The sequence below is a fragment of the Salvelinus namaycush genome, chromosome 1 (assembly GCF_016432855.1).
Source record: "Salvelinus namaycush isolate Seneca chromosome 1, SaNama_1.0, whole genome shotgun sequence".
In the NCBI taxonomy this organism is placed as follows: domain Eukaryota; kingdom Metazoa; phylum Chordata; class Actinopteri; order Salmoniformes; family Salmonidae; genus Salvelinus; species Salvelinus namaycush.
Genome location: NC_052307.1, coordinates 45,532,872 through 45,673,250, shown reverse-complemented (window position 1 = coordinate 45,673,250; position 140,379 = coordinate 45,532,872). Strand labels below are relative to the sequence as shown.

The window sequence follows — 140,379 nt, the reverse complement described above, 5'->3', positions numbered from 1 at the left end:
CATAAAAAAACAAGCTAATAACTGGAATAATTCTGAGTTAAAATGATTTTACTTCAGAGCATTAGTCTATTGAGAAAACAAACGTTTTGCCTCATTGACTGTGAATATGACCAATTACACTTAGGCAACATTTACTTTTTGTAAAGGACCATAACTTTGTTCAGAATCATTAAATAGTAGGTTATACAACACGACGTACCTTTTCAGCATGGCACGTTGTTATTAGCCTATACAGTAATAGTCGAATTGATAGCCTATAGCAAAGTAACCTGCATGGCAGACGCACAATCACATAGCATTCATAACATACATGCGAAATTATGTATTTGGGCTAATTAGCCTGTATTTCTTTCAAATATAAACGGAACAAGTAATAAGTTAAATCATCTATGCATCATCTACATATGTAGGATTACAGTGCAAATCTAACCACATAATTGACAGTGACTCAAATTAAGGTCACAAATTGTTTACTTGCTAAATGAGTAGGGTAGGCTACAGGCCTACATGATCTAGAGATTATGTAAAGTGATGTAGGCCTATAGCCAATAGGTTTATGCATCACAAGTGAAAATGGGAATATTGCAGTCATTTTTACACTCATGGAAGTAGAACTTTACAAAGTCTATACCAATAGAAATCGGCTTAACACAACCGTTCACAGCCCTGCCATACAGCCAATTAATAACATTACTGAATTTGAGAGGCAAAAAAATGCTAAGCAATTTATGTGATGGGAGATTCAGCTATCGCATCCCTGCCTTAAATATTAATGAATGTTAATATAAAGCCTTAAGAATTGTGACAGTGTTAAGAGGTGTACCGGCCTCTCTTTGAATAGACATGGCTCTTTATTTTCCTGTTTTTCAGGGTTGATGGACTGGGAGTAAATGGGTAGTTTTCCCCCTTTTCCAGCAGAGAGAACATCTTTATTCCATCCAAGCTCGCGGGTTCCCTATTCTGCTCTCTTCGCAATAATGTCAGCTGAAAGGAAAGTGCTGCAAATCAATCTTTCATGGTGTTTTGAGAGCAATTTGACATCGATGCACTCATCTTTTATTTGGATAAATACAAGGGTATGGTTGGGAAATCTGGACCAGGTTGGGGTCTTACAAGTGCAAGACGAGAATTTTTTTTTAGATGAAAATGAAGAAAGGCGCTCGAAGTGAGAAGGCTGCATGCGACAAAGTGACAAGGGAAAACGAAGGTGAGTGACAGGGCACGAAAAGAGATTACTGCTCAACACCTGCTTTTTAGGGGGCTCCCCCCTCCATTTTTCTTCTCGGGATTTTTTTCCTACGCTTTGGAATAGGATTTGCACACAATTGAGATTGATTTATATTTATTGCAGTTTAACATTTATTGCACTCGAAGAAATTTGATTTTAGACAGTTGAACAAGAAATGCGCCGGGAGGGATGGACAATATCTAGGATATTGAAGAAATATAAAAATAGACCTTATGAATAAGCAGTAAGAATTACATTTGATATTTCCAGTAAACAGTAGCCTAGCTCATACAATTATTATTGGTCTGTAATATCATCGATGTAAAAGGGAAGGTATAGACATATGAAATAAAAGGACATGCAGTTAAGATAAATTCATGAAATCCCTAAATAGATACAGGGAAAAATATGTTCGCAAAACATTTTCATACAATTTGTTTTTATGACGTTGTCTTGGCGAATTTGAGTTAGCATACAGTAGGAAACTAACCTAAACATGTTATGGAGTGTCTAGTTTTGCATGTTTTGGAGAACTATAGCTAGCCACACACACACACACACACACACACACACACACACACACACACACACACACACACACACACACACACACACACACACACACACACACACACACACACACACACACACACACACACACACACACACACACACACACACACACACACACCATATGCAAAACGTTATCAGAGTAGTTAATAATGATTTATCAAATTCCCTTTGGCAACAACAGACCATTTCCAGCTTGATATTGCTAATTTGGACGCTTGAATTTCAACAAGTGTTTTTGTAAAACTCCCATGGGCACACGTGGGACCCATGGACACAGATTATGCGAGCGGCAGTATCACGACCCAGTTAACCTACTGAAACAAACAACTTTATGCTACACACAACTTTTAATAAAAAATGTACTTAATTGTGAATAGAAAATAACCTGGATATGCTATAGAATAAGTGATTGCGCGCATATCATACAATTAATTTACCAGCGAATTAGTCCATATTTAGGGGCAACTAAACTCAGGCAGAAACAGACACTTATTTTAAACGATGTCTTATTAGTATTGTGTAAAAGTTTATTGCAAACAATAAAGTGAAAATAAAGAAAAGCTGTAGGCTACACAGAAAGATAAAGAGAGGTACCCCAATGCGTAATTTATTTAGAATTCATAGCTTCCCTGAGCGGCTCAGTTGCACAAAGCAGCAAGCTGCTTCTGTGGCTTTTGTGAAAAGAGAAAGACAAAAATCCACGAATAATGGAGATTTGCAAATGTTTTTCAATTGATTTGACTCGATGAACAGAGGATTTTTTTCATGGGGTAAAAATGGGGGAGTTTGGCTGGAAAGCGATGGGCGAATTTAATAGGAGCGAGGCCGGGAGATGCTTTTTTATTTGGTAGGATAAACTTTAATTAGCTTAGTACAGCCCTTGAGAGACAATGGGAACTCAATATGTACCCAATCTGAATCTATTTAGAGAAACAGACTACTGAAAGTCAAAAGAATTGGTAAGAGAAAGGCAAGCTTCTTTAAACGGGGGAAGAGAATGAGGGCGGCTAAGGGAGACAGCAGGTGACTGGCACGCGTAAAAACAAGAGGGACACTTTTGGCACACGGCTGATTATTTGAGAGAGAAAGAATAGGAGACAAAAATGTAGGTTTCTTACAGGCCAGGTGAAGACGAGGATTTGAAAAGAACGAAAGAAATAGAGGGCTCTAAAGCAAACAGAAAGCATTAATAGACGTTTCGTAAAAGGTTGCGACATCACATAAGTGGTTATGGGAATGTACCCAAATGGCACACTCAAATTGGGTTCCAACGACCCGCCTAATATCCAACACAATCACACCAAAACAATATCACCAATAATGTAAACATATTAATTTACCGAATGCATACAATAATGCTAAATACCAATTCATCCAACACTAATCCATAGCCAAGCGAGGACATGTGCAGTCTTAATAATCCAAAAAGAAAGCCTCTTGTCCAGTCTCGCGTTTCGCTTCATTATGACGATAATGTGAATGGATAATGCATGCTGGTTCTAACCACTTTGGAGTTTATCATATCAAATGCACTTTAGGTTTCCATCTGAATAAAGGACGGTGTCTGCTACACAAGAGAAATTAGTGCACAATAAGCTCCCTGTTCAATTAAATTATACACCCAGATTTTGTGGCACACTTCTGAATACGACAGAAACAATAGTGTTTAGAGACCAAGCACATGTGCTCAAATTAGTGAAGAGTTCAAATTGAATTATTAAGCGCACCAAGGAAAGGTTTATAGAGCATTTTACTACATGAAACAAATCGATGCGCATCCCCACGAGGCAAGGATAGGCCTAAGTGGCTGAGTTAGTAGCTTCTTATTTTCACTATAGAGTAACAAGAAATAACGAATGGTTGAAGACGGGAGTGCAAGGCACACAGCTCGAGATGTATTTATCAGAAGTAGGTTTTTCATAGCATAATTATGGTTGAAATTGCCTGCCAAGAGTTTGAATGAGTGAATTATCAGCCTTTAGGAAATACAAATTACAATTTCAAAATACCAAACAGACCATTGGTAATTTGACATGCAGTAGCCTATTTTGCAACACTAATTAGTTAGATGATTGACAATTGACAATCATTCAACAGATTATGCGCACCACAAGTTACGAAACTATTGGTATATTAATAAAACGACAGAAGTAGAAACTTTTTGGCTAACACAGAACAATGTAAATGTCTGTCCTCATATTTATTAAATAAGCGTGGTCGACGGAAGCCTATGCATTGCTACATTGTCATTTTAGGTAAATTTGAACGACTCATAACCACACTAACAAAACATAAAATCAATCAAATTAAGGCCAATATTCCCTGATATTAAAATACCACATAGGCTATAGCTACAGCAAAGTGGCCAAATTTAGCTACACACAACAATTAAATTAGCGCTACATTCCAGAAAAAAAGGTTCCTTATACAAACAAAAATATAAACGCAACATGCAACAATTTCAAATTAGTTACAGTTCATATAAGGAAATCAGTCAATTTAAATACATTCATTAGGCCCTAATCTATGGATTTCACTCGACTGGGAATACAGATATGCATCTTTTGGCCATGGAAAAACGGGGACATTTTCAGCTTCCAGGTATTGTGTACAGATCCTTGAGACACGGGGTCGTGCATTATCATTCTGAAACATGAGGTGACGGTATATCTGTGCATTCATATTGCCATCGATAAAATTGTGTTTGTTGTCCGTAGTTTATGCCTGCCCATACAATAACCCCACCGCCACCATGGGTCAATCTCACAACGTTGACGACTCAATACACGCGGTCTGACCGGTATAGTTGAAACCGGGATTCATCCGTGAAGAGCACACTTCTCCAGCATTTGCCCATTGAAGTCATTTAAGACTCATAACTGCAGTCAGGTCAAGACCCTGCTGAGGATGACTAGCTTTCCTGGTTTGTGCAGAAATTCTTTGGTTGTGCAAACCCAGTTTCATCAAGTGTTGGGGTGGTTGGTCTCAGACAATCCCACAGGTGAAGAATTTGGATGTGGAGGTCCTGGGCTGGCATGGTTACACGTGGTCTGTGGTTGTTCGGACAGTTGGACATACTGCCAAATCCTCAAATTAAGTTTGAGGCGGCTTATGGTAGAGAAATGAACATTCAATTATCTGGCAACAGCTCTGGTGGACATTCCTGCAGTCAGCATGCCAATTGCACACTCCCTCAAAACTTAGAGACACCTGTGGAATTGTATTGTGTGACAAAACTGCACATTTGAGCGATCTTTTATTGCACCCAGCACAAGGTGCACCTCTGTACTGATCATGCTGGTTAATCAGCTTCTTGATATGCCACACCTGTCAAGGGAATGGATTATCTTGGCAAAGGAGAAACACTCACTAACAAGGATGTAAACACATTTGTGCACAAATTTGAAATAAGTGTTTTGTGCTTATGGAAAATGTTTGGGATCTATTATTTCAGCCCATGAAACATCGGACCAACACTGTAAATGTTAATGTTATATTTTTGTTCAGTATAGAACCAAAAAGGGTTCTATTGCTTGCTTCCAACCTAGTTCTATACAAACTCAGCTACAAAAAAAACGTCTTCTCACTGTCAACTGCGTTTATTTTCAGCAAACGTAACATGTGTCAATATTTGTATGAACATAACAAGATTCAACAACTGAGACATGAACTGAACAAGTTCCACAGACATGTGACTAACAGAAATGGAATAATGTGTCCCTGAACAAAGGTGGAGTCAAAATCAAAAGTAACAGTCAGTATCTGGTGTGGCCACCAGCTGCATGAAGTACTGCAGTGCATCTCCTCCTCATGGACTGCACCAGATTTGCCAGTTCTTGCAGTGAGATGTTACCCCATTTTCCCACCAAGGCACCTGCAAGTTCCTGGACATTTCTGGGGGGAATGGCCCTAGCCCTCACCCTCCAATCCAGCAGGTCCCAGACGTGCTCAATGGGATTGAGATACGGGCTCTTCGCTGGCCATGGCAGAACACTGACATTCCTGTCTTGCAGTAAATCACGCACAGAACGAGCAGTATGGCTGGTGGCATTGTCATGCTGGAGGGTCATGTTAAGATGAGCCTGCAGGAAGGGTACCACATGAGGGAGGAGGATGTCTTCCCTGTAACGCACAGCATTGAGATTGCCTGCAGTGACAACGAGCTCAGTCCGATGATGCTGTGACACACCGCCCCAGACCATCACGGACCCTCCACCTCCAAATCGATCCCAATCCAGAGTACAGGCCTCGGTGTAACGCTCATTCCTTCTACGATAAACGCAAATCCAACCATCGCCCCTGGTGAGACAAAACTGCCAGTCCTGTCTGGTCCATTGACGGTGGGTTTGTGCCCATAGGTGACGTTGTTGCCGGTGATGTCTGGTGAGGACCTGCCTTACAACAGGCCTACAAGCCCACAGTCCAGCCTCTCTAAGCCTATTGCGGACAGTGTGAGCACTGATGGAGGGATTGTGCGTTCCTGGTGTAACTCGGGCAGTTGTTGTTGCCATCCTGTACCTGTCCCGCAGGTGTGATGTTCAGATGTACCGATCCTGTGTAGGTGTTGTTACATGTGGTCTGCCATTGCGAGGACGATCAGCTGTCCGTCCTGTCTCCCTGTAGCGCTGTCTTAGGCGTCTCATAGTACGGACATTGCAATTTATTGCCCTGGCCACATCTGCAGTCCTCATGCCTCCTTGCAGCATGCCCAAGGCACGTTCACGCAGATGAGCAGGGACCCTGGGCATCTTTCTTTTGGTGTTTTTCCAGAGTCAGTAGAAAGGCCTCTTTAGTGTCTTAAGTTTTCATAACTGTGACCTTAATTGCCTACCGTCTGTAAGCTGTTAGTGTCTTAACGACCGTTCCACAGATGCATGTTCATTCATTGTTTATGGTTCATTGAACAAGGATGGGAAACAGTGTTTAAACCCTTTACAATGAAGATCTGTGAAGTTATTTGGATTTTTGCGAATTATCTTTTAAAGACAGCGTCCTCAAAAAGGGACGTTTCTTTGTTTAGAGTTTAGAACCCTGTTATAGGTTTCTTTGATCAGAACCCTAGAGTTTCTTCTTCACTGAACAAAAATGGTTACATTTCTGAATTATGGCTACTACTATAAAATAGTTTAGGCTAAGAATATAATTTAATAAAAAATTAAATAATGGACAAAATATTATCTGCGTAGTTTTTATAATGTATTGTCATTATATGCAAACATAGTTTGGAAATATGCACTGGTGACCAGGGAGGCATCTCTTTGTTCGAATGATGGCTCATGTCAACTCTGGTTGACATCTTTACCATACAATTCAACTTTGTCCACTCGTTACAGCGAACAACAAAAATGGGTCTTCTGCTCCATTCTCAATGAATGAGAATGGACTGCAGTTGTCAGATCAAATCCACCCGTTTTTTCCAGCGCCGGCCCTGGATTCGAATCGGCCACATTTCCAACCAGGGCCAGTGCTAGAACGAATCAGTTGAACTGGCCTTTGATTTCCATAGGCGGACACTTTTCTTTCACGGGATCTCCTTATGTGTGCACGCGCTTGCGCGTTCATATGTCTTTAAACTTCTTAAGGCTAGGGGGCAGTATTCAGAAGTTTGGATGACTGAGGTGCCCAAAGTAAACTGCCTGTTACTCACGCCCAGAAGCTAGGATATGCATATGAATGGTAGTATTGGATAGAAAACACTCTAAAGGTTCTAAAACTGTTAAAATAATGTCTGTGAGTATAACAGAACTGATTTGGCAGGCGAAACCCAGAGGGCAATCCATCCAGGAAAAAATGTTGAGGTCATTGGATTTTCCAATGCTTTTCTATTGGAAAGCATAATTATTAGGACCCAGATTGCAGTTCCTATGGCTTCCACTAGATGTCAACAGTCTTTAGAAATTGTTCAATGTTTTTTTTTGTTGAAAATTGAAGAAGTAGTCGTATTTTTTCTAAGTGTCACTCAGGTGGACTCTAGTCTTTTGATTCGCGTGAATGAGAGCGCGCTCCTCGTTGTTTTTCTCCGGTATTGGAAACAGTTTATTCCATCTTAAATTTAATCGATTATTTACATTTTAGGGATTAGAAACATTGTTTGAAATGTTTGGACCAAGTTTACAGGTAACTTATTAGATTCTTTGTCGGCATGTTGGGCGAGTTGGAACTGATGTATTTCTGAATCAAACGCACCAAATACACAGACATTTTTGGGATATAAAGAAGGACTTTATCGAACAAAAGAACCATTCATTGTGTAACTGAGACCTTTGGGATTGAAAAAATATGAAGATCTTCAAAGGTAAGCGATTTATTTTATTGCTATTTCTGACTTTCGTGATGCATCTGTTTGGGTGGAAAATGTTTTTCATGCTTTTGTATGCGGGGCGCTGTCCTCAGATCATCGCATGGTATGCTTTCAGCATAATGCCTTTTTGAAATCTGACAAAGTGTCTGGATTAACAAGAAGTTAAGCTTTTAAATTATGTAGGACACTTGTATCGTCATGAATGTTTAATATTACGAATTTAGTATTTTTGAATTTCGCGCTCTGCAATTTACCGGATGTTGTCAAATCGATCCCGTTAACGGGATTCTAGCTGTAAGGGATCCCTAAGAGGTTTTAATGGGTGTAATAGTAGAGACCATACATAGGTAGCTCATGAGTTTCAAGTTTGGGGAAGCTTACAATTTATCCTACCAAAGCTACCGATCTGCTTGCCAGTTATGATTATTTTTATATGCACATTTTTGTTTAACATTTTAATTTCAATAGTAACGTTTACGTTTCTCAAAATCATTGTCACGTGGTTAATCATACAAATCTGAAGTAAAATGATAAAAATCTCAAAGTAAAAATTCAAGTATGGGGAGAGCACTGGCCTCTGCCATATGAAGACATTGACACACTGTGAAATGAGTGTAGAACTCAGAGATAGCCTATAGCCAATGCAGCAGTAGGCCTATAACTTCCATCGACAACTAAGTAAAATACATAGGCCTAAAGTCGACAAATAAAAACAGTACAAAATATCCTAAAGAAAATTCATCTCTCTACTCCCCCTGTATGCCTCCCACCACTAGGTGTCCAGAAGCTGTCGCTAGCGAACTTGGAACATTTTATCAACTAGCCTATGTGCCAGTGACCTCGGGACAAATATATTTTTTTTTAACGACGTTTCCACTTGATATATGGGTTCATCAGATCATGATATTTTGCTCTTTCATACCGAGTCATGGTGAATATCGAGGCCAGGAGTGTTGGAAAGATTTTTCAAATACTGAGGAACTATCAGTCGCAATGGATGTTAAAAAAACAGACTTCCTTGACGAAGAAAAAATGACAAAAACAGTAATTGCCAAATGGGCACTTTCCTACATGTGCATGCATTCTGGAGAGAGACGCACCATATCTTCACCACACCCCCCTCCTCCTCTTCTTAACATTTTAAATTATACTCAAGACACATTATCTTCAGACATATTTTAGAAGCTTTTTACTGACAGCCGCAACTCAATCCGATAGTGCGTTCAGAAAGTATTCAGACCCATTGACTTTTTCCACATTTTTTAAATATTACAGCCTTATTCTAAAATTGATTAAATCGTTTTTTCCCACTCATCAATCTACACACAATACCCCATAATGATACATTTTAGCAAATTTATTACAAATAAAAATGAAATATTACATTTACATAAGTATTCAGACCCTTTACTCAGTAAAGCGAGTACAGCCTCGAGCCTTCTTGGGTATGATGCTACAAGCTTGGCACATCTGTATTTGGGGAGTTTCTCGCATTATTTTCTGCTGATTCTCTGAAGCTCTGTTAGGTTGGATGGGGAGCTTCGCTGCACAGCTTTTTCAGTTCTCTCCAGAGATGTTCGATCAGGTTCAAGTCCGGGCTCTGGCTGGGCCACTCAAGAACATTCAGAAACTTGTCCCGAAGCCACTCCTACATTGTCTTAGCTGTGTGCTTAGTGTCTTTGTCCTGTTGGAAGATTAACCTTCGCCTCAATCTGAGGTCCTGAATGCTCTGGAGCAGGTTTTCATTAATAATCTCATGGTACTTTGCTCTGTTCATCTTTCCCTCGATCCTGACAAGTCTCTCAGTCCCTGCCGCTGAAAAACATCCGACAGCATGATGCTGCCACCACCATGCTTCCCCGTAGGGATGTTAGCGTACTTTGGTGTGGGGGCTGTGCTTTGGAAAAGTGGGTGGGGTAATATCCTGCCTGGTTGGCCCTGTCCAGGGGTATAGTCGGACGGGCCACAGTGTCTCCCGACCTCTCCTGTCTCTATTATTATTTGACCCTGCTGGTCATCTATGAACGCTTGAACATCTTGGCCATGTAATGTTATAATATCCACCTGCCTTAGCCAGAAGAGGACTGGCCACCCCTCAGAGCCTGGTTCCTCCCTAGGAGTTTTTCCTAGCGACCGTGCTTCTACATCTGCATTGCTTGCAGTTTTGGGTTTTAGGCTGGGTTTCTGTATAGCACTTTGTGACATTGGCTGATGTAAAATGGGCTTTATGAATAAATTTGATTGATATTGGCTAGGTGATGAGCGGTGCCTGGTTTCCTCCAGACGTGATGATTGGCATTCAGGCCAAAGAGTTCGATCCTGGTTTCACCAGACCAGATAATCTTGTTCCTCATGGTCTGAGAGTCCCTTAGATGCTTTTTGGAAAACTCAGAGCGGGCTGTCATGTACCTTTTACTGAGGATTGGCTTCTATACCATACAGGCCTGATTGGTGGAGTTCTGCAGAGATGGTTGTTCTTCTGGAAGGTTATCCCATCTTCACAGAGGAACTCTGGAGCTCTGTCAGAGTGACCATAGGGTTCTTGTTCACCTCCCTGACCACAGCCCTTCCCCACCGATTGCTCAGTTTGGCTGGGCGCCCAGCTCTAGGAAGAGTCTTGGTGTTACCAAACTTTTTCCATCTAAGAATGATGGAGGCCACTGTGTTTTTGGGGACCGGTACCCTTCCCCACACCTGTCCCTTGACACAATCCTGTCTCTAAACTCTACAAACAATTCCTTCGACCTCATGGCTTGGCGTTTGCTCTGACATGCACTGTCAACTGTGGGACCTTATATAGAATGGTGTGTGCCGTTCCAAATCATGTCCAATCGATTTAATTTACCACAGGTGGACTCTAATCAAGTTGTAGAAACATCTAAAACATCTCATGGAATAGAATGGTGCCGGAGGGAGATGGCTGCCGTTTTACGGGCTCCTAACCAATTTAGCTATTTCGTGTTTCTTCGCATTGTTTGTAACTTATTTTGTACATAATGTTTCAGCCACCGTCTCTTATGACCAAAAATAGCTTCTGGATGTCAGAACAGCGATTACTCACCATCTAATTGGAAAAAGATTGTTTCTTTAACGAGTCAGACGCAAAGGATTTACTCGAGATACCCGACCAGGCCCAAATCCCGACATTCGCATGAAGAGAAGACACTGATACATGGGACTCAGGTCGGGGTGCCTTGTGAGAATTCGTCGGCGAGTGGGTAACCTGCCTCTACCATCTGTCTTATTGGCCAATTTGCAATCATTGGAGAATAATCTGGATGAGCTCCGCTCAAGGCTATACTACCTATAGGACATTAAAAACGGTCATATCTTATGTTTCACTGAGTCGTGGCTGAACGACAACATGGATAATATACAGCTGTCTGCTTTTTCCGTGCATCGGCAAGACAGAGCAGCTGCCTCCGGTAAGACAAGGGGTGGTGGTCTGTGTCTATTTGTCAATCACAGCTGGTGCGCAAAATCAAATATTAAGGAAGTCTTAAGGTTTTGCTCGCCTGAGGTAGAGTATCTGATGATAAGCTGTAGACCACACTACTTACCATATATAAAACAAATTATAATCTTTACAGGAAAATGCCACGGGCACTATCTGATGTGTTGAGAAATTTCACTGCAGCTAATGTAAAAGGAAAAGCTGTGTACATTTGCAAATAATGTGCTAAATCATATGTGAAGAATGCAACAAAGATGAAAAATCTGGCCAAGAGCATAAAGTTCCCTCAGTGCTCACAACAAGCAACCTCTGACAAAAGTCACTCTACTTCTATTCGAGGTGAAAATGTTGAATCAGACACCTTATCGATAGCAACAGCTCATGGTCCTCCTGGAATCAGAAGTTTTTTTTGACTCAATGGAGGAACCTAGTCAGAGAAATGCTGATGAATGTCTTGCTCGAGCTGTGTTTGCAACTGGTTCATCTGGCAATGTGTATTAGAAGAGATTTCTGATTGTTCTTCGCCCAGCATACACCCCTCCAACCAGACATGCTTTATCTACTCATTTGCTGGATGCAGAGTTCAACAGAGTTCAAGTGAAGGTCAAGCAAATCATAGAGAAAGCAGACTGTATTGCAATCATCTCTGATGGGTGGTCGAATGTTCGTGGGCAAGGAATAATTAACTACATCATCTCCACCCCTCAACCAGTATTCTACAAGAGCACAGACACAAGAGACAACAGGCACACCGTTCTCGACATTGCAGATGAGCTGAAGGCAGTCATCAATGACCTTGGACCACAGAAGGTATTTGCACTGGTCAGTCCTACCCTCACATCACACCCATTGGCTGTGCTGCTCATGCATTGAATCTGCTCCTCAAGGACATCATAGCACTGAAAACAATGGATACACTGTACAAGAGAGACAAGGAAACGGTTAGGTATGTGAAGGGTCATCAAGTTATAGCAGCAATCTATCTCACCAAGCAAAGTGAGAAGAATAAGAGCACCACATTGAAGCTGCCCAGCAACACCCGTTGGGGTGATGTTGTCATCATGTTTGACAGTCTCTTGGAGGGGAAGGAGTCTCTCTATGAAATGGCCATATCACAGTCTGCCGATATGGACAGCCCCATCAAGAGGATCCTCCTGGATGATGTATTTTGGGAGAGAGTGGTAAGCAGCCTGAAACTCCTGAAACCTATAGCAGTAGCCATTTCACAGATTGAGGGAGACTCCCTCAACCCTGTCTGATGTTCAGACTCTGCTTGTAGATGTAAGAGAAGTACTGCCCTGCCCACTTCAATGTTGCTCCAAGCAGAGGAAACAGCAGGTCTGAAATACATCAAAAAGCATGAAGACTTCTGCCTGAAACCCATACACACCGCATTGTACATGTTGGACTCAAAGTATGCTGGCAAGAGCATCCTGTCTGGTGCAGAGATCAACCAGGCCTATGGTGTCATCACTACCGTGTCTCGCCAACTTGGCCTGGATGAGGGCAAGGTTCTTGGCAGTCTGGCGAAGTACACTTCCAAGCAATGGCTTTGAGATGGAGATGCAATAGGGCAGTCGTGCCAACATATCTCATCAGCCACCCGGTGGAAGGGACTTCATGGATCTGAGGCTCTTTCCCCAGTTGCCTCCATCATCCTCCAAATCCCACCAACATCAGCCGCCTCAGAGCGCAATTGGTCCTTGTTTGGGAACACACACACCAAAGCACGCAACAGGCTGATCAATACAAGGGTTGAAAAATTGGTGGCCATCCGAGCAAATTTGAGGCTTTTTGAGCCTGACAACGAGCCATCGTCAACAAGGTTGGAAAGTGACAGTGAAGATGAGGCCTCAGAGTCTGATGTTCAAGAGGTGGACATTGAGGAGGTTCCAGGGAGAAGACATGGAAGCCTGAGAAGACAACCAAAGCTTTAGTATCTAGACTATCATTTTACAGATGTATTTTGAAAACGTTTTTGGGAGATTGATGGATCATTGGGGATCATTCAATATTCCCTTTCTTTTGTTGTTCAGTGAAATCATCCCATGTGAAGAGTCAACTCATTTAATTAAAGTTTAACTAAATCGTTTAAAAAAAAATTCTGTTGGAAGCATTTAAACATTTACAATTATGTCTCCATATGATATGGTAAATATATCCAATGCAAAAAACATCTATATTTAAATGGTATTAATATTAATTCCCATATATTCCCGTTAATTCCCATATATTCCCGTTAATTCCCACAAAGTTTCCACCTCTGAATATTCCCCAAAATGTGCAACCCTAGGGAGGAGGTCAGAGACCTGGAAGTGTGGTGCTAGGACAACAACCTCTCCCTCAACGTGATCAAGACAAAGGAGATGATCATGGACTACAGGAAAGGGAGGGCCGAGCACACCCCCATTCTCATCGATGGGGTTGTAGGGAGGCAGGTTGAGAGTACCATTACCAACAAACTATCATGTCCAAACACACCAAGACAGTTGTGAAGAGGGCACAACAACTATTCCCCCTCAGGAGACTGAAAGGTTTGGCATGGGTCCTCAGATCCTCAAAAAGTTCTACAGCTGCACCATCTAGAGCATCCTGACTGGTTGCGTCACTGCCTGGTATGGCAACTGCTCAGCCTCAGACCGCAAGGCACTACAGAGGGTAGTGCGTATGGCCCAGTACATCACTGGGGCCAAGCTTCCTGCCATCCAGGACCTCTATACCAGGTGGCGTCAGAGGAAGGCTCTAAAAATTGCCAAAGACTCCAGACACCTTAGTGACAGACGGGAGGTAACCTAGTGGTTAGAGCGTTGGGCCAGTTATCGAAAGGTTGCTGGATTGAATCCCCGAGCTGACAAAGTAAAAATCTGTTGTTCTTCCCCTGAACAAGGCAGTTAACCCACTGTTCCCCAGTAGGCCATCATTGTAAATAAGATTTTTTCTTAACTGACTTGCCTAGATAAATAAAGGTAAAAAAAAAATAAAAAAAATTGTGCACCGAAATGAAAAGGTGAGAGGAGGAGAGCATTTCAAAGCGAGAATGAATTATTTAACGAGAAAAATATCATCTTCTTTGTATGTGGCTGCTATGAAAGGGAACTGTGTTCGCATGTGATCAGGGGCGTATCCATTTTGCCGATTCTGTTGAAAAACGCTTTTTAAATGGAAAACAGAACGAAACGGGGAAACATACCTGAATTTGTCCAAAAGAAACTCTCAACTGTTGGACTAATGACTACCCCTTTGATCAGCTAGATGCAGTCAATAGTGTGCAAGGCGGTATTGAATGTGTCACTGTCTGTGACCTTGATTACTCACATTTTTATCTTGACCGGTGCACCTACATTGTAAACTTTCATTCATAGGCTAGGTTGTAGCAACCTTATGATGGGTATAGGGAAAATTTGAGAATCATGTAGTAGCCTAAACCTATAGATGTTACATTGAGCTGGGTGAATGGAATATGAATGACAGTCATCTAATATGCTGTAATAGAAATAAAGGATTTTTTTTGTACTTTTACCCCTTTTTCGTGATATCCAATTGGTAGTTACAGTCTTGTTCCACCACTGCAACTCCCGTACAGACTCGGGAGAGGTGAAGGTTGAAAGCCATGCGTTCTCCGAAACTCGACCCTGCCAAGCCGCACTGCTCGCTTAACCTTGAAGCCAGCCACACCAATGTGTCGGAGGAAATACCGTACAACTGGCGACCGGAAGTCAGCTTGCAGGCACCCTGCCCACCACAAGGAGTCGCTAGAGCGCGATGGGACAAGGACATCCCGGGCCGGCCAAACCCCTCCCCTAACCCAGACGATGCTGGGTCAATTGTGCGCTGCATCACTGGTCTCCCGGTCACGGCCGGCTGTGATACAGCCTGGGATCGAACCCGGGTCTGTAGTGAAGCCTCAAGCACTGCGATGCTGTGCCTTAGACCGCTGCACCACCTGGGAGGCCGTCCTCCCTCATCTTAAACATCACCGAACGCCACTGATCTGTATATAATTTAGTGATGCTCATGTCTCCGCACAAACAATGGGAGACTTTGTCCCAAAAGCAGGAAGGCAGGCGACAAGCTTATGTCTGCATATTATTCCCATAGAAACGCATTCTGGACAGATTTTGGCAAGAGTGAGCCCTCTCGCTTCACCTCTTCCTCCCGGCAGAAACTATATCACCGGAGTAAGCCTCAGAGCAAGCAAAAAAGCGCCCCACTATATATAGCCCATGTATCTGATGCTGTCTGGCCAGAAATAGTATGACATGCCATACTCTTTTGCCATACTCTTCATGGTCTACACATATTGAGATAGAGGGGCGCTGTTTCGTTTTCTCGGATGCTGTAACTGAGACTGATGCGTCTTTCTGTCTGCGTGCATCTCGGTCAAATAAATGATAAATATTTAAATATTTTATTTGGAAGGGCAAAAGGTACGGTAGGGCGGGTCAGGCCCCCTAAGGCCCGGCCATAACACCGGCCCTGGGTCCAACTCCTACCACAGGTCCAACTCCTTAGCCGCTGGGCTACCTACTGCCAGTACACAGGGCCGGATTAAGAAATTATAGGAGCCGCGGCTGTTTTTTTTAATAGCCTTCTCTTTTCAACGGAAATCATTTGCTTTCCAAACTACGTTTTTCCTGCGATTGTATTTAACAATTTGCAAAAGGCAAACAGACAGCCACAACCAACCATAGAAATATAATCCATTAATGGCAATTCAAATTCAAGTCTGAACCAGCAGCCATTGCTAGTGTACCCATGAGTTTAATACTCAAATTGCCAGGGTAAGAGGTTCCAAAATCCTTCTATGCATTCGGAAAGTATTCAGACAACTTCCCCTTTTCCACATTTTGTTATGTTACAGCCTTATTCTAAAATTGATTAATTAAATAGTTTCCCTCATCAATCTAGACACAATACTCCATAATGACAAAGTGAAAAAAAAAGTTTTTAGAAATGTTTGCAAATATCTTCAATATCTTCAAACTAAGGGCAACCATGGCATTCGTGACAGAGGGAGAAGTGTCCATCCATGTATATGGGTAAAATAGTCTAGCTAGCTACACTTTCAGAAATTCTAATTCTAAATTCAAATTTTGTCAGAAAGTCATTTTCATTTCAAGTTAACTATGGCTGCAAGCCCGAGGTCGGTACACCTATGACAACATCCCCCACCCCCCCCACACTGATTAGCATCGCTAGCATAGCGTCACAATTAAATAGTAGCATCTAAATATCATTAAATCACAAGTCCAAGACACCAAATGAAAGATACAGATCTTGTGAATAAAGCCACCATTTCAGATTTTTAAAATGTTTTACAGGGAAGACAAAATATGTAAATCTATTAGCTAACCATGTTAGCAAAAGACACCATTTTTCTTTGTCCACCATTTTTTCTCAACACCAGTAGCTATCACCAATTCGGCTAAACTAAGATATTGATAGCCACTAACCAAGAAAAAACCTCATCAGATGACAGTCTGATAACATATTTATTGTATAGGATAGGTTTTGTTAGAAAAATGTGCATATTTCAGGTATAAATCATAGTTTACAATTGCACCCACCATCACAAATCGACTAGAATAAATACAGAGCAACGTGTATTACCAATTTACTCATCATAAAACATTTCTTAAAAATACACAGCACATAGCAATGGAAAGACACAGATCTTGTGAATTCAGACAATATTTCAGATGTTCTAAGTGTTTTACAGCGAAAACACAATAAATCGTTATATTAGCATACCACATATGCAAACGTTACCAGAGCATTGATTCAAGCCAAAGAGAGCGATAACGTAATCATCGCCAAAATATATTAATTTTTTCACTAACCTTCTCAGAATTCTTCCGATGACACTCCTGTAACATCATATTACAACATACATATAGAGTTTGTTCGAAAATGTGCATATTTAGCCACCAAAATCATGGTTAGACAATGACAAAAGTAGCCCAGCTGGTCAGAAAATGTCGTGCGCCATATTAGACAGTGATCTAGTCTTATACATAAATACTCATAAACGTGACTAAAAAAATATAGGGTGGACAGCGATTGATAGACAATTTAATTCTTAATACAATCGCTGAATTACATTTTTTTAATTATCCTTACTTTTCAATACAGGTTGCGCCAAGCGAAGCTACATCTAACAAAATGGCGGCATAAGCGATTAACATTTTTCGACAGAAACACGATTTATCATAATAAATTGTTCTTACTTTGAGCTGTTCTTCCATCAGAATCTTGGGCAAAGAATCCTTTCTTGGGTCTAATCGTCTTTTGGTCGAAAGCTGTCCTCTTGCCATGTGGAAATGCCCACTGCGTTCGGCATGAACTGGAAACGTGCCCAGAGGTTCAAAGTGTCTCAGAAAGCAATGCCTCAAAATCGCACTAAACGGATATAAATTGCTATAAAACGGTTTAAATTAACTACCTTATGATGTTTTTAACACCTATAACGAGCAAAAACATGACCGGAGAAATATTACTGGCTAAACTAAAGCTTGGAAAAAGAGCAGGTCCGTGTCCACCTTGCATCAGGCGCAGCTGGAAAAGGGACACTACCTACACGTTGTGCTGTTTTATAGAGGCTCTGATTGCGCAATCGACTCCATTCAAAGCGTCACCACGTAATGACATCCAAGGGAAGACGTAAGCAGTGTTTGTATCCTCATAGCATTCACAGGGACCTTTAAACTGACTCCAGATCAGGGGCCAAGATGTCTGAAATCTGACTCCATGTCAGGGAAAGTGCTGTAGAATGAGTTCTGTTCCACTCAGAGACAAAATTTCAACGGCTATAGAAACTAGAGAGTGTTTTCTATCCAATAATAACAATAATATGCATATTGTACGAGCAAGAATTGAGTACGAGGCCGTTTGAAATGGGCACCTATTATCTGGCTACTCAATACTGCCCCTGCAGCCATAAAAAGTTAAAGTGTGCTGTTTGCTAGCTAGTGTATGAACTGTGTAGTCATATTAGTCGTATCTCAGAGCCATTTGCATTGCTAGATATAGCCTAATGTTAGCTAGCTAGTTAACATTGAACCTGGTTGGTTTGCTACCTGCAGATTCATACAGGGTAGTAACGTTATGAGTTGGGATTATGGCTCATTGTTTAACTAGCTAGCTACATGTCTTAACAAAAGACTCCACTATGCAAGTAGCCATTTCAATAGAATGTTCATGATGTCACTGTCGATAGACGTAGATGGTAATTTCTCTCTGGCTATCTACTCCGATTTCAAAGTACTCTCGTCTGAGTGTGCCAGAGAGCAAAATAACTGACAAATTTACGAACGCTCAACACCTGTTGCATATGGCCGGTGTCAGTAAACGTGGGCAAAAAAGTGTAATTAAATTGTTACCAGCAGCACAGTTAGTCACCAACGCTCTGGATAAGATAAAAACAGCCTAACCAGCTCTGCTTGGGCGAGTAAAAGGGTCAGTTAGCTGTTCTCTCATTTGTGCCTGGAAGTAGCTAGCAAGCTAGCCAAGGTTAGCAAGTTAGAATATAATAAAACTTCATATCAAATCAAATTTTATTGGTCACATACACATGGTTAGCAGACGTTATTGCGAGTGTATCAAATGCGTGTGCTTCTAGTTCCGACAGTGCAGCAATATCGAACAAATAATCTAACCATTCTACAACAACTACCATCCAGGATGGACATTTTTCTTTGGTAACATCTTCCATTAAAAGGATCACATACACATACAATCTCACATCATACACATTTAAACCAGTCAGTCCATGTAGCATACACTAAAAACAGAGAACATTAACACATTCACTCACAACCGACCACTGTCCCAACTGCATTGGATAGATCAGTACATATACAGATACAATTTACTTTGGATTTAGTAGTCCAACAGCACAAGGAACAAATTAATGCTTGACTGATGTTGTTAGGTCAGAAAGCTCGGATCAACCCTACTCCTCGGCCAGAGAGTCCAGTGTGCGCTCTGAATTTACGAAGGGACAATCTGTGAACTAGCTCTGAATCTCTACTTTTATCAAATTTTGCTACATAAGACCGAATCGAGCCGGTTGGTCACAAATGTATTATATATTAAAAACAGAATTTACATAAGTATTCAGACCCTTTGCTATGAGCTCAGGTGCATCCTGTTTCCATTGACCATCTGTGAGACGTTTCTACAACTTGTACTCCACGTGCGGTAAATTCAATTAATTGGACATGATGTGGAAAGGCACACACCTGATAAAATAAGTTCCCACAGTTGACAGCGCATGTCAGAGCAAAAACCAAGCTATGAGGTCGAAGGAACTGTCCGTAGAGCTACGAGACAGGATTATGCCGAGGCACATATCTGGCGAAGGGTACCAAAAAATGTCTGCAACATTGAAGGTCCCCAAGAACACAGTGTCCTACATCATTCTTAAATGGAATACGTTTGGAACCACCAATTCTCTTCCTAGAGCTGGCCGCCTGGCCAAACTGAGGGGAGGAAGAAGGGCCTTGGTCAGGGAGGTGTTCAAGAACCTGATGGTCACTGACAGAGCTCCAGAGTTCCTCTGTGGAGATGGGAAAACCTTCCAGAAGGACAACCATCTCTGCAGCACTCCACCAATCAGGCCTTTATGGTAGAGTGGCCAGACGGAAGCCACTCCTCAGTAAAAGACACACAACACCCCACTTGGAGTTTGCCAAAAGGTACCTAAAGGACCATCAGACCATGAGAAACCAGATTCTCTGGTCTGATGAAAGCAAGATTGAACTCTTTGGCCTGAATGCCAAGCGTCACGTCTGGCGGAAACCTGGCACCTCCCCTACGATGAAGCATGGTGGTGGCAGCATCATGATGTGGGTACGTTTTTCATCGGAAGGGACTGGGAGACTAGTCAGGATCGAGGGAAAGATGAAAGGAGCCAAGTACAGAGGCGCCGACAGAGATGGTTGCCTCGCTTCAAGTCCTTAGGAAACTATGCAGTAATTTTTTAATGTATTATTTCTTACATTGTTAGCCCAGAAGATCTTAAGTGTTATTACATACAGCCGGGAAGAACTATTGGATATAAGAGCGACGTCAACTTACCAACATTATGAACAAGAATACGACTTTCCCGAAGCGGATCCTTTGTTCGGACCTCCATCCTGGACATTGGATCTAATCCCAGAGGCCGACCCAAAACAACGTCGTCCCCGCAAGAGAAAGTCAGATGGAGCGGCCTCCTGGTCAGACTTAGAAGGCAAGCACACCGTCCACAGCTTCCAGGCATATTACTCGCCAATGTCCAGTCTCTAGACAACAAGGTGGACGAAATTAGGGCACAAGTTACCTTCCAGAGAGATTGCAACATTCTCTGTTTCACGGAAACAAGGCTCACTCCGGAAATGTTGTCAGAGTCAGTACAGCCACCGGGTTTCTTCATGCGTCGCACTGACAGACACAAACATCTCTCTGGTAAGAAGAAGGGCGGTGGTGTGACCCTCATGATTAACAACTCATGGTGTAATCATAACAACATACAGGAACTCAAGTCCTTTTGTTCACCTGACCGAGAATTCCTTACAATCAAATGCCGACCACAATATCTCCCAAGAGAATTCTCTTCGATTATAGTCACAGCCGTATATATCCCCCCTCCCCCCCCCCAAGCAGATACCTCGACGGCCCTGAAAGAACTTCACTGGACTCTATGTAAACTGGAAACCATATATCCTGAGGCTGCATTTATTGTAGCTGGGGATTTAAACAAAGCTAAGTTGAGAACAAGGCTACCTAAATTCTACCAGCAGAAAGGCAGAAACTAAAACAGGAAGCGCCCATGCGGTCTACCCAACACTGGTCTGACCAATCGGATTCCACGCTTCAAGATTGCTTCGATCATGTGGATTGGGATATGTTCTAGGTAGCCTCAGACAATAACATCGACATATACGCTGACTCGGTGAGTGAGTTTATTAGGAAGTGCATGAGAGATGTTGTACCCACTGTGACTATTAAAGCCTTCCCTAACCAGAAACTGTGGATTGATGGCAGCATTCGTGCAAAACTGAAAGTGCGAACTACCGCATTTAATCATGGCAAGGCGAATGGAAACATAACCGAATACAAACAGTGTAGTTATTCCCTCCGCAAGGCATTCAAACAAGCAAAGCGTCAGTAGAGACACAAAAGAGAGTCGCAATTCAACGGCTCAAACATGACACGTATGTGACAGGGTCTACAGGCAATCCCGGAGTACAAAAAGAAAACCAGCCCCGTCGCGGACATCGACGTATTGCTCCCTGACAAATTAAACAACTTATTTGCGTACTTTGAAGACTGTTGGCAGTGCCACCGACACAGCCCACTACCAAAGACCGTAGGCTCTCCTTCTCTGTGGCCGGCGTGAGTAAAACATTTAAACGTGTTAACCCTCGCAAGGCTGCCGGCCCAGACTGCAGCCTCAGATGGCAGCCTCATCCTCAGAGCATGCGAAGACCAGCTGGCTGGTGTGTTTACGGACATATTCAATCAATCCCTATCCCAGTCTGCTGTCCCCACATGTTTCAAGATGGCCACCATTCCTGTTCCCAAGAAAGCTAAGGTAACTGAAGTGCTTTGAGACACTAGTCAATGATCATATCACCTCCACCCTTGCTGATACCCTAGACCCACTCAAGTTTACTTACCGCCCCAATAGGTCCACAGATGATGAAATCCCCGTCACACTGCACACCGCCCTATCCCATCTTGACAAGAGGAATACCTATGTAAGAATGCTGTTCATTGACTACAGCTCAGCATTCAACACCATAGTACCCTCCAAACTCATCATTAAGCTTGAGACTCTGGGTCTCGACCCCGTCCTGTGCAACTGGGTCCTGGACTTTGACGGGCCGCCCCCGGGTGGTGAAGGTAGGAAACAACATCTCCACTCCGCTGATCCTCAACACTGGGGCCCCATAAGGGTGCGTTCTCAAGCCCTCTCCTGTACTCCATGTTCACCCATGACTGCGTGGCCATGCACGCCTCCAACTCAAATATCAAGTTTGCAGATGACACTACAGTGGTAGGTTTGATGACCAACAACAACGAGACAGCCTACAGGGAGTAGGTGAGGGCCCTCGGAGTGTGGTGTCAGGAAAATAAGATCTCACTCAACATCAACAAAAGAAAGGAGAATATCGTGGACTTCAGGAAATAACAGAGGGAGCAACCCCCTATCCACATTGACGGGACAGTAGTGGAGAATGTGAAAAGTTAAGTTCCTCAGTGTACACATCACGTACACACCACCCATACAGACAGCATGGTGAAGGCACAACAGCGCCTGTTCAACCTCAGGAGGCTGAAGAAATTCGGCTTGTCACCTAAAACCCTCACAAACTTTCACAGAGGCACAATCGAGAGCATCCTGTCGGGCTGTATCACCTCCTGGTACGGCAACTGCACCGCCCTCAACATCAAGGCTCTCCAGAGGGTGATGCAGTCTGCACAACGCATCACCGTGGGCACAATACCTGCCCTCCAGGACACCTACAACACCCGATGTCACAGGAAGGCCAAAAAGATCATCAAGGACAACAACCACCCCAGCCACTGCCTGTTCACCCCGTTATCATCCAGAAGCCAAAGTCAATACAGGTGCATCAAAGCTGGGACCGAGAGACTGAAAAACATCCTCTATCTCAAGGGCATCAGATTGTTAATCAGCCATCACTAACATAGAGAGGCTGCTGCCAACACACAGACTCTAATCACTGGCCACTTTAATAAATGGATTTAATAAAGGTATCACTAGTCACTTTAAATAATGACAGTTTAATAATGTTTACATATCCTATATTACTCATCTCATATGTAAACTCAGCAAAATAAAAAACGTCCCTTTTTCAGGACCCTGTCTTTCAAAGATAATTTGTAAAAATCAAAATAACTTCACAGATCTTCATTGTAAAGGGTTTAAACACTGTTTCCCATGCTTGTTCAATGAACCATAAACAATTAATGAACATGCACCTGTGGAACGGTCGCTAAGACACTGACAGGTTACAGACGGTAGGAAATTAAGGTCACAGTTATGAAAACCTAGGACACTGAGACCTTTCTACTGACTCTGAAAAACACCAAAAGAAAGATGCCCAGGGTCCCTGCTCATCTGCGTGATCGTGCCTTAGGCATGCTGCAAGGAGGCATGAGGACTGCAGATGTGGCAAGGGCAATAAATTGCAATGTCCGTACTGTGAGACGCCCAAGACAGCGCTACAGGGAAACAGCTGATCGTCCTTGCAGTGGCAGACCACGTGTAACAACACCTGCACAGGATCGGTACATCTGAACATCACACCTGCGGGACAGGTACAGGATGGCAACAACAAATGCCCTAGTTACACCAGGAACGCACAATCCCTCAATCAGTGCTCACACTGTCCGCAATACGCTGCGAGAGGCTGGACTGAGGGCTTGTAGGCCTGTTGTATGGAAGGTCCTCACCAGACATCACCGGCAACAACGTCGCCTACGGGCACAAACTCACCGTCGCTGGACCAGACAGGACTGGCAAAAAGTGCTCTTCACTGACTAGTTTGCGGTTTTGTCTCACCAGGGGTGATGGTCGGATTCACGTTTATCGTTGAAGGAATGAGTGTTACACCGAGGCCTGTACTCTGGAGCGGGATCGATTTGGAGGTGGAGGGTCCGTCATGGTCTGGGGCGGTGTGTCACAGCATCATCGGACTGAGCTTGTTGTCATTGCAGTCAATCTCAATGCTGTGGGTTACAGGGAAGACAACCTCCATCATGTGGTACCCTTCCTGCAGGCTCATCCTGACATGACCCTCCAGCATGACAATGCCACCAGCCATACTGCTTTATTCTGTCCGTGATTTCCTGCAAGACAAGAATGTCAGTGTTCTGCCATGGCCAGCAAAGAGATCGAATCTCAATTCCATTGAGCACGTCTGGGACATGTTGGATTGGAGGGTGAGGGCTAGGGCCATTCCCCTCAGAAATGTCCGGAAACTTGCAGGTGCCTTGGTGGAAGAGTGGGGTAACATCTCAAAGCAAGAACTGGCAAATCTGGTGCAGTCCATGAGGAGATGCACTGCAGTACTTAATGCAGCTGGTGGCCATACTAGATACTGACTGTTACTTTTGATTTTGATCCCCCCTTTGTTCAGGGACACATTCCATTTCTGTTAGTCACATGTCTGTGGAACTTGTTCAGTTTATGTCTCAGTTGTTGAATCTTGTTATGTTCATACAATATTTACACATGTTAAGTTTGCTGAAAATAAACGCAGTTGACAGTGAGAGGACGTTTCTTTTCTTTGCTGAGTTTATATACTGTATTTTATACCATCTATTGCATCTTGCCTATGCCGCACGGCCATCGCGCATCCATATATTTATATGTACATATTCATATTCCATCCCTTTACATGTGTGTGTATAAGCTAGTCGTTGTGAATTTGTTAGATTACTTGTTAGATATTACTGCCGGAACTAGAAGCCCAAGCATTTCGCTACACTCGCATTAACATCTGGTAACCATGTGTATGTGACCAATACAATTGTATTTTATTTGATGAAAACCTGCTCCAGAGCGCTCAGGACCTCAGACTGGGGCGAAGGTTCACTTTCCAGCAGGACAATGACCATAAGCACACAGCCAAGACAACGCAGGAGTGGCTTCAGGACAAGTCTCTGAATGTCCTTGAGTGGCCCAGCCAGAGCCCGGACTTGAACCCGATCGACCATCTCTGAAGAAACCTGCAAAACGCTGTGCAGCAACGCTCCCCATCCAACCTGACAGAGCTTGAGAGGATCTGCAGAGAATAATGGGAGAAACTCCCCAAATACAGGTGTGCCAAGCTTGTCGCGTCATACCCAAGAAGACTCAAGTCCTTAATTGCTGCCAAAGGTGCTTCAACAAAGTACAGAGTAAAGGGTCTGAATACTTATGTAAATGTAATATAATTTTAATTGTTTTTTATAAATGTGTAAAAACCTGGGAGAAAAAAACGATTTAATACATTTTAGGGTAAGGTTGTAACATAACAAAAAGTGGAAAAAGTCAAGGGGTCTGAATACATTCCAAATGCACTGTATGCCTATGGCTACAACGCAACAAGCTGCATATTTGGCACGCATGATGCCCAAAATGCGGCCTTCCTTACCGTAGGCAACTTGTAATTGCCAAAATGAAGGACACTTGGAGTAAATAAGGGATACAAAGTTTGTTATGGTGTGTGGGGTGCATTTTCCTGGCATGGTTTAGGTCCACTTGTAGAATCTATGCCAAGGCGCATTGAAGCTGTTCTGCCAGGTTGTGGTCGCCAAACACCCTTTTAAGACACTATGTTGGTCTTTCTTTTATTTTGGCAGTTACCAGTATGTGCTTGTGATCAAATTTAAACCAGTTCATTAAAAAAAACTATTGATCCTCTGTGGCTAAATTATTTTCTCTGGTGTATTTTGAACATTGAGACCGGGCTCCTGTGGTTGGATAAATTTGTTAAAAAAATAACGCAATTGTTTTTTTGGCTCTTTTTTTGTTGAATTACTATTAATCAGTTTCCCAATCAAGGAAGGGCCCCAGTTACCCAAGTGGGCCCCCTACCTCCTCTCCTCCCACCATCTGACGATAAGCAGAGCGGCAGTAGGCAGCAACAGGCTGTCTACACTCATTGAGAGGGGCTCCTGAATCCTCCTGTGGTTGGCGGTTGCAGTAAATGTTTAAAAAATATATACAGTACTACATTTCTAATCTACTGTATATGTTTTTTTTTTTGCTGCCTCTTGGGCCCCCTTGAATAAATCCACCCCTGTCAGTACATTATGGGTTGTTGCTTGACTGGATCAAAAAGAAAAGAAAAAAAAGAGCAAAAACAAGTTAATATTCAGAAATAAGCATGAGTTAATCTGCCAAAATGAAGACAAAATGCTATGCCAGACATACAATTATTATGATGTAGAGGAACAACATACATGCAGTTGTTATCGGCAGCAGCCGAAAGAGAGATCCTCTACCTCCGATAGTTCTGGGTTACTGCCAGACTGAGCAAAACATAGTGTTAAAAGTCACATAATGATTAACTAGGCTATTGAATCACCAAGACTTATTATACATAATTTATTATAAATAATTTATACATACCTCCTCTCATTCAGCAAGTCTTCTAATTGCTTCATGAAACATGGTCCCCTAAATTGACTCCACACTGACATAAAAGTAACAATTAGCTAATTGCCAATGTCAGGCATGGTCTGTAGCTTTATTTGGCATATATATGTTTATATGCATCATGTTACGGGTATGCTTGTAATTGTAAAGAACTGGGGAGTTTTTCAGGGGGAAAAAATGAAATGGAATGGAGCTAAGCACAGGCAAAATCATAGAGGAAAACCTAGTTCAGTCTGCTCTCCACCAGACACTTGGAGATTAATTCACCTTTCAGCAGGACAATAACCTAAAACATAACGCCACATCTACACTGGAGTTGCTTACCAAGAAGACAGTGAATGTTCGAGTTACAGTTTTGACTAAAATCTACTTGAAACAGTTGTCTAGTAATGATCAACAAACAATTTGACAGTTTAAAGAATTTTGAAAAGAATAATGTGAAAATGTTGCACAATCCACGTGATAAAAGCACTTAGAGACTTAAGTAGAAAGTCTCACAGCTGTAATCGATGCCAAAGGTGCTTCTACAAAGTTTTGACTCAGGGGTGTGAATACCTATGTAAATTAGATATTTCTGAGAAAAAGAAAAAAAAAGATTTAATCAATTTTGAAATCAGGCTGTAACAACTAAATGTGGAATAAGTCAAGGGGTATTAATACTTTCTGAAGGCACTGTATAACCTTTTTTTAGTAAAGGGTTCTTTAATCTTGTCCAAAAAAACAAAAGGTTATATATAGAACCCCAAACAGCGCTTTTTTCTAAGTGTACATTTTGGGATGTAGACTTAATTTAAAGTAACCTAATTAAGTTTTATTCCAGGACTAGCCTCATCTGTGTTTGGGGTAAACCAGCCATCAGTATGTTGATGGTCCTGACCATATAGCCCATATGAAACACATAATGATATCTGCTTGATTGGTGCAGTTTAAATGCTTAGTAAACAATTCAACTAGGCAGGCCTACATGAGATTTGACAGAAAAGCCACAGAAACCATACAATATTGGTTCCACATGTGCTCATAAACTCTGCCCTGAAAAAACATGTTTTAAAATAGGCTAAATACCTGTTTGGGAAAAGTGAAGGGAGTCTTCGACCCCATGGCCATTTCTGGGGACTAAAACAGCTTAATTGAGACTTCTCATGAAGTTTAATGGCCTTGCACTAATTGATATGTTTAGTAAATTGGGCTACAATTATCAGTCACATGTAGTGGCTCAGTCTATGTTTTTTCTCACTCACAGAGCTGCCGGAAAGCCCCAGTCAGGCATTTGTATAATAGTGGGAATTGGAGGAGGGAGGTGGGCTTCTGAATACTGGAGAAGCCCCGCTTTGGGAATAGCCAGCCGCACTGGACAGACATCTCATTCCTGCCAATGCTGCTGTGCATCACTATTCATAAAGTAAGGGCAATGTGAACAGTAAACACTATGAGCGGTACGGCTCCGATTATGTGGTGTACAAAACCACCAACCTTAAAGGGCTTTCCAGACCGGAAGCTTTAGGTGGGAGCGTAGTTTGCCAAAATATAGCAAACTCCTATTTTTTTCTGCCTCAGCTGAGCGGCTTTCACGTGCACGAGCACCACCGATCGTGCCGCCTGGATCGAATTCCGCCCCCCACCTACAGTGGTTGCTCAACTAAAAGTTTTGAGATTATGCTGCGGGACATAGAGGTAATTTGTGGTTTAGTACGGTGCCCTGCATCACTGCTCCAGACCAGCGCAAGGGATGAGTTAGAGCACTGATTATGCTTACTGGAAAATACTCTTTAAAAATTAATGGAAGAGGCAAGTGGAAGGGGGAAAAGATAGCATTCAGGAGGTCAAGACAGACTTGCTCTGAGACAAGCATGGGGACTGGTCTCGATAAATCAATGAGATTTTTATTTAACTGAATCTCCGTTTGGGTATTGGTTAGACTACAATTAGGGTGTGGAAATGTAAGGATTATTTTAGCTCTTACTGTAGTACTGTAGCCTACTCCCGACCGATCACGTTGTACAATGCCATTATGGGCTATTAGCAGGACAATAGATACTTTGTGCAAGGCAATTAATAAGCATTAAAAACTTAGTGGATGGTGCCTCCCAAGTGGTGCAGCGGTCTAAGACACTGCATTGCAGTGCAAACTGCGTTGCTACAGATGCTGGTTCGATACCCGTTCCGGCCTCGACCGGGAGATTCATGAGGCGACGGTGGGCTTTTGGTTTCTCTCCCTCTAAAAACAGAAATACATCATTGTAAATAACAAACTGTCTTACTTTAACAAACTAGTAAGAATGTCTCACCCTATGTTCAAGAATGGCCTTTTTCCTCGTTCACTTTTGGTTATTTGAAAACGAAATCTGCAAAATATTGTTATTTTTTTCAAGTCCTCCACTGGCTGCTTCATTAAATAGTACCCGCAAAACACCCGTCTCAATGTCAACAGTGAAGAGGCGACTCCGGGATGCTGGCCTTCCTGGCAGTTGCAAAGAAAAAGCCATATCTCAGACTGGCCAATAAAAGAAAAGATTAAGATGGGCAAAACAACACAGACACTGGACAGAGGAACTCTGCCTAGAAAACCAGCATCCCGGAGTCGCCTCTTCACTGTTGATGTTGAGACTGGTGTTTTGCAGGTACTATTTATGAAGCTGCCAGTTGAGGACTTGTGAGGCGTCTGTTTCTCAAACTAGACACTCTAATGTACTTGTTCTCTTGCTCAGTTGTGCACCGTGGCAGTCCCACTCCTCTTCCTATTCTAGTTCAAGCCAGTTTGCTCTGTTCTGTGAAGGGAGTAGTACACAGCGTTGCACAAGATCTTTAGTTTCTCTGCAATTTCTCGCATGGAATAGCTTTCATTTCTTAGAACAAGAATAGACTGATGAGTTTCAGAAGAAAGTTCTTTGTTTTTGGCCATTTTGAGCCTGTAATCAAACCCACAAATGCTGATGCTCCAGATACTCAACTAGTCTAAAGAAGGCCAGTTTTATTGCTTCTTTAATCAGGACAACAGTTTTCAGCTGTGCTAACATAATTGCAAAAGGGTTTTCTGATAAACAATTTGCCTTATAAAATGATAAACTTGGATTAGATAACACAACGTGCCATTGGAACACAGGAGTGATGGTTGCAGATAATGGGCCTCTGTATGCCTATGTAGATATTACATACAATTTTTAAAAAATCTGCCATTTCCAGCTACAATAGTCATTTACAAAATTAACAATGTCTACACTGTATTTCTGATCAAGTTGATGTTATTTTAATGGACAAAAACTGTGCTTTTCGTTCAAAACCAAGGACATTTCTAAGTGACCCCAAACTTTTGAACGATAGTATACAGTTGTGGCCAAAAGTTTTGAGAATGACACAAATATTAATTTTCACAAAGTCTGCTGCCTAAGTTCGTACGATGGCAATTTGCATATACTCCAGAATGTTATGAAAAGTGATCAGATGAATTGCAAAGTCCATCTTTTCCATGCAAATTTAACTGAATCCCCAAAAACATTTCCACTGCATTTCAGCCACAAAAGGATTCTCTCGTTAACACAGGTGTGAGTGTGAGTGTTGACGAGGACAAGGCTGGAGATCACTCTGTCATGCTGATTGAGTTCGAATAAAAGACTGGAAGTTTCAAAAGGAGGGTGGTGCTTGGAATCATTATTCTTCCTCTGTGTACCATGGTTACCTGCAAGGAAACACGTGCCGTCATCATTGCTTTGCACAAAAAAGGCTTCACAGGCAAGGATATTGCTGCCAGTAAGATTGCACCTAAATCAACCATTTATCGGATCATCAAGAACTTCAAGGAGAGCGGTTCAACTGTTGTGAAGAAGGCTTCAGGGCGGCCAAGAAAGTCCAGCAAGTGCAAGGACCGTCTTCTAAAGTTGATTGAGCTGCGGGATCGGAGCACCACCAGTACAGAGCTTGCTCAGGAATGGCAGCAGGCAGGAGTGAGTGCATCTGCACGCACAGTGAGGCGAAGACTTTTGGAGGATGGCCTGGTGTCAAGAAGGGCAGCAAAGAAGCCACTTCTCCCCAGGAAAAACATCAGGGACAGACTGATATTCTGCAAAAGGTACAGGGATTGGACTGCTGAGGACTGGGGTAAAGTCATTTTCTCTGATGAATCCCCTTTCGGATTGTTTGGAGCATCCGGAAAAAAGCTTGTCCGGAGAAGACAAGGTGGGCGCTACCATCAGTCCTGTGTCATGCCAACAGTAAGAGACCATTCATGTGTGGGGTTGCTTCTCAGCCAAGGGAGTGGGCTCACTCACAATTTTGCCTAAGAACACAGCCATGAATAAAGAATGGTACCAACACATCCTCCAAGAGCAACTTCTCCCAACCATCCAGGAACAGTTTGGTGACGAACAATGCCTTTTCCAGCATGATGGAGTACCTTGCCATAAGGCAAAAGTGATAACTAAGTGGCTCGGGGAACAAAACATCGATATTTTGGGTCCATGGCCAGGAAACTCCCCAGACCTTAATCCCATTGAGAACTTGTGGTCAATCCTCAAGAGGCAGGTGGACAAACAAACCCCCACAAATTCTGACAAACTCCAAGCATTGATTATGCAAGAATGGGCTGCCATCAGTCAGGATGTGGCCCAGAAGTTAATTGACAGCATGCCAGGGCGGATTGCAGAGGTCTTGAAAAATAAAAATTGACTCTTTGCATCAACTTCATGTAATTATCAATAAAAGCCTTTGACACTTATGAAATGCTTGTAATTATACTTCAGTATTCCATAGTAACATCTGACAAAATATCTAAAGAGACTGAAGCAGCAAACTTTGTGGAAATTAATATTTGTGTCACTCTCAAAACATTTGGCCGCGACTGTATATATAAGCAATTGTTCTTCCAGGACAGCCTTGTACGTGGCTTGATTCATGCGTCTTTCACAAAGACAAAGCAGCACCCCCAGATCATCACCGACCCTCCATCAAATTTCACAGTGGGTGTGAGACATTGTGGCTTGTAGGCCTCTCCAGGTCTTGCACCCACTGTGAAATTTGGTGGAGGATCTGTGATGATCTGGGGGTGCTTCAGCAAGGCTGGAATCAGGCAGATTTGTCTTTGTGAAGGACGCATGAATCAAGCCACGTACAAGGCTGTCCTGGAAGAAAACTTGCTTCCTTCTGCTCTGACAATGTTCCCCAACTCTGTTTGGTTTTTACAGCAGGACAATGCTCCATGCCACACAGCCAGGTCAAGCAAGGTGTGGATGAAGGACCATCAGAACAAGACCCTGTCATGGCCAGCCCAATCTCCAGACCTGAACCCCATTGAAAACCTCTGGAATGTGATGTGATCAAGAGGAAGATGGATGGTCACAAGCCATCAAACAAAGCCGAGCTGCTTGAATTTTTGCACCAGGAGTGGCATAGTCACCCAACATCAATGTGAAAGACTGGTGGAGAGCATGCCAAGACACATGAAAGCTGTGACTGAAAATCAGGGTAATTCCACCAAATATTGATTTCTTAACTCTTCCTAAGTTAAAACATTATTATTGTATTTGCATTATTCGAGATCTGACAACACTGCATATTTTTTTCTGCAAATAAATGCTCTAAATGACAATACATTTATTTGGAATTTTGGAGAAATGTTGTCAGTAGTTAATAGACTAAAAAAAAAACTTTTTTTTTTACCCAAACACATACCTATAAATAGTAAAACCAGAGAAACTGATAATTTTGAGGTGGCCTCAATTTTTTCCAGAGCTGTATATGTTTATAGATGTGTGTTGTGTATTTGATGTAATGATGCAGGGCTCATCCGTAAAAGTATTGATGCAGGGCACCAAAGGTTAAACAAAATAAGTAATAGTCAACTTGAGTTCTAACTGAATTAAAAAAAATCCTCAATAGTGGTAGAGACTCTGACTATGATGAACTCTGGAAGCCAACTCCAAAGAGACCACATTCAAATTCTCCATCCCCCACTCATTCAAACATAGGAACTGGTTCCTCCAGTCTGACCCCTGATGCTGTCTCTGGCTCCACACCTACCCCATAATGGCAAAGCAAAAACAGATTTTTAGAAATTGCTGCAACAATTTTTAATGTTTTACTTCGACAGTACTCTGTCGAAGTACCTTTGGCAGCGATTAAGTCTTCTTGGGTATGATGCTACAAGTTTGGCACGCCTGTATTTGGGGAGTTTCTCCCATTCATATCTGCAGATCCTCTTAAGCTCTGTCAGGGTGGATGGGGAGAGTCGCTGCACAGCTATTTTCAGATCTCTTTAGAGATGTTCGATCGTGTTCAAGTCCTGGCTGTGGCTGGTCCACTCAAGGACATTTAGAGTCTTGCCCTGAAGCCACTTCTGCGTTGTCTTGGCTGTGTGCTTAGGGCACATCGCCCCAGCCTGAGATGATGCTGCCAACTCCATGCTTCACCGTAGGGATGGCCAGGTTCGCTCCAGACGTGACAATTGGCATTCAAGCCAAAGGGTTCCATCTTGGTTTCATCAGACCAGAGAATCTTGTTTCTAATGGTCTGTGTGTCTTTAGGTGCCTTTTGGCAAACTCCAAGTGGGCCTTCATGTGCCTTTTACTGAGGAGTGGCTTCCGTCTGGCCACTCTACCACAAAGGCCTGATTGGTGGAGTGCATTAGAGATGGTTGTCCTTCTGGAAGGTTTTCCCATCTCCACAGAGGAACTCTGGAGCTCTGTCAGAGTGACCATCGGGTTCTTCGTCACCTCCCTGACCAAGGCCTTTCTCCCCCGATTGCTCAGTTTGGCCAGGCAGCCAGGTCTATGAAAAGTCTTGGTGGTTCCAAACTTCTTCCATTTAAGAATGATGGAGGCCACTGTTCTTGGGTACCTTCAGTGCTGCAGTAAGTTTTCGGTACCCTTCCCCAGATCTGTGCCTCGACACAGTCCTGTCTCGGAGCTCTACGGACAATTACTTCAACCTCATGGCTTGGTTTTTGCTCTGACATGCACTGTCAACTGTGGGACCTTATATAGACAGGTGTGTGCCTTTCCAAATCATGTCCATTCAATTGAACCTCCCTGACCAAGGCCCTTCTCCCCCGATTGCTCAGTTTGGCCAGGCAGCCAGCTTGGCCAGGCAGCCAGAGACTTGGGGTTCCAAACTTCTTCCATTTATGAATGGGGTGTGAATACTTTCTGAAAGGGGAAAGGGAGAAACCTAGTCAGTTGTACAACTGAATGCATTCAACTGAAATGTGTCTTCCGCATTTAACCCAAACCCTCTGAATCAGAGTTACGGGGGGCTGCCATATACAACATCCACGTCTTTGGCGCCCGGAGAACAGTGGGTTAACTGCCTTGATCAGGGGTGGTTACTGGCCCAACGCTCTAACCACTAGGCTACTGTGTTCTTGGGGACCTTCAATGCTGCAGACATTTTTTGGTACTGTTCCCCAGATCTGTGGCGAGACACAATCCTGTCTCGGAGCTCTATGGACAATTCCTTCGACCTCATCGCTTTATTTTGCATTGACATGCACTGTGAACTGTGGGACCTTATATAGACAGGTGTGTGCCTTTCTAAATCATGTCCAATCAATTAAATTTACCACAGGTTGACTCCAATCAAGTTGTAGAAACATCTGAAAGATGATCAATGGAAACAGAATGCACCTGAGCTCAATTTCAGGTCTCATAGCAAATGGTCTGAATAAGGTATGTTTTTTTTCTTCTTCTGTTTAAAAAAAATTAATGTGCAAACATTTTTTGCTTTTTCATTATGGGGTATTGTGTGTAGATTGATGAATAAAAAAATCTAATAAATACATTTTAGAATAAGGCTGTAACATAACAAAATGTGGAAAAAGTCAAGGGGTCTGAATACTTTCTGAATGCACTGTAGTTATGATTCAGTTATGGAATTATTGGATTTTCCACTGCTGGGGACAGGCTACAAACTGTTTGTGGACAACTGTTACACAAGCCCTACCTTGTTTACAGACCTGAGGAAGCTGAATATATGGTCTTGTGGCACCATTTGTCCCAAAAGAATGGGTTTTCCCAAAACAAAAGTAAACGACATGCCTAAGAGGGCTGATAGGGGTAACATGCGATGGATTTGTAAAGATGACCTGCTCTTTGTAAAGTGGATGGATATGTTGTTGATCCAAGATGGCGTAGCAGTGAAGATGTGTTTTTGTTCGTCCTCTCGTGTATTTTTGTATTTTTCTTCTTTTTTGTAAATATTTCAATTTTATTTTCCCTCTTTTCCATTTTAATTCGATTATACCTTCAGGTAACCTGCCTCACCCAATGTGATACGGAATCGCTATTATTTTAATTTTAGAACACATTCAAGAACCACCAGAAGCTAACAAGCTAATTAGCTACAAGCTATTTAGTCATTGTTAGCCACTGTTAGCGGCTTTTACCTTCTGCACAGATACCAGCCCTGTTTTTAGCCTGGATAATAACCTGTTTTTAGCCTGGATAATACTCGCCAATCTACCAGTACTGGACTGTCTCTCCACTACAACGCCGGTTTCCTGCCGTAATCCCTGGACCACTACTTCTGATCTTCATAGCTAGCTAGTGGCAAACTTCCCTGCCACGAAGCTAGCCGTGAGCCAGGCGCATCTCCCGGCTAGCAAACTAAATTCTACAATACCTCTTTCGCCATCTGGCTTGGATCCTCTGTCGACACGGCGCCCCGCCGCACCACCACGACTGGTCTGCCGACAAATACTCCATCCGCTGTGCCTTCAACCGGCCTCCGTCGGAGCAGACGCTCCCACTAGCCCCGGGCTACTAACTTTAAACGCCGTGTCGCCCGCGTGCTAGCGTAGTGGCGACTACTCCGCGGCTTCCCTGTTCCATCTACTGCTGCCCCCTGGACACTATGATCACTTGGCTACATAGCTGATGCCTGCTGGACTGTCCATTAATCACGGTACTCCATTCTGTTTTTTAAATTTTTTTATCTGTCGGTCCCAGCCGCGAACTCAGGCTCTGGGTGTATTTAATCCGACCCTCTCTGCGTAGTCAACGCCATTTTACCTGCTGTTGTTGTGTTAGCTGATTAGCTGTTGTTGTCTCACCTGTTGTCTTAGTTAGCTCTCCCAATCAATACCTGCGATTACTTTATGCCTCGCTGTATGTCTCTCTCAAATGTCAATATGCATTGTATACTGTTGTTCAGGTTAGTTATCATTGTTTTAGTTTACAATGGAGCCCCTAGTTCCACTCTTCATACCCCTGACACCTCCTTTGTCCCACCTCCCACACATGCTGTGACCTCACCCATTATTACCAGCATGTCCAGAGATACAATCTCTCTTATCATCACCCGGTGCCTGGGCTTACCTCCGCTGTACCCGCACCCCACCATACCCCTGTCTGCACATTATGCCCTGAATCTATTCTACCACGCCCAGAAATCTGCTTCTTTTATTCTTTGTCCCCAACGCTTTAGGCGACCAGTTTTGATAGCCTTTAGCCGCACCCTCATCCTACTCCTCCTCTGTTCCTCGGGTGATGTGGAGGTAAACCCAGGCCCTGCATGTCCCCAGGCACCCTCATTTGTTGACTTCTGTGATCGAAAAAGCCTTGGTGTCATGCATATCAACATCAGAAGCCTCCTCCCTAAGTTTGTTTTACTCACTGCTTTAGCACACTCTGCCAACCCTGATGTCCTTGCCGTGTCTGAATCCTGGCTTAGGAAGGCCACCAAAAATTCTGAGATTTCCATACCCAACTATAACATTTTCCATCAAGATAGAACTGCCAAAGGGGGAGGAGTTGCAATCTACTGCAGCGATAGCCTGCAAAGTAATGTCATACTTTCCAGGTCCATTCCCAAACAGTTCGAACTTCTAATTTTAAAAATTAATCTCTCCAGAAATAAGTCTCTCACTGTTGCCGCCTGCTACCAACCCCCCTCAGCTCCCAGCTGTGCCCTGGACACTATTTGTGAATTGATCGCCCCCCATCTAGCTTCAGAGTTTGTTCTGTTAGGTGACCTAAACTGGGATATGCTTAACACCCCGGCAGTCCTACAATCTAAGCTAGATGCCCTCAATCTCACACAAATCATCAAGGAAACCACCAGGTACAACCCTAAATCCATAAACATGGGCATCCTCATAGACATTATCCTGACCAACTTGCCCTCCAAATACACCTCTGCTGTCTTCAATCAGGATCTCAGCGATCACTGCCTCATTGCCTGTATCCTCTACGGGTCCGCTGTCAAACAACCACCCCTCATCACTGTCAAACGCTCCCTAAAACACTTCTGCGAGCAGGCCTTTCTAATTGACCTGGCCCGGGTATCCTGGAAGGATATTGACCTCATCCCGTCAGTTGAGGATGCCTGGTCATTCTTTAAAAGTAACTTCCTCACCATCTTAGATAAGCATGCCCCGCTCAAAAATTCAGAACTAAGAACAGATATAGCCCTTGGTTCACTCCTGACCTGACTGCCCTCGACCAGCACAAAAACATCCTGTGGCGGACTGCAATAGCATCGAATAGTCCCCGCGATATGCAACTGTTCAGGGAAGTCAGGAACCAATACACGCAGTCAGTCAGGAAAGCAAAGGCTAGCTTTTTCAAGCAGAAATTTGCATCCTGTAGCTCTAACTCCAAAAAGTTCTGGGACACTGTAAAGTCCATGGAGAACAAGAGCACCTCCTCCCAACTGCCCACTGCACTGAGGCTAGGTAATACGGTCACCACCGATAAATCCATGATAATCGAAAACTTCAACAAGCATTTCTCAACGGCTGGCCATGCCTTCCACCTGGCTACTCCAACCTTGGCCAACAGCTCCGCCCTCCCCCCCGCAGCTACTCGCCCAAGCGACCCCAGCTTCTCCTTTACCCAAATCCAGATAGCAGATGTTCTGAAAGAGCTGCAAAACCTGGACCCATACAAATCAGCTGGGCGTGACAATCTAGACCCTCTATTTCTGAAACTATCCGCCGCCATTGTCGCAACCCCTATTACCAGCCTGTTCAACCTCTCTTTCATATCGTCTGAGATCCCCAAGGATTGGAAAGCTGCCGCGGCCATCCCCCTCTTCAAAGGGGGAGACACCCTGGACCCAAACTGCTACAGACCTATATCCATCCTGCCCTGCCTATCTAAGGTCTTCGAAAGCCAAGTTAATAAACAGATCACTGACCATCTCGAATCCCAACGTACCTTCTCCGCTGTGCAATCCGGTTTCTGAGCCGGTCACGGGTGCACCTCAGCTACGCTCAAGGTACTAAACGATATCATAACCGCCATCGATAAAAGACAGTACTGTGCAGCCGTCTTCATTGACCTGGCCAAGGCTTTCGACTCTGTCAATCACCATATTCTTATCGGCAGACTCAGTAGCCTCGGTTTTTCTGATGACTGCCTTGCCTGGTTCACCAACTACTTTGCAGACAGAGTTCAGTGTGTCAAATCGGAGGGCATGTTGTCCAGTCCTCCGGCAGTCTCTATGGGGGTACCACAGGGTTCAATTCTCGGGCCGACTCTTTTCTCTGTATATATCAATGATTTTGCTCTTGCTGCGGGCGATTCCCTGATCCACCTCTACGCAGACGACACCATTCTGTATACATCTGGCCCTTCCTTGGACACTGTGCTATCTAACCTCCAAACGAGCTTCAATGCCATACAACACTCCTTCTGTGGCCTCCAACTGCTCTTAAACGCTAGTAAAACCAAATGCATGCTTTTCAACCGTTCACTGCCTGCACCCGCCCGCCCGACTAGCATCACCACCCTGGACGGTTCCGACCTAGAATATGTGAACATCTATAAATACCTAGGTGTCTGGCTAGACTGTAAACTCTCCTTCCAGACTCATATTAAACATCTCCAATCCAAAATCAAATCAAGAATCGGCTTTCTATTTCGCAACAAAGCCTCTTTCACTCACGCCGCCAAACTTACCCTAGTAAAACTGACTATCCTACCGATCCTCGACTTCGGCGATGTCATCTACAAAATAGCTTCCAATACTCTACTCAGCAAACTAGATGCAGTTTATCATAGTGCCATCCGTTTTGTTACTAAAACACCTTATACCACCCACCACTGCGACCTGTATGCTCTAGTCGGCTGGCCCTCGCTACATATTCGTCGCCAGACCCACTGGCTCCAGGTCATCTATAAGTCCATGCTAGGTAAAGCTTATCTCAGTTCACTGGTCATGATAACAACACCCACCCGTAGCACGCGCTCCAGCAGGTATATCTCTCTGATCATCCCAAAAGCCAACACCTCATTTGGCCGCCTTTCCTTCCAGTTCTCTGCTGCCTGTGACTGGAACGAATTGCAAAAATCGCTGAAGTTGGAGACTTATTTCCCTCACCAACTTTAAACATCTGCTATCTGAGCAGCTAACCGATCGCTGCAGCTGTACATAGTCCATCTGTAAACAGCCCACCCAATTTACCTACCTCATCCCCTTACTGTTTTTATTTATTTACTTTTCTGCTCTTTTGCACACCAGTATCTCTACTTGCACATGATCATCTGATGATTTATCACTCCAGTGTTAATCTGCTAAATTGTAATTATTCGCTCCTATGGCCTATTTATTGCCTACCTCCTCATGGCTTTGCACACAATGTATATAGACTCATTTTTTATTTTATTTTTGTATTATTTTTTTCCTACTGTGTTATTGACTTGTTTATTGTTTACTCCATGTGTAACTCTGTGTTGTTGTCTGTTCACACTGCTATGCTTTATCTTGGCCAGGTCGCAGTTGTAAATGAGAACTTGTTCTCAACTAGCCTACCTGGTTAAATAAAGGTGAAATAAAAAATACATTTAAAAAATACCAGAGGTGGTCATGTGCTTCAGTATCCACAAATCGTACAGTGGTGATCACGTCAGCAGGCGTGTGAAGGACGCTAATGGGGTATGGACCAAGAAAAATGTCCCTGCTGCTGTAAAGGATTACAACAAGAGCATGGGAGGTGTGGACCTGTCAGACGCGCTGATAGGCTACTACAATGTTCTCCACAAGACAATTAAATGTTAGAAGACATTGTTCTATCACTTCATCGACATTGCTAATGCATTCATCCTCCAGAAAGAAATTGTCAAGAGCTGTGGATATACACAGTGGTTCCTCCTTTAAAAGTTGTGAGTTTAAGCCGTGGGATTTAGAGGTAATTTGTGGTTTAGCACGGTACCCTGCATCACCACTTCATCGCTCCAGAGCAGCGTAAGGGGGAGTTAGAGCACCGATTATGCTTTTGTGTCCTACTGTGTCTCTAACTGACAATGAATGGGCGACATAAACCTAAATAGAGACTGATAAATTGGGCACAACTTCAGTATCACCTACTAAAACTGTTGATACACTAAAGTTTTTATTATTTTATTTTGTTAGGATTATTTTGCTCTTACTGTAGTACTGTAGGCCACTCCCGACCAGTCACATTCTACAGCACCTGAGTGGCGCAATGGTCTAAGACACTGTTTCCACAGTGCAAGCTGTGTTGCTATAGATGCTGGTTCAATACCCATGCGGTCCTCGACTGGGAGACCCATGAGATGACTGTAGGATTTTGGTTTTTCTCCCTAAAACAGAAATAAATCATTCTAAATAACAAACTGGCTTTATTTACAAATTAGTAACAATGTCTCACCCCATGTTCAAGAAGGGCCTTTTTCCTCACTCATTTTACGTTATTTGAAAACAAAATATTCAAAATATTTAAGGTGCATTGCACTAATAATAGCGCTGACTAGGGAAACATTCCCGCTGTTCTGTTCTTAGTGTCAGTCGGCACGTTCAAACTAAAACAATGTAACAAATAATGGTATCTTTATGCTTTTATTAATAAAATGATAAAAATACTCCTTCAAAATGTCGATGTTTATTTAGTTATGGATCCATAATGAATTACTATGGGAATAAATATCACTGAATTACAGAAATATCCTCCAATCCTCTATATGTAATTATTGGCGGAGAGTCAGGTCGATATTTTTCGATATAGTGTAGGCCTACCATAGACGACATGAGTCTCACTAGTGTTGCGTAATGTGCTGTTAAAAGTGGTGTAGGTCTTATTTACTTAAAGAGCATATTGAAATTAGATGCAATAGCCTACAACTATTTTAGCACCGTTTCGCGCTGCTCTGAGACAAGCATGTGTCGTGACGTTGTATTAGATAATGTGACGACTGCTGCTCATCGAAGGATTAACGGTTTATAATTGCGTGATTAAATGAATCAGGCAATTATTAGTGACCAGTGTTCCATGACTATGTACTATCAGATTGTGACAACTAGGTGACTAAGTCTTTGACTAAGTCTATTGTGTTATTATTTTATTTTTTATTTAACCTTTATTTAACTAGGCAAGTCAGTTAAGAACAAATTATTATTTACAATGACGGCCTACCAAAAGGCCTCCTGCAGGGACGGAGCTGGGATTAAAAATATGAATGTAGGACAAAACACACATGACGACAAGAGACACCACAACACTACCCAAAGAGAGACCGAAGACAACAACACAGCATGGCAGCAACACATGACAACACAGCATGGTAGCAACACAATATGACAACCACACGGTAGAAGCACAACATGGTAAACATTATTGGGCACAGACAACAGCACAAAAGGGCAAGAAGGCAGAGACAATACATCACGGGAAGCAGCCACAAGTGTCAGTATTACAAGGGGTATTAAAAGGGGTAAGCTAGCTAATGTCACATTCAGACTCTTCTAGAGTCAAATGGCAAGTGCTCTCAAGGACCTCAGCTACCCGAGCCACAGCCTGTTCACTCTGCTACCATCCAGAAAGATAGGTCAATACAGATGCATCAAAGCTGGGACCGAGAGACTGAAAAACAGATTCTATCTCACAGGCTGTGGTTTGGGTGGCTGAGGTCCTTGAGAGATTAGAGTCAAATGTGTCTGTTCCCTCAAAGTGAACTTAAACCTATATCTCCAGCAGCTCAACAGGCAGGGCACACGTAAAAAGAAGGGGGTGATCAAAAAAACGAGTGGTGGATTTGAAAACGGCTGTAAATATTGTCAGTGGGGGCCAGAGAGGAGCACTACAGGGACCATGCCAGCATCTGCACCTCACCCATTAGCTAGCTCACCCCTTCTAATAACACATGGCGCTGGTGATCTACAATCCACCAATCACGAGGAAGTGTGATGTAAACAATGAACAGATGCGGCATACTCATGCTCTTCAGCCTTTGTGGCTGTGTTATCTAGTGGGAACCCTTTAGCACGGTAGGCGCTGGTGCTTGTTACCGTGGTCTTAAAACGAAAGAGAAAATCATACCTGCTTGCTCTAATTGTGTAGTACCTCGTCTGTACTCCGTTTTGTTTTGCCAACTTTTCGGTATGTTCTCTGTGAAGTAGGCTACGGGAGTGTTGTAACTTCTTCCACCTTGGCTTAGTGTTGGCACGCTAGCTGGAAACGATCTATTTTTGAATTTTCTCGCTATATAGCTATTGGATTTCTCTTTCCCCCCACTTGCTTTGGTAGCTAACTGAGCCTGCACTCTTAAAAGTTCTACCATCAAATGGGCCCCAGCCAACAATCTGTAAGTCTTTGCTCTCTATTTGCTTTTGATATGCAGTTATGATTTAGTTGTGGCGGTAGGCTAATAGCTAGTTGGCTAAAGAGCTAACACTAGCTGGCCGGCTAGCTTGCTGGCTAAGTTAACTGCATATACAGTGCATTCGGAAAGTATTCAGACCCCTTCCCCTTTCCGTTACGTTACAGCCTTATTCTTAAATGGATTAAATAAATGTTTTCCTCATCAATCTACACACCCATAATGACAAAGCGAAAACAGGTTTAAAAAAATGCTTGCAAGGAGACTCGAAATTGAGCTTAGGTGCGTTCTGTTTCCATTGATCATCCTTGAGATGTTTCTACAACTTGATTGGAGTCCACCTGTGATAAATTCAATTGAATGGACATGATTTGGAAAGGCACACACCTGTCTATATAAGGTCCCACAGTTGACAGTTTATGTCAGAGCAAAAACCAAGCCACGAGGTCGAAGTAATTGTCCGTAGAGCTCCGAGACAGGACTGTGTCGAGGCACAGATCTGGGGAAGGGTACAGAAAACTTTCTGCAGCACTGAAGGTACCCAAGAACAGTGGACTCCATCATTCTTAAATGGAAGAAGTTTGGAACCACCAAGACTTTTCATAGACCTGGCTGCCCGGCCAAACTGAGCAATCCGGGGAGAAAGGCCTTGGTCAGGGAGGTGACGAAGAACCCGATGGTCACTCTGACAGAGCTCCAGAGTTCCTCTGTGGAGATGGGAAAACCTTCCAGAAGGACAACCATCTCTGCAGCACTCCACCAATCAGGCCTTTATGGTAGAGTGGCCAGACGGAAGCCACTCCTCAGTAAAAGGCACATGACAGCCCGCTTGGAGTTTGTCAAAAGGCACCTAAAGGACTCAGACCATGAGAAACTAAATTATCTGGTCTGATGAAACCAAAATTTAACTCTTTGGCCTGAAAGCCAAACATCACGTCTGGAGGAAACCAGGCACCATCTCTATGGTGAAGCACGGTGGTGGCAGCATTATGCTGTGGGGCTGTTTTTCAGCGGCAGGGAAAGGAGAGACTAGTCAGGATCGAGGCAAAGATGAACGGAGCAAAGTACAAAGAGATCCTTGATGAAAACCTGCTCCAAAGCGCTCAGGACCTCAGACTGGGGCAAAGGTTCACCTTCCAACAGGACAACGCAGGAGTGGCTTTGGGGCAAGTCTCTGAAGTCCTTGAGTGGTCCAGCCAGAGCCTGGACTTGAACCCGATTGAACATCCCTGGAGAGACCTGAAAATAGCTGTGCAGTGACACTCCCCATCCAACCTGACAGATCTGCAGAGAAGAATGGGAGAAACTCCCCAAATACAGGTGTGCCAAGCTAGTAGCGTCATACCCAAGACGACTCAAGACTGTAATCGCTGTCAAAGGTGCTTCAACAAAGTACTGAGTAAAAGGTCTGAATACTTATGGATAGCGCATTCGTTAAGTATTCAGACCTATTCCCTTTTCCACATTTTGTTACTTTACAGCCTTATTCTAAAATGTATTAAATTCATTTTTTCTCTCATCAATCTACACACAATAACAAAGCGAAAAGGGGTTTTTAAGAAAGTTTTTCAAATGTATTAAAAAATAAAACAAAATGTGGAAAAACTCAAAAGGGTCTGAAAATTTCCCGAATGCACTTTATCTAACATTTGATAACTGGTTAGCTGGTGTTATGTACTTCCAAAGCTTTGGTTAACTTTCATATAGCTATAAGCTAGGTGTTGATAGAAACTGGGTGACTCATTCAGTGCTAACGTAATGTTAGCAGGTTAGTAGGGCTAACACTAACACGGAACCCAAACGTGCGCCATCGTGCATACATTTATTTTGTCCCCCTACACGAAACGCGATCACGACACGCAGGTTAAAATATCAAAACAAACTCTGAACCAATGACATTAATTTGGGGACAGGTTGAAAATCATTAAACAACATGTATGGCAATTTAGCTATTTAGCTTTCACTTGCTAGCTAATTTGTCCTATTTAGCTAGCTTGCTGTTGCTAGCTAATTTGTCCTAGGATATAAACATTGACATTCTGGATGGCAGGATAAGACTAACATGGCCATGCAGTCATGGAGCGTAGAGCTGAGGATAGCCAAAGTGTAATGAATAAAATATTACACCTAAACAGGTGTCGTGGGGGGGGGGTCTCCAACATATTAAAATTTAAAAGGCAAAAAAATAGAATTACAAGTAAAAAAAACTATAATCCTTTAAATTCTGCTTGGCATGTATCATTCTAAGAAACAAGAGAGGTGATGGCTAAAGTCAAAACCTGGCAGTATTAGTATTGGTACCTATCGATTCATAGTTCATAAGGCTAGATTATGCATTCAACTCCAGGCTCCTAATTAATTGCCAGAAAGGGACCTAAACTAAGCTAGGTTCACTGGTTTTAAAGAGAGAAGGAAATCAGTAGAAGAAACCACAATCCTTAAGGACTAGAGTTGAACACCTTTGGTCTAAATGTCTCGTCTGCAGCCAGCCTCAGCAGCCAAACAGTTTGAACATCTCAACTGATTCCAAGAGGAACAATTGCACTGTGGTCAATACAAAAATGCTACACAAGAGGTTCAAACTAGTGCTGCCATCAAACTCCTCAGTTTTATATTGGGCCCACTCACCTGTAAAGCAGGTTGCATTGAAGGAGTGTAGAGACAAATGGGAAAGGATGACTGGCAGTCATGAGAAGGCTGTGAAATAAAACACATTGCTGTCAAGTCAGGTGTTGGAATTCATCAGATTCTATTTCTGATGGTACTGACCTTGTCCCCAGGTGTGCATAACTGGCACCTAGAGCCTGGTAATAATGTGCTACAAAGAGAGACTTGAAAGGGGTGTGGTTAAAATTTAGTCTGGAGAGGGAGCGAGCCTGCTACAGATGGTGAAAATTGGTAATCAATCAAAATAAATGTTCTATCACACTGACCATATTATTTTTGGGTAGCCCAATTGATTCTGAGTTTGGGAATATAGTTTATATGTAAGAACTATTTCTAAGATGCGTCCGATTTTCCAAACTCACTTCCTTGTAAAAATCAGTTGCGCTGCTCGCGCTTTGAAGTCCACAATGAAAGTGAGGGAGGGGTTCTAAGGGTTGCACTAGATGGTGGTCTGTGAGATCAGCCAATTAAAACTGGTGGCTGTTTTCGCCGCTCCTGCCAAGTCCCGTTCTCAAGTCCCGTTCTGAGGCGGTGTGAAACCAGACGTCTCGACAGACTGGTGGGCGAGACTATGATGGCACAAATATCACCTCCATACTGGTAACGGTTGTTAGCTCTTGTACTGTTCCAAATGGATTCCAGCATCAACGGATTCTATGACAATAATTACAGAACACATAATTTGTCTAACATCAAATAGTGCAACTTTCATCTGCACTGAGGGACTCAAGTTCTGTAGCCACTGGAGGTGTACCTGTGGATGTATTTCAAGGCCTACCTTCAAACTCAGTGCCTCTTTGGATGACATCATGGGAAAATCAAAAGAAATCAGCCAAGATGTCAGAAGAAAAATTGTAGACCTCCACAAGTCTGGTTCATCCTTGGGAGCAATTTCCAAACGCCTGAAGGTACCACGTTCATCTGTACAAACAATAGTACGCAAGTATAAACACCATGGGACCACGCAGCAGTCATACCGCTCAGGAAGGAGATGCATTCTGTCTCCTAGAGATGAACGTACTTGTGTGAAAAGTGCAAATCAATCCCAGAACAACAGCAAAGGACCTTGTGAAGATGCTGGAGGAAACAGGTACAGAAGTATCTATATCCACAGCAAAACGAGTTCTATATCGACATAACCTGAAAGGCCAAGCAGCAAGGAAGAAGCAACTGCTCAAAAACCGCCAGACTACGTTTTCAACTGTACATGGGGACAAAGATCGTACTTTCTGGAGAAATGTCCTCTGGTCTGATGAAACAAAAATAGAACTGTTTGGCCATAATGACCATCGTTATGTTTGGAGGAAAAAGGGGGAGGCTTGCAAGCCAAAGAACACCATCCCAACCGTGAAGCACGGGGGTGGCAGCATCATGTTGTGGGGGTGCTTTTCTGCAAGAGGGACTGTTGCACTTCACAAAATAGATGGCATCATGAGGCAGGAAAATTATGTGGCTATATTGAAGCAACATCTCAAGACATCAGTCAGGAAGTTAAAGCTTGGTCGCAAATGGGTCTTCCAAATGGACAATGACCCCAAGCATACTTCCAAAGCTGTGGCAAAATGGCATAAGGACAACAAAGTCAAGCTATTGGAGTGGCAAGCACAAAGCCCTGACCTCAATCCTGTAGAAAATGTGTGGGCAGAACTGAAAAAGCGTGTGCGAGCAAGGAGGCCTACAAACCTGACTCAGTTACACCAGCTGTGTCAGGAGGAATGGGCCAAAATTCACTCAACTTATTGTGGGACGCTTGTGGAAGGCTACCCGAAACGTTTAACCCAAGTTAAACAATTTGAAGGCAATGCTACCAAATACTAATTGAGTGTATGTAAACGTCTGACCCACTAGGAATGTGATGAAAGAAATAAAAGATGAAATAAATCATTCTCTCTACTATTCTTCTGACATTTCACATTCTTAAAATAAAGTGGTGATCCTAACTGACCTAAAACAGAATTTTTTTACTTGAATTAAATGTCAGGAATTGTGAAAAACTGAGTTGAAATGTATTTGGCTAAAGTGTATGTAAACTTCCGAGTGTATTTTATCTTCTTTAGGTCGAGTTCCACTCTGAACACTATGACAAAAACACTAAAGACTAAATGGCTCTCCTCCAGCAACAGTTAAATCTTTAATCTAGGGTCAGCTACCTCAGGGGCACACAAAATAAATGCAGGCTCATCTTTATTTACAATTCCACTTAAGAATATGTTTCCTTTGCTAATACAGCAGCTTTTATTACTTCTGGCAACCCTTGCCTACACACACTACTCAATTAGGGGACACCTTGAGGTCATTATGGAATAATTACTCATTTGTTATTGATGACAAATGTGCTTTTGGCATGGGAACCACTGTCTATTAGCGCAGTGCAAGTGCAGTAGAGCCGTGCCAGTAATTCCCATGCCGACATCCCATGTAGTGGATCCGCTTGGCTTCCTGTCTCCCAACTTTTAAAATGCCCATTTAGCACTCCCATTCTGATCATCAATTTAAAGCAGAGGTCATCTGATGTGTAATTACTGGAAGACTTTAAGGGGTTGACGTCATCGTCTGCATCCCAAATGGCACCCTATTTCCTATATAGTGCACTACTTTTGAAAAAAAAGTTGTGCACTATGTAAGGAATAAGATGCCATTTGGGACAAAGCCTTTCTCTTTTCGAAACACATGACCATCTGGGGCTAGGGCTTGATGGCAACAGTCATAAAGGATTAGGCCGCAAGTCGACAGACTTCTACAACTTTGTTTGCTAATGTGTTTTACTGCATAAGTGAGGGGATGGGGGCATGTATTTCACTAATGGACTAAATTAAGAATGACAGACCAGAAAAGACATTAGACTTATGGTATTTTTTTCTGGCAGGAAACTAGTTTTTACATTTGCTGTCCACATGCAATCATCATTTGTCCTTCTATATCTGGAAAAAATCAAATATGATCAGATTAAATTCATACTCAATCTTGAGAGAGTAGATTTAATTGAAGCACGGTATACAGCAACAAAGAAAACTGTTAGGGAGATTGACAAATCATTATACAGATAAACTTTTTAACTGTACAAAAATAAAGATTCTATATTTTCACAAAAGCAATTGTGGCAAATTACTGAGTCAAACAACTAAGAAAGCATAGAAATAAACAAGTGAGAATATATATTGTCTCTACTCATGTTTATGGCATATAAAACTTTATACTTAAGGTATCTAAATCAAACTGTATGCTACAGAAAGATGAACTTGTTAGTCCAGTGATATGGCTCTTTGGGTAACTCCACAGTTAAACTAATTTGCCATTGAAAAGGCAGCAAACATCTAAAAACAGGAATGTGCATTACAATAGCCCAAATGGTATCAACTGCCCTAGAAACAAACAAATGACTTGACTTTTAAATACAAGGTTATCTGTGCATATGAGAAAAATGTACACAAAAATCATAGGTTAAAGTATGTCTTGTCATCAGAAAAAATTGTAGGGAGTAATCATTCAACGAATCATAGCATACATTCTTTCTTACACAAAAACAATTATGTTAGCGAGAAACAAAGTGTACTGGTTGGGATACTGTGGAAGCTAGGCGGTTCAAAAATATAAATAAATCACACTTTACATTTGCCATATGAAAACAAATATTTTGAACAGGTAGAATGAAAGTGGCTTAGCAGTCTTGAGCACAGAAGACATGCTGGGTTTATATTTGCACTTGGTGAGAGATGCAACATCAAATTTCAAAACAACATTTTCCATATTAGCAGTGCATACATCAAATTGGGAGAGCATCCGTGTGAATATTACACTAACAATCCTTATTCAACAAATATACTTAAATACCCATGTACATGAGGATACATACATAAGATTAAATCAAACACATCATATCCCAGCTCTCTAAAATATAATTTTGATAAGCATTTATTACACTTAGGCTTAAAACTAGGATGTCTAATGTAAGAATAATAACTCATCAGCATATGTGTCTCAAAACCGAAATTAGATATCGCACCTTCCAGAACAGAAAACAAAACAATGACACAGAAGAATAACATGATTGAATAAGAAATTACAGATACCATACCAGGAATTTAGTTAGAAATTAAAACTTTTTTCCAACAATCACACACTACATTTCAATCTCTCAAAATTTAAACTGTTCGACGTAAAAACACAAATCAAAAAGCAAACGCATGCTTAAAACATGATCGTTCACAAAAACAAAACTGTCATTATACTCAATCCTCAAGACTGCTAAGCCAATACCATTTTATTGCAAAAACTAGACAAAATAGATTATACTACATCTTGTTCAAAGACACATACATAAAAAAAAAAAAAGAAGTATACTCAAGACGAGTATATCCCAAAATTGCCAAGTAAAATATCAGTTTTTAGGTTGAGTTATTCTACAGCGAATGCATTACAAAAAGGAAAGGTACGACGCAAAGTTTTGAAAATATACTTTAGAAACGTCAATAGTACTGTTAATAGTTCTCTTTTCGTCTCAATGATTCCAAAGTCTTAATTAGATGGGTGTCCACTCTAATGCTCCTGGAAGACATTTTAAAAAGGAAAATGTTATGTAGTTTACCATGTACGCAAGAGCACATCCCAATACACACATGCATGTAAACTCTTCAAGACTTGCCAGTAATAGTTTTAACATACACTGAGTGTACAAAACATTAAGAACAGCTGTGATCCCTTATTGACGTCACTTGTTAAATCCACATCAATCAGTGTAGATGAAGGGGAAGAGAAAGATTAAATAAGGATTTTAAAGCCTTGATACAATGAGACATTAATATTGTGTATGTGTGCCATTCAATAAGTGAATGTGTAAGACAAAAGATTTAAGTGCCTTTGAATGGGGTATGGTAGTATGTGTCAAGAACTTCAATGCTGCTGGGTTTTTCACGCTTAACAGTTTCCCGTGTGTATCAATAACGGTCCACCACCCAAAGGACATCAAGCCAACTTGACACAACTGTGGGAAGCATTGTAGTCAACACGGGTCAGCATCCCTGTGGAACGCTTTGGACACCTTGTAGAGTCCATGCCCCGACGAATTGAGGCTGTTCTGAGGGCAAAATGGAGGAGGTAGGTGCAACTCAATGTTAGGAAGGTGTTCTTAATGTTTTGTACACTCAGTCTATATAAAGAGAAAGTGCTGTTTCGCGGCAGAGCTGTTCATAGGCAGAGCAGGCACTTTAAAGAGGCAGAGAGAGCTGTGTTGAGGCAGAAACAGAGCTGTTTGAAGGCAGAGACAGAGCTGTTCAGAGAGAGCTGTTTAGAAGCAGAAACAGAGCTGATTAGAGACATAAGTTTAGAGGCAGAGTGGTTTAGAGGCAGAGACAGAGCTGTTCAGAGACAGAGCTTGTTTAAAGACAGAGAGCTGTTTAGAGTCATAAAGAGGGAGACCTAATTAGTGGAAGAAACCATTGTTTAGAGAGCTGTTTAGAGCCAGTGTTAGTATAAGTTTGGCAGTGTTGTACATTACCTGAAGATCTGGGCCCTGGGTTGCCTGTGCACCCGGCCAGAGGTACGCTCCCTGCTGCCTGTAATATTCTGCCATAGCTGCACTGTATTCTGGGAGTGAGCTCTGCTGCTGAGATGTCTGACCTTTTGGGACACAAGCGTATAGACATTCCGAGAAAACAGCATCAAATAACGCTATCACAATTGAAATTGCAATCTTGATTATGTCTAAAGACAACTGACAAAATGAATGAGACTACTCTGTTTCTTATAATAATCCTCCCATGCTTTGCTGTAGTCATGGACAATACTCTGAGCTTGGGTCTTTTGGCCTGCAAACACAGCGTTATCTGCAATGTCTACTACTGGAGATATACTGCTCCAAACGCCAAACCTCAAGCTTTGCTGCAGTTGCACTAAATGTATGGCAAAAATATTGCAATTGTTCGAAAAGTCATGTGGGTATGACAGGGTTTTTACTGTCTCAGAGCACTTGCCTAGCTTTTTATAATACTGCTCCCAAGCTGTAGAGTAGTCCATCTGGCCTGCCTGGGATCCATTGTGACCTGTACCCAAATAAAATAACATTGCATTAAATATAGAACAAATACCAGTGTATTTCAAATGGACTCTAACTTTTTTTTTTCTTGCGATACAGCCTTTTGCCCAAACCTGTCAGAAGTAATTTGATTTGGGAATAATAGGAACATTTAAATGAAACGGTTGACTAACTAAAAGCCTTTCTGGCAATTTCTTGACAATCTTTGTGTTATTTGTTGCACATTTATGTTTCCCCAACATCATTGGTTCAAGCCATGGTAGACTCCCCTTTCAATTGGCTTAGAAGTAAAATAGATGAGTGGATGAAAGCTAATGTGTACCTTCTACACCTGGTTCACTGCACGATTAATCCAATTTACATCGAAATTGTGATATTGACACGTGCAATATACATATCGCAAGAGGCGGTGAAATTATCAAATGCCACTCAGCCGCATGCAACGTCTGTTTTTATAGTTTACTCGCTGTTACTTAGGATTTTTTAGATGCTTGAGCAGCAATTTCCCACAACTACTTCACCGATTACTGAGCACCCCGAGATGAGCAAATACTCAGAGGACACCGTTATCCTGGACACATCGAACTCTGACAATCGGCTTGTATGCATTTATGAGTCTTAACTTACATTTGAGAGATATTTGTAAGACACTGAAATGAGCAAAATGTTGCAGAGTCCATCTTTACATGTCTATTTCATATACAGTGCATTCAAAAAGTATTCAGACCCCTTGACTTTTTCCACATTGTTACGTTACGGCCTTATTCTAAAACAGATTAAATTGTTTTCCCCCCTCAATCTACACATAATACACCATAATGACAAAGCAAAAACAGGGTTTTGACATTTTTGCAAATTTATTACAAATTTAAAAAACTTAAATATTACATTTACATAAGTATTCAGATTACAGCCTCAATCCTTCTTTGGTATGACACTACAAGCTTGGCACACCTGTATTTAGGGAGTTTCTCACATTCTTCTTTGCAGATCCTCTAAAGCTCTGTCAGGTTGGATGGGGAGCGTCGCTGCACAGTTATTTTCAGATCTCTCCAGAGATGTTTGAACAGGTTCAAGTCCAGGCTCCGGCTGGGCCACTCAAGGACATTCAGAGACTTGTCTTGAAGCTACTCCTGCGTTGTTCTGGCTGTGTGCTTAGGGTTGTTGTACTGTTGAAAGGTGAACCTTCACCCCAGTCTGACGTTCTGAGCCCTCTAGAGCAGGTTTTCATCAAGGGTCTCTCTGTACTTTTCTCAGTTCATCTTTCCCTTGAGCCTGACTAGTTTCCCAGTCCTTGCCGCTGACAAACATCACCACCTCATGATGCTGCCACCACGCTTCACCGTAGGGATAGTGCCAGGTTTCCTTCAGACATGACGCTTGGCATTCAGGCCAAAGAGTTCAATCTTGGTTTCATCAGACCAGAGAATCTTGTTTCTCATGGTCTGAGTCCTTTAGGTGCCTTTTGGCAAACTCCAAGCGGGCTGTCATGTGCCTTCAACTGAGGAGTGGCTTCCGTCTGGCCACTCTACCATAAAGGCCTGATTGGTGGAGTGCTACAGAGATGGTTGGCCTTCTGGTAGGTTCTCCAATCTCCACAGAGGAACTCAGGTTCTTGGTCACCTCCCTGACAAAGGCCCTTCTTCCACGGTTGCTCAGTTTGGCCGTGCAACCAGCTCTAGGAAGAGTCTTGGTGGTTCCAAACTTCTTCCATTTAAGAAAGAAGGAGGCCATGGTGTTCTTGGGGACCTTCAATGCTGCAGAACGTTTTTGGTACCCTTCCCCAGATCTGTGCCTTGACACAATCCTGTCTCGGAGCTCTACGGACAATTCCTTCAACCTCATGGCTTGGTTTTTGCTCTGACATGCACTGTCAACTGTGGGACATTATATACACAGGTTTATGCCATTTCAAATCATATCCAATCAATTGAATTTACCATAGGTGGACTCTAATCAAGTTGTAGAAACAACTCAAGGATGGTCAACGGAAACAGGATGCACCTCAGCTCAATTTCAAGTCTCATAGCAAAGGGTCTGAATACTTACAGTTGAAGTCGGAAGTTTACATACATCTTAGCCAAATACATTATACTCAGTTTTTCACAATTCCTGACATTTAATAATAGTAAAAATTCCCTATCTTAGGTCAGTTAGGATAACCACTTTATTTTAAGAATGTGAAATGTCAGAATAATAGTAAAGAGAATGATTTATTTCAGCTTTTATTTCTTTCATCACATTCCCAGTGGGTCAGAAGTTTACATACACTCAATTAGTATTTGGTAGCGTTGCCTTTAAATTGTTTAACTTGGGTCAAACGTGTCAGGTAGCTTTCCACAAGCTTTCCACAATAAGTTGGGTGAATTTTGGCCCCTCCTTGCTCGCACACGCTTTTTCAGTTCTGCCCACACATTTTCTATAGGATTGAGGTTAGGGCTTTGTGATGGCCACTCCAATACCTTGACTTTGTGGTTCTTAAGCCATTTTGCCACAACTTTGGAAGTATGCTTGGGGTCATTGTCCATTTGGAAGACCCATTTACGACCACGCTTGAACCTTCTGACTGATGTCTTGAGACATCATTTTCCTTCCTCATAATGCCATCTATTTTGTAAAGTGCACCAGTCCCTCCTGCAGAAAAGCACCCCCACAACATGATGCTGCCACTCCCGTGCTTGATGGTTGGGATGGTGTTCTTCGGCTTGCAAGCCTCCCCTTTTTCCTCCAAACATAACGATGGTCATTATGGCCAAACAGTTGCATTTTTGTTTCATCAGACCAGAGGACATTTCTCCAAAACGTACGATCTTCGTCCCCATGTGCAGTTGCAAACCGTTGTCTGGCTTTTTTATGGCGGTTTTGGAGCAGTGGCTTCTTCCTTGCTGAGCGGCCTTTCATGTTATGTCGATATAGGACTTGTTCTGTGGATACAGATACTTTTGTACCCGTTTCCTCCAGCTTCTTCACAAGGTCCTTTGCTGCTGTTCTGGGATTGATTTGCACTTTTCGCACTAAAGTACATTTAACTCTAGGAGACAGAACGCGTCTCCTTCCTGAGCGGTATGACGGCTGCGTGGTCCCATGGTGTTTATACTTGCGTACTATTGTTTGTACAGATGAACATGGTACCTTCAGGCGTTTGAAAATTGCTCCCAAGGACGAACCAGACTTGTGGAGGTCTACAATGTTTTTCTGATGTCTTGGCTGATATCTTTTGATTTTCCCATGATGTCAAGCAAAGAGGCACTGAGTTTGAAGGTAGGCATTGAAATACATCCACAGGTACACCTCCAATTAACTCAAATGATGCCAATTAGCCTATCAGAAGCTTCTAAAGCCATGACATAATTTTCTGGAACTTTCCAAGCTGTTTAAAGGAACAGTCAATTTAGTGCATGTAAACTTCTGACCCAGTGGAATTGTGATAGTGAATTATAAGTGAAATAACCGGTATGGAGTGGTTGAAAAAGGAGTTTTAATGACTCCAACCTAATTGTATGTAAACTTACGACTTCAACTGTATGTAAATAAGGTATTTTTTTTATTTTTTATTAATTTACACAAAAAATGTAAAACATGTTTTCACTGTCATTTTGGGGTATTGTGTATAGATTGATGAGGACATTATTTAATTTAACCTATTTTAGATTAAGGCTGTACTGTAACAAAATGTGGAAAAAGGGAAGGGGTCTGAATACCTTCCGAATGCACAGTAAACACAGTGTAAAATTATTTCAAAACAATGTTTAAGCTGAGAAAATATAAATACAAAGTAATTGCTGCAGCGTTTTAGCCAAGTGCAACCAGCTTGATCGTTGCGTTGACCATTCTGTTTCAGTGGTGAACATAGAGATCAGCCTGGTTCCACCATGTTAGCGGAGTTAATATTAATTGTAAAATACAAGACAACGTTGCCAAATGTTTACGAGATGTGCTTAAGACAAGTTGTAGCGCTAAGGTGACTTACTGTGGTCTTGCTGGCCTTGAGGCTGCCATGTTTGATAACCAGTCCCCCATCCCCCTGTCATTAAAGTCTGGGCTCCACTGCCACAACTGATCAAGACAGAAAGCAGGCAGAACGACAGCAACACAAAGAAAATGCATATAGTAGACAAAAAATGACAGGGACGAACAGAAACTGTGACTTACTTTTGATGAGTTGCAGGGCTTTGAGTGTAAGGGCTCAACCCAAAACTACCATTGCTCACTATTCCTGAGCCCTGGGAAAAAAACGAGACATTCAACATTGTTAACTAGAGTAAAAAACGACAGTAAAATTAATTTAAATCATGGTGGTATTTATTTAGTCGACTAACAGTTAATAATGAAACATAGAAATTGCAAGCAATTTGCCTAGGTACCCTTGCCTAGCTTTTATTTGTTATTTAACCAGGAAAATACCATTGAGACTCTTTTTCAAGGGAGACCTGGCCAAGAAGGCAGCAACAATCAATACATTACATAATTAAAACATACAACATGATCCAGCCTAAAAACAGCATTTAAACTCCTCTGTAACAGAGTCTCCATCAATATTTTAAATTCATTCAGTGGCACTAACAAATCTAGATGAAGCATGGATTGTTGACTATTCCATGCGTCTTGTGCACAAGAAGAGAAGGCAGTCATGCTTAATACTGTGAAGGTCCTGGGGACTTTAAGTAGCAACCACCTAGCAGACCGGGTATGGTAACTGCTGGTGGTAAAGGAGACCAGACTACAGAGGTAAAGAGGGAGTTTACCCAAAAGGGCTTTGTAGATGAACACATACAAATGTATCTTTCTGCGCATATAAAGGGAGGTCCAACCTACCATTTGGTACAATGTGCAATGGTGGGTGAGTGTCTTGGCATTTGTAATAAAGTGCAAGGATGCATGATAAACAGAGCCCAGTCTCTGTAAGACGGAGGTGGCCATAAGCGGGAAGCAAGCCTCATTACGAAAATAAAAACCCAATTTCAGCTACCCAAACTCATTGCTCCATCCAAACGCTACGCCACGCCCACGAACGTTAGTTTCTTCTCCGCAATGAGTCTGGATCTAAGTACTTCCACAATGATTGTTCCCAGAAACCGATGGGTTGGGTCAGAGTAAGAACATACGTGGGTAAAGCGGCATTGTGAAAATTCACCATTGGCTTTGATAGTCTGAATTGTTAGAGATTATCCATTCGCTGGTGACTTTGTTTGGTACAACACCCCTCATTTATTTTTAAATTTTATCCCATTTTCTCCCCAATTTTTCGTGGTATCCAATCGCTAGTAATTACTATCTTGTCTCATCGCTACAACTCCCGTACGGGCTCGGGAGAGACGAAGGTCGAAAGCCATGCGTCCTCCGAAGCACAACCCAACCAAGCCGCACTGCTTCTTAACACAGCGCGCCTCCAACCCGGAAGCCAGCCGCACCAATGTGTCGGAGGAAACACCGTGTACCTGGCCCCCTTGGTTAGCGCGCACTGCGCCCGGCCCGCCACAGGAGTCGCTGGAGCGCGATGAGACAAGGATATCCCTACCGGCCAAACCCTCCCTAACCCGGACGACGCTATGCCAATTGTGCGTCGCCCCACGGACCTCCCGGTCGCGGCCGGCTGCGACAGAGCCTGGGCGCGAACCCAGAGACTCTGGTGGCGCAGTTAGCACTGCCCTAGACCACTGCGCCACCCGGGAGGCCCCAACACCCCTCATTTTGATGTCTCCACAAACAACTTCAAAGACGGCCATCTCAGACTGAAGTATGTAGCAGAGCAGTTTGGAGTTTGTATTTGAACAGAGCAGTGGAAAAATTCTGTTTAAGTCGTCAGGCAATACAGTTTAAGTTGCCAGGCAATAGGTAGTCGTGTTGACTTATCGAGACTTAGTCTTTGGACTTAAAGGCACTTGAATTGGGGGAACTTACTCCGATCTTGTCGTCAATGAGCTGGCATGCTACCTCCATCTGTTGCGGGGTGCCTCTGATGGAGAAGACGCGAACATTGGGGTCGGTGTTGGGAGGGGGGTTCCTCTGCAGCTCCACGTGGGCTCCAGACTGCTGGTTGATACTCTTGATGGTATCTCCGCCTGGACAAACAACACACATCATCACACCACACGAGACCACTGATGGCTGGGAATAACACATCCTTTGTTATCGCCCTTGATGTTTTGGATGCAATAGTGTTGGGCCGATATATGATAATGTTGGGAATTGGCAATATTTGACCTCGATGATATATGGTTAAGATATCGTGATGCGCAAGATTATTCTCCATTTGAAATCAAAACCGTGCAGTTTAACTAAATTATTTTTAAATGACGAATGATGTTTTTCAACATAACAGTATTTTTAATGAGCAACTATATTATCACAAATAAGTACACAAATAGCACAGTCTGGAATTATTTAGTCATTAGCGGCGCAAAACGATATCGGACATCCCTTTAAATCTTTTGATGATAATATGATCAACCAGTACTTCACCTGCATTCATACACACTGCATATAAAAAGGTGCATTTCTAATATTATGACTCAATGGCCGAGAGGTTTGGAGTTTGTATTTGAAGTGTAAGGGAATGTTGTACGCTTATTAACTAAAAAAGGAAGCAAAAAAGTATACACCTCTCCACGTCTCAATTTTCCTTTACATCGGTGAAAATTTGCAACAAAAATAGATCGCACATCCCACTGACCCGACATAAAGGGTGAGTGCCACCTGATGAGTGTCACCAGTCTATGTGTTGTCTGCAACTCGACTTCTGTATGTGGGGAGCAATTACACGTCAGGCCAAACAGAATCATTACGGCTGGGGAAGGATTTTTTTCTTTTATTAAACCGTATCCCTTTTTTTTGTTGAATTTTGCGGTCTGTGGCTCTTTTGAAGCGAGCAGGGCAGGCATTCAGAAATCGGTTCCCCCCTGTGCCAAGTCCTCTCAAAGACCCCGGACGGCCACCCGTTCCTTCCACCTCGACTCAAAAGAGCAGGCTGGCTTCTCGAGTAGGGGCCGCTGATGTCCGAACATCAATTACATGTTTGTTCACATTTTGGTGACACGTTGTCAACCCCGCTTGAACCCGGGCTGAAAAAGCCGGAGAAAAGAGTCCTCCTCCCGCTGCCAATAGACTACCCCGGGGCCATAAACCCATTGTCAACCAAATTAAACTTCTGCTTTAATGAAGCCATTATGAGGTCTCCAGTCAGAAGGAGAGAGGAATAAAGGCACTGACTATTCAGTGCCAAGGAGTGGGCTATGGTTAGTGGAGATAATAAGGCCCTCTCAATGAAGCTGCTGGTTCAGGTTGCCAGAGACAGAGAGGGGGATTTGGATTTAAGATTAATTTATATGAGGGAGACGCAGGACCACTAAGTACTATCTCTTATATGTGAATAAGAGTTTGTAGCAGTCAAACCCACATTATCTTTTCGTACGACCTGTATGATTGCGTGTGCCACGGGTGTTAACCGTATCTGTTGTTCAGACGCGGGTGTATTAAAATGTAGCTTTAATCTGTGCAGAGGAATTAGGTTGGAAATTAATTTCTGAATGGTTTAGAGACAGTGTTGTACAAATGCATTTGGAAAGTCAATGAAGTTGTTGGAAAAACTAGCATTTGTGAAGAATTTAGTAAACAGTGTAGGTAGGTCCTGATCATGTATGTCTACTATCAATATTGTTGTGCAAAACACTTGCATCCATTTCCTACCATTTCAGATACCTGCTGCTAGCATTCAGTAGCACAAGTAGCGGAAGGCAGAACTCTGTTATGACTTAACTTCTCTAGGGTAGGGGGCAGCATTCTGAATTTTGGATGAAATGCATGCCCAAATTAAACTGCCTGCTTCTCGGGCCCAGAAGATATGATATGCATATAACTGGTAGATTTGGATAGAAAACTCTCTAAACTGTTAAAACTGTTAAAATAGTGTCTGTGAGTATAACAGAACTGATTTGGCAGGCGAAAACCTGAGAAAAATCCATTCAGGAAGTCGTTTTTTTTGTTGGTTTTGTAGTTTTCTATTCAATGCCATTACAGTATCCATTGACTTAGGACTCAAATTGCAGTTTCTATGCCTTCCACTAGATGTCAACAGTCTTTAGAAATTGTTTCAGGCTTGTATTCTGAAAAATGAGGAAGTAAGAGCAGTCTGAATGAGTGGACCCTAAAGTGTCACAGAGCTTTTTCATGCGCGCGACCAAGAGAGTGCGTTTCTTGTTTACCTTTTAAATTGACGACGTTATTGTCCGGTTGAAATATTATCGATTATTTAGGCTAAAAACAACCTGAGGTTTGAATATAAACATCGTTTGACATGTTTCTATGAACTTTACGGATACAATTTTGATTTTTTGTCTGCCTGTTTTGAGCCTGTGGATTACTGAAGAAAACACGCAAACAAAAACAGAGATTTTTGGATATAAAGAGACTTTATCGAACAAAAGGAACATTTATTGAGTAAATGAATGTCTGCTGAGTGCAACCATATGAAGATCATCAAAGGTAAGGGATTCATTTTATCTCTATTTCTGACTTGTGTAACTCTTCTACTTGGCTGGTTACTGTTTGTAATGATTTGTCTACTGGGCTATGTTCTCAAATAATCGTAAGGTATGCTTTCGCCGTAAAGCATTTTTTAAAAATCTGACACTGTGTTTGGATTCACAAGAAGTTAATCTTTAAATCTATGTAAAATATGTTTTGTTTTCTGAATTTTTATAATGAGTATTTCTGTATTTGAATTTGGCGCCCAGCAGTTTCACTGGCTGTTGAAGAGGTGGGACGCTAACGTCTCACGTACCCAAGAGAGGTTAACAAGTGAATTCAATTGCCACATTGTAAGTACTTCCCAAGTCAATAATATTTTCTTATTATTAACATAGGAAGTACTTACAAGGTGGCAATTGAATATATATATACATATACAGTTGAAGTCGTAAGTTTACATACATCTTAGACAAATACATTTAAACTCAGTTTTTCACAATTCCTGACATTTAATCCTTGTAAAAATTAGTTAGGATCACCACATAATTTTAATGACGTGAAATGTCAGAATAATAGTAGAGAGAATGATTTATTTAAGCTTTTATTTCTTTCATCACATTCAAAGTGGGTCAGAAGTTTACGTGCACTCAATTAGTATTTGGTAGCATTGCCTTTAAATTGTTTAACTTGGGTCAAACGTGTCGGGTAGCCTTCCACAAGCTTCCCAAAATAAATTGGGTGAATTTTGTCCTATTCCTCCTGACAGAGCTGGTTTAACTGAGTTAGGTTTGTAGGCCTCCTTGCTTGCAAAATGTTTTTCAGTTCTAACCACACATTTTCTATGGGATTGAGGTCAGGGCTTTGTGATGGCCACTCCAATACCTTGACTTTGTTGTCCTTAAGTCATTTTGCAACAGCTTTGGAAGTATGCTTTGGGTCATTGTCCATTTGGAAGACCCATTTGCGACCAAGTTTTAACTTCTTGACTGATGTCTTGAGATGTTGCTTCAATATATCCATATATCCAATATAATCTGTCTGTAAACAATTGTTGGAAAAATTACTTTTGTCATCCATAAAGTAGATGTCCTAAACGACTTGCCAAAACTATAGTTTAACAAGACATTTGTGGAGTGATTGAAAAACGTACGTAAACTTCCAACTTCAACTGTATATACACACACATATACACACAATCGTTCAAAAGTTTGAATAGGTTAGAGCCAGGCAACTCTGGGATGCTGGCCTTCTAGGCAGAGTTCCTCTGTCCAGTGTCTGTGTTCTTTTGCCCATCTTAATCTTTTATTATTATTGGCCAGTCTGAGATATGGCTTTTTATTTGCAACCCTGGATAGAAGGCCAGCATCCCGGAGTTGCCTCTTCACTGTTGACGTTGAGACTGGTGTTTTGCGGGTACTATTTAATGAAGCTGTCAGTTGAGGACTTGTGAGGCGCCTGTTTCTCAAACTAGACACTAATGTACTTGTCCTCTTGCTCAGTTGTGCACCGGGGCCTCCCACTCCTCTTTCTATTCTGGTTAGAGCCAGTTTGCGCTGTTCTGTAAAGGGAGTAGTACACAGCGTTGTATGAGATCTTCAGTTTCTTGGCAATTTCTCGCATGGAATAGCCTTCATTTCTCAGAACAAGAATAGACGGACTAGTTTCAAAATCAAGTTCTTTGTTTCTGGCCAATTTGAGCCTGTAATCGAACCCACGAATGCTGATGCTCAACTAGTCTAAAGAAGGACAGTTTTATTGCTTCTTTAAATCAGCACAACAGTTTTCAGCTATGCTAACATAATTGCAAAAGGGCTTTCTAATGATCAATTAGCCTTTTCAAATGGTAAACTTGGATTTGGCAACACAATGTGCCATTGGAACATAGGAGTGATGGTTGCTGATAATGGGCCTCTGAGCCACTCCTTAGTTGCCCTGGCTGTGTGTTTTGGGTCGTTGTCATTCTGGAAGACCCAGCCACGACCCATCTTCAATGCTCTTACTGAGGGAAGGAGGTTGTTGGCCAAGATCTCGCGATTTTATTTATCTGTTATTTTACCAGGTAAGTTGACTGAGAACACGTTCTCATTTGCAGCAACGACCTGGGGAATAGTTACAGGGGAGAGGAGGGGGATGAATGAGCCAATTGTAAACTGGGGATTATTAGGTGACCGTGATGGTTGAGGGCCAGATTGGGAATTTAGCCAGGACACCGGGGTTAACACCCCTACTCTTACGATAAGTGCCATGGGATCTTTAATGACCTCAGAGAGTCAGGACACCCATTTAACGTCCCATCCGAAAGACGGCACCCTACACAGAGCAGTGTCCCCAATCACTGCCCTGGGGCATTGGGATCTTTGTTTAGACCAGAGGAAAGAGTGCCTCCTACTGGCCCTCCAACACCACTTCCAGCAGCATCTGGTCTCCCATCCAGGGACTGACCAGGACCAACCCTGCTTAGCTTCAGAAGCAAGCCAGCAGTGGTATGCTGCTGGCTTGAAGGGGCGACACATGGCCCCTTCCATCCTCCCCTCAATACGGTGCAGTCGTCCTGTCCCCTTTGCAGAAAAGCACCCCCAAAGAATGATGTTTCCACCTCCATGCTTCACAGTTGGGATGGTGTTCTTGGGGTTGTACTCATCCTTCTTCTTCCTCCAAACACGGTGAGTGGAGTTTAGACCAAAAAGCTCTATTTTTGTCTCATCAGACCACATGACCTTCTCCCATTCCTCCTCTGGATCATCCAGATGGTCATTGGCAAACTTCAGACGGGCCTGGACATGCGCTGGCTTGAACAGGGGGACCTTGCGTGCGCTGCAGGATTTTAATCCATGACAGCGTAGTGTGTTACTAATGGTTTTCTTTGAGACTGTGGTCTCAGCTCTCTTCAGGTCATTGACCAGGTCCTGACGTGTAGTTCTGGGCTGATCCCTCACCTTCCTCATGATCATTGATGCCCCACGAGGTGAGATCTTGCATGGATCCCCAGACCGAGGGTGATTGACCGTCATCTTGAACTTCTTCCATTTTCTAATAATTGCGCCAACAGTTGTTGCCTTCTCACCAAGCTGCTTGCCTATTGTCCTGTAGCCCATCCCAGCCTTGTGCAGGTCTACAATTTTATCCCTGATGTCCTTACACAGCTCTCTGGTCTTGGCCATTGTGGAGAGGTTGGAGTCTGTTTGATTGAGTGGGTGGACAGGTGTCTTTTATACAGGTAACGAGTTCAAACAGGTGAATTCTTACTGGTTGGTAGGTGATCAAATACTTATGTCATGCAATAAAATGCAAATTAATTACTGAAAAATCATACAATGTGATTTTCTGGATTTCACAGTTGAAGTGTACCTATGATAAAAATTACAGACCTCTACATGCTTTGTAAGTAGGAAAACCTGCAAAATCGGCAGTGTATCAAATACTTGTTCTCCCCACTGTATGTATGTATGTATGTATGTATGTATGTATGTATGTATGTATGTATGTATGTATGTATGTATGTATGTATGTATGTATGTATGTATGTATGTATATGACTAACACACTATGCACCCCTTTAAGGAATTTCGTACAGGATTGTTCTATCGCCATGCCCATATATTACACACTGGGGTTAGGAAGGAACATGGCTCGTCGCTTTGGTTGTCCCCTTCTTCTCACTAGGGTTGTGGTGGAATTCAAGGGTTTGTGGGGGATGTAGGTCTGACAGAGGGGTGAGCAGAGCTGCATGTGGCATCGTAAAGACATTAATCACTGTGCCGAAAAGGGCGTCATGACAGGGCACAGAACGGCTGCCTTCCATCCATATTGGCCCGTTTCTTATGGTAATGCCAAGATGGGGCCCTCTGCAACCAGGTTTATTTGTCCCATTCACCTCTGCACAGAAGGCACTTGACATTTCTATTGCTCAGTTCTTTATTATAGGTGAAGCCCCCCCCTTCAACCGACCCACCCTAAACACAAATACCCCCGCCGCGGCTCGCACACTCGCGGCGAGCCAATCGCTAAATGGTCAATGACTTTTACATAGCAGGCAATAGAGTGAGCATGAATAGCAAATAAGCTAATTCGAAATCGTCATTCCCTCATTTGAGCCCATTGCCCGGAAAACGGATCTCATTAGAAGGACCGGGGCAATCTTCCAGATGATTGAGGGCTGTTATAATGAAATTCAAACAATTGATATCACATTACTTCACATGCATTATTCCCCTCATTAATCACTTTACGTAGGAGAGAATAGCACTTTTAAAAGCCTTATATATATATATATATATACACACACACACACACGAGTGCAGTGGGAGAAAGTGAGAGACATAAAGGGGGAGAGGGACTCCATGGCCACCCAGGTGCTTCTGGCACATTAGAGAAACTTAGTAACTTTCATTCTAAGAAATCCGATGGGGGAAAAAAAATGCACTTCGCGAAAGGGATTGTTAAACATAACTAGAAAAGTACAATGTGGTGTGCATGCTAGCTTGTGAAGGATTGATTGATAGGATAGCCTGACCATGTGAAAGTTGGTTTGGTGCCTAGCTTGAGCAGGCCAAGAGTTTGTGGGTTATTTATACACTGAACAAAAATATGAAAGAAACATGTAAAATCCCAGAAATGTTCCATAAGAACAAAAAGCTTCTCAAATTTTATGCACACATTTGTTGACATCACTGTTAGTGAGCATTTAGCTTTGACACTCATTCTGATTGGCTGGGCCTTGCTCCACAGTGGGCCTATGCCCTCCCAGGCCCACCCATGGCTGCGCCACTGCCCAGTCATGTGAAATCCATAGGTTAGGGCATAATGAACTTATTTAAATTGACTGATTTCCTTATATGAACTGTAACTCAGTAAGATCGTTGAAATTGTTGCATGGTGCATTTATATTTTTATTCAGTATAGTTACAGTTGATAAAAGTATTTGAAGTTAGGACTTGGTGTCTCTAGCTTGAACGGTTCAAGAGTCACTGTTGGTGGGTTAATTTATGCAAATGCATTCACATTTATATACAGTGCATTCGGAAAGTATTCAGACCCCTTGACTTTTTACACATTTTCATATGGTACAGCCTTACTCAAAATGGATAACATTTATTTTTTTCCTTATCAATCTACACACAATACCCCATAATGACAAAGCGAAAACAGGTTTTTAGAAATGTTTGCCAATTTATTAAAAATAAAAACAGAAATACCTTATTTATATAAGTACTCAGACCCATTGCTATGAGACTCGAAATTGAGCTCCGGTGCATCCTGTTCCCATTGATCATCCTTGAGATGTTTCTACAACTTGATTGGAGTCCACCTGTGGTAAACTCAATTGATTGGACATGATTGGGAAAGGCACACACCTGTCTATATAAGGTCCCACAGTTGACAGTGCATGTCAGAGCAAAAACCAAGCCATGAGGTCAAAGGAATTGTTCGTAGAGCTCCGAGGTAAAGATCTGGGGAAGGGTACCAAAAAATGTCTGCAGCATCGAAGGTCCCCAAGAACACAGTGGCCTCCTTCATTCTTGAATGGAAGAAGTTTGGAACCATCAAGACTCTTCCTAGAGCTGGTCCCCCGGCCAAACTGAGCAATCAGGTGAGAAGGGCCTTGGTCATGGAGGTGACCAAGAACCCAATGGTCACTCTGACAGAGCTCCAGAGTTCCTCTGTGGAGATGGGAGAACCTTCCAGAAGGACAACCATCTCTGCAGAACAACACCAAATTAGGTGTTTATGGTAGAGTGGCCAGATGGAAGACACTCCTCAGTAAAAGGCACATGACAGCCAGCTTGGAGTTTGCCAAAAGGCCACTAAAGACTCTCAGACCATGAGAAACAAGATTCTCTGGTCTGATGAAACCAATATTGAACTCCTTGGCCTGAATGCCAAACGTCACGTCAGGAAGAAACCTGGCACCATCCCTAGGGTGAAACATGGTGGTGAGAGAATTACAGTATGCTGTGGGGATGTTTTTCAGCGGCAGGGACTGGGAGACTAGTCAGGATCGTGGGAAAGATGAATGGAGAAAAGTAAAGAGAGATCCTTGATGAAAACCTGCTCCAGAGCGCTCAGGACATCAGACTGGGGCGAAGGTTCCCCTTCCAAAAGAACAACGACCCTAAGCACACAGCCAAGACAACGCAGGAGTGGCTTCGGGTCGGGACAAGTCTCTGAATGTCTTTGAGTGGGGCCCAGCCAAAGCCCAGACTAGAACCCAATCAAAAATCTCTGGAGACCTGAAAATAGCTGTGCAGCGACGCTCCTCATCCAATCTGACAGAGCTTGGATCGCCAGAGAATGGGAGAAACTCCCCAAATACACGTGTCAAGCTTGTAACGTCATACCCAAGAAGACTCGAGGCTGTAATCTCTGCTAAAGGTGCTTCAACAAAGTACTGAGTAAAGGGTCTGAATACTTATGTAAATGTGATATTTTGGTTTCAAAAAATCTGTTTTTGCTTTGTCATTATGGGATATTGTGTGTAGATTGATGAAGAAAAAAAACTATTTCATCCATTTTAGAGTAAGGCTGTAACGTAACAAAATGTGGAAAAAGTCAAGGGGTCTGAATACTTTCTGAATGCACTGTACACTTGTGTTTGTAGCTCTGAGGTTCTACGCTGCTTCGCGCACTGAGGGACTGAGTTGCATTACCTTTGCCGATCACCAGACCACACTTGTCTGCAAGTATCGTGTAGGTGATCTCCTGCAGTCCCCCTGGTGAGCCCATGCCCCAGTCCCCGCGACCTCTTCCCCTTCCTCTTGGTCCTCCAGAGCTTCCAAAGCCATCACGTTCCTGCTCCAATCACACGTAAGATAATGACGTTATTATCCCCATGGGGAAATTTTGTTTGTGGCATACATTAAAACAAATCATCAAGCATAGACAAATGGACAAATCAAGACAATTACAGACAATAAATACAATGAGAATAGAGTGCAGCGATACATAATGATCCAACATTAAATTAAAACTTTTTACATACAGCAAGGAGACACTCACCAGCTAGTACAGATATACCTTGGGTGCTTAACCCAAGCATGGAGTGACATTTATTGACAATGTCCTTCTGATATGACATTTCAAACAATATATTAAAATACATGCCATGCAATATCTTATCAACCCTGATATCGTCTGCGCCTACAAAGTCAACCAAAGGTATGACATATCTGTAAACTGTATTTGACTAGGAGTTGCAGATCTTATTTGCATATCTAAATGGTAATTCTCTTGTAATGGCCACCTGAGCAATACACGCCAGGAGACGAGGACAACATAGGCCCAAGTCCAAAATGGCATCCTATTCCATACGTAGTGCACTATTTTTGACCAGAGCACAATGCAGGAAATAGCATGCCATCGGGACGCAGCCATGGGTCAAGAGACAGCTTGGTGGGAAATAAATTGACTGGGAAATAAGAATCACAAGTGGTACGTGTGCTTGCTTGGCACATGAGGTTTGTGTGTGTGTGTGTGTGTGTGTGTGTGTGTGTGTGTGTTTGCTTGCTGTGATGCGTTTGTGTGTGCACTCTACTTGTCCATAATGTGTGCGTTCTGTGCAATGTGTTCCTTGCTCTGAGTGTTACCTTGCACTCTGTGTGTGTGTGTGTACCTGTGCTGTTTGGGTGAGCTCGTTGATGAGTTGGACAGCGTGCTGACACCTGTCTGGTTGTCCCATCACTTGGGCGATGCGCTCTGGGCTGATGCCATCATCTGTTGGTGGGAGGGAGTAGGGTCAACACTAAGCTAACAGTGGTGACTGACAGCAGATACAGCCACACACCAACACACAGAAAGTTGCCTTTCCTCATATATAATTGGTCATGGTACGATAAGAGACATGGCATACCCCAATATAATTCCAACTCTACAGAGAAGAGAAACCTTCGTTCAAATGACACATCTGACATATGTTAAAAGAAATACACGCACACACCTGGTTTGAATTGGATCCTCACTCCGGAATCTTCCTGGATCTTCTTGATCATCTCGCCACTCCTGCCGATGACAATCCCCACTGCAAACCTGGGTACAGCCACCTGAAGGGAGGGATTGGCCTGAAGCATGTGAGCTCAAACATCAAGGGTGTGTTCAAAATGGCACCATAGTCATTGGTTGTGACATTCACTGGACGTCCTGTACATTGCATTCTTACATCCAAAGTACTTCCACCCAATCTTGACGCAAAGTCGTTTCGGCCACTGCGGAAGTCTCCCTGGTATTTGTCGCGGATGATCTCTATCACCAATTCCCGCGCTTGCTGTGAAGGGGAGAAGAAAATGGGATTCACGTGACGGTACATCCCAGAGGTGACTGAGATGCCATAACGGGATCTACAAAGGAGTGAAGAGTGACCCCCTAATGCATTTTTTTAAGTGCAAAATTATCTGTATCACAAATCAGAAATAGTCAAAATAATTGTCAACAGAAAGCCTCACTGGAATGTAGAGAGGAGGGTCTGTGTTGGATTGAAAAGTGAGGATTTCTGCAAATAATTCTGTGTGCACCGTGACTGTCGACTGAAGCCGCACCCCACCCACTCTTCACTCACCTGGACCTTGTAGGGATCCCCAGTGATTCTCAGGGGTTTGTCCGCCCCGGTGGGCATGGGGCCATCCTGGATCATCATCATCTTCACTCCTATTCTCTCCTAAGAAAGATCACACACAGTGAATGAATGTGTTGTGCAAGTTGTTTTCCTCTCAATCAGCTGAACGCATTGCTTAGTTCATAGAACTGTGGTTATACGCGTAACCATCCTGGGACAAACAGAGCAGTTTCAGTGTAGAATCTTGCAATTGTATCTAGCTTTGAACATTTGGAGCTATTATCTATTATGACCCCAATGATGAAAGCTTAAGACTTTCACGTACATGTCTTCCGTTTCCCTCTATGACACTCGCAAGCCGTGCAGGTCTCGTTAGAAGGGAGTGTCACAAATCCGCACAGAATGACTGGGGAAAATCAATTGATTCTCTAAAGAACATGACATCATACACAAAGATTGCCTGATCCCTGATGTTTTCCTAAAACTTTCCAATAACCTTCAGACCCATTTTAATAATTTCAAAGCATACTTCCTTCAGACAGAAATTTGGCATTAACTGATTTGATATAGCTTTGTGTTATTTTATCACTTTTATTGAGATAATGACAAAAAGGCCAGCTGAAAAAAAATTGAATCATTTTTACACATTTGTTTCTGATACCCCAAAGTATCCTAACATAGATAATTGAAGAGCTTGATGGTCCATGTTAATACTATCTTAAAACAAATCTACATGTTAGGGCAGTAAATATCATACAGAAAACACTTTTTAAAATATAGTTCAAATGGCATCTCTTGCAGGTTCAACATTTTCAATTATAACAATAAGCTTTGCAAGTTGAAAAAGGTTAGCCTGGAGTCCTGACTATAGGTTACTGCTTTTAGATCTCCCTGACTGAATGAATCAAACCTCTTCTTCTTAGGGAAGCCAATATGAACCTGAGAAATATTGCTTTGATAGCCTAATCGTCATATCAAAAAATATGTTTCCATGAAATATCCACTTTCAATGAATTAGGCCTGCTGTCCACAATTAAGTGTAAAACTAACACTGTTTGTTTTTAAAGGAGAATGTGATATCATGTATGAATCAACTTGCCTTTGTAACCTCCCCAACTTACCTTCTCCGATGGGTATGGCGACTCGCACCCAGTGAGGTAGTTTCACAAAAGTGGTTGCCTTAGAAATATTAGTGACTACTACTGACGCAGAGAGACACTAAGTAGGGAGAGTATGGAGAAACAAATCCTGTGCTAACAAGCCTCGTGAGCTTTGTGTTAATCCATATGAGGGAGATAACGAAAATGGTGAACATGGTACAGGGAACTGCCAAAATAAAGGAAACAGCAACAAGTGTTAGGCCACTACGAACCGCCAGAACAGCTTTGGCATAGATGCGCCTTGGCATAGATTCTATAAGTGTCTGGAACTCTATTGGAGGGATGCGATACCATTCTTCCACGAGAAATTCCATAGTTTTGTTGGTAAAGGAAAACACTCAGGTGCCACTTCAGAATCTCCCATAAGTGTTCAATTGGGTTGAGATCTGGTGACAGAGACGGCCGTGGCATATGGTTTACATCGTTTTCATGCTCATCAAACCATTCAGTGACCACTCTGTGGATGGGGGCATTATGTTGGAAGAGACCACTCCCATCAGAATAGAAACTATTCACCATAGGTTGCAGGTGATCACGCAGAATGGCTATGTATTTATTGGCGTTTACCTTGCCCTCTAAAGAGTTGAGTGGACATAAACCATGCCAGGAAAATGCACCCCAAACAGGGGTTAAAGCAACAACAACAAAAATCCCATGACTGAAATTTAAATCCATCTCAGATCAATTGTCTGGGGCCAAGTTATCCTCCTTTTCATGTAAGAAAGTCATGACTATCATGCTTTTAGGGAAAGAGGATCATTTTGTACATGTATTAAACCTGCGAGTTTGACCAATTCCAGGCCCCTTGCTTGGGGGGTTGGGGGTCCTCCCAGGGATAATTTTTATGTTAAAGGACTGAGAAGCTCAGTCCTGGTGTCTTATTAATTTATATTATTTTTCAAACAATAACAACCACACATAAACACAATAAATAGACAAACACATATTTCTAACAACATCACACCTGCTCAGACCCACGTTCCCACCGCAACCATACAAATAAAATAAAATCGTATTTGTCACATGCGCCGAATACAACAGGTGTTGATACTTACAAGCCCTTAACCAACAATGCAGTTTTAAGAAAATAGAGTTTAGAAAATATTAACTAAACAATAAAATAACGAGGCTATATACAGGAGGTACCGGTACTGAGTCAGTGTGCAGGGGTACAGGTTAGTTGAGGTATGTCTCACAACCACACTCATCCTTCATCCCCTGGAGCATTCCATTGTTTGTAGCACTATGCCATATGGCCTTAAACCCGAACTGTTAGATTTATCTTCGTAGCACACATATACATTTGATTCATCCACTGGCATAGTGATGGAGGATAATTTGATTTCCAGCTTTTAAGTACAGAAAAGTATGGTCCACCCCATTGGGTATCTCACCGCACCCCCATGTGCCATGTCTTGAAATATGCTGATTGTAAGTTTAATTGTAATCTGTCTTTGTAAAACTTCTGATAGCCAACTTTCTAAGTCTGCCCATGACTTTTGGACTTTATAGCACTCCCAGAAGGCATGAATTATTGAGACCTTGTTAGTTTTACACTTAAGACATGACACTGCCATTGTGCTGTAGAATTTGTGAATTTTGTTTCTTGTATAATACATTCTATACATTAGTTTATACTGGGTTAAGAGTACATTTTCATTAACTGTAATTTTGTTAGTTATGTTCCAACACTCCATCTTGTGCCTATATCAGTATATTTTAAGTCTTGATTCCAATAGTTTATATTTTTTTCTAAGAGATTGTCAGTTGGATAGGATTTCTGCAAGGTTTGTACATATTACCTATCATATGGGTATCCTTTTCTGAGTCAAATGGGGTTCCCTCAACTTTGCGCTGATGTCCAAAAGATTTCAGGTGGAAATGTTATATATATATATATATATATATATATATATATATATATATATATATATATATATATATATATATATATATATATATATATAAATAACTTTTAAGTTGCATGTATTGGAAAATGTCTACATTGGTCAGTCAAACATTGCTTTTGAAATCTGTGAATCTGTTTTTTTGTGTGTGCTGGTAACTTACCAGCATTACGACTGTCCCAAATTGGATCCTTTGTTCTTACCCCCCAGGGCAATTGAACTTCTCCCAGAGGCTGCTCCAAGATGCCGCTGGCGGAGAATAGATATTCAGAGTGGACTTCTAGTCCGACTCAGGAGGCATGCACACCATCAACCGCTTCAGAGTATATTACTCGCTAATGTTCAGTCTTTGGACAATAAAGTAGACGAGCTCAGGACGAGGATCTCCGTCCAGAGAGACATCAGAGACTGTAACATACTCTGTTTCATAGAATCATGGCTCACTTGGGATATACTGTCGCCTCCATACAGCCAGCTGGGTTCTCAGTACATCGTGCAGATAGGAAAAAATAACTCTCCCGGAAGAAGAAAGGCGTGGTGTGTTTTTCATGAAAACATACAGAAACTCAAGTCCTTCTGTTCACCCAATCTAGAATACCTCAATCAAATGCCGACCGTATTACCTCCCAAGAGAATTCTCTTTGGTTAGTCGTGTATATTCTCGCTCAAACCGATACCACGACAGCCCTCAAGGAACTACACTGGACTTTCTGCAAACTGGAAACCACATATCCTGAGGCTGCATTTATTGTAGCTGGGGATTTAACAAAGCAAATTTGAGGAAAACACTACCGAAGTTCTGTCAACACATTGACTGTAGTACTCGTTCTGGAAAAACACCTGACCACTGCTAATCCCCCTTTCGAAATGCCTACAAGGCCCTCCCCAGTCCTCCCTTCTGCAAATCAGATTGCGACTCCATTTCGCTCCTTACCTCCTATAGGCAAAAACTCAGGAAGTACCCGTGCTAAAGTCTTTTCAATGCTGGTTCAATCATGCTTCAAGATTGTTTTGATCACGCGGACTGGGATATGTTTCGGGTAGCCTATGAGAATAACATTGGCGTATACATGTACACGGTGACTGTTGTTCCCACTGTGACTATTAAAACCTACCCAAACCAGAAACCGTGGAAATATGACAGCATTCGCACAAAACTGAAGGGGTGAACCACCGCATTTAACCATGGCAAGGTGACTGGGAATATGGTTGAAAACAAACAGTGTAGTTATTCCCTCCGTAAGGCATTCAAACAGGAAAAATGTTAGTACAAAGAAAGTGGAGTTGCAATTCAACGGCTCAGATATGTGGCAGGGTCTATAGACAATCACGGATTACTAAGGGAAAACCACTCACGGACACCGACGTCTTGCTACCGGACAAGCTACACCTTCTTCGCCCACTTTGAGGATAACACAGTGCCACCGACGTGGCTCGCTCACAAAGACTGTGGGCTCTCGTTCTCCGTGGCCGACGTATGAGTAAGACATTTAAGCGTGTTAACCCTCGCAAGTCTGCCGGCATAGACTGCATCCCTAGACGCATCCTCAGAGTATGTGCAGACCAGCTGGCTGGAGTGTTTATGGACATATTCAATCTCTCCCTATCCCAGTCTGCTGTCACCACTTGCTTCATGATGTCCAACATTGTTCCTGTACCCAAGAAAGCAAAAGGCAACTGAAATAAAGTATTATTCTATATTGTTTTTTTTACCGCTTTTGATACGGTAGACTATTCCATTCTTGTGGGCCGGCTAAGGAGTATTGGTGTCTCTAAGGGGTCTTTGGCCTGGTTTGCTAACTACCCCTCTCAAAGAATGCAGTGTATAAAGTCAGAACATCTGCTGTCACCAAAGGGAATACCCAAAGACTCGATCCTAGGCCCCACGCTATTCTCAATTTACATCAACAACATAGCTCAGGCAGTAAGAAGCGCTCTCATCCATTTATATGCAGATGACACAGTCGTACACTCAGCTGACCCCTCCCCGGATTTTGTGTTAAACGCTCTACAACAAAGCGTTCTTAGTGTCCAACAAGCTTTCTCTGCCCTTAACCTTGTTCTGAACCCCTCCAAAACAAAGGTCATGTGGTTCGGTAAGAACGCCCCTCTCCCCACATGTGTGATGACTTCCTCTGTGGGTTTAGAGCTTGAGGTAGTCACCTCATACAAGTACTTGGGAGTATGGCTAGATGGTACACTGTCCTTCTTTCAGCACAAAGCTGCAGGCTAAAGCTAAATCTAGACTTGGTTTCCTCTATTGTAATCGCTCCTCTTTCACTCCAGCTGCCAAACTAACCCTGATTCAGATGACCATCCTACTCATGCTAGATTACGGAGACGTAATTTATAGATCGGCAGGTAAGGTTGCTCTCGAGAGCGGCTAGATGTTCTATACCATTTGGACATCAGATTTGCCACCAATGCTCCTTATAGAACACATCACTGCACTCTATACTCCTCTGTAAACTGGTCATCTCTGTACACCCGTCGCAAGACCCACTGGTTGATGCTTATTTATAAAACCCTCTTAGGCCTCACTTCCGCCTATCTGAGGTATCTACTACAGCCCTCATCCAACACCCGTTCTGCCAGTCACATTCTGTTAAAAGTCCCCAAAGCACACACATCCCTGGGTCGCACGTCTTTTCAGTTCGCTGCAGCTAGCGACTGGAACGAGCTGCAACAAAACACTCAAACTGGACAGTTTTATCTCTTAATTCAATTAATCAATCATGGACACACTTACTGACAGTTGTGGCTACGTTGCGTCATGTATTGTTGTTCTCTACCTTCTTGCCCTTTGTGCTGTTGTCTGTGTTGAATAATGTTTGTACCATGTTGTTGTCATGTGTTGCTACCATGCTGCTACCACGCTGTGTTGTCAAGTGTTGCTGGCTTGCTATATTGTCGTCTTAGGTCTCTCTTTATGTAGTGTTGTTTCTCGTCTGTTTTGTCCTATATTATAATTTTTTACCCCAGCCCCCATCCCCGCAGGAGGCCTTTTGGTAGGATGTCATTTTAAATTAGAATTTGTTCTTAACTTCTTTGGGGTAGGGGGCAGTATTTTCACGTCCGGATGAAAAGCATGCTCAGAGTAAACGGCCTGCTACAAAGCCATAAAAGCTAGAATGTGGATATTTTTAGTAGATTTGGATAGAAAACACTATGAAGTCTCTAAAACTGTTTGAATGATGTCTGTGTATAAACCTGAGAAAAAATCCAACCAGGAAGTGAGTAATCTGAGGTTGGTCAGCTCCTATTGAAGATACATTGGGATATTGGTAATGTTGCACTTCCTAAGGCTTCCACTAGATGTCAAAAGTTGTTAGAACCTTGTCTGATGCCTCTACTGTTTAGTGGGGCCGAAGGAGAGAGGTTTGAGTCAGGTCTGCCATGACCTGAACATACCATGCGCGTTCACGTGAGAGCGAGCTTTGTTCCATCGCAATTCTGAAGACACAGGAATACTCCGGTTGGAACATTGAAGAATTATGTCAAAAACATCCTAAATATTGATTCAATACTTCGTTTGTCATGTTTTTACGGACTGAAATATAACTAACTTTTCGTCCGTACTTTCCGCTGGACCTGCCCACGCGTCGTGAGATTGGAAAGTGTACTGAACGCTAGAACAACAAGGAGGAATTTGGACATAAATGAAGGACATTATCGAACAAAACAAACATTTATTGTTTGGAGTGCATTCTGATGACGATCATCAAAGGTAAGTGAATGTTTATATTGTTACTTCTGACTTCTGTTGACTGCATAATATGGCGGCTATATTTGTGTCTTGATTGGGCTCTGAGCGTCGACTCAGATTATTGCATTGTTTGCTTTTTCCGTAAAGCTTTTTTGAAATCTGACACAGCGGTTGCATTAAGGAGAAGTGCATCTAAAATTCCATGCATAACTGTTTTATCTTTTAGCATGTTTATTATGAGTATTCCTGTAAATTGATGTGGCTCTCTGAAAAATCAAAGGATGTTTTGTGACTTCTGAACGTAAGACTCCGATGTAAACTCAGATTTTTGGATATAAATATTAACTTTACCGAACAAAACATACATGTATTGTGTAACATGAAGTCCTATGAGTGTCATCTGATGAAGATCATCAAAGGCTAGTGATTAATTTGATCTATATTTCTGCTTTTTGTGAATCCTCTCTTTGGCTGGAAAAATGGCTGTGTTATTCTGTGAATAGGCACTCACCTAACATAATCGTTTGGTTTGCTTTCGTCGTAAAGCTTTTTTGAAATCGGACACTGTGGCTGGATTTACAACAAGTGTATCTTTAAAATGGTGTAAAATACATGTATGTTGAGGAATTCTAATTATGGGATTTCTGTTGTTTTGAATTTGGCGCCCTGCACTTTCACTGACTGTTGAAGAGGTGGGACGCTAACGTCTCACGTACCCTAGAGAGGTAAAGGTGCGGCAGGTAGCCTAGTGGTTAGAGCGTTGGCCTAGTAACGGAAAGGTTGCAGGATCAAATCCCTGAGCTGACAAGGTAAAAATCTGTCGTTCTGCCCCTGAGCAAGGCAGTTAACCCACTGTTCCAAGGCCGTCATTGAAAATAAGAATTTGTTCAGTGAAAGTGCAGGGCACCAAATTCAAAACAACAGAAATCTCATAATTAAAATCCCGCAGACATACAAGTATTTTACACCATTTTAAAAGATAAACTTGTGAATCCCACCACAGTGACCGATTTCAAAAAGGCTTTACGATGAAAGCACAACATATCATTATGTTAGGTCAGCACCTATTCACAGAAAAACACAGCCATTTTTCCAGCCAAAGAGAGGAGTCACAAAAAGCATAAATAGAGATAAAACTAATCACTAACCTTTGATGATCTTCATCAGATGACACTCATAGGACTTCATGTTACACAATACATGTATGCTTTGTTCGATAAAGTTCATACTTATATCCAAAAATCTCAGTTTACATTGGCGCGTTATGTTCAGTAATGTTTTGCCTCCAAAACATCCGGTGATTTTGCAGAGAGCCACATCAATTTACAGAAATACTCATAATAAACATTGATAAAAGATACAAGTATTATACATGGAACTTTAGATAAACCTCTCCTTAATGCAACCGTTGTGTCAGATTTCAAAAAAACTTTACGGAAAAAGCACACCATGCTATAATCTGAGTACAGCGCTCAGACCCAAAACAACCATAAAGATATCCGCCATGTTGTGGAGTCAACAGATGTCAGAATAGCATTATAAATATTCACTTACCTCTGATGATCTTCATCATAATGCACTCCCAGGAATCCCAGTACCACAATAAATGTTTGATTTGTTCCATAAAGTCCATAATTTATGTCCAAATAACTCATTTTATTTCACGCGTTCAGTACACAATCCAAACTCACGACGCGCGGGCAGTTCCAGGCAAAAATTCAGACGCAAAGTCAAAATACAGTTCGGAGAAACATGTCAAACGAAGTATAGAATCAATCTTTAGGATGTTTTTAACATAAATCTTCAATAATGTTCCAACCGGAGAATTCCTTTGTCTCAGAAATGCAATGGAACGCTAGCTAACTCTCTCACGTGAACGCGCATGGTCAGCTCATGGCACTCTGCCAGACCACTGACTCAAAGAGCCCTCATTCCCCTCTCCTTCACAGTAGAAGCATCAAACAAGGTTCTAAAGACTGTTGACATCTAGTGGAAGCCCTAGGAAGTGCAATATGACCAATATCCCACTATCTTTTTTATTTTGACTTTGATAGGCAAAGAGTTGAAAACCTACAAACCCCAGATTTTTTCTCAGGTTTTTGCCTGCCATATGAGTTGTTATACTCACAGACATCATTCAAACAGTTTTAGAAACTTCAGAGTGTTTTCTATCCAAATATATATATAAGCAACTGGGCATGAGAAGCAGGCAGTTTTTAAACGTTTTTATAATCAATCCTCAGGTTGTTTTTAACATAAATAATCGATAATATTTCAACCAGACAGTAAACTATTCAATACAAGAGATAAAGAAAATGTCGAGCTACCACTTTCGTGCGCATGAACTAATCAAAGGACATCTGGCAGTCCACTGACGCGATTTGATAAATCTCGCTCATTTTTCAGAATAAAAGCTTGAAACTATGTCTAAAGACTGTTTACAACCTGTGGAAGCCATTGGAAAAGGAATCTGGTTGATATCCCTTTAAATGGAGGAAAGGCAGGCAATGGAACAGAGATTTTTCAAAATAAGAGGCACTTCCTGGTTGGAGCATATTCTAGCATCTGGGCCTGAGAAATAGGCCGTTTACTTTGGGAACGTTATTTTTCCAAACATAAAAATACTGCCCCCTAGCTTCAAGAGGTTAAGAGGCTGCTGCTTTATGAACATAGAATCACTGGCCACTTTAATAATGGAACATAAGTTACCTTAATAATGTTTACATACTGCTTTACTCATTTCATGTGTATATACTGTATTTTTATCAATATCACTCTTAATATTAATATATTTCTGAACTCAATTCTTTATCTTTTAGATGTGTGTATTGGTAGATACTACTGCACCAGGAACACAAGCATTTCGCTATACCCGCAATAATATCTACAAAAAAATGTGTATGTGGCCAATACAATTTGATTTGAAAATAGACTTACTAAAGGTTCGGAGGAATAACATGCGCATCTTCAATATGTACTGATGGTTCCTCTTTAGTTCATTTAACAATATATTGCAAGTAAAAGCTTGGGTGGCGAGTTGACACAATTCCAAGTCCGGAGAGTTAAGAAGATTTATTTTATTCTATGAGTTTAACTTGTCCACATAAAGTCTGTTATAGCAGAGTTCACTTTTTAAAAGAATGTCTTTGGTGGAGGTAATTGATATTACAGAGAATACATTTAACCTGTTTGGGCTGCAGGGGCAGTATTGAGTAGCCAGATAAAAGGTGCCCATTTCAAACGGCCTCGTACTCAATTCTTACTCGTACAATATGCATATTATTATTACTATTGGATAGAAAACACTCTAGTTTCTAAAACCGTTTGAATTATATCTGTGAGTAAAACAGAACTCCTTTTGCAGCAAATTTCCTGACAGGAAGTGGAAAATCTGAAATCGATGCACTCTTCTAGGGGCTGCCTATTAAAGTCCTTGTTATTTATTAGTTTAGATGCACTTCATACGTCTTCCACTAGATGTCGACAAGCAGTGAGAGAAGAAATTGAGTGTGTAACTTGATCTGGCCTCGAATTACAGCTCTTGGCATGACGTGTCACCAGTTTCCTGTTTTCTGGAGAGCGCGAGGAGGCACCTGGATTTGCCTTCTGATAAGCTGACGTTATGGATGACTATGGGCGGCCTCGGGCTTGCAGCCAGAAGAAGCTAAAAAAACATTTGAATGCATGCCATTCTGAGGAGGTTTATTCTAACAGTAAGATTGTTTCATTTAACAAGATCTGCTTTCATCCTGTTGAGTAATGGGATAAATTTTGTCCGGCTTTGATTTTATTTGATACATGTGACCATATCATCGTAAAGTATGTTTTTTCAATATAGTTTAATCAGATTAGTGAAATTTTTTCGGGAGTTTTGCCGTGTTCCGTTCTCTTCCGTTTGTTGACATGGAGAGATTCGTGCCACTTGGCTAGTGTGCTTGCTAAATCGAGAGGGAAAGAGGCCGTTCTAAATCCAAACAACGATTGTTCTTGACAAAGGACCCCTTGTCCAACATTCTGATGAAAGATCAGCAAAAGTAGGAAACATTTTATGATGCTATTTCATATATCTGTCGTACATGTGAACTAGTCGTCGGCGCCCAGCTTTTGGGTACTCTATCTATACCCAACGCTGTATGTCGTAATGAAGTTATTTTTAGAATTCTAACACGGCGATTTCATTAAGAACTAATGGATCTATCATTTCCTATACAACATGTATTTTTTAGTTATGTTTATGAATAGCTATTTGGTCAGAATATGTGTGTCAGAAAAAGTGTCAGAAAAATATCCGGACGTTGTGGGAAAAAGTAGCTACGATAGCACAATGTATAACCACTGATTTCAGCTCTAAATATGCACATTTTCAAACAAAACATAAGTGTATGTATAACCTGATGTTATAGGACTGTCATCTGATGAAGAATATCAAGGTTAGTCAAAAATTATATATCTTTTACTGGTTTGTTACGATCGCTAACCTTTGCTGCTGGTAAATGGCTTGTGTTTCTGGCTATTGTGGTAAGCTAATATAACGCTATATTGTGTTTTCGCTGTAAAACACTTAATAAATCGGAAATATTGGCTGGAATCACAAGATGCCTGTCTTTCATTTGCTGTACACTATGTATTTTTCAGAAATGTTTTATGATGAGTAATTAGGTATTTGACGTTGGTGTCTAATTATTATGGCTGCTTTCGGTGCAATTTATGATTGTAGCTGCAATGTAAACTATGATTTATACCTGAAATATGCACATTTTTCGAACAAAACATAGATTTATTGTATAACATGTTATAAGACTGTCATCTGATGAAGTTGTTTCTTGGTTAGTTTGGTTGGTTCTTGGTTAGTTAGGTTGGCTTTGTGCATGCTACCTGTGCTGTGAAAAATGTCTGTCCTTTTTTGTATTTGGTGGTGAGCTAACATAAATATACGTGCTGTTTTCGCTGTAAATTAAAAAAATCGGACATGTTGGCTGGATTCACAAGATGTGTACCTTTCATTTGCTGTATTGGACTTGTTAATGTGTGAAAGTTAAATATTTAAAAAATATATATTTTGAATTTCGCGCCCTGCACTTGAGCTGGCTGTTGTCATATTGTGGGCGGCCTCGGGCTTGCAGCCAGAAGAAGTTAAAAACATTTGAATGCATGCCATTCTGAAGAGGTTTATTCTAACAGTAAGATTGTTTCATTTAACAAGATCTGCTTTCATCCTGTTGAGTAATGGGATAAATGTACCTTTAAATATTAGTTGTCACTTATTAAACATCATAAGTGTTAGATATTTTATGTGGTCCATGAGATATTATTTTTCCTATTGCCATTATTTTGTAAATTTTCTATCCTGAGATTTTAGAGTATTCTGAAAGTTTTCAATATTAGTCAGGTATATCAGGAGATCGTCAGCAAATACATTTTGTTTATATTCATGTTTACCAATACTGATACCTGTTATGTTTGGTCCTGTCTCAGTTCAATTGCCAAAGCAAACAGGAGGGGGGAGAGAAGACATCCCTGTCTTGTGCCCCTTTCTAAAGCAAATTCATCAGATAATGTATTATTGGTTTATATTTTTGCTTCTGGATATTTATAAAATATTTTTATGAAACGTATTGTTTCAGCTGGAAAGTTGAAGGCTTCCAAAGTTTTGAATAGAAAAAAAGGCCATTCAAGATGGTTGAAAGCAATGTTACGAGTCTGTTCTAGAGATGAGTGTCTTGGTCTCGTCTCGGTGTCAGATACATTTGTACTCGGTCTTGACTCTATTTTCTTCCCGAGACCAGCCGAGATCAGTGGAGTAAAAAACTAAATTATCAATTTCTATTCAGTCAGAGAAAAAAGACGCTTTGCCAGGCCAAATATTAATGTTTCAAGAAAGGAGTGTATATCTTAAGTCTTCATATCTACACTGAACAAAAATATAAACTCAACATGTAAATGTTTGACCCATGTTATATGAGCTGAAAAAAACATGCCAGAAATGTTCCATAAGCACAAAAAGCTTATTTCTCTCAAATGTTGTGCACAAAATTGTTTACATCCCTACTAGTGAGGATATCTCCAGGAATGCCGGCCAGAGCAGTTGCCAGACAATTGAATGTTAATTTCTCTACCATAAGCTGCCTCTAACGTCATCTTAGAAAATGTGTCAGTATGTTCAACTGGCCTCACAACTGCTTGCATCGTGTGAGCGACCGGTTTGCTGATGTCAACATTGTGAACAGAGTGCCCCATGGTTGCAGTGGGATTACGGTATGGACAGGCATAAGCTACGGACAACGAACAAAATTGCATTTTATTGATGTCAATTTGAATGAACAGAGATACCGTGACGAGATCCTGAGGCCCATTTTCGTGCCATTCATCCACCGCCATCACAAATCAAATGTATTTATATAGCCCTTCTTACATCAGCTGATATCTCAAAGTCACCTCATGTTTCAGCATGATAATGCACAACCCTATGTCGCATGGATCTGTACACAAATCCTGGAAGCTGAAAATGTCCCAGTTCTTCCATGGCCTGCATACTCACAAGACATGTCACCCAATGAGTATGTTTGGGATGCTCTGAAACGACAAGTATGACAGCGTGTTTCAGTTCTCGCCAATATCCAGCAACTTCACACAGCCATTGAACAGGAGTGGGACAACATTCCACAGAGTGGAAAAAAAATAGTAGACCACAAGTCTGGTCCATCCTTGGGAGCAATTTCCAAACGCCTGAAGATACCACGTCCATCTGTACAAACAATAGTACGCAAGGATAAACACCATGGGACCATGCAGCCATCATACCGCTCAGGAAGGAGATGTGTTTGGTGTAATAGAGATGAAAGTACTTTGGTGCGAAATGTGCAAATCAATCCCAGAACAACAGCAAAGGACCTTGTGAATATGCTGGAGGAAACGGGTACAAAAGTATCTATATCCACAGTAAAACGAGTCCTATATCGACATAACCTGAAAGGCCGCTCAGCAAGGAAGAAGCCACTGCTCCAAAACCGCCATAAAAAAGCCAGACTACGGTTTGCAACTGCACATGGGGACAAAGATCGTACGTTTTGGAGAAATGCCCTCTGGTCTGATGAAACAAAAATAGAACTGTTGGGCCATAATGACCATCGTTACGTTTGGAGGAAAAACGGGGAGGCTTGCAAGCTGAAGAGCACCATCCCAACCGTGAAGCATGGGGGTGGCAGCATCATGTTGTGGGGGTGCTTTGCTGCAGGAGGGACGGGTGCACTTCACAACATAGATGGCATTATGAGGATGGAAAATTACGTGAACATATTGAAGTAACATCTCAAGATATCAGTCAGGAAGTTAAAGCTTGGTCGCAAATGGGTCTTCCAAATGGACAATGACCCCAAGCATTCTTCCAAAGTTGTGGCAAAATGGCTTAAGAACAACAAAGTCAAGGTATTGGAGTGGCCATCACAAGGCCCTAACCTCAATCCTATAGAAAATATGTGTGCAGAACTGAAAAAGCGGGTGCGAGCAAGGAGTCCTACAAACCGGACTCAGTTACACCAGCTCTGTCAGGAGGAATGGGCCAAAATTCACCCAACTTATTGTGGGAAACTTGTGGAAGGCTACCCGAAATGTTTGACCATTTACATTACATTTAAGTCATTTAGCAGACGCTCTTATCCAGAGCGACTTACAAATTGGGACCAAGTTAAACAATTGAAAGGCAATTCTACCAAATACTAATTGAGTGTATGTAAACTTCTGACCCACTGGGAATGTGATGAAAGAAATAAAAGCTGAAATAAATTGTTCTCTCTACTATTATTCTGACATTTCACATTCTTAAAATAAAGTGGTGATCCTAACTGACCTAAGACAGGGATTTTTACTAGGATTAAATGTCAGGAATTGTGCAAAACTGAGATTAAATGTATTTGGCTAAAATGTATGTAAACTTCCGACTTCAACTGTATATACTGTATCTTTGTCTATGCCGCTCTGACACCATTCCTTAGATTTGTGTGTATTGGGTAAATGTTGTGAAATTGTTAGATATTACTGCACAGTCAGAGCATTTCGTTACACCTGTAAAAACATCTGCTAAACACGTGAATGTGACCAATAACATTATTTTATTTTAAAGAACAGCGCAAATAAGCAATTACAAACGACAGTCCATCATTACTTTCTGAAAGTTTCGAGAACATTTAAAGTTTCTGGAAATGCAGGCGCAAAAGCATCAAGCGCTATGATGAAACTAGCTCTCATGAGGACCGCCACAGGAAAAGAAGACGAAGAGTTACCTCTGCTGCAGAGGATAAGTTCATTAGAGTTACCAACCTCAGAAATTGCAGCGCAAATAAATGCTTCACAGAGTTCAAGTAACAGACACAACTCAACATCACCTGTTCAGAGGAGACTGCGTGAATCAGGCCTTCATGGGTTGAACTGCTGCAAAGAAACCACTACTAAAGGACACCAGTCATAAGAAGAGACGTGCTTGGGCCATGAAACACAAGCAATAGACATTAGACCAGTGGAAATCTGTCCTTTGGTCTGATGAGTCCAAATTTGAGATTTTTGGTTCCAACCACCGTGTCTTTGTGAGACGCAATATAGGTGAACGGATGATCTCCGCGTGTGTGGTTCCCACTGTGAAGAATGGTGTTGGGGTGCTTTGCTGGTGTCAGTGATTTATTACAAATTCAAGGCACACTTAACCAGCATGGCTACCACAGCATTCTGCAGCGATACGCCATCCCATCTGGGTAGCGCTTAGTGGGGCTATAATTTGTTTTTCAACAGGACAATGACCCAACACATCTCCAAGCTGTGTAAGGGCTATTTGACCAAGGAGGAGAGTGATGGGGTGCTGCATCATATGACCTGGCCTCCACAATTACCCGACCTCAAACCCAGATGGTTTGGGATGAGTTGAACTGCAGAGTGAAGGAAAAGCAGCCAACAAGTGCTCACCATATGTGGGAACTCTTTCAAGACTATTGGAAAAGCATTCCAGGTGAAGCTGGTTGAGAGAATGCCAAGAGTGTGCAAAGCTGCCATCAAAGCAAAGTGTGGCTACTTTGAATAATCTAAAATACATTGATTTGTTTAACACTTTTTTGGTTAGGACATGATTCCATGTGTGTTATTTCATAGTTTTGATGTCTTCACAATTATTCTAAAATGTAGAAAATTGTATAAATAAAGAAAAACCCTTAAATGAGTAAGTGTGTCCAAGGTGTAGGAACTGTATGTGCAATGTTAAAGCTTATCTACCCCCTTTGGGATAAAATACTGAATTTGAACTTTCCAGTTCCTTTTTTGTCATTTAGCAGATGCTCTTATCCAGAGCAACTTACAGTTAGTACACTCATCTTAAGATAGCTAGGTGGGACAACCACATATCACAGGAATAGAAAGTACATTTTTCCTCAATGACGTAGCTATCAGTACAGTCAGATCTAGAAGTGTGTGTGTGTGTGTGTGGGGGGGGGGGGGGGGGGTCAAGTGCAAGTGCTGGTGAGGGTGAGCATTATTTAAGATACTGTTTGCAGAGGTAGGGTTTCAGATGTTTAGGGTAGGGAGGGGACTCTGCTGTCCTAACTTCAAGGGGAAGCTGGTTCCACCATTGGGGTGCCAGGACAGAGAAAAGCTTGAACTGTGCTGAGCGGGAGCTGCCCTCCCGTAAGGTTTGGAGGACCAAGAGACCTGAGGTGGCAGAACGGAGTGCCCGGGTTGGGGTATAGGGTTTGAGCGTAGCCTGAAGATAGGGAGGGGCAGTTCCTCTTGCTGTTCTGTAGGTAAGCACCATGGTCTTGTAGCGGATGCGAGCTTCGACTGGAAGCCAGTGGAGTGTGCGGAGGAGAGGGGTGACATGAGAGAACTTGGCAAGGTTGAAAATCAGGCGGGCTGCAGTGTTCTGGATAAATTGCAGGGGTTTGATGGCACAAGCGGGGAGCCCAGTCAACAGCGAGTTGCAGTAGTCTAGACAGATGAGGACAAGTGCCTGGATTAGGACCTGCAACACTTCCTGTATGATGTAGGGTCGTACTCCACGGATGTTGTAGAGCATGAACCTGCAGGAGCGGGTCACTGCTTTGATGTTTGTAGAAAACGATAGGGTGTTGTCCAGGGTCACACCAAGGTTTTTTTTTTTACTCTGGGAGGGTGACACTGGAGTTGTCAATTGTGATGGAATGGTCTTTGAGCGTGCAGGCCTTCCCCGGGAGGAAGAGCAGTTCCGTCTTGTCGAGGTTGAGGTGGTGGGCCAACATCCAAGTTGAGATATCTGCCAGGCACGCAGAGATGCGTGTCGCCACCTGGGTGTCAGAAGGGGGGGGGGGGGGGGTAGAAGTTGAGTGTCATCTGCATAGCAATGAAAGGAGAGACCATTTGAGGATATGACGGAGCCAAGTGGCTTGGTGCATAGAGAGAAGAGGAGAACCGAGCCCTGGGGGACACCAGTAGTGAGAGTACGTGGTGCAGACACACGTCACCTGGTAGGAGCGGCCTGTCAGGCAGGTTGCAATTCAAGAGTGTTCAGAGCCTGAGATGCCCAGCCCTGAGAGGGTGGAGAGGAGGATTTGATGGTTCACGGTGTCGAAGGCAGCGGATAGATCTAGAAGGATGAGAACAGAGAGAGAGAGTCAGCGTTGGCAGTGCGGAGAGCCTCTGGGACACAGAGAAGAGCAGTCTCAGTTGGTGAGGGTCAAGAAGATCGTTCTGAGAGAGATAATGAGAAAGTTGGTGTTGGTTTCTTGAGGGGAGGAACTTTGGACATTTTGAAGTCAGAGGGGACGCAGCCAGTGGTCAGGGATAGGTTGATGAGGGAAGTGAGGAATGGGAGAAGGTCCCCAGAGATGGTCTTGAGAAGGGAGGAGGGGATGTGGTCAAGTGGGTAAGTTGACAGGCGGCTAGAGGTCTGGAGAAAGAGGTCAAGGTGTAGGGTTGATCTGTGTACGTGAATTTGTCAAGCTTTTTTCCAAAGTGGTTGACAAAGTCGTCCACAAAGAGAGGGGGGGGGGTGGCGGATTAAGGAGGGAGGAGAAAGACCTTTAAGTCTTTACTGAAGACTTATCTCTTCAGTAGGTCATATGATTGAGTGTAGTCTGGCCCAGGAGTGTGAAGGTGAACGGAAAGGCTCTGGAGCAACGAACCGCCCTTGCTGTCTCTGCCTGGCCGGTTCCCCTCTCTCCACTGGGATTCTCTGCCTCTAACCCTATTACAGGGACAGAGTCACTGGCTGACTGGTGCTCTTTCATGCCGTCCCTAGGAGGGGTGCGTCACTTGAGTGGGTTGAGTTACTGACGTGATCTTCCTGTCTGGGTTGGCGCCCCCCCTTGGTTTGTGCTGTGGTGGAGATCTTTGTGGGCTATACTCGGCCTTGTAAGTTGGTGGTTGAAGATATCCCTCTAGTGGTGCGGGGGCTGTGCTTTGGAAAAGTGGGTGGGGTTATATCCTTCCTGTTTGGCCCTGTCCGGGGGTATCATCGGATGGGGCCACAGTGTCTCCTGACCCCTCCGGTCTCAGCCTCCAGTATTTATGCTGCAGTAGTTTATGTGTCGGGGGGCTAGGGTCAGTTGGTTATATCTGGAGTACTTCTCCTGTCTTATCCGGTGTCCTGTGTGAATTTAAGTATGCTCTCTCTAATTCTCTCCTTCTCTCTTTCTTTCTCTCTCTCGGAGGACCTGAGCCCTAGGACCATGCGTCAGGACTACCGGGCATGATGACTCCTTGCTGTCCCCAGTCCACCTGGCCTTGCTGCTGTTCCAGTTTCAACTGTTCAGCCCGCGGCTATGGAACCCTGACCTGTCCACCGGACGTGCTACCTGTCCCAGACCTGCTGTTTTCAACTCTCTAGAGACCGCAGGAGCGGTAGAGATACTCTTAATGATCGGCTATGAAAAGCCAACTGACATTTACTGCTGATTATTATTTGACCATGCTGGTCATTTATGAACATTTGAACATCTTGGCCATGTTCTGTTATAAGCTCCACCCGGCACAGCCAGAAGAGGACTGGCCACCCCTCATAGCCTGGTTCCTCTCTAGGTTTCTTCCTAGGTTTTGGCCTTTCTAGGGAGTTTTTCCTAGCCACCGTGCTTCTACACCTGCATTGCTTGCTGTTTGGGGTTTTAGGCTGGGTTTCTGTACAGCACTTCGAGATATTAGCTGATGTACGAAGGGCTATATAAAATAAACTTGATTTGATAAGGTGTAAAATCCTTTCCTAGGGTTTGAGGCAGAAGCTTGACATTTAGAGTGGTGGAAAGGGGCTTTCGCAGCGGATACAGAGGAAGAGAATGTAGAGAGGGGGAGTGAAAGGATGATAGGTCCTCTGGAAGTTTAGTTTTCATTCACTTTCGCTCAGCGGCCCGCAGCCCTGTTCTGTAAGCTCGCAATAAGTCACTCAGCCACGGAGCAGGACGGGAGGGCCGAGCCAGGCCGGGAGGAAAGGGGACAGTGCGAGTCATAGGATGCGGAGTAGGAGAGTAGGGTCGAAGAGGCAGAATCAGGAAACAGGAGGGAGAAGGATTTGGCAGAAAGGAGAGATGATAGGATAGAAGAGGAGAGACTAGTGGGAGTGAGAGAGTGAAGATTGCGATGGCGCATGACCATCTGGGTAGGGGGTGAGTGGTTAGTGTTGGAGAAAAGGGAGACAGAAAAGGAAACAAAGTAGTGATCAGAGAGCTGGGGGGGAGGGGGGGTCGCAGCGAGATTAGTAGGCAAGCAGCCTCTAGAAAAGATGAGGTCAAGAGAGGCAAGGAGGGGAAAGAGAGTTGGAAAGAAATTAATAAAAGGCAGACGTCGGGAGGTTGAAATCGCCAGGTACGAAGAGCGGTGAGCCATCGTCAGGAAATTAGGTTATCAAGGTGTAAAGCTCATTGAGGAACTCTCCAAGGGCACCTGGTGTGCGATAGATCACAATAATGTTAAGCTTGAATGGACAAGTGACAGTGACAGCATGGAATTCAAATGAAGAGATGGACAGGTGAGATGGAGAAAAGAGAAAATCTTCACTTCGGAGAAATGAGTAGACCTGTGCCCCGACGACCAGATGCTCGAGGACTACGAGAGAAAACATGGTCAGATGAAGATAGAGCAGCTGGAGTAGCAGGAGTAGCAGTGTTCTCTGGGGTGATCCATGTCTCCGTCAGGGCCAAAAAGTCAAGGGCCTAAAGGGCAGTATAGGCTGAGATGAACTCCGCGTTCTTGACCGCAGATCGGCAGTTCCAAACGCTGCCAGAGACCCGGAATTCCAAATGGGTTGTGCACGCAGGATACACTAAATTAGAAGGGTTGCAACCAAGGGGTGGAGAGCGTCTGTAAAGCCTACAGGGAGAGGTGTGAACAGGTATAGAAAACACACACATGGTTGACTAAGCTACAAAAGAGCAAAATGAAATAATCTGTAATTAACTATGTAAGATACTCAAGTGAGAGACTGGTGTGGAGCATTCCTGTTTCCTTCCACGAACACCTCGGCAGAACCGTCTTTGTTTCAGCGACAAAACCGCCATGACCGCCACTTACATCTCCCGCTGAGAACCCAGGAGAGACTGAAGAAGTAACTAATTGCTAATTCCCTAGCAGAGGTAGAGAGCACACCGCCCTGTACTAACTGCTGATTGTCTAGGAGACGTGAAACCACTCCCCCTCCAATACAGCCACTGATTACCAAAACAAGTCACAAATTGCACTGCCCCTTGATCCTGGTTGATGTGTAAACAACTATCTGCAGTCAGCAGTTCTCACACCAAGTAGGCCACTGGGAAAACAGGCATCACTTTAAGTAAATGGCCCTAGCTAGCAAAAATACAGTACTAGGCCAAAGAAGATAAAAATTATACTTATCACTCCTGGAGATATCAGGAGTGCTCTAGCTATAGCCCATAGAAACACATTGAATAACACATTCATAAATGGCAGAGAAAAATAGTCAAAAAATAAATCATAAGGAATAAGGTTTTGAAGTGTGTGTCCTATACAGTATCTAGGAGAATATTTTTGTTTTTTGGAAACATATTTTACCCCTTATTTTTGTTAGCACAAAACTACCTCCACAATGCCTTCCATTTGTATGGGTTCCCTTCAGACGAGTCCCGTGACACTACTGGGAGGAAAACGATGAACACCATCATGCTTGTGAGAGTCTCCCCATTCCACAATGGGGTCATATTACACCGAACAAAAATATAAACACAATGTGTTAAGTGTTGGTCCCATGTTTCCTGAGCTGAAATAAAAGATCCCAGAAATTTGTCATACGCACAAAAAGATTATTTCTCTCAAATGTGTGCACAAATTTCTTTATACCCCTGTTAGTTAGCATTTCTCTTTTGCCAAGATAACCCATCCACCTGACAGGTGAGGCATATCAAGAAGCTGATTAAACAGCATGATCATTACTACACAAGTGCACCTTGTTCTGTCAACAATAAAAGGACACTAACATGTGCAGTTGTCACACAACACAATGCCACAGATGTCTCAAGTTGAGAGAGCATGCAATTGGCATGCTGACTGCAGAAATATCCATCAGAACTGTTGCCAAAGAAGTCAATGTTAATTTCTCGACCATAAGCCGCCTCTAACGTTGTTTTAGAGAATTTGGCAGAACGTACAACCGGTCTCACAACAGCAAACCACATGTAACCACACCAGCAGTTGCAGTTCGGCATCGTAACAGACTTCAGTGGGCAAATGCTCACCTTCGTTGGCACGCTGGAGAAGTGTGCTCTTCACAAATGAATCCCGGTTTTGGGCAGATGGCAGACAGCGTGTATAGCGTTGTGCGCGCAAGCGGTTTGCTGATGTGAACTTTGTGAACAGAGTGCCCCATGGTGGCGGTGGGGTGATGGTATGACCAGGCATAAGCTACGGACAACGAACACAGTTGTATTTTATCAATGGCAATTTCAATGCACAGAGATGACGTGATGAGATCCTCTTATGTTTCAGCATAATAATGCACGACCCCATGTAGCAAGGATCTGTACACAATTCCTGGAAGCTGAAAATTAATTTATTTAAGTTGAATGATTTCCTTATATGAACTGTAACTCAGTAAAATCTTTGAAAATGTTGCATGTTGCTTTGATCATTTTTGATCAGCGTAGTTTGTAGCTAAGGCTGTTGTAGTGACCATATTACCGCCACACTGGCGGCCACGAGTCATGAAGGCAGTCAAATTCCACGTGACTGTTTAGTAACGGTTATAAGGGTTCTCCAAGATCTGATGCTGCTGATGGTCATCAGTAGCCTACCAAACTTGCAAACTGCCTGGTCCTCAGCACTCTATTGTCCCTCTAATCACTCTGACATCAATGCAAATGTAATCGAAAATCTAAATCAAACACTTCATGAGAGCCCATGAGCTCATTTTGTGCAACATTTCTATAGGCTATGCAATTGCGAGAGATAACAGAGTGATGGACTATTATATTATAAAAAGGAGGATCCCATCAGCTTTCTATAGACTACGCCTATTATATATACACTGCTCAAAAAAATAAAGGGAACACTTAAACAACACAATGTAACTCCAAGTCAATCACACTTCTGTGAAATCAAACTGTCCACTTAGGAAGCAACACTGATTGACAATACATTACACATGCTGTTGTGCAAATGGAATAGACAAAAGGTGGAAATTATAGGCAATTAGCAAGACACCCCCAATAAAGGAGTGGTTCTGCAGGTGGTGACCACAGACCACTTCTCTGTTCCTATGCTTCCTGGCTGATGTTTTGGTCACTTTTGAATGCTGGCGGTGCTTTCACTCTAGTGGTAGCATGAGACGGAGTCTACAACCCACACAAGTGGCTCAGGTAGTGCAGCTCATCCAGGATGGCACATCAATGCGAGCTGTGGCAAGAAGGTTTGCTGTGTCTGTCAGCGTAGTGTCCAGAGCATGGAGGCGCTACCAGGAGACAGGCCAGTACATCAGGAGACGTGGAGGAGGCCGTAGGAGGGCAACAACCCAGCAGCAGGACCGCTACCTCCGCCTTTGTGCAAGGAGGATTAGGAGGAACACTGCCAGAGCCCTGCAAAATGACCTCCAGCAGGCCACAAATGTGCATGTGTCTGCTCAAACGGTCAGAAACAGACTCCATGAGGGTGGTATGAGGGCCCGACGTCCACAGGTGCAGGACGTTTGGCATTTGCCAGAGAACACCAAGATTGGCAAATTCGCCACTGGCGCCCTGTGCTCTTCACAGATGAAAGCAGGTTCACACGCACATGTGACAGACGTGACAGAGTCTGGAGACGCCGTGGAGAACGTTCTGCTGCCTGCAACATCCTCCAGCATGACCGGTTTGGCGGTGGGTCAGTCATGGTGTGGGGTGGTATTTCTTTGGGGGGCTCGCCAGAGGTAGCCTGACTGCCATTAGGTACCGAGATGAGATCCTCAGACCCCTTGTGAGACCATATGCTGGTGCGGTTGGCCCTGGGTTCTTTCTAATGCAAGACAATGCTAGACCTCATGTGCCTGGAGTGTGTCAGCAGTTCCTGCAAGAGGAAGGCATTGATGCTATGGACTGGCCCGCCCGTTCCCCAGTCCTGAATCCAATTGAGCACATCTGGGACAACATGCCTCGCTCCATCCACCAACGCCACGTTGCACCACAGACTGTCGAGGAGTTGGCGGATGCTTTAGTCCAGGTCTGGGAGGAGATCCCTCAGGAGACCATCTGCCACCTCATCAGGAGCATGCCCAGGCGTTGTAGGGAGGTCATACAGGCACGTGGAGGCCACACACACTACTGAGCCTCATTTTGACTTGTTTTAAGGACATTACATCAAAGTTGGATCAGCCTGTAGTGTGGTTTTCCACTTTAATTTTGAGTGTGACTCCAAATCCAGACCTCCATGGGTTGATAAATTTGATTTCCATTGATCATTTTTGTGTGATATTGTAGTCAGCACATTCAACTATGTAAAGAAAAAAGTATTTAATAAGAATGTTTCATTCATTCAGATCTAGGATGTGTTATTTTAGTGTTCCCTTTATTTTTTTGAGCAGTGCATTTCTCAACTTTCCTTATATTAAGCACATTGCTTATCTTTACAACAGGAGTATTGCCTACCTGGCCGGCATGAAAATGAACAATGGGAAAAGTGTCCTCCATTCGCTAATTAAGTGCATAGATGACATGGATTTTTTCCTGTTGCCCCCGTTTCCAGACAGGTGCATGATAATAGTCCATTCTAAATCAAAACAAATGTCATACATATATTACTTAATACATGTAAAGACAAGATTAAATCAAGAATAGTCTGATGGCGGAAAATATTAGCCTATCACTTGTGAATGATACCCAGCGTAAGGCAAGAAACAACTTTTCCCCCCTACTTTTTCTAATCATAGTCGCACACCTCATGTAGCCTAGCCCATAGGCCTATGTTTTGATAAGGTTTGTGTCACAACTAAAAAGTGTCCAAATAACTTCATAAAATTAAGCACATTCATCCGCTTTACAAGAGTTGTTGTAGAGCCTAACTGGCATACATAAGCAGCACGTCAATTTCAATTTTGGGGAAGATCATTTTCACCATAAAAATGAACCTTTATAATAGAAGCATTTACATGCATAATCACATTTGCGGTCACTTTTGATAATGGTGTTTTCCCACTAATGGAACATTCGCGCATATAGTCTACTGCCGTGTGTGCATTGCTGCGCTTATGTGAAGAAATAACCTAATAGTTTATCACATTTTAAGCTAAACTTTCTGATTTGTTGTGTCAGCCTCATTGGGTCATTTTTTAAATGATTGTATTAATTTGAGATCCATCGCATCCCACAACTGTCCCATAAAAATTCAGATTATTTCATGCACAGAATTGGTAAACTTTTATACTATGGGGGATAGTAGATTGATATAGGCTAGTGCTTTTGATGTTCGTTAGGCCTACACATCTTGTTGGCTGACGAAAAGTAAATGTGGACAGTTCTTCCAATATCTTCAATATACACCACGGATAAAGACGCACGCAGTTGTGACCCCGAAGTGTCTGTCTTCACTTGTAGCCTGTGAGAAAGAGCCGATCACGTGATGGAGAGCCATGTGAGTGAGAGGTGCTTCAGGGGCATGCAGCACTCAGGGAGAAGGGAACAACGGCCACAAAAGGCATGGATTTTTTTTTATTCGAGGCATTGTCAAAATTGTGAATGAGAGACTGATGAAGTGTGTACGGCCTGCGCAAAAAATAACTTTTTCAAATCATCATTAGGATCGCATCATGAAGCCTTACAATGTATTAATAATCAAAAAAGTGTAACCCAATGTCTGTAGAACAACTAAAGTTAAATGAATAAGCATATTGGAGTATATATTTATTTGTTAACCGCTCAACACAGAACAGCCGCATGTGCGTACTCCCTCAAATCGTTTGAAGAAAATATCCTTTCTATTTCATTCAACTTTGTTCAATTGTATTCTTCATACTATAAAATAATGCCACGGAATTCAAACCAAATCTTGTCTGCTAAATTAACTAGTGGAGCCCACAGCCATATAGCATAGCCAGATCAGGACTTAACATAAGGACAAGGATTAATTGAGAAGGTGTAGGCTGTATTACATAGATTTATTAGACTTTTTAAAATGTAGATGTTCCAAAGGTCTGCATCAGTGGCTTATGGGCTATGTGTAGAAGCTAGGAGATGCTAATTGTGTTTATGTTAATTAAATGGTAAATTACCGTGAGACTGACAGTTATTTGCTTGACAATTACCGGCTCACTAAATTTCGTGACCGCCACAGCCCTATTTGTAGCCCAAACGGTTCAGACGCTAAAGACAGAAGTTGGCACATCAGTGTTCAGACGCTAAAGATGTTTTGGTGAGAAGACTTTCAGGATGTCTCATTGTCTGACAAAAACCGCTGTAGCTCGGCCACCTTCCATCACAGATGCGGAAGGCCGACATAGGCGGATGCAATATATTGAGACGCAGCCCATGCAAGAAAACAGATATATCTAGCTTAAACTGACGTATTTTGACAGGGATTTTTAAAATTATGTTACTTAGATTGACGCACGGGTGTGTCAATAGACACAACCTTGTCATTAATTATGTTGTTGTTCCTAATTAAAGCATTTGTATCCTTATCTTTAAAAATGATAAACTGAATGAAACGTCCCTTTTTCAGGATGCTGTCTTTCAAAGATAATTCATAAAAATCCTAATAACCTCACAGATCTTTATTGTAAAGGATTTAAACACTCCTTCCCATGCTTGTTCGACGAACCATAAACATTTAATGAACATGCACCTGTAGAACAGTCGTTAAGACACTGACAGGTTACAGACGGTACGCAATTAAGGTCACAGTTATGAAAACTTAGGACAATAAAGAGGCCTTTCTACTGACTCTGAAAAACACAAAAAGAAAGATGCCCAGGGTCCCTGCTCATCTGCGTGAACGTGCCTTAGGCATGCCGCAAGGAGGCATGAGGACTGCAGATGTGGCAAGGGTAATAAATTGCAATGTCCGTACTGTGAGACGCCTAAGACAGCGCTACAGGGAGACAGGACAGACAGCTGATCGTCCTCGCAGTGGGAGACCAAAGGGTAACACCTGCACAGGATCAGTACATCGGAACGTCACACCTGCGGGACAGGTACAGGCTGGCAACAACTGCCAGAGTTACACCAGGAACGCACAATCCCTCCATCAGTGCTCACACTGTCATTGCAGGCAATCTCAACGCTGTGCATTACAGGGAAGACATCCTCCTCCCCCATGTGGTACCCTTCCTGCAGGCTCATCCTGACAGGACCCTCCAGCATGACAATGCCACCAACCATACTGCTCGTTCTGTGTGTGATTTCCTTCAAGACGGGAATGTTAGTGTTCTGCCATGGCCAGCAAAGAGCCCGGATCTCAATCCCATTGAGCACGTCTGGGACCGGTTGGATTGGAGGGTGAGGGCAAGGGCCATTCCCCTCAGAAATGTCCGGGAACTTGCAGGTGCCTTGGTGGAAGAGTGGAGTGACATCTCACAACAAGAACTGGTAAATCTGGTGCAGTCCATGAGGAGGAGATGCACTACAGTACTTCATGCAGCTGGTGGCCACACCAGATACTGACTGTTACTTTTGATTTTGATCCCCCCCTTTGTTCAGGGACACATTATTCAATTTCTGTTAGTCACATGTCTGTGGAACTTGTTCAGTTTATGTCTCAGTTCTTGAATCTTATGTTCATACAAATATTTACACGTTAAGTTTTCTGAAAATAAACGCAGTTGACAGTGAGAGGACGTTTCTTTTTTTGCTGTTTAACTGGTTTGGCGAGTGTTCCGTTTTGTGAGAGGTGTGAGATGTTTACCAGGTTTATTTTCTATTAAATAGTATGCTTTACTGGAGTTTAACCTGTAATTGTTGGCTCTCTTCAAAAGTAAAATATATTATTGCTGCTTAAGTTCAGGAATTGTATTTTCATCTTTACCTTGTAAATATTTCTTAAGGGTTCTTTCTAAAATATATATATATATATTTTGACTTCTCTGTCTACATTTGCAACGGTAAAGATTTACTTTAAATCATTTACGTATTTCATAAATTTCAGGGTCTTGAAAATGTGCACTGTTCATTCTCCATATTCTGTCACTAACTGTCCTTTGTAGTTGGGAAAAGTAATATCCAGGTGTCCTGTAAATGATTTGTATGTAGATATGACATTTTTCAGCCTCTTTGGAGGCTCCTTAAATGTGCCTTTTTAATTGCTATGTCTGTCTAACTTGTCAAATGTGTGATTTAAGTCACCTGCTAAAAAAATAGTTCCTGTCTGGATTTGAGCTAATATAGCTTGAATTACACTACGTTCAAAAGTTTGGGGTCACTTAGAAATGTCCTTGTTTTTGAAAGAAACGCAATTTTGTTGTGCTTTTCTTTCAAAAACAAGGAAATGTCTTAGTGACCCCAAACTTTTCATCGGTAGTGTATATCTAAAGAAAACAGATTTACCCCTAGGAGGATATGCAATGAAATAATGTGTATTTCACCCCACGTAAGGTACATTGCAAGATTAAAAAGCAACCTTCTTGGTTTGGGGGCTGGGATATAAGAGAAGAAAATGTGTATTATTTATCAGGATGCCTACAACTCCTCTTTAAATGATTTTTTTATGCAACTCTTGCAGGAAAACCACATCTGCTGACAATTCCATGTAATAATAAAAAGAGAGTCATAGTATGAATACATAATTATTATATACAGTCGGCCAAAAGTTGAGAATGACACAAATATACATTTTCACAAAGTCTGCTGCCTCAGTTTGTATGATGGCAATTTGCATATACTCCAGAATGTTATGAAGAGTTATCAGATGAATTGCAAAGTTCCTCTTTGCCATGCAAATTAACTTAATCCCCAAAAAACCTTTCCACTGCATTTCAGCCCTGCCACAAAAGAACCAGCTGACATCATGTCAGTGATTCTGTCGTTAAAACAGGTGTGAGTGTTGACGAGGACAAGGCTGGAGATCACTCTGTCATGCTGATTAAGTTTGAATAACAGACTGGAAGCTTCAAAAGGAGGGTGGTGCTTGGAATCATTGTTCTTCCTCTGTCAATCATGGTTACCTGCAAGGAAACGCCGTCATCATTGCTTTGCACAAAAAGGGCTTCACAGGCAAGGATATTGCTGCCAGTAAGATTGCACCTAAATCAACCATTTATCGGATCATCAAGAACTTCAAGGAGAGCGGTTCAATTGTTGTGAAGAAGGCTTCAGGGCGCTCAAGAAAGTCCAGCAAGCGCCAAGACCGTCTCCTAAAGTTGATTCAGCTGCGGGATCGGGGCATCACCAGTACAGAGCTTGCTCAGAAATGGCAGCAGGCAGGTGTGAGTGCATCTGCACGCACAGTGAGGCGAAGACTTTTGGAGGATGGCCTGGTGTCAAGAAGGACAGCAAAGAAGCCACTTCTCTCCAGGAAAAACATCAGGGACAGACTGATATTCTGCAAAAGGTACAGGGATTGGACTGCCGAGGACTGGGGTAAAGTCATTTTCTCTGATGAATCCCCTTTCCGATTGTTTGGGGCATCCGGAAAAAAGCTTGTCCGGAGAAGACAAGGTGACCATCAGTCCTGTGTCATGCCAACAGTAAAGCATCCTGAGACCATTCATGTGTGGGGTTGCTTCTCAGCCAAGGGAGTGGGCTCACTCACAATTTTGCCTAAGAACACAGCCATGAATAAAGAATGGTACCAACACATCCTCCGAGAGCAACTTCTCCCAACCATCCAGGAACAGTTTGGTGATGAACAATGCCTTTTCCAGCATGATGGAGCACCTTGCCATAAGGCAAAAGTGATAACTAAGTGACTCGGTGAACAAAACATCAATATTTTGGGTCCTGATGAAGACAGCTTGGCTGTCGAAACGTTGGTAATTAAAATTTTGCATCTGAGCTCCTAGAGTGTGCGGCTCTCCTTTATTTTCAGGAAACTCCCCAGACCTTAATTGCATTGAGAACTTGTGGTCAATCCTCAAGAGGCGGGTGGACAAACAAAAACCCACAATTTCTGACAAACTCCAAGCATTGATTATGCAAGAATGGGCTGCCATCAGTTAGGAATTAGCCCAGAAGTTAATTGACAGCATGCCAGGGCGGATTGCAGAGGTCTTGAAAAATAAAAATTGACTCTTTGCATCAACTTCATGTAATTGTCAATAAAAGCCTTTGACACTTATGAAATGCTTGTAATTATACTTCAGTATTCCATAGTAACACCTGACAAAAATATCTAAAGACAATGAAGCAGCAAACGTTGTGGAAATTAATATTGGGTCATTCTCAAAACTTTTGGCCACGACTGTACATTACGCACATTATATAACGTGTGACCATGTAGAAAGAACAAACATTTAACAGAGAACATACAAAACATATAAAGTAAAGTACTTCTTTGTACTTTGAGGCACTGTGCCTTTTTAGGGCTTTTAAACTCCAACTCCTCTCCTAACAAATTAAAAATATAGAGGCTGGTGGGGCTCTAGGAGAGAGTGGGTCCACAAAGAGACCCGAAGGCATCACACCTAAATCAGAGAAGTGTCTGATTTAGCCACACCATCCCAATCCCATCTCCACTCTCACCAATAACAACCATTGAATATTAGCTATAAATGGCAAACAAGGAATAATAATGACTAGACAGCCTCTCCTAATCTACCCAGAACGCTTATTAATTTTATTGCCTCTCCAACCTAATGTGTGTTTGTGTGGATGTGTATGTATATCTGTTAGGTTGGATAAAAAGCAGAATACATATTTCAACCCTGTATGGACTAATAAAGGCTGTATCACAACCGGCCGTGAATGAGAGTCCCATAGGGCGGCGCACAATTGGCCCAGCGTCGTCCGGGTTCGGCCGGTGTAGGCCGTCATTGTAAATAAGAATTTGTTCTTAATTAACTGACTTACCTAGTTAAAAAAAGGTTACATTTAAAAAATGTATTTAACATAAAGTCTTATCTTATAGCTGTTCATGGATGTGCGTGGGTGTGATTGTGTATATGAACAGGAGTATGAGGGAAGAGTAAGGGATAGTGAATATGAATCTGTCTAGGGGGGTGGGAGAGAATGGGTGTGTGGATGCATAGGCTATATGTTGTGTATATGAACAGGAGTATGAGGGAAGAGTAAGGGATAGTGAATATGAATATGTCTAGGGGGGTGGGAGAGAATGGGTGTGTGGAATGAGAATGGATGAGTAAGTCGATGGATGGATGGGTAAGTGTGTCTGAGAGGAAGGGAGAACTTTAACCCCTGACCCCACACCATAACAGAGATGCCAGAACCCTCATTTACTCAAGTGATTCCTTTATTTTGGTAATTACTTGATGTTCAAATCACAAATGAGTTTTACAGGTGGATACAGTTGAGAAAAGACTGCAGAGACTAGAAAAATAACATTTCCAAATGAAAATGTGTGTGAATGCTTGTCTTGAAGTATTTATGGTTGCGAAATAAGTTGTAGTGGGGTTAAAAAAAGCTTTGAAGGCCTAGTACCAGTAGTGACTGCAGTTATAATGGTAGTAATAAGGCCAGTTGTAGATCATACTGGATTAGTATAGTAGGCTAGAGGGAGTACTATAGCCCAAGAGAACTGATTACATTTTTTTTTCTCTTAGAAGGCATACCTGCAGTTGCTTGATGGTGTCCCCTCCCCTCCCGATGACTAGGCCCACTTTGCTGGCTGGGATGAGCATCTCGTGGACTGAGCTGTTGTCCTCAGCCTCGCTGTGGAACCCAGAGCTGTTTCGACAGCGGTCCACTATCTGCCCAAGCATTCTTTTGGCCTGCCTGGTGGAGAGCAAACAGTTGCATATCAATGATGTATAGATGTGATGTATTATAGTCAATAACAATTACATACTGTACTATGATTGCCTACAGTGTCAACATTTTATGATTGGTCCACAATGTGGTTTTTAAAACTGTATTATGTATTGTCAATTACTGTAATATTTTGGAGTAACAGTTAAATAAATGTGTATCAACAGAGTTGCAGTTAATACAGTGTGTGAGCATCTATAGAAACCATCAATAAGGGGACATATTGTTCTTTTCAAAATGACAAAGGATTGTTGACGATACTGCTACTGAGTTTATAGAATTTCTGTCACGTTCAACGTCTCAATATAAAAACTCACTCAATGCTCTCTGGGGTTCCATTGAGGGAGCAGGCTCTGTCCATCATACCGCCACTCTCTACAATGAGAAAGAACCGCTGGCATACAGTTAAAGGAGTCAAGTTTTTGACATAGAACCCTTTCGGTACAGAACATAAACGGTCATGATAATGCATTTTGCATCATCACCTCATTGCTGACAGCCTTGAATAGCATGTGTCCTACTGTATGTTGCTGAGATATAAAATTAAAAGCAATCTGATATTGGTTATTATCTAACATAAGGACAGGAAGTGTTGGGAAGTGTGTGTAGTCACAGACATTAAGGGACATACTGTACGATGGGGCCAACAAATATCGCAGCTCTGCTTCTAGCTCCTACGCAACTTTGCAGTATTTTGTTTTTTGGTGTGTTAATTCTTACATTAGTAGCCCAGAATGTTTTTGTGTTATTACATACAGCCGGAAATAACTTTAGGATATCAGAGCGGCGGTAACTAACCAGCATTGCGACCAGGAATACACCTTTGGCGAATTGGATTCTTTGTTCTTACCGCTCAGGGCAATTGAACTTACCCCAGAGGCTGCTCCAAGATGCCGCCGGCGGAGAAGAGGTATTCTAGTCCGACTCAGGTGTGCACACCATCCACCGCTTCCGAGTATATTACTAGCTAATGTTCAGTCTATGGACAATAAAGTAGATGAGCTCAGGGTGAGGATCTCCTTCCAGAGAGACATCAGGGACTGTAACATACACTGTATCACAGAATCATGGCTCTCTCCCGATATACTGTCTCCATCCATAAAGCCAGCTGGGTTCTCAGTACATCCCGCAGACAAGAATAAAGAACTCTCCTGGAAGAAGAAAGGCGGTAGTGTATGTTTCATGATAACACACAGAAACTCAAGTCCTTTTGTTCACCCAACCTAGAATACCTCACAATCAAATGCCGACGAATGACCTCCCAAGAAAATGATCTTCGGTTATAGTCAAAGCCGTGTATATTCCGCATCAAGCCGATACCACGGTGGCCCTCAAGGAGCTACACTGGACTGTGTGCAAACTGTAAACCACATATCTACACAAACCAGATTTGAGGAAAACACTACCGAAGTACTATCAACACATTGACTGTGGTTCTCGTGCTGCTAAAACGCTCTATCACTGCTACTCCCCCTTCCGGGTTGCCTACAAGGCCTCCCTTCGGCAAATCAGATCACAACCCTATTTTGCTCCTCCCTTCCTATAAGCAGAAACTCAAACAGGATGTACCTGTGCTAAGGTCTATTCAACGCTGGTCTGACCAATCAGAATCCATGCTTCAAGATTGTTTTGATCACATGGACTGGGATATGTTCAGGGTAGCCTCAGAATAACATTGGCGTATACACAGACACGGTGACTGTCAGGAAGAGTATAGGCAATGTTGTTCCCACTGTGACTATTAAAACCTACCCAAACCAGAAACCGTGGATAGATGGCAGCATTCGCGCTAAACTGAAAGCGCAAACCACCTCATTTAACCATGGAAAGGTGACTGGGAATACGGTTGAATACCAACAGTGTAATTATTCCCTCTGTAAGGCAATCACACAGGCAAAACGTCAGTAAAGAGACAAAGTGGAGTCGCAATTCAATGGCTCAGACAAGGAGATGTATGTGGCAAGGTCTACAGACAATAACAGATTACAAAGGGAAAACCATCCATGTCACGGACACCGACGTCTTGCTCCCGGACAAGCTAAACACCTTTTTCGCCCACTCTGAGGATAACACAGTGCCACCGACCCGCTACCAAGGACTGTGGGCTCTCGTTCTCCGTGCCCAACGTGAGTAAGACATTTAAGCATGTTTACAGACATATTCAATCTCTCCCTATCCCAGTCTGCTGTCCCCAATTGCTTCAAGATGTCCACCATTGTTCCTGTCCCTGAAAAAGCAAAGGTAAATTAACTCAATTGCTTTGAGAGGCTAGTTAAGGATCATATCACCTCTTCCTTACCTGACACCCTAGACCCACTTCAATTTGCAATTGCAATCGCACTGCCCTATCCCATCTGGACAAGAGGAATACCTATGTAGGAATGCTGTTCATTGACTATAGCTCAGCCTTCAACACCATAGTACTCTCAGAGCTCATCATTAAGCTTGGAGCCCTGGGACTGAACCCCGCCCTGTGCAACTGGGTCCTGGACATCCTGATTGGACGCCCCCAGGTGGTGAAGGTAGAAAACAACACTGCCACTTCGCTAACCTCAGTTTACAGGGAGGAAGTGAAGGCCCTGGCGGAGTGGTGCCAGGAAATTAACCTCTCCCTCAACGTCAACAAAACGAAGAAGCTGATCGTGGACTTCAGGAAACAGCAGAGGGAGCACGCCCCTATCCACATCGATGGGACCGCAGTGGAGAAGGTGAAAAGCTTCAGCTCCTCGGCGTACACGTCACTGACTATCTGAAATGGTCCGACTAAACAGACAGTGTGGTTTAGAAGGTGCAACTGCACTTCTTCAAAGTACAGAGAGATCCTTGATGAAAACCTGCTCCAGAGTGCTCAGGACCTCAGACTGGTATCAAGGTTCACCTTCCAACAGGACAAAGACCCGAATCACACAGCCAAGACAACGCAGGAGTGGCTTCAGGACAAGTCTCTGAATGTCCTTGAGTGGCACAGCCAGAGCCCGGACTTGAACCTGATCTAACATCTCTGGAGAGACCTGAAAATAGCTGTGCAGCAACGCTCCCCATCCAACCTGAGATAGCCTGAGAGGATCTGCAGAGAAGAATGGGAGAAACTCCCCAAATACAGGTGCCAAGCTTTTAGTGTCATACGCAAGAAGACTCGAGGCTGTAATCGCTGCCAAAGGTGCTTCAACAAAGTAAAGGGTCAGAATAAGTAAAGGGTCAGAATACTTAAATGTCATATTTCCGTAAAAAAAGATATATCTAAATTAGCAAACATTTCTAAAAAACTATTTTTGCTTTGTCATTATGGTGTATTGTGTGAAGAGAAAAGAAAATGTGGAAAAAGTCAAAGAGTTTGAATAGTTTCCGAAGGCACTGTACTAGTGATGCACCGATATTACATTTTTGGCCAATAACCGATATTTAAAATTTTAGCTGCCTTTTAAGCATGCCAGTACAGTTAAATAGTTAACACACACACAAACACACGGACGCAGCGGTCTAACGCACTGCATCTCAGTGCAAGAGGCGTCACTACAGTCCCCGGTTCGAATCCAGGCTGTATCACATCCAACCATGATTGGGAGTCCCATTGTGCGGCGCACAATTGGCCCAGCGTCGTCCGGCCGTCATTGTAAATAAGAATTTGTTCTTAACTGACTTACCTAGTTAAATAAAGGTTACACACACACACACACACACCAAAACATTATTTGTTGGCATGTACTTATGTCCCCATTACCAGTAAAACATAATCAAAACCTATTTCTGTTACTTACTTGCTCTGCTGTTTCGTTGTTCATTTGTTCAGTCGTTTCATTCTCAACCAGGATTCCTATGGAACGCCGTTTGGGTCTTTGCGTGTCAAAAAATATACTATTTAACACTATTTGACACGTCAAATAACACAATTTGACATGTCAAATAAGTTTGTTGATCAATCAGGACTTGAATATGACTGAACGTCACAACTTTTTACGTAGTTATTACACATTGATTACACTATCACTCGTATTCCATATGTCACAACGATTCATCGATACGTATGCTATGATGCTGGTAAAGTTCTCGCGCACCTACAGTGCTGATCATAAAAAAAACCTAGCTAGCCCATTGATGCAAACAATGTAGTTCTTCCCCAAAAACATAGCAACACGACATAATTTGTTTCAGTAGCTATAGCTAGCTAGCTAACTATATTGCTAGGTGTCATCTAAATTAAGCCTAATTTATAAGACAGTTCTTATTTGATTAATGGTGGTCGAACCATCTATGTGAAGCTAGCCACAATAAGGATTAGTCACAATAGCGGACTTTGCGGTTAGCCTTCAAAATAAAAGTATGGCATAATGCTACTATTTGTAATAATTTGCATCACTGTCAATTACATACTTTTATTCTGAAGGCAAACTGCAAATTCCACTATTGTGCTTTAACAGTGTTACTGTATATTTTTTGACACGCAAAGACCCAAACGGCGTTCCATAGTATCTATGTCGTGACGCTATTACTGTGTAACTCCGGTAGGGCAACATCAGAAAAATAGCCCACTTGGTAGTGTGTACCGGTGTTCGACCAGTCAGCAAAAGCCAACATCACCCATGACAGAGAACGGTTGATTGTCAAGGGCAATGAATTCCATTATCTTGGCTTTAATGGATTTCGCCTTTGAGTTGTCTCACTGAAATGTTCTTACTCTTTCAAATGACTGCTCGACTTGTTGACTGCTTGATCCACACAGCAGACATTGTGGGCTAGGTTAACAATGCTTTGTTGCACGTGAAGCCCAACATTTTACGTGGCGTCATTATGTCCTGTACCTACGTTATATAGGTATGCATGGTAGCTTTGACATCGGTTTTTAACATTGCCGTTAAACTAAACATCGGGCCAACACCGATGTTGGCATTTTTAGCTAACATCGGCCGATTCCGATATGTTCACCAATATATCGTGCATCCCTACACTGTACTTAGACACGGAATCACTGGCCACTTTAATAATGTTGGCATACTGCTTTACTCATTTCATATGTATATACTGTATTCTATTCGACTGTATTTTAGTCAATGCCACTCCGACATTGCTCGTCCTAATACTTTTATATTTCTTAATTCCATTATTTTACTTTAGATTTGTGTGTATTGTTGTGAATTGTTAGATACTACTGCACTGTTGGAGCTAGGAACACAAGCATTAACATCTGCTACATATGTGTATGTGACCAATAAAATTTGATTTGTATATTTAGAACTGCTTACCAGAGGCAATTTGAATCTTGCACCCGGACTCCAGCTGGATTCTCGTAATTTGTTCACCTCCTCTGCCTATGACTAAAATAAGAGGGAGAAGGAGGGGAGAAAAAAAGTGGGATGGGAGTGGAGAAAATAGTTCAGGTAATGTGTCAGTTTGACAAAATAAATACATCCTTCAACATAACTCAAAATCAAGCATCCAAGGACGAAAACATCCCAAACCACATAACGTACCTCCCCATAACATGTACTTACTGAATCCAACCATTCTATCAGGCACTTTAAAGTCTTCTGTCAAAACAGCCCTAAATTACAAGAGGGTGGGGTGAAAAGAGACAAGATATATACTGAGCGTACAAAACATTAAGAACACATGCTCTTTCCATGACAGACTGACCAGGTGAAAGCTATGATCCCTTATTGATGTCACTTGTTAAAACCACTTCAAATCAGTGTAGATGAAGGGTAGGAGACAGGTTAAATTAAGATTTTTAAGCCTTGAGATAATTGAGACATGGATTGTGAATGTCTTCCATTTAGAGGGTGAACTCAATATTATTAAGCTGTTCTTAATGTTTTGTACACATAAAAAAAAAGACCATTTAATATGTTTGTGGACAGTAGCAGTAGACGGATACAGTGTAGAAAGGCCAGCAGATGAGTCAATAAATGATTATGTTGCGCACCTACACTACAGGGCTACACTACAGGGCTATGGCTAACACTTATCTGCTGTTCCATCACTGTGATAGAACATATGAACTACAGATAATGTAAACGCTTGAGTAAATGAGGGATGCCAAGTATATTTTAGAAAGCAGGTGCTTCTACAGAGGTGAGGTTCCTGAGTGAATTAAACAATTAACATCCCATAAGATGCTATGCTCCCATAAGCTGACAATGCCCCCATCCACAGGGCACGAATGGAGCATGAATGGTCACTGAATGGTTTGATGAGCATGAAAACGATATAAGCCATGGCCATCTCTGTCACCAGATCTCAACCCAATTGACCACTTATGGGAGATTCTGTAGCGGCGCCTGGGACAGATCATGGAATTTATTGGTGTTGGTTCTTGGTGTCGCATCCCTCCAATAGATTTCCAGACACCTGTAGAATTTATGTCAAAGGGCATTGAAACTGTTCTGGCTCAAGGTGGCCCAACGACCTATTAAGACACTTTATGTTGGTGTTTCCTTTATTTTGGCAGTTATCTACACACATAATACTTTAGACTTCACTATATTTGCAAAGCAGAAGACGGTGAAGCTGTCCACAAATCATTATCTGGTCGAAGTACTTCAGCGCTATCCCGCTGGGGATCCAGTGCTGTGTATTTGGGTTGGATAGTGAGCTAAAATGAAGTGGAGGAGAGGGAGTAATCCCACAGATTGCTCAATCAATATGTATTTACTGTCTGTCAATACAGCGGGTAAATTGGTGCTGGCTACAGGCTTACCTTTGATGTACCATGGCTCCCAGCTGGTTACCTACTATGAGGGGAGGCGGGAAGAGCCAGCCGGAAAGGGAACCAGTGCCAGAGGGAGACACAGAGGAGGGAGAAAAATATATTAGTGAAGGTAACTTTTTCTTCAAAAATATTTTAATACAAAATATAATAAGAAAAAATTACTGGCTGCACCCATGCCAAAGAGCCTGAAATGCGCTGCAATGGATGCCCTTTTATGGGTTCCAATTCAACTATTTTGTGTGTTTTTTGGAGCTGATAATAAAAGGTGCAATATGCAGAAATTGCTCCGCCATTTACTGGTTGCAAAAATTATAATAGTTTGCCTAATTTCTGTTTGTGACAAAACAAGCAGTCATTGCTTAGAGAATCAATGTACCGTCTAAACTGCTGTGATATATCTTTTCCATAACCAAAAACACTGTATTTTCAGCTGTTCAAACCTGGTGTGCAAAACCAAAAGTAAAAGACAAAAACTAAACTTAACGGAAAGCATAGAAATAGCACACATAGAACAGATCAACTGCTTCTTTGACTTACTTTCAACGAAGACATTAACTCTACATACAAAACTATGTGGACACCCCTTCGAATTAGTGGATTCCGCTATTTCAGCCACACCCGTTGCTGACAGGTGTATACAATCCAGCACACAGCCATGCAATCGCCATAGACAAACATTGGCAGTAGAATGGCCTTACTGAAGAGCTCAGTGACGTTCAACGTGGCACCTTCATAGGATGCCACCTTTCCAACAAGTCATTTCGTCAAATTTCTGCCCTGCTCGAGCTGCCCTTGTAAACTGTAAGAGCTGTTATTGTACATTGGAAAGGTCTAGGAGCAACAACGTCTCAGCCGCAAAGTGGTAGACCACACAAGCTCATAGAACGGGCCCAATGAGTGCTGAAGCATGGAGAGCGTAAAAATAGTCTATCCTCGGTTGCAACACTCACTACCGAGTTCCAAACTGCCTCTGGAAGCAACGTCAGCACAAGAACTGTTCATAAGGAGTGTCATTAAATGGGTTTCCATTGCCGAGCAGCCACAAACACAAGCCTAAAGTCACCATGCGCAATGCCAAGCGTCGGCTGGAGTGGTGCAAAGCTCGCCGTCATTGGACTCTGGACCAGTGGAAACACGTTTTCTGGAGTGATGAATCACACTTCACCATCTGGCAGTTCAACGGACGAACCTGAGTTTGGCGGATGCCAGGAGAATGCTACCTGTCCCAATGTATAGTGCCAAGTGTAAAGTTTGGTGGAGGAGGAATAATGATCTGGGGCTATTTTTCATGGTTCGGGTTAGGCCCCTTAGTACCAGTGAAGGGAAATCTTAATGTTACAGCATACAATGATATTATAGACGATTCTGTGCTTCCAACTTTGTGGCAACAAGCCACAAAGGCCCTTTTCCATTTCAGAATGACAATGCCCCAGTGCACAAAGTGAGGTCCATACAGAATTGGTTTGTCGTGATCAATGTGGAAGAACCTGACCCGCCTGCACAGAGCCCAGACCTCAACCCCATTGAACAACTTTGGGATGCATTGGAATGCCGACTGCGAGCCAGGCCCAGTCGCTCAACATTATTCACCGACCTCACTAATGCTCATGGCTGAATGAAAGCAAGTCCCCGCAGCAACGTTCCAACCCATATGAGTGGAGGCTGTTATAGCAGCAAAAGGGGGACCAACTCCATATCAATGTCCATGATTTTGGAATGAGATGTTTGACGAGCAGGTGTCCACATACTTTTGGTCATATAGATTATCTATAACTCACATTTCTATGCGAATTTGGACGGGTCACTCAAAAAGTTGAATATTGTAGCTTTTTTTGTACATAATGATTACTATGACCGAAAAGAGCTTCTGGACATCAGAACAGCGATCAATCACTAACCTCGATTTGGATGGTTTCTACTTCAACGAGTCGGCGGTGCAAGACATACTGCTCACCCCGGATCAGGCCCTAATCCCTGCAGGCACCCTGACAAAACTACATTGGCAAATAAATAATCTGCCTCTACCCTCTGTTCTATTGGCGAACTGAAGAACTGTAATATCCTATGTTTCTCGGAGACGTGGCTGACACGGATAATATACATACGTCAAGACCGTATTGCAGCATGGGGTAAGGTTAGGGGGTGTGTCTTTGTTACAACTTCTTAGGGCTAGGCCCCTTTTTTCTCCACTTTCTGTCTGAATGACATGCCCAAAGTAAACTGCCTGTAGCTCAGGCACTGAAGCCAGGATATGCATATAATTGTAACCATTGGAAAGAAAACTCTTTGAAGTTTGTAGAAATGTTAAAATAATGTAGAATAATATAACACAATAGGAGTAGGAGAAAATCCAAAGAAAAACCAAACAAATGTTTTGAGAGAGACCATCCTCTTCGAATTGCAAGAGAACGGTCATATTGAAAATTAGCTCCCTGGATGCAATTCCTATGGCTTCCACAGGGTGTCAGCAGTCTATGATCAAGGTTTCAGCCCTGTGACTTTAACTTCTCTCGGATAGGGGGCAGCATTTTCACATTTGGATGAAAAGCGTGCTCAGTCCCAGATGCTAATATATGCATATTATTATTAGTATTGGATAGAAAACACTCTGAAGTTTCTAAAACTGTTTGAATCATGTCTGTGACTAAAACAGAACGTATTTGGCAGGAAAAGCCCAGAGGACAAACCATTCAGATTCTTTTTTTTGTTTTTGAGGTCACTCTTTTCAATGGGGTTTCATTGGGAATCCAGATTTCTAAGGGACCTTCCTGCAGTTCCTATCGCTTCCACTGGATGTCAAAAGTCTTTAGAAATTGGTTGAGGTTTTTCCTTTGAGAAATGAAGAAGTAGCCACGTTCAGAATGAGGCTCCAGTGAAGTGTACTGTTTGTTAGAGGCGCGTGACCAGAAAGCATGCTATACATTGTTTTCCTCCGGTATTGAACCCAAATCATCCCGTCTTCAATTTGATCGATTATTTACGTTGAAAAATACCTAAAGTTGTATTACAAAAGTAGTTTGAAATGTTTGGACAAAGCTTACAGGTAACTTTTGAGATATTTTGTAGTCACGTTGTGCAAGTTGGAAACGGTGTTTTTCTGGATCAAACGCGCCAAATAAATGGACATTTTGGATATATATCGACGGAATTAATAAAAAAAGGGGACATATTGGAGTGCCAACAGAAGAAGCTCGTCAAAGGTAAGGCATGAATTATATCTTTATTTCTGCGTTTTGTGTCGCGCCGGGAGGGTTGAAATATGATGGTCTGTGATTGTTAGCTGGGGTGCTATCCTCAGATAATAGCATTGTTTGCTTTCGCCGTAAAGCATTTTTGAAATCTGACACGTTGTCTGGATTCACAACAAGTGTAGCTTTAATTTGGTATATTGAATGTGTGATTTCATGAAAGTAAAATTTTTATAGTAATTTATTTGAATTTGGCGCTCTGCATTTTCACTGGATGTTGGCCAGGTGGGACGCTACCGTCCCACATATCCCAGAGAGGTTAAAAACAAATAAGAAATACAAGTGTTAGTAGAGGGACACAGTCTTGGAAAATCATGTTTGAGCGCGCCATGAAGACATCTGCTAAAATCGGTTTCCTACTGAACATACTTCTTTCCGAATTGAATATTATAGTTTGATTACATTTAGAGGTGTAAAATATAAACTTAATTTGACTTGTTCAAACAAAGTTTAGGGGTAGATTTTCTGATTCCTTTCTCTGCCTGTTGAACGAGTGGATTACTCAAATCGATGGCGCCAACTAAACTGACTTATTGGGATATAAAGAAGGATTTTATATAACAAAATTACACTACATGTTTTAGCTGGGACCCTGTGGATGACAAATCAGAGGAAGATTTTCAAAAAGTAAGTCAATATTTAAATGGTTATTTGTGAATGTATGAAACCTGTGCCGGTGGAAAAATATTTGAGGGATTCCCCCCCCACCTTTATTTAACCAGGTAGGCTAGTTGAGAACAAGTTCTCATTTGCAACTGCGACCTGGCCAAGATAAAGCATAGCAATTCGACACATACAACAACACAGAGTTACACATGGAACAATGTGAGCAAATGAGGTAAGATAAGGGAGGTAAAGGCAAAAAAGGCCATGGTGGCGAGGTAAATACAATATAGCAACTAAAACACTGGAATGGTAGATTTGCAGTGGAAGAATGTGCAAAGTAGAAATAGAAATAATGGGGTGCAAAGGAGCTAAATAAATAAATAAATACAGTTGGGGAAGAGGTAGTTGTTTGGGCTAAATTATAGATGGGCTATGTACAGGTGCAGTAATCTGTGCGCTGCTCTGACAGCTGGTGCTTAAAGCTAGTGAGGGAGATATGAGTCTCCAGCTTCAGAGATTTGTGCAGTTCGTTCCAGTCATTGGCAGCAGAGAACTGGAAGGAAAGACAACCAAAGGAGGAATTGGCTTTGGGGCTGACAAGTGAGATATACCTGCTGGAGCGCGTGCTACACGTGGGTGCTGCTATGGTGACCAGTGAGCTGAGATAAGGCGGGGCTTTACCTAGCAGAGACTTGTAGATAACCTGTAGCCAGTGGGTTTGGCGACGAGTATGAAGCGAGGGCCAACCAACGAGTGCGTACAGGTCGCAATGGTGGGTAGTGTATGGGGCTTTGTTGACAAAACGGGTGTCACTGTGATAGACTGCATCCAGTTTGTTGAGTAGAGTGTTGGAGGCTATTTTATAGATGACATCACCGAAGTCGAGGATCGGTAGGATGGTCAGTTTTACGAGGGTATGTTTGGCAGCATGAGTGAAGGATGCTTTGTTGCGATATAAAAAGCCGATTCTAGATTTAATTTTGGATTGGAGATGCTTAATGGGAGTCTGGAAGAAGAGTTTACAGTCTAACCAGACACCTAGGTATTTGTAGATGTCCACGTATTCTAAGTCAGAGCCGTCCAGAGTAGTGATGCTGGACGGGCGAGCAGGTGCGAGCAGTGATCGGTTGAATAGCATGCATTTAGTTTTAATTGCGTTTAAGAGCAGATGGAGGCCACGGAAGGAGAGTTGTATGGCATTGAAGCTCATCTGGAGGTTAGTTAACACAGTGTCCAAAGAGGGGCTGCTGGTGTATCAAAGAATCACCAGCAGCAAGAGCACCATCATTGATGTATACAGAGAAGAGAGTTGGCCCGAGGATGGAACCCTGTGGCACCCCCGTAGAGACTGCCAGAGGTCCGGACAACAGGCCCGCCGATTTGACACACTGAACTCTACCAGAGAAGTAGTTGGTAAACCAGGCAAGGAAATCATTTGAGAAACCAAGGCTGTCGAGTCTGCCAATAAGAATGTGGTGATGGACAGAGTCGAAAGCCTTGGCCAGGTCGATGAATACGGCTGCGCAGTAATGTCTCTTATCGATGGCGGTTATGATGTCGTTTAGGACCGTGAGCGTGGCTAAGGTGCACCCATGACCAGCTCTGAAACCAGATTGCATAGCGGAGAACGTACGATGGGATTCGAAATGGTCGGTACTCTGTTTGTTAACTTGGCTTTCAAAGACTTTAGAAAGACAGGGTAGGATAGATATAGGTCTGTAGCAGTTTGGTTCTAGAGTGTCACCCCCTTTGAAGAGGGGGATGACCGCGGCAGCTTTCCAATCTTTGGGAATCTCAGACGATACGAAAGAGAGGTTGAACAGGCTAGTAATAGGGGTTGCAACAACTTCGGCAGATCATTTTAGAAAGAGAGGGTCCAGATTGTCTAGCCCGGCTGATTTGTAGGGGTCCAGATTTTGCAGCTCTTTCAGAACATCAGCTATCTGGATTTGGGTGAAGGAGAAATGGTGGGGGCTTTGGCGGGTTGCTGAGCATGTCCCAGTTTAGGTCACCTAGTAGCACGAGCTCAGAAGATAAAAGGGGGGCAATCAATTCACATATGGTATCGAGGGCACAGCTGGGGGCAGAGGGAGGTCTATAGCAAGCGGCAACAGTGAGAGACTTGTTTCTGGAAAGGTGAATTTTTAGAAGTAGAAGCTCGAATTGTTTGGGTACAGACTTGGATAGTAATACAGAACTCTGCAGGCTATCTTTGCAGTAGATTGCAACACCACCCCCTTTGGCAGTTCTATCTTGGCGGAAAATGTTATAGTTGACGATGGAGATTTCAGGGTTTTTGGTGGTTTTCCTAAGCCAGAACTCAGACACGGCTAAGACATCCGGGTTGGCAGTGTGCTAAAGCAGTGAGTAAAACAAACTTAGGGAGTAGGCTTCTAATGTTAACATGCATGAAACCAAGGCTTTTACAGTTACAGAAGTCAACAAATGAGAGCACCTGGGGAGTGGGGCTAGGCACTGCAGGACCTGGATTAACCTCTACATCACCAGAGGAACAGAGGAGAAGTAGGATAAGGGTACGGCTAAATGCTATACGAACTATCCGTCTAGCACGTTCGGAACAGAGAGTAAAAGGAGCAGGTTTCTGGGCTCGATAGCATAGATTCAAGGCATAGTGTACAGACAAAGGTAAGGTAGGATGTGAGTACATTGGAGGTAAACCTAGGCATTGAGTAATGATGAGAGAGATATAGTCTCTAGAGACGTTTAAACTAGGTGATGTCATCACATATGTAGGAGGCGGAACAACATGGTTGGTTAAGGCATATTGAACAGGGCTATAGGCTCTACAGTGAAATAAGACAGTAATCACTAACCAGGACAGTAATGGACGAGGCATATTGATATTAGAGAGAGGCATGCGTAGCCAAGTGAACATATGGGTCTAGTGAGTGGTTGGGCTGACTGGGGACACGGCGATTCAGACAGTTAGCAGGCCAATGCTAACAAGCTAACAGTTAGTAGGCCGGGGGTAAACAAGCTAGCAGTTAGCAGACCGGGGCTGGCAAGCTAGCAGTTAGCAGACCGGGGCTGGCAAGCTAGCAGTTAGCAGACCGGGTTAGCAAGCAAGCAGTTACCAGGGGCTAGCAGTTATCAGACCGGGGCAGGCAAGCTAGTAGTTAGCAAACCGGGGCAGGCAAGCTAGCAGTTAGCAGACCGGGGCTAGCAAGTTAGCCTTTGGGGGACGTTGCGATGGGGGTAAGTCTGTTTTTGCCTCTTCGTGCGGTGACGTTGATAGACCAGTCATGGAATTAGTAGGGTTCCAGGTAGCTCTAGGTAGCTAGCAGGTTAGCAGAATGGGCCTTCAGCGGCCGTCGCGCCTGAGGGGCCTGCTTGAGTCCTCGGGCAGATTATGTCGGTATTCCAGTCGTAGAGGATCGGCAGGGTTCTGTGCCCCGTACCGGCAGTAGAAGGGGTCCGGATATTGTAGCCCAGGAGTGGGCTTCGGTGGTAGCACAGGAGCCCTGGCCGGGCTAGCTTCAGGCCAGTTGGTTCTTGCTCCGGGATGGAAACGCTAGCCAGGAGTGGTCACCCGGGATTGCGGTTAGCTAGTTGAAGATCCAGATGAAAATGTTCCGAGTTTGCGGTAGGAATCCGTGATATGGAGAGAAATAGCTCCGTTAAGCTCTGGTTTGAGTCACGTTGTTCGAACTGGCGAGAGCTTTCCAAGCTAAAGGTTAGCTGATGACCGCTAGCAATGGTTTGCTAACTGATAGCTGGTAGGTAGTTAGCTGGCTAGCTTCAGTTGAGGGATTCCAGATCCAAAGTAAATAGAAATACTTTAGAAAAAAGCAGATACACGCCACATTGGGTGAGGCGGGTTGCAGCAGAGTATTTAGAAGTTGAGGTTTATGAAAATATTTTTAAAAGATATGCGAAGAAAAATACACTGCTCAAAAAAATAAAGGGAACACTTAAACAACACAATGTAACTCCAAGTCAATCACACTTCTGTGAAATCAAACTGTCCACTTAGGAAGCAACACTGATTGACAATAAATTTCACATGCTGTTGTGCAAATGGAATAGACAAAAGGTGGAAATTATAGGCAATTAGCAAGACACCCCCAATAAAGGAGTGGTTCTGCAGGTGGTGACCACAGACCACTTCTCAGTTCCTATGCTTCCTGGCTGATGTTTTGGTCACTTTTGAATGCTGGCGGTGCTTTCACTCTAGTGGTAGCATGAGACGGAGTCTACAACCCACACAAGTGGCTCAGGTAGTGCAGCTCATCCAGGATGGCACATCAATGCGAGCTGTGGCAAGAAGGTTTGCTGTGTCTGTCAGCGTAGTGTCCAGAGCATGGAGGCGCTACCAGGAGACAGGCCAGTACATCAGGAGACGTGGAGGAGGCCGTAGGAGGGCAACAACCCAGCAGCAGGACCGCTACCTCCGCCTTTGTGCAAGGAGGAGCACTGCCAGAGCCCTGCAAAATGACCTCCAGCAGGCCATCTTGAAAACAATCGCTTGGCATGTTTTCGCTGTAATAGATACAGTAAATCAGACAGTGCAGTTAGATTAACAAGAATTTAAGTTTTCAGCTGATATAAGACACGTATATGTACATAAATGTTTAAAATCCATCATATTTATGATTATATTTTTGAATTGCGCGCCCTCCAGTTCCACCGGAAGTTGTCTCGCTAGCGGGATTACTATCCCTAAGCAGTTAAGAACAGCTGGTGCGCAATCTCTAATATTAAGTAAGTCTCAAGGTTCTGCTCGCCTGAGTTAGAATACCCCATGATAAGCTACTATTTACCAAGAGAGTTTATCTATATTTTTCCTACCACCACAGACTGATGTTGGCAACCAGACCACACAAGCTGTATCGGGCCATTAGTAAACAAGAAAATGCTCATCCAGTGGCTAATGATTTTAGTGGAGGGAAACTAAAATCCATTTTACCTCATTTCTACCAGTATTTCACCTGTGCAACTAAAGACAAAAAAAAAAACTCTAGATCACCTTTACTCCATACACAGAAACACATACATAGCTCTCACTCGCCCTCCATTTAGCAAATCTGACCATAACTGTATTTTATGCTAAGCTACAGGTCTGTTTCGCTAGCACAGACTGGAATATGTTCTGGGATTCATCCAATGGCATTGAGGAGTTTAAACCACATAAGTCACCGGCTTCATTAACCCTCGAGTCTATTTCTGTCTGTTTAAGCTAGAGATATCCTTTCGCATCTGCGATGTAAGGTGGCTGAGCTACAGCGGTGTGTGTCAGACCATGATGTCCCGAAAATCTGTCTTATCACGAAAACGTCCGTAGCTTCCAAACAGTTTGGCCTACAACCTATTATGGCCCCTCTATCGAAAGGTGAGTCTCTCACGAACAGGTACATGTCAACTCCATATTAATGCCCATGATCTTGGAATGACATGTTCGACGAGCTGGTGTCCATATACTTTTGGTGTATATATGGAAGTAGTTTAGTGCCTAAAAAAGGGGGTTAAATATGTTCCCAAAAATGTCCTGGTCTTTTTTATATAAACTTTTTCAGGACGCTGTCTTTCAAAGATAATTCGTAAAAATCCAAAAACTTCACAGATCTTCATTGTAAAGGGTTTAAACACTCTTTCCCATGCTTGTTCAATGAACCATAAACAATTAATGAACATGCACCTGTGGAACGGTCATTAAGACAAACAGCTTATAGACGGTAGGCAATTAAGGTCACAGTTATGAAAACTTAGGACACTAAAGAGGCCTTTCTACTGACTCTGAAAAACACAAAAAGAAAGATGCCCAGGGTCCCTGCTCATCTGGGTGAATGTGCCTTAGGCATGCTGCAAGGAGGCATGAGGACTGCAGATGTGGCTAGGGCAATAAATTGCAATGTCCGTACTGTGAGATGCCTAAGACAGCGCTACAGGGAGACAGGACATACCGCTGATCGTCCTCGCAGTGGCAGACCACGTGTAACAACACCTGCACAGGATTGGTACATCCGAACAACACACCTGCGGGACAGATACAGGATGGCAACAACTGCCCGAGATACACTAGGAATGCACAATCCCTCCATCAGTGCTCACATTGTCCGCAATAGGCTGAGAGAGGTTGGACTGAGGGCTTGTAGGCCTGTTGTAAAGCAGGTCCTCACCAGACATCACCGGCAACAACGTCGTCTATGGGCACAAACCCGTCGTCTCTGGACCAGACAGGACTGGCAAAAAGTGCTCTTCACTGACGAGTCGTGGTTTTGTCTCACCAGGGGTGATGGTCGAAGGAATGAGCGCTACACCGAGGCCTGTACTCTGGAGCGGGATCGATTTGAAGGTGGAGGGTCTGTCATGGTCTGGGGCGGTGTGTCACTGCATCTTCGGACTGAGCTTGTTGTCATTGCAGGCAATCTCAACGCTGTGCGTTACAGGGAAGACATCCTCCTCCCTCATGTGGTACCCTTCTTGCAGGCTCATCTTAACATGACCCTCCAGCATAACAATGCCACCAGCCATACTGCTCGTTCTGTGCGTGATTTCCTGCAAGACAGGAATGTCAGTGTTCTGCCATGGCCAGTGAAGAGCCCGGATCTCAATCCCATTGAGCACGTCTGGGACCTGTTGGATCGGAGGGTGAGGGCAAAGGCCATTCCCCCCAGAAATGTCCGGGAACTTGCAGGTGCCTTGGTGGATGAGTGGGGTAACATCTCACAGCAAGAAATGGCAAATCTGGTGCAGTCCATGAGGAGATGCACTGCAGTACTTCATGCAGCTGGTGGCCACACCAGATACTGACTGTTACTTTTGATTTTGACCCCAGCCTTTGTTTAGGGACACATTACATTTCTGTTAGTCACATGTCTGTGGAACTTGTTCAGTTTATGTCTGTCTCAGTTGTTGAATCTTGTTATGTTCATACAAATATTTACACATGTTAAGATTGCTGAAAAATAAACGCAGTTGACAGTGAGAGGACGTTTATTTTTAATCTGGAGTTTACATCTCTCATATATAGGACAAACTTTCTTTTTTGACCATCTGTTTTTCCATCGGTTATTCAAAGTGTTTCTATGGGCTAATAACATTAAAGTATATATATTTTTTTATACCTAAAGGGGTCTTAAAATTCCAAACGAAATATCTAAATGATCCGAGATTACAACCCCCTCCCCCCCACAGTGCATTGACGATGTCGTCCCCACGGTGACCGTACGTACATATCCCAACCAGAATTAGCTTTTGTTGAATAAAACAAGTAATAAATAACAAATCTGTAATCACAAGCAACTAATATATTTCATATCTTTTAATTGGCAAAATATATTCTAATTGGTCAGACATTTTGTTTTTACATAGAGTGTGACACTATTAGAAGACTATCCGTAGCTGATGGGAACTTTTACAGTAGGTGCCTCACAAGAAAGGTGGCTTAGACCTAAGAGATTTATGGAGGATTTCCATTGTAGCAAACCAGCAGTCATGGATTTCAAATTTTACATTTTCTTCTCTCTCCGACAGACAATACACAGACAGTAATCCAGTCGGGTGTCATTGGCTACAGTCAGCTCTAGTAGGACCACATTTAAACAGTATTTAATCTTCCCACTCAGTATGGATCTTCCCACGATCAGCCTGGCAGGCCCCCAAAATGGACAAATAAAAAGAAGTGACTTAGAGGAGCAGCGGGATAGTGCCATCATAGCAAACAATGGCATTTGTCACTCAAATCCAACTTTCCTTAGCTTGGCTTTTTAAGACTGTACGCTTTTCCATCGCCGCAGGATAGGGCATCCAGTGCAGGAGAACTGGCCAACTCTTATACCCTTTTCACACTGTCATGCAGTCCTGAACCATACTGTGCTGGCTCTGATATTTTCTTTTCACATCGTCCTGGTTACAGCAATGATGGTGCATGCGTAACGAGGCCAGCGCAGAACAGCTTGGCTCAGCTCAGTAGTGTCAAAACGCTGATTGTTTGGGATCTCAAATACAAATCTCTACCCCTTTCCTATGGTCCATTCGACAACTCCCATATGTTTTCAGTCTCAATGTCCTTTGTATTAAGATTAAATTGATGAAAGTGTCTCTAAACTGTTCCCCTTATCATCTTCGTACCTAGCTTAGATTGGGTTGTGGATGAATGGATTTGTGATGAAGAAAATAAAAAAAACTGTAATATTGAATAAATACCTTTGGATCCTGATAGATTACCAGGGTCCAAAGGTAGCAAATTGCTACCTTGCTACATTGGAATAATATTCAAATCTATTTTTCATGTACATAAAAAGGGTTGCACATTTTGGGGAATATTCAGAGGTGGAATTGAACTTTAATTAAATGAGTTAACTCTCCACATGGGATGCTTTCACTAAACAACAAAATAAAATATTGAATGATCCCCAATGAACCATCGCATCTCCCAAAAACGTTTTCAACATACATCTGTAAAATGATGTCTAGAAACTAAAGCTTTGGTTTTCTTCTCAGGCTTCCATGTCTTCTCCCTGGAACCTCCTCAATGTCCACCTCTTGAACATCAGACTCTGATGCCTCATCTTCACTGTCACTTTCCAACCTTGATGAGGATAGCTCGCTGTCAGGCTCAAAAAGCCTCAAATGTGCCCAGATGGCCACCAACTTTTCAACCCTTGTACGCCTGTTGCGTGCTTTGGTGTGTGTGTTCCCAAACAAGGACCAGTTGCGCTCTGAGGCGGCTGATGTTGGTGGGATTTGGCGGCTGATGGAGGCAACTGGGGAAAGAGCCTCAGATCCACAAAGTCCCTTCCACCAGGTGGCTGATGGATATGTTGGCACGACTGCCATATTGCATCTCCATCCCAAAGCCCTTGCTTGGAAGTGTACTTCGCCAGACTGCCAAGAACCTTGACCTCATCCATGCCAAGGTGGCGAGACACAGTAGTGATGGCACTATAGGCCTTGTTGATCTCAGGACCAGACAGGATGCTCTTGCCAGCATACTTGGGGTCCAACATGTACGCTGCGGCATGTATGGGCTTCAGGCAGAAGTCTTCTCGCTTTTTGACGTATTTCAGAACTGCAGTTTCCTTTGCTTGGAGCAACAGTGAAGTGGGCAGGGCAGTACGGATTTCTTCTCTTACATCTGCAAGCAGAGTCTGAACATCAGACAGGATGGCATTGTCTCCCTCAATCTGTGCAATGGCTACTGCTATAGGTTTCAGGAGTTTCAGGCTGCTTACCACTCTCTCCCAAAATACATCATCCAGGAGGATCCTCTTGATGGGGCTGTCCATATCGGTAGACTGTGATATGGCAATTTCTTGGAGAGACTCCTTCCCCTCCACGAGACTGTCAAACATGATGACAACACCACCCCAACGGGTGTTGCTGGAAAGCTTCAATGTGGTGCTCTTATTCTTCTCACTTTGCTTGGTGAGGTAGATTGCTGCTATGACTTGATGATACCTAACCCTTCACATACCTAACCATTTCCTTGGCTCTCTTGTAGAGTGTATCCATTGTTTTCAGTGCCATGATGTCCTTGAGGAGCAGATTCAATGCATGAGCAGCACAGCCAATGGGTGTAATGTGAGGGTAGGACTCCTCCACTTTAGACCAAGCAGCCTTCATGTTCGCAGCATTGTCTGTCACCAGTGCAAATACCTTCTGTGGTCCAAGGTCAATGATGACTGCCTTCAGCTCATCTACAATGTAGAGACCGGTGTTTCTGTTGTCCCTTGTGTCTGTGCTCTTGTAGAATACTGGTTGAGGGGTGGAGATGATGTAGTTAGTTATTCCTTGCCCACGAACATTCAACCACCCATCAGAGATGATTGCAATACAGTCTGCTTTCTCTATGATTTTCTTGACCTTCACTTGACCTCTGCATCCAGCAAATGAGTAGATAAAGCATGTCTGGTTGGTGATTAATCATTCATGGACTCGTTTAAAGGTAAAAAAAAAAATATGAAATTGTGAAAACCTCAGGAAACTATCCCTTTAAATCGCCGGCAAGAGAAGAATGAAATGGCTAATAGCAACCAGCTTACCGCCGTCTTCCACCGATCGCTTCTGGTCTCCGTAGCCATACATGGAGGGGTCTACAATAGGTGGGGAACTGTTTAGGTGTGAAATCTGCTCAATCCTCATTTTTTCTGCCATCTGAAATGTGAGGAAAATAATAATTACTTCACAGATTTTCTATACAACAGTTCATCCATCCATTGTATTCATTGTTGTTACAATCTGAGAAACATTTCACCCAAAAATTGCTTTTTACATTTATAAAAATTGCCAGTCCTATGACCACTAAAGCCCATTCATACGCTACCTTTAGTGACAATAGTATCTTCTGGCCGGGGAAGTTTTGTTAAGAGCTCCGACGCTTGTTCTGAACATTAAAACGCATTGCTTGCGGTACGGTTTTGGAAACATAAGGAACGTATCGTTCATATCAGCAAGAAATTATTTTCAAAAAACAAATTACTACACACCTTTATATGGTTAGGGTTCCCACACAGCCATATGTCCATGTTACAGTGCTTGTTTATGGAAAACAGACAGAAGACCCCTGCACATCGACTTGGTACTGGTACCTTGTGTATATAGCCAAGTTATTGTCACTCATTTTGTATTTATTATTATGAGTTATTACTTTTCTATTATTTCTCCATTTTCTCTCTCTCTCTGCATCATTGGGAAGGGACCGTAGGCATGCATTTCACTGTTAGTCTACATCTTTTGTTTACAAAGCATGTGACAAATAACATTTGATTTGATTTGATCGCAGGTTTTAAGCGACTGGGCAGATAGGGTGAAAATGGAATGAGATTGATCTGTCAATATTTTCCATATCAGACACACAGCTGGATGGGCATATGTTCGTTTATGTGTGCGGTACACCAACCCACTAAGGGATGAGCCTACGGCAGGTATAAAGCTGAGTGTGCTAGCTAAACTAACCCCCTACCAGCCCTAAAGTAAGGAGCAGGCTGAGTTAATAGCATATTAGACAGGCCTCCCCCTGGCCAGAACCCAATGGGCCAGGGGACGAAGGGTGGGACGGCACCAAGTCTAGCTATTCCTTCATCATTTACAGACCAGAGATAATAATACAACAGGCAGAAAACAACTGGAGAATCAGAGTGGGCTTGTCTGAAATGCAGTGTGTCATGTAACAGCCCAGCTAAGTAAAGGCTACACTGTCCATGTTACAGTGCTTGTTTATGGAAAACAGAAGCGTACATGCTCTAATTAGCCATCGGCGTCTCAAGAAGACCTGTGTGTAAAGGGAAGACTGACGCCACAAACGTCTTGTCGCTGAAAAATACTGTTGGCTGCAACTACGTTTAGGTGGAGTATTTGTCTGTTTTGACTGCCAGAGCCAATTCGCCTCTATACAGAACATGTAAGGCCCTTGGACTATAAGGAGTAATGTTAGGCCCATTTAGTTCATTATTGGGCTATATGACCACGTCAGGCAATTGCAATATGTTGGTCAAAAGCACTTATACCATGAGAGCTAGAGCTATTATCTGCTGAACAACACAACAAGGCTGACTCATCGGCAACTGAAATGTCTAATCCAAATAGCCTAACCTTGAGAAATCAAATGACAAAGTTAAAAAAAATTAAAATGTGCAACACTGTATAGAATCATTTTCTGTTGATCTTCTTCACCGTCACGTGCTTTAAAATACATGGGGATGTTGTAAGTGTAAAGGATTTAATAATGTATCATCTGAGCATTGAGCAGCCAATGGAGCCATGCAGTTCTACCATTCCCCTTCCAAAAAACGTATTGTCGACACTTGAGGTGATTTTGAATCTTTCAGAGACCGAGTTGTTATCACATCTATCCATGAGTTTTGGGGCCAAAGAGCTAGTTAGTGAGCATTCTGTCAAACAATGTGATAGATGGTTCAATCAAACAAATCACATATATTTTGCATGAGAGGGAGCATTGTAATATCTAAGTTTACCCAAAACCTTTATGTAGCACAAATAGGCATATTAGCTATGGTATCTAGTGAAAAATCATAATATAGTACTAAGGTGTTAGGTGACGCGATAAACAATGGACGCTATGCGAGAATTCTACAAAAATAACTGCAGTAATCAAATCAATTTTCACTAAATGTCAATAATGTTGTCGTCAAAATACATAAATCATTTGAAAACATGAATGTGGGAGTTGTCTAAAAATCCCAATACTGTACGTTATGATATTTACGCAATATGAGCCCAAATTTAAATCAAGTGTCATGCTTAAAACGTTCAATTCTTTGGGACAGCCCTTTTTCTGAATCTGTGAAATCGGTGTGTTCATATTTGCTCTTTGCGAATGGTATTCTTCACTATACCAGAGTAAGATTGATGTAACATTGTATTGCCAACAAGTATTGGAAAGTCCTGAGGGTGTTTTACAGTTATCAAATGTACTTGGGACTGAAATATAAGGTTAAACGTTTTTCCTTCGCTTCGGTCATTCAGATGTTCTCAGAGACACTGAAAAAACATAGCAGGTTACAAAGTAGAGCTTCGTAGCTACGTTTTGATGATGGGTTGTCAGGGATTGGTCCAAATTCACCATTCGCTACCCCCATTTCCATGACCTGTGCTAGCTTGCTAGCTGTGTGGGACAGCCTGATACCGTTCACTGAGGCAACGAGCCGGGCGAGAGGCTGTAACGTGCCATTGCGGCTGTATTGTACCAAAAGCAATTTTTGTGACTGATGATATATTCTTTCAAGTAAAAACTACAATAACACAGTGGCTACAGCCAATACAATCAATAAAAACATAGCTAAATATCAGTGAATTGAAAATGTGTCCTAACAATCTTTCTGTGCAGCTGGCTCGCAGCAGCTCACCAACTGTCTCCTATCGGAAATGGTGGAGTTTATCCTCCCATCACCAATGTAACGCATCAACACCAAAAAATACATTACAATGTGACCCAACTCAGATGTAGGCCTACCTTAAACTGTGTTACAGTTTAGTCTTAGTGAGAAGTGTGTGTCTGTGCTAGCCTAACACAGACATACCCAGCCTATGTGTGATGTGCTGTGTGTTAGAGATGCACGATATATCAGTGAACATATCGGAATCGGACGATAAAAGCTCAAAATGCCAACATCGGTATCGGCTGATGTCTAGTTTAACGCCCGATGTGCAAAACCGATGTCAAAGCTGACGTGCATACCTGTATAACGAAGGTACATGACGTAATGACGCCACGTACAATTTTGCTCTATACGTGCAACACAGCATTCCTAAACTAGCCCACAATGTCTGCTGTGTGGATCCAGCAGTCAACAAGTCAAGCAGTCATTTGAAAGAGTAAGAAAATTTCAGAGACAACTGAAAGGCGAAATCCATTAAAGCCAAGATAATGGAATTCATTGCCCTTGACAATCAACTGCTTTCTGTCGTTGGTGATGTTGGCTTTCGCCGACTGGTCGAGCACTGGTACACACTACCAAGTGCGCTATTTTTCAGATGTTGCCCTACCGGAGATACACAGTAATAGCGTCACTGCTATTAGCTTCACGACATGCATACTATGGAACGCAGTTTGGGTCTTTGCATGTCAAAAAAGATACAGTAGCACTGTCAAAGCTGTACAAAAAAAGTCAGCAAACACCAGCCACGAACGATGTGTTTGCAATACCGAATTGGTAATAAAGCATAATTTGTTCGACAACTTCTGGGGTAGCTAGCTTTAGCTTGGTACCTAGCTAGCACCAATACAACCAGCCTGAAAACAATTACCAGTAGAAACTGCAGTCATTTTCATTATTCTTAGCAATGATTTAGGAATCCTTGTGAGTAAGTATTAGCTAGGTTGCCACTTGTTGTTCGCCTATTGAAATTGAACTTCAGTTCATGAAAATAAATAGCTATAGCTAACTATAGCTACTGAAACAGATTATGTATTTTTTCTATGTTTTTGGGGAAGAACATTGTTTGCATCCATGAGCTAGCTAGCTTTTTTATTTTTATGGCCAGCACTGTAGGTGTGCGAGACAACTTTACCAGCATCATAGCACACGTATCGATGAATCGTTGTGACATATGAAATACAAGTGATAGTGTAATCAATGTGTAATAACTACTTTAAAAAATTAATGAACGTGTTAAATTATTATGTGACGTGCAGTCCTATTCAGGTCCTGATTGGTCTACAAACTTATTTGACAAGTCAAAGTCAAGTCAACACAGCAAGTAAGTGAAAGAAATAGGTTTTGATTATGTTTTACTGGTAATGGGGACATAAGTAAATGCCAACAAAATAACTTTTTGGTCAGTGTGGTGTGTGTGTAACCTTTATTTAACTAGGCAAGTCAGTTAAGAACAAATTCTTATTTACAATGACGGCCTACCCCAGCCAAACCCGGACGACGCTGAGCGAATTGTGCACCGCCCTATGGGACTCCCAATCATGGCCGGACATGATACAGCCTGGATTCGAACCAGGGACTGTAGTGACACCTGCTGCACTGAGATGCAGTGCCTTAGACCGCTTCATCCATGTGTGTGTTAACTATTTAACTGTACTAGAATGCTTAAAAGGCCACTAAAATGTTTAATATCGGTTATCGGTATCAGTTCTTTTGGCAAGGAAAATATCAGATATCGGTATCGGGCAAAAATGTTATATCGGTTCATCACTAGTGTGTGTGGGGATGCTGAGAAGTGTGTTTCTGTGTTAGACTCTGTGTGTGTAGGTGGCACAGGCACAGGGTTGGGCGTATTATTTTGCACTCTAGGCCTAATCAGTTGGCCTACTGAATGCAACATTACTGTGATATATACCGCCTAACAGTTACTAATTGGTAAATAGTATCCCTGCTTTTTGTTCATGATTATGTAATCTCAATTATATGTCCTCCATTACCATCTCAGGTGCATGCGCAGGCTGCACCTTACTCCTCAGTATAAACTCCCAGTTCCGCATAAAACAGCAATACTTAATTTAATTCCATACAAACAAATTAGCATAATATGTATCTAATTTGCATAAAGCAGTATACAAAGTTGTATTCTAATTTCATAAAATGTTTCAAATTGTTACCCACTCTGTTTTTCATCAACCATGAAGATTTGTTAATATGACCACCCTACTTTAAATTATTGGGCTTAAATTACTGAAATGACATATTCCGTACTGCCTAATTAGTAGCCACCCCATCTGAAGTGCCTCTTGCATAATATAGCGTTTTAATCTTTTTTGGGGGGGGGGGGTCATCTCTGTGTTCTACAGCAATTGTGACCACCCGATCTTATGACTACCCGATCTTGTGTTATTGGACAAAAAGTGTTGAATTTAAGAATCCAGACAGGTTATTTGGTGCTTTATTGACAAGGGATTAACATTGACCTGTCCTTTTCCGATCAATTTAAAATAAGATCTCTCAGATTTGGTAATCCTATCCTCATGAAATAAAATGTTCTGTGTTCCTGGGAAGCTTCTCTATAACATGGAATACAAAGTATAACACCAGAACCACAGTTTCATTTTGTCCTCTAAAACAGTGTTTTTAATGGGTCGTAGTATAATTATGTTTCTAATCTTCTTCTTTTTTCATAAAAAAAAAATACTCCAATCTGAACTATTTAAACCATATTGAAGTGTAGAAATTATAATTAAATTCATCTCTGAACAATTTTCTTCAATCACAGTATTTTCAATATATAGCTATTTTTGTTTGATTTGTCTCAAACCAGTGAGTTTATTAACATTCCTCAAGAATATGAACAAAATGTAATTGCTGACAGTGAAAGAGGTGGGAATGTTGTTCCTTTGTCATATAATTGCTACATTTTCTATAAATATAGCATCCAAAATAGTTTTCCAGATTGAATTTTGGCAATGCGAATATTGGTTCAAGACTGATACAACCTGGTTCAATTTGGGTCAGGAATCTAACACCCTAATACTAGTGACAATCTACCCTTACCTGCTCTTTAATCGGGTTCCTAACTAGACACACCCGCACAGTGCATAATATGGTGCTTGCCAGTTACATAATGGAGCCTACTTGCATGGGGGACAATTGACTCAATGATGTTTACAACTGGGAAACAATATGGATAACTGGGAAACAATATGGATAACTATCTGTTTAAAAACGTGTGGGTTTGTTTGGAATCTTTGCCTACTTGTCACTGATTGTTATGGGTTTGAGAGCACCGCCACACAGTTCAACCCCAGAACTTCAGTGACTGAACAACAAGTTGCATATGGACACGTGTGGAAAACGTAGCTAGCTACTGTAATGATCTTAACATAAATTAACTTGAAGACTTCGTGGTAACAACACGGTAAACTACATAAAAACATCGTTTCCAGTCGTGACCTGTTGCAGCCAAAATGAACACGCGCGAGTAGTCATTGTAAACTCGAAGCTATTGTGGTTGTCAACTAGCTTAGAATGTTAGCTAGCTGGCTAGGTCGCTGGCTAGTGTTTTTTATGAACACATAGCACAAGCTGCAGAGGTGGGCGAGTTAAAATAAAAGTTATTTATCGTCGTTTAAAAGGCCTAACTCAACCTCAGTTGATTCCTTTGCGAATTCCTCTACTCCTATTACCTGTCGGGCCCGATGTAAAGCGTGGGCGAAGCCGTCAGCTTTCATTTCGGACTGAGAAACGGAGGCCTGTCCCTGCACCAACTCCGCCATCATCATCTCCACCCAGACCTCTCTGTTGTAAATAGTTACCACAGCCACAAAGTCAGAATTGGCTATTTAATTTAATTAAATTGCACTTTTGTCTTAACTTAAGGTTAGGCACAAGTTTATCAGTTTGGTTAATGTTAGGTTTATAATCAGATTGTGGAAACAGGTGGGGTTTAGCTATAATTATGACTTTGTAGCTGTGATAACTAGTGACGGTCAGACTGCTCAGTTGTTGGACGCGTTCGAGTAAATCACTTTTGTCAGGGCTGCAGTACAAACACTTAAGACACACCCTCGTCCACTTACCCTAGCCTTATGCCCTCGGGGGAATCCCCGTCGCCATCTTGGCCGGCGGTCCAAATGATTAGCCAAGCAAGGGAAGTTTGCAACCGAAGCCCTCGTTCTTAGTCGGTTTTGTGAGTGTACAATTATGTTAACTCAGGGGCCAGAAACTCCCCATAATCCGCTAATAAAAGTCCCTAATTTAAAAACAACATCACTGGAGAAGTCAACATACACGTAAGTAAGAACGAATGCAAATAAGTTAGAAACTGTGCTATTGATGCACATGACGGCACAAACGTCTCGTTAAAAAGTACATATGTTTTTGTTTGGTAATCTTTTGGAAATTGTAGAAGTTCCAGCTAGGCAGGCTAACTTTAGTTAACTAATTAATTTGCTGGCTATCATAGTGTAGGCTTATAATAATAATGATATATTTAATATAAGTAGACATGCACTCATAATTGACTGTAGCTCATATAAAGCACCCACAAACTACCGGTGGCTGAAAACATAATCACGGGATGAACGAGTGACGAATTTCCGGCCAAGGCTGGTCTGGAAATTGTCTGATTTGCGCCTACTGCATGAACTTCACATAAATCATGTGATCAAAGGTCATGCCGTTTTGACTGCAGCCGACTGTAATGGTGCGTTCATGACAACTGGGAACTGTGAAAAATACGAGGTCAGATCATGACGTTAGTGAAATTAATGTCGGAACTCTAGAAAGAGGGCCGAGTTCCCGAGTGGGAATTCCGAGGTGGATGACCGTTTAAAACAATTTTCCCCAGTCGGAGCTCGTTTTTTCCGAGTTCCCAGTTGTGTTGAGATCTCGGAAGAGTGCCCAGTTGTTTTGAACATGGCACAAGTTTTTGCAGTTGCTCGTAATATTCATCCTGCAGCAATCGCTTGCCTTGTGGGAGGCTCTATTGTCAACCAATCATGTGGGTGATTTTGTTTGACGCACGCGGACATGACCAAAGACGTGACTGAAACAGGAACCAATTTTGCCACAGTTTGTAAAATAGGCCTACAGTGGATATGTGCAAATTAATGTGATATTTGAGATAATTGATTGTACAATGTACACGTTTTCAGTTTGTTTATTTGTAGGCTACATTATAAAGATATACTTTTATTCACAATGGCAACACAAACCTTGCTTGGAAAAAACATAATTAACCTGGTTTCCATACAGCCATTTCATGCATCTTAATTACCTGACTCATGACAAAAGTAATGACCGGGCTGATGGAAACACAATATGCCGGTACAATTTTATAAATGCTGACAGACATTTTGTTCGACATGGTAGGATCTTTTTGTGTCGGTAACATTAATTATGCGAGAAATGGCGGTGGAAAGGCCTTTATACGCAAATATCTTGCAGTCACTCGAATCACTGCAGCACTTAACAAAGAGCAGCAGTCAGTTTCAGAATGGGTGGCAAGAATAAGTTATTCCTAAATATTTCAAAAACTAAAAGCATTGTATTTGGGACAAATCATTCACTAAGCCCTAAACCTCAAATAAATATTGTAATTAATAATGGGGAAATTGAGCACGTTGAGGAGACTAAACTTAAACTAAACTTGAGGAGACTAAACTTTGATGCAGCAGTCTGTCCATAATAAATCGCTGCTCTGCCTTCTTAACAACAATACCAGCAACAATACTGCCCAGTTGTGTGATCAGGTGCCACAGAGGGACTTGGGAAAATTACAACTAGCCCAGAACAGTGCAGCAAGGTTGTCCCTTATGTGTACATGTAGAGCTAACATTAATAATATGCATGTTAATCTCTCATGGCTCAAAGTAGAAGAGAGATTGACTTCATTACTACTTGTTTTGTAAGAAGTATTGACATGTTGAATGCACCGAGCTGTCTGTTTAAACTACTAGCACACAGCTCGAACACCCATGCATATTGTGATAATGGCGCCGGAGGGAATGGCTGCTGTTTTCTAAACCAACCGTGCTATTTTGTTTGTTTTTTTGCATTGTTTGTAACTTATTTTGTACATAATGTTGCTGCTACCGTCTCTTATGACAGAAAGTAGCTTCTGAACATCAAAACAGCGATTACTCACCTTGTTACTTTTATTTATTTATTTTTCTTTTTTTAACTGCATTGTTTGTTAAGGGCTTGTAAGTAAGCATTTCACTGTTCTATTCGGCGCATGTGACAAATAGCATTTGATTTGATACCCCACAAGACATGCCACCAGAGTTCTCTTCACAGTCCCCAAGTCCTGGACAGACTATGGGAGGCACACAGTACTACATAGAGCCATGGCTACATGGAACTCTATTCCACATAAAGTAACTCACGCAAGCAGTAAAATCAGATACATAGAAGAAAGAAATTGATAAAATACACCTTATGGAACAACGAGGACTGTGAAGAGTCACACACTGAGATACAAACACACATAACATACACACTATGTACACCTGGATTGACAAACACACATAACATACATACTATGTACACCTGGATTGTGTGTTGTAGTGGCCTGAAGGGACATACTTAATGTATTGTGAAATCTGTTTTAAAATGTATTAATACTTTAAAAAATGTATTATAATACAGTTGAAGTCGGAAGTTACACTTAGGTTGGAGTCAATAAAACTCGTTTTTCAACCACTCCACAAATGTCTTGTTAACAAACTATAGCTTTGGCAAGTCGGTTAGGACATCTACTTTGTGCATGACACAAGTCATTTTCCCAACAATTGTTTACAGACATTATTTCACTTAAAATTCACTGTATCACAATTCCAGTGGGTCAGACGTTTACATACACTAAGTTGACTGTGCCTTTAAACAGCTTGGAAAATTCCAGAAAACTATGTCATGGCTTTAGAAGCTTCTGATAGGCTAATTGATGTCATTTGAATCAATTGGATGTATTTCAAGGCCTACCTTCAAACTCTGTGCCTCTTTGCTTGACATCATGGGAAAATCAAAAAATCAGCCAAGACCTCAGAAAAAATATTGTAGACCTCCACGCTCTGGATCATCATTGGGAGCAATTTCCAAGCGCCTGACGGTACCAAGTTTATCTGTACAAACAATAGTACGCAAGTATAAACACCATGGGACCACGCAGCAGTCATACCGCTCAGGAAGGAGACGCGTTCTGTCTCCTAGAGATGAACGTACTTTGGTGCGCAAATCAATCCCAGAACAACAGCAAAGGACTTTGTGAAGATGCTGGAGGAAACAGGTACAAAAGTATCTATATCCACAGTAAAACGAGTCCTATATCGACATAACCTGAAAGGCCGCTCAGCACGGAAGAAGCCATTGCTCCAAAACCGCTATAAAAAAGCCAGACTACGGTTTGCAACTGCACATGGGGACAAAGAATGTCCTCTGGTCTGATGAAACAAAAATAGAACTGTTTGGCCATAATGACCATCGTTATGTTTGGAGGAAAAACGGGGAGGCTGGCAAGCTGAAGAACACCATCCCAACCGTGAAGCACGGGGGTGGCAGCGTCATGTTGTGTGGGTGCTTTGCTGCAGGAGGGACTGGTGCACTTCACAAAATAGATGGCATTATGAGGTAGGAAAATTATGTGGATATATTGAAGCAACATCTCAAGACATCAGTGAAGGAAGTTAAAACTTGGTCGCAAATGGGTCTTCCAAATGGACAATGACCCCAAGCATACTTCCAAAGTTGTGGAAAAATGGCTTAAGGACAACAAAGTCAAGGTATTGGAGTGGCCATCACAAAGCCCTGACCTCAATCCTATAGAACATTTGTGGGCAGAACTGAAAAAGCATGTGCGAGCAGGGAGGCCTACTAACTTGACTCAGTTACACCAGCTCTGTCAGGAGGAATGGGCCAAAATTCAAGCTTGTGGAAGGCTACCTGACACGTTTGACCCAAGTTAAACATTTTAAAGGCAATGCTACCAAATACTAATTGAATGTATGTAAACTTCTGAGCCACTGGGAATGTGATGAAAGAAATAAAAGCTGAAATAAATCATTCTCTCTACTATTATTCTGACATTTCACATTATTCAAATAAAGTGGTGATCCTAACTGACCTAAGACAGGGAATTAAATGATTAAATGTCAGGAATTGTGAAACTGAGTTTAAATGTATTTGGCGAAGGTGTATGTAAACTTCCGACTTCAACTGTATAATGTATATTACTGCCTTAATATTTGCTGGACCCCAGGAAGAGTAGCTAATGGGGATCCATAATAAATACAAATGTGTTGTGTGGTTTTCCCATTACGACTCAGGAAAAATGCAGTTTTTTAGGCTACAGATTAAATAAAAATGATGAACATCACAGGATGGTGAAAGTGCACATGATGAGCTTGATGCTCCTTTCTAATAAAAATCTTTATTGATTAAATTTTGGTGTTTTCAAGGAAATATCCACAACAAAATATTCATAAAATTTACTTTTTTTTCACCCACAAATGTAGCTTTTCAAGTTGTCAGATATAACAATTTGAATTCTATATTTTAACCACAATTTCTTCTGTGACAACGTTACTGTGCAAGTGCTAGGGTAACAAAAGACTTTGAGCAAGCCATTCAAATCAAACCATTTTATTTGTCACAATTTTCTTTTAAAATAAAAGTAACATAATTAAACAGTAGCAGTAAAATAACAATAGCGAGGCTATATACAGGGGGTACCGGTACAGAGTCAATGTGCGGGGGTCCCGGTTAGTCGAGGTAATGGAGTTAATATGTACATGTAGGTAGAAAGTGACCATGCATAGATAATAAACAGAGAGTAGCAGCAGCGTAAAAGAGTGGTCTGGGTAGCCCTTTGATTAGCTGTTCAGGAGTCTTATGGCTTAGGGGTAGATGCTGTTTAGAAGCCTTTTAGACCTAGACTTGGTTCTCCGGTACCGCTTGCCGTGCTGTAGCAGAGAGAAAGTCTATGACTAGGGTGGCTGACCATTTTAGGGCCTTCCTCTGTCACTGCCTGGTAGAGATCCTGGATGGCAGGGAGCTTGGCCCCGGGGATGTACTGGGGAGTACACACTACCCTCTGTAGTGCCTTGCGGTCGTAGGCCGAGCAGTTGCCATACTAGGCAGTGATGCAACCAGTCAGGACGCTCTCGATGGTGCAGCTGTAGAACTTTTTGAGGATCTAAGGACCCATGCCAAATCGTTTTAGTTTCCTGAGGCGGAATAGGCTTTGTCCTGCCCTCTTCATGACTGTCTTGGTGTGTTTGGACCATGCTAGTTTGATGGTGAGGTGGACACCAAGGAACTTGAAGCTCTCAACCTGCTCCACTACAGCCCCGTCGATGAGAATGGGGGCATGCTCGGTCCTCCTTTTCCTGTAGTCCACAATAATCTCCTTTGTCTTGATCCTGTTGAGGGAGAGGTTGTTATCCTGGCACCACACGGCCAGGTCTCTGACCTCCTCCCTATAGGCTGTCTCATCGTTGTCAGGGATCAGGCCTACCACTATTGTGTCATCGGCAAACTTCATGATTGTGTTGGAGTCATGCCTGGCCATGCAGTCATGGGTGAACAGGGAGTAGAGGAGGGGACTGAGCACTTACCCCTGAGGGGCCCTCGTGTTGAGGATCAGCGTGGCAGATGTGTTGTTACCTACCCTTACCACCTCGGGGCGGTCCTTCAGGAAGTCCAGGATCCATTTGCAGAGGGAGATGTTTAGTCCCAGGGTCCTTAGCTTATTGATGAGCTTTGAGGGGACTATGGTGTTGAATGCTGAGCTGTATTCAATGAATAGCATTCTCAGATAGGTATTCCTTTAGTCCAGGTGGGAAAGGGCAGTGTGGAATGCAATAGAGAGTGCATCAAAAACATGTTGACATACTCTGTATATATATCCCAAAATAAATAAATTCTCAATACATTTTAATAGAAAGTTATCAAAAAAAGATAAGATCTTGCTACCATGGAAAGGAAAAAACCTGTCTATTTGTGGAAAAATCACCCTGATTAACTCTTTAGTCATATCCCAGTTTACCTATTTGCTTATGGTCTTGCCTACACCTAGCGACCTGTTTTTTATTTTTATTTTATGAGCAAAAAAGATTACATTTTATTTGGAATGGCAAGCCAGACAAAATTAATTAATTAAATAGGCCTATTTCTATAATGAATATGAATTCGGTGGGCAGAAATGATTAAATATTAAAGCATTAGACCTCTCACTAAAGGAGTCAGTCATACAAAAGTTATACTTAAATCCAAACTGGTTCTCTAGCAGATTAGTAAGAACGTCTCACCCCATGTTCAAGAAAGGCCTTTTTTCCCCTTAAATCAGATTACAACTCTCGGTTATTTGAAAATGAAACAACCTCCAAAATATCGATATTTTTAAAACGAGCCATAGAAAGTTGGTTGCAATTTCAGTTTAATCCACCAGAAAAGACAGAACAAATAATACAACAAATATTGTGGTAAAAATCAAATCTACTAACTGATAAAAAACATATTTTTTTCAACAAATGTTTAAAAAAGGTATAATCTTTGTAAATTATATCATAAATAGGACTGGTGGAGTTATGTCATTCATGCAGCTAACAAAAATGTATGGAAATGTGGGCTCTACACAAAATTACTAATTGTAACATTACTGCAAAAATGGAAGAGGCAAGTGGAAGGGGGGGAAAAGTAAGGTACTTGTCTGTAGGTCCTGCAATTAAAGACCAAAATTGCTGAAGGAAAATTGTGATAAATAAAAAAGTATACCAGTTTTTAATTTTAATTTTTTTAAAGGAACAAAAAAATTGACAACAGTGCCATATAGATTTCAAAATAGATTTTTGATTTACCGATTCCATGGCACATGGTTTATGAACTGATATGCAAAAGGACACCGGATTCAAAACTTAATTTTTCCATTTGAATTATTATACAAAATTCTTGCAACCAATAGAATGTTTATATATATATACAGTATATATATACAGTGGGGAGAACAAGTATTTGATACACTGCCGATTTTGCAGGTTTTCCTACTTACAAAGCATGTAGAGGTCTGTAATTTTTTGTAATTTTCTAAAATCCAGAAAATCACATTGTATGATTTTTAAGTAATTAATTTGCATTTTAATGCATGACATAAGTATTTGATACATCAGAAAAGCAGAACTTAATATTTGGTACAGAAACCTTTGTTTGCAATTACAGAGATCATACGTTTCCTGTATTTCTTGACCAGGTTTGCACACACTGCAGCAGGGATTTTGGCCCACTCCTCCATACAGACCTTCTCCAGATCCTTCAGGTTTCGGGGCTGTCGCTGGGCAATACGGACTTTCAGCTCCCTCCAAAGATTTTCTATTGGGTTCAGGTCTGGAGACTGGCCAGGCCACTCCAGGACCTTGAGATGCTTCTCACTCCTTAGTTGCCCTGGCCGTGTGTGTTTGGGTCGTTGTCATGCTGGAAGACCCAGCCACGACCCATCTTCAATGCTCTTACTGAGGGAAGGAGGTTGTTAGCCAAGATCTCGCGATACATGGCCCCATCCATCCTCCCCTCAATACGGTGCAGTCATCCTGTCCCCTTTGCAGAAAAGCATCCCCAAAGAATGATGTTTCCATATCCATGCTTCACGGTTGGGATGGTGTTCTTGGGGTTGTACTCATCCTTTTTCTTCCTCCAAACACGGCGAGTGGAGTTTAGACCAAAAAGCTCTATTTTTATCTCATCAGACCACATGACCTTCTCCCATTCCTCCTCTGGATCATCCAGATGGTCATTGGCAAACTTCAGACGGGCCTGGACATGCGCTGGCTTGAGCAGGGGTACCTTGCGTGCGCGCAGGATTTTAATCCATGACGGCGTAGTGTGTTACTAATGGTTTTCTTTGAGACTGTGGTCCCAGCTCTCTTCAGGTCATTGACCAGGTCCTGCCGTGTAGTTCTGGGCTGATCCCTCACCTTCCTCATGATCATTGATGCCCCACGAGGGGAGATCTTGCATGGAGCCCCAGACCGAGGGTGATTGACCGTCATCTTGAACTTCTTCCATTTTCTAATAATTGCGCCAACAGTTGTTGCCTTCTCACCAAGCTGCTTGCCTATTGTCCTGTAGCCCATCCCAGCCTTGTGCAGGTCTACAATTTTATTCCTGATGTCCTTACACAGCTCTCTGGTCTTGGCCATTGTGGAGAGGTTGGAGTCTGTTTGATTGAGTGTGTGGACAGGTGTCTTTTATACAGGTAACGAGTTCAAACAGGTGCAGTTAATACAGGTAATGAGTGGAGAACAGGAGGGCTTCTTAAAGAAAAACTAACAGGTCTGTGAGAGCCGGAATTCTTACTGGTTGGTAGGTGATCAAATACTTATGTCATGCAATAAAATGCAAATTAATTAGTAGTCCTGGAGGGCAGGTAGTTTGCCCCCAGTGATGCGTTGTGCAGACCCCACTACCCTCATAAAATGTATATAGTATGTATAAGCTGGAAGTAGAAGCCTAAGTGGTGTTGTTCATTAGTTTATTCCAATTATGGAAGGGTTGGAAGGGTTAGTGGAAAATAATGAAGAAATATATATTTTAAAAAGGTGTGTGTGTGGTTGTAGGCTTGATGGACAAAATGAACTGGCAACAGACAAACAGAGAACACAGGTATAAATATACTGGGGATCATGTGGAAGATGGGAGACACCTGGAGTGGGGTGGAGACAAGCACATAGACAGGTGAAACAGATCAGGGTGTGACAAGAACTGTCAATAACTTTAATAATAAAACATCTGATTGGCTTAGAATAAAAACTGCTATGGATATAATAACCAGATGAATTGGTTGAAACATTTAATCCAAAAATGGAAGTGGGTTTAACGGGTACGTGGCCTTAATATGCATATTTACCCTAACGGACTACCGTGTAATCTGTTACTCCCCAACCCTGGATACTTTGAATTGATGGGTTGCATCTAGGTCGCACGCACACACACACATTATATTTGATATATTATTTGCTTTATTTGAACAAATTATTTATTTTGACAAATTATTTTTCTCTGAGAAAGTTAAAGAAAAAAGGCAATAAATGAAACCCAAATGACGGTAGATTTATTCCTGAGATGAACACACCAAAAGCTCTGTAGAATGAAAAGAAGGAAAGCACTTGGTAGTAGGAGATGCACAATCTAATCTCTTTAGGGTAGTCCCCTGCATTATTACACCCCTTTGCTTTTATTCATCTCTGTATCTGTGTTTTTAGCGACTCAATTACACTGCATCCTGTGGTGAAAATTACAGATGTTTCCCCATACTTTTCTCTGCTGGGACAAGAGGATAGAGGATGTCCCTGTCCCCCCAACCCTCCCCCGGCCTTTTTCTATTTCTCTACCTTGCCTATCCTATCATCACTCTTCTCACTACGCTATTCCCCATTTCTCCCATCTCTCCCAGACATTCACACATTGAGGTTTGTCTGAATGCAGAGGGAGAATGAAAGGTGAATTAAGTTGTTAGAGAGATACTTTTACCATCACGGCTAACATGCTCTGCCGCTGGGTTGTAATTCCTCTGCAATCATCTCTGAAAAAGTATATGCAAAACAGCTCTCCAATGACTAATTTCCAGTGTAAATATGGTATTTGATCTCCATTTGAATTCTATATTTTTATACTTTTATTAGATAACATAATTGAGAGGATAGTTTGCAAGTAGGCAAAGCATTTCAATGTACTTTGCTGTACCCTGTGCATATGACAAATAAACTTTGATTTGACTTTGGTGCAGTTTTGTTAAATATACCCACAGTGGGACAGAAACACATCAAATCAGGTACATTATTTTAAACAGCTGAAATGACGTGAACTCATACTAAAGATTCCTCAGCATATTTACGTGATCCTGATACGTATTTAAATACATCAGGTATTCCAATGTTCAGTTTAGAAGTGAGTATCAAGGCATTCAAATGGGGTTGCCAATAAGTTTTAAAAAATTGCTATCACCACAGCCCACACATTTAGGCATCAGTCTGAAGGTTGCCTCCCAATTGTAAACTCACTTAACTGTAACTGGATATACTTTTACAATGCTTCTTGTAGTTCTTATATGAATCCATTTCAATTTTAGTGAGTGCACTATGCTCACATTAAGTTATTCTCTGACCGTTAACTTCTTTAGATTTTCCACCTGTTTTCTTAACGAGAAATATGTATTGTCCTTTAATCAGGGCTGATCTGAAGAAGTAAAACCCATTCAATGGAGAGAGCTTTTAGTGAAATGATCGCTCCTTTTTTATTGCATCAATGCTTTGGTTGTTAGTATTGCTCTAATTGACTCAATTGTCTGCCCCCCCATCTCTCTCCCTCTGTCTCCTTCTTACTCACTCACTCACTCACTCACTCACTCACTCACTCACTCACTCACTCACTCACTCACTCACTCACTCACTCACTCACTCACTCACTCACTCACTCTTTCATTCATTCTCTAAGTTGCTGTAATGCCTCTGGTGCCTGTTTGCAGATATTAGTAAACATATATAGTACTACAGCCAAAGCATTGGATGGATTGGTCCAGGGAGTCCAATCTGCAGAAATATTTCTGAGTATCTTAATGCTTGGGTACACTTGCCTATTCTATCTCGCATTATTCTAATATTCTAGTATGAGAAAACAAGAAGAAGGTTAAGTGGAGGAGAAATTAATGGTGGGGAGGTCAAATGTGCCTCTCACCATCCTAATGCACTCTTGGCTTTTGGCTGTATGTTTCCTGTTGTTGTTCAAAGAGCTCTTCAGAAACCATTATTTTCCACTTGACAGACCTCTAAACACACCAGCACAGCCCTGCCATGTGGTGAAGAGCTGTGTTGATGGAACAGTCTTATTTACTCTGTTGTGCGTGTGCATGCACACATGCGCGCATGGACGCACACATGCACATGCAGACACACACCCCCACATGCACACACACTCTCATAATGTTGACACGCACACAAATGTTTTTAATAAAGCATAAACAAATAATGATATAGTTGAAGTCGGAAGTTTACATACACCTTAGCTTAATACATTTAAACTCAGTTTTTCACAATTCCTGACATTTAATCCTAGTAAAAAATCCCTGTCTTAGGTCAGTTAGGATCACCACTTTATTTTAAGAATGTTAAATGTCAGAATAATAGTAGAGAGAATTATTTCTTTCAGCTTTTATTTCTTTCATCACATTCCCAGTGGGTCAGAAATGTACATACACTCAATTAGTATTTGGTAGCGTTGCCTTTAAATTGTTTAACTTGGGTCAAACGTTTCGAGTAGCCTTCCACAAGCTTCCCACAATAAGTTGGGTGAATTTTGGCCCATTCCTCCTGACAGAGCTGGTGTAACTGAGTCAGGTTTGTAGGCCTCCTTGCTCGCACACGCTTTTTCAGTTCTGCCCACAAATCTTCTGTAGGATTGAGGTCAGGGCTTTGTGATGGCCACTCCAATACCTTGACTTTGTTGTCCTTAAGCCATTTTGCCACAACTTTGGAAGTATGCTTGGGGTCATTATCCATTTGGAAGACCCATTTGCGACCAAGCTTTATTAACTTCCTGACTGATGTCTTGAGATGTTGCTTCAATATATCCACATAATTTTCCTACCTCATGATGCCATCTATTTTGTGAAGTGCACCAGTCCCTCCTGCAGCAAAGCACCCCCACAACATGACGCTGCCACCCCCGTGCTTCACGGTTGGGATGGTGTTCTTCGGCTTGCAAGCGTCCACGTTTTTCCTCCAAACATAACGATGGTCATTATGGCCAAACAGTTCTATTTTTGTTTCATCAGACCAGAGGACATTCTTTGTCCCCACGTGCAGTTGCAAACCGGAGTCTGGCTTTTTTATGGCGGTTTTGGAGCAGTCGCTTCTTCCGTGCTGAGCAGCCTTTCACGTTATGTCGATATAGGACTCGTTTTACTGTGTATATAGATACTTTTGTACCTGTTTCCTCCAGCATCTTCACATGGTCCTTTGCTATTGTTCTGGGATTGATTTGCACTTTTCGCACCAAAGTACGTCCATCTCTAGGAGACAGAACGCGTCTCCTTCCTGAGCGGTTGACGACTGCGTGGTCCCATGGTGTTTATACTTGCGTACTATTGTTTTTACAGATGAACGTGGTACATTCAGGTGTTTGGAAATTGCCCCCAAGGATGAATCAGACTTGTGGAGGTCTACAATTTTTTTTCTGAGGTCTTGGCTGATTTCTTTTGACTTTCCCATGACGTCAAGCAAAGAGGCACTGAGTTTGAAGGTAGGCCTTGAAATACATAGGCTAATTGACATAATTTGAGTCAATCAGAAGCTTCTAAAGCCATGACATCATTTTCTGGAATTTTCCAAGCTGTTTAAAGGCACAGTCAACTTAGTGTATGTAAACCTCTGATCCACCGGAATTGTGATACAGTGAATTATAAGTGAAGTAATCTGTCTGTAAACAATTGTTGGAAAAATGTCTTGTCATGCACACAGTAGATGTCCTAACCGACTTGCCAAAACTATAGTTTGTTAATTATAATATCATTTCATGAAATCACAAGTCCAATACAGCAAATGAAAGAAACATCTTGTGAATCCAGCCAACATGTCCGATTTTTAAAATGTTTTACAGCGAAAACACAACATATATTTATGTTAGCTCACCACCATATCCAAAAAAACACAGCCATTTTTTCACAGCAAAGATTGCTTTCACAAAACCCACAAATAGAGATAAAATTAATCACTAACCTTTGAACAACTTCATCAAATGACAGTCCTATGACATCATGTTATACAATACATTTATGTTTTGTTCGATAATGTGCATATTTATAGCCAGAAATCGTGGTTTTACATTGGCGCCATGTTCAGAAATGGCTCCAAAATTGCGAGAGTATTTACAGATAGCCACGTGAAATACAGAAATACTCATCATAAAACTTTGATAAAGATACATGTTTAACATATAATTAAAGATACACTGGTTCTTAATGCAACCGCTGTGTTAGATTTAAAAAATAACTTTAGTAAAAAGCACAGCATGCAATAATCTTGCAATAATCTAATAATCTCGCCATGTTGGAGTCAACAGAAATCCGAAATTACATCATAAATATTCCCTTACCTTTGATGATCTTTCATCAGAATGCAGTGCCAGGAATCCTAGTTCCACAATAAATCGTTGTTTTGTTTTATAATGTCCATTACTTCTGTCGAACTAGCAACTTTGGCTAGCATGTGTAGTTCACGTGTCCATCCAAATTTACGCTAATGAACGAAAACTTCAAAAAGTGATATTACAAATCGAATAAACTGGTCAAACTCAGTTGAGAATCAATCTTCAGGATGTTTTTCTCATATATATTCAATAACGTCCCAAACGGAGCATTTCTTCATATCTATATAACCGATAGCAAGGAAGGACATCACATGCGCAGTGTGCGTGGCCAAGAACTGGCAATATGCCTGACCAGTCACTCCAATGGCTCTCATCCGGTCCCACATCAGGCTAGACGCTTCTTTCCACGTTCTACTGCCTGTTGACATCTAGTGGAAGGCGTATGAAGTGCATACAGATCCATAAATATAAGACATTTGAATAGGCGATGCCCCTCACAGCGACCCATTTCAGAATTTTCACTTCCTGTTTGGAAGTTTGCCTGCCATATGAGTTCTGTTTTACTCACAGATATAATTCAAACAGTTTTAGAAACTTCAGAGTGTTTTCTATCCAATAGTAATAATAATATGCATATCGTATGATCTAGGACAGAGTACGAGGCCGTTCAATTTGGGCACCAATTCATCCAAAAGTGAAAATGTCGCCCCCTAGTTCTAAGAAGTTAACAAGATATTTGTGGAGTGGTTGA

At 42.3% G+C, this 140,379-nt stretch overlaps 1 protein-coding gene across 6 annotated transcripts; it reads right to left on the bottom strand.

Annotated features, from left to right (window-relative positions):
• Window positions 1–47,883: 47,883 nt before the first annotated feature.
• On the bottom strand, window positions 47,884–127,000 carry LOC120044705 (far upstream element-binding protein 3-like). Of its 6 annotated transcripts, none has more exons than XM_038989392.1 (18): window positions 126,575–127,000; window positions 119,637–119,748; window positions 105,767–105,800; window positions 104,562–104,611; window positions 104,313–104,384; window positions 99,390–99,447; window positions 98,877–99,039; window positions 67,971–68,069; window positions 67,575–67,679; window positions 67,356–67,458; window positions 67,032–67,132; window positions 66,070–66,211; window positions 56,858–57,018; window positions 55,109–55,179; window positions 54,927–55,012; window positions 50,895–50,963; window positions 50,420–50,541; window positions 47,884–49,470 (listed from the first exon to the last, which is right to left on the bottom strand). In XM_038989392.1, exons 2-18 carry the CDS (start codon window positions 119,746–119,748, stop codon window positions 49,462–49,464), a joined length of 1,557 nt encoding a protein of 518 aa, XP_038845320.1. In that variant the 5' UTR covers window positions 126,575–127,000; the 3' UTR covers window positions 47,884–49,461. The 6 variants fall into 6 exon arrangements, with proteins under 6 accessions (XP_038845320.1, XP_038845327.1, XP_038845314.1 ...); XM_038989399.1 differs by having other exon boundaries at window positions 105,767–105,797; XM_038989386.1 differs by lacking the exon at window positions 126,575–127,000 and adding an exon at window positions 126,182–126,306.
• Window positions 127,001–140,379: the final 13,379 nt, after the last annotated feature.

Coding starts and splice junctions, on each gene's coding strand:
- LOC120044705 (XM_038989386.1), bottom strand. CDS start 126,277: ATGATGATGGCGGAGTTGGTGCAGGGACAGGCCTCCGTTTCTCAGTCC. Junction 99,040..99,389: donor GGAACCCCAGAGAGCATTGA/GTGAGTTTTTAT, acceptor GCTCTCCACCAG/GCAGGCCAAAAGAATGCTTG. Junction 67,459..67,574: donor TGGGTGGAAGTACTTTGGAT/GTAAGAATGCAA, acceptor CCCTCCCTTCAG/GTGGCTGTACCCAGGTTTGC.